This window comes from Patagioenas fasciata, chromosome 19, assembly GCF_037038585.1.
Source record: "Patagioenas fasciata isolate bPatFas1 chromosome 19, bPatFas1.hap1, whole genome shotgun sequence".
Classification (NCBI taxonomy): Eukaryota; Metazoa; Chordata; class Aves; order Columbiformes; family Columbidae; genus Patagioenas; species Patagioenas fasciata.
This window is the reverse complement of record NC_092538.1, coordinates 12,982,955-13,104,850: the sequence shown is the minus strand read 5'-3', so window position 1 is coordinate 13,104,850 and position 121,896 is coordinate 12,982,955. Positions and strand designations below refer to the sequence as shown.

General features: G+C 57.0%; 4 protein-coding genes and 1 long non-coding RNA gene across 17 annotated transcripts in view; 2 read left to right on the top strand and 3 right to left on the bottom strand.

The window, feature by feature from the left end:
- Window positions 1-8,926: 8,926 nt before the first annotated feature.
- On the bottom strand, window positions 8,927-64,302 carry RAP1GAP2 (RAP1 GTPase activating protein 2). Of its 8 annotated transcripts, XM_071816880.1 has the most exons (26): window positions 64,253-64,302; window positions 61,957-62,073; window positions 51,116-51,151; window positions 29,353-29,437; window positions 26,382-26,417; window positions 25,757-25,801; window positions 25,160-25,192; window positions 24,701-24,910; window positions 24,247-24,350; window positions 23,599-23,677; window positions 23,134-23,187; window positions 22,953-23,036; window positions 22,017-22,117; window positions 21,143-21,272; window positions 20,774-20,929; window positions 20,068-20,139; window positions 18,910-18,996; window positions 18,561-18,695; window positions 16,469-16,606; window positions 15,970-16,088; window positions 15,543-15,656; window positions 14,929-15,046; window positions 14,432-14,558; window positions 13,172-13,248; window positions 12,950-12,988; window positions 8,927-12,343 (listed from the first exon to the last, which is right to left on the bottom strand). In XM_071816880.1, the coding sequence occupies exons 1-25, from the start codon at window positions 64,300-64,302 to the stop codon at window positions 12,980-12,982; spliced, it is 2,316 nt and encodes a 771-aa protein (XP_071672981.1). In that variant the 3' UTR covers window positions 8,927-12,343; window positions 12,950-12,979. The 8 variants fall into 8 exon arrangements, with proteins under 8 accessions (XP_071672981.1, XP_065709008.1, XP_065709006.1 ...); XM_065852936.2 differs by lacking the exons at window positions 61,957-62,073; window positions 64,253-64,302 and adding an exon at window positions 59,990-60,071 and having other exon boundaries at window positions 13,172-13,251; XM_065852934.2 differs by lacking the exons at window positions 61,957-62,073; window positions 64,253-64,302 and adding an exon at window positions 54,523-54,611 and having other exon boundaries at window positions 13,172-13,251.
- A 2,288-nt stretch (window positions 64,303-66,590) lies between these two features.
- On the bottom strand, window positions 66,591-68,712 carry LOC139829468 (uncharacterized). 2 transcript variants are annotated; one of them, XR_011741940.1, is made up of 2 exons: window positions 68,498-68,712; window positions 66,591-67,379 (listed from the first exon to the last, which is right to left on the bottom strand). It is a non-coding gene; the product is annotated as an uncharacterized lncRNA (long non-coding RNA). The 2 variants fall into 2 exon arrangements; XR_011741941.1 differs by lacking the exon at window positions 68,498-68,712 and adding an exon at window positions 67,489-67,907.
- Window positions 67,674-78,226, top strand: CCDC92B (coiled-coil domain containing 92B). The gene is made up of 4 exons (XM_065853421.2): window positions 67,674-68,106; window positions 71,366-71,519; window positions 73,695-73,742; window positions 74,425-78,226. The coding sequence occupies exons 1-4, from the start codon at window positions 67,846-67,848 to the stop codon at window positions 75,072-75,074; spliced, it is 1,113 nt and encodes a 370-aa protein (XP_065709493.1). The 5' UTR covers window positions 67,674-67,845; the 3' UTR covers window positions 75,075-78,226.
- Window positions 78,227-78,865: 639 nt separating this feature from the next.
- CLUH (clustered mitochondria homolog) lies at window positions 78,866-107,585 on the top strand. Of its 4 annotated transcripts, none has more exons than XM_065853420.2 (26): window positions 78,866-79,020; window positions 88,066-88,262; window positions 89,494-89,665; window positions 89,827-89,970; window positions 90,181-90,308; window positions 90,956-91,110; window positions 91,592-91,717; window positions 92,685-92,832; window positions 93,258-93,350; window positions 93,799-94,493; window positions 94,857-95,074; window positions 95,592-95,696; window positions 96,338-96,438; window positions 97,859-98,011; window positions 98,552-98,614; window positions 99,289-99,533; window positions 99,833-99,917; window positions 100,527-100,680; window positions 100,973-101,112; window positions 101,224-101,304; window positions 101,912-102,037; window positions 102,309-102,430; window positions 103,683-103,776; window positions 104,427-104,561; window positions 105,234-105,307; window positions 105,803-107,585. In XM_065853420.2, exons 1-26 carry the CDS (start codon window positions 78,903-78,905, stop codon window positions 105,969-105,971), a joined length of 4,041 nt encoding a protein of 1,346 aa, XP_065709492.1. In that variant the 5' UTR covers window positions 78,866-78,902; the 3' UTR covers window positions 105,972-107,585. The 4 variants fall into 4 exon arrangements, with proteins under 4 accessions (XP_065709492.1, XP_071673142.1, XP_071673143.1 ...); XM_071817041.1 differs by lacking the exon at window positions 78,866-79,020 and adding an exon at window positions 79,218-79,820; XM_071817042.1 differs by lacking the exon at window positions 78,866-79,020 and adding an exon at window positions 80,545-80,566.
- A 4,085-nt stretch (window positions 107,586-111,670) lies between these two features.
- Window positions 111,671-121,896, bottom strand: part of PAFAH1B1 (platelet activating factor acetylhydrolase 1b regulatory subunit 1) — a 23,339-nt gene continuing 13,113 nt past the window's right edge. For both annotated transcript variants that reach the window (XM_065852858.2, XM_065852859.2), the window contains exons 2-11: window positions 121,731-121,896; window positions 120,970-121,054; window positions 119,004-119,078; window positions 117,902-118,108; window positions 116,406-116,574; window positions 116,093-116,195; window positions 115,490-115,718; window positions 114,074-114,175; window positions 113,365-113,521; window positions 111,671-112,471 (exon numbers count right to left, since the gene is read on the bottom strand). The exon at window positions 121,731-121,896 is cut by the window's right edge and continues 45 nt beyond it. In XM_065852858.2, coding sequence (XP_065708930.1) covers window positions 112,398-112,471; window positions 113,365-113,521; window positions 114,074-114,175; window positions 115,490-115,718; window positions 116,093-116,195; window positions 116,406-116,574; window positions 117,902-118,108; window positions 119,004-119,078; window positions 120,970-121,054; window positions 121,731-121,762 — 1,233 coding nt within the window. In that variant the 5' untranslated portion in view covers window positions 121,763-121,896 and the 3' untranslated portion in view covers window positions 111,671-112,397. The remainder of the gene's footprint in view (window positions 112,472-113,364; window positions 113,522-114,073; window positions 114,176-115,489; window positions 115,719-116,092; window positions 116,196-116,405; window positions 116,575-117,901; window positions 118,109-119,003; window positions 119,079-120,969; window positions 121,055-121,730) is intronic.

The window sequence follows — 121,896 nt, the reverse complement described above, 5'->3', positions numbered from 1 at the left end:
ATGGTCATTTCATTTCTCTGGCATTTGTTGGTCTGTAGCTCAGAGGTTGGTTTGAACCTCACGTCCAGTATCTGAGCCAGGAACCTGAAATGCTGCGGGGAGAAGGGAGGAAACCCCTGGGGAACCGTCCGGGGGAACCGTCCGGGGGAACCGTCCCTGCACCCCTGGGGGAGCCGTCCCCGGGGGAACCGTGGTTCGCAAACTGATGGGCGTGATGGATAACTCTGGAAACACACACACACAAATAAAACCAGAAAGGCGCTTTGAAATGTGTTGAGGCAGGAAAATGAATGATCTCTCTGTCAGCCATCTAAAAGCAATCCAGTAATGTGAACAATCAGAAGTGAAGAAAAATCAATACACTTCTCGTGGTGCAGAAATGGAAAACAAGCCGGATTTTACTCCTGCAAAATCCATGCAAACAAAACCCAACAGATTAATCCTGCCTGTCAGCGAACGCGGCCATTTCTCCAGAAACGGAACCACCTCCAGAAGAGCGGCCTCAGCAGACACGGCTCTGTGTTCACTGGTGTCTGGTGTCAAATCCCCCGGTGTCAGTGGCACACAGCTCGGTCTTTACACAGTAGTTATGAACAATTGTGTGTTATTTCCAATAAATTTAACTTGGTTAATAAAAAAAATGCACCAGGAAGATGTCAAGCAAGCAAACAGAGGGAGAACCTGCCAAATTCTGCCCAACCTCTGCTTCCCTGCCTCATCTCCAGAAGGTGCAGCGGAGCAAACCCATCCCCGTTCAAAGCAAAGCAGCACGACTCTGCTGAACAGACAATGAGAGGCGCGACCGGAGTGTCCCAAAGCAGCCATTCCTAACCCCAAACCACAACCGACTTCTGACTGCAGGTGTCAGGGGTGAGATGGCATCAGGAGGTTAAAGTACGACGTTTCTGCAGCGACTCGGGTGTGGGCCCTTCCCAGAAAGGGGGCGATGGAAACGGCATGGGGGGATCAAAGGGGAGATGGATTGGGGACAGAGGTAATGTAGCAGGGCCATTTGTCACAGTGCCCAGCGCTCACAGAGCTACACAATTCGTCTCACCCGTCTCCGCTCCATGCGTGCGCAGAAAGACAGATCTATTAGTTTTCCTTTCCAAACTTTCCTCTCCTATCGGGCATGTGAAACACAGCCAGGAACGGCGCGGAAAGTAAAGACCATGGCCCTGGCTGTGAGACGATGGAACTGCCAGACACTGAGTCAGCTCTTGAGGCTCAGCCAGGCCTTTGTTTGTCATTTTCGGAAGTACACAATTGTTCTGTGATCTCCTCTCTGCACCTCTCAGTGGCAAACACGACAGCCAGCCCCGCCGGGCACGGGGCCGCCCGCGCCGCGTCCTCCGGGTGCCGTCACAGCCGGTCACCCCGGCAGCGCGGGTCAGGAGACCGGGACCTTCCACAGCCCGGGCTGCATTTCAGCATGGGCACCCAGCCCAGAGGGCGCACGTGTCACGGGCTCTGACCTGAGCAGCAGCCTCCACCGGCAGAGGGGACGGTGACCACAGGGACACTCCCGGCAGCCTCCACCGGCAGAGGGGACGGTGACCACAGGGACACTCCCGGCAGCCTCCACCGGCAGAGGGGACGGTGACCACAGGGACACTCATGGCAGCCTCCACCGGCAGAGGGGACGGTGACCACAGGGACACTCATGGCAGCCTCCACCGGCAGAGGGGACGGTGACCACAGGGACACTCATGGCAGCCTCCACCGGCAGAGGGGACGGTGACCACAGGGACACTCCCGGCAGCCTCCACCGGCAGAGGGGACGGTGACCACAGGGACACCCGCCCCCAGCCCTGTGTGCAATGTGGAAAGTGAGGGAACGCTGGAAGAACCGCAAGCAAGCCTCATTCATTTCTTCTAATTGGGACAAAAATGCTTTGAAATTGTAGCATTTGGTAAAGATGTAAAGGACACTGTACTAACACTGAAAACAAACCCGCCTTTTCCAGCTCACCGCACGCTGTTGGTGCTGAACTTTGCCTGAGAGCAGCTGTTCTGTTTCTGAGAAGCAGTTCTTGAGGTCTCCTGCAGCACCTCCAGCATTGCAAAAAAAAAAACAGACCTTCCCATTTTAGTGAAGCACATGAGCTCTAAGCTCCTACAACTACAGCGATTTATATTTATTTTACCTCCAGAATGTACATTCCGTGGTGCGCTGGCTTTCATTTCCGAGGCAGAGCGATGGCGGGTGGCCGGCAGAGCCGTCTCTGCGAGGCGATGCTGCCGCTCCATGGCCCCTGCGCCAGCGTCCTGAGCCGGCCCCAGCACCACCAAGCCCCCAGGATCTGTGCCGCTCACTGGTCCTGAGCCGGCCCCAGCACCACCAACCCCGGGGCCTGTGTCCGCTGTGCGCCCACGGGCTGTAGATCAGCCAGACAGCCCCCCAGCCCCAGGAGCGACAGCGGCCGCCCCGGCGCAGACAGCAGCGATCGGGCAAAGCACTGCTGAGCACCAGAAAACCTGGGATGATGGATACGAGTTTCAGAGCCTTTTCCAAGTGTGTTTTATTTCCTTTCCTCAGTCCTCCCCTTTTCTTTTTACAGCTCCTCTTCCTCACTGTCTCCTATCCTCAAGCACTCAAGTAGCAAACTGAGATGACAGAGAAGACCTCTGAACAAACAGCTTCTCCTGCCTTCCAAAATGAACTCTAAAGCTCTTCAAAGTAGCTGTAAACGTATTGTTTTCATATAGTGCACACTAAGGGATGAGCTACAGCAGGGCCACGCAAGGCATTTCTGAGAACACAGATGGAGCCGTGAAAGCGCTTTTGCCAACCCCGCGGGCTGCGTCCCGCTGCGGGCAGGACGGCAGGAACGGCTCCTCCGCTCACGGGAGCAGAGGAGCCCGCACCACGAGCGTCATCTCCATGGCGACCGCAGGAACCGCGGGAGCCTTCCTAGGAAACGCTGGGCTTGGTCACAAGTGATGCAGGAAATGAAGCAGCTGCGGAAAAACCTTTTCAATTATTCAGCTGGAACAAACAGTCAAAAGCGATGTTTCGAAACCAACGGGCAGCAATAGGATCCTCCCTGGAAACCTGGGTAAGGCACTACATGCTGCGAGCCGGCTGTGCCATCCGCAGCCAAGACCTGAGCCTGTTTTAAGGTGAAGGGCGTTTGTCCTCAGGCTGACACCACCAGCAGAAGGGACCCTGACGTCCACAAGTGCGTGATTTCCAAACCCCCTTGCTGAGCAGTGTCACACCTCTCCACACACCTCAATCCTAACAGCATCCTGGAGCAGCCAAGACAGAAAAAATGGCAACAACATTTCCAGGAATAGAGCCAAACTCATTAAACTAATAAAGTAATGTAAATGGCACAACAACTGCTTTTTCTGTGTATGGCACCAAAGTCCGTAAAGCTCATCTGAAAACGGTCTGGCTTGGTACCTGTAAGGATGCCGTGTTACAGCAGTGGGAACCTCGCTGCAGTTGTTAAAAGTGAAAAACTCTACAGCCAAGTACAGTTGCCATTGTACTCATTGTCCAGCAATATCACAACAAGAAAGCCATTCTTCCTCTTTCCCTTGCATTGCTTACACTACTCATGGCTTTGTCATTCCTGATTTTGCAGGAGCTCTCTGCAGAAGGAGCCCTGGCTCATACCTAGAAAGCATAACGTGTATGAAAAGCACTGCTTAAATAAGACAACTGATGCATGGCAAGAGGAACATCAGATCACCACTGAAACACTGACAACGCGAGCGCGTCAGCAGGCACCGGTGAACTGCACTCCTGCCCGTGCCGGCTGTCCTGACCTTTCCGGCTCTGACGGTGTCCATGCGCTGATAACTCAGCCGCGCAGCCTGGACACGCTTTCCGTGTTTTCTGGGATAACTTCCATTAGCCGCTGTGGTTTGTCCGAGAGCTTTGTGGGCAACAGGCTGGAAAACCTCAGCTCACAGAGCCAGCCGCGGTGCTGGGATGGGCCCAGAGCCCCCACTGGACACCCCCAGAGCCCCCACTGGACACCCCCAGGCAGCACAAACAGCCGGTGAACCCCTCCTCTGAGAGCAGCTCAATGGAAACCCCAGTAACCGGGAAAGAGGAACCACCGCTTTGTGAGGGGGGAACGACCGCCGCCCAGCGTTACCCAGGGCCGGCCTGTTCTGCAGAAGCAAGCGGAGGATTTTGCCTTCATTCCTGTGTTTCCAGTGCCACCTCCTGCGCAGAAGAGGGAACCTCCGTTCCGGGAGCTGCACGGGATGAGACTGGAGAATTCTTGCCCGCCCCCGCGGGAGCGCAGTACCGGCCGAGATTAAATACCGAGAGATGTACATTTGCAGTAGCTCACTCAACACCATATTGAGCTGCGCGCTTCAGACACCCACATGTGCCAAAAACTTCTAATTTTACAAGGAAAGTACATCAGCTTCATGTTTTCCATAAATTCATACAGCTTCTGGGATGACATGCAATGCATGAGAGAAATAAGCATCAATTATTATTAAAGAAACCAAAACTTGAGACCTTTTCAGCAGGATGATGTAGATGAACCCTGCCTCTTCCTCCGCACCTGCACCAGGGCATTACAAATTTACATTGAAACAGCTGTCACCTCCACGTCACTTCCCAACACTTGGCTTCTGGACTTCGTGATTATGCACATCGGTCTATTCGTAAAGGGCTCTGCGTTTGCACACAGTGTAAGCCAGCCTCTTAACACACCGCAAGGCAAGCGTGTTTATTGAAAAGCACGCGTTCTCCCTCGTGTTGAGGATTACGCATACATTGCGGAAGCCAATGACTCCAAAACAGCTGCTCAAAACCAGGATTTTTTTAATGTGAACTTCATGCCATCATTGCTAAACGCCCTAGCAGCAAACAGCTGTCACCAAAGCTTGAACACGGCCATGTCCATTAAGCCTTATCTCAGCTTTTCAGCAGACAGGGCCCTCTCGCGGCGTTTGCACAGAAAACAAGCGCCGTGCTGTGAGCTGCCCTTGTGCCGTTAAGAAGTTTTGGGTTAAGAAAACAAGAGACTGGTTCATGTGCGAAAGGGCTACAGGTCAGGGTCAGAGCACGAGGGCGGGGCTCTAGTTCCATCTCCAGACCACAAACTCGCGTTGCTGAGCGCCCCGCCCGCAGGACCTGGTGTGACCCGATCGAGATGCGCAGCTGCAGCGCTCAGAAGCAGCAGGAAAGGGGCAGCCCCGACACGGGGTGGGCGGCTGCAGCAGGGGCTCCCGGCCCGGTCCCCGCGCGGTGTCCCCAGCTCGGTGACACAGGACGCAGCCAGCAGCGCTAAACCCCGCACATCGCTGCCGGGAGCTGCACAGCCCAGCGCTGCTGCCCACGAACCCCTGCTCCCCGGGTCCCCCGCTCCCCTTGGCCCACAGCAGCCTCTCCCCATCCCTTTGTAAAGAAAATGGATTTAAATTGATTACTTACTGCTTCAGGTGCACTTTACTGAGACCGTAGAACCAGTCTACATCCAAGCAGATAAAATACGGCAGAAACTCAGCCTAGAAACCAGGAAAGGCTTTCTTGAAGTTAAATGCCTTCCCAGAGCCCTCTTGCACGCAGCACCGCCCACCCCGCTGCTGCCGTCCAGCTGCCCTTTATCACCTCGTTAGCGGGTTAATTGGGCCACTCAGCTGAGTGCAATTTGCCACCCAAAGCTTTTGGTCTGTGCACGCAGCTTTCAGGTTTGTAACGACTTCCAAAGCAACACTCGGTGTGGTGGGAAGGAAAAGCTGCTTCATTAAACCTTCTATTGCGATAAGAGTTATTAAGAAGTTACTATATCTGTTACAGATTCATAGGCTGGTTTGGGTTGGAAGCACCTTCAAGACCGTTCCGTTTCCTCTGCCATGCGCAGGGACACCTCCCAGCAGCCCAGGTTGCTCGGAGCCCTGTGCATCCCCTGTGCCAGGGCCTCCCACTCCTGGGGAACAATCCCTTACATCTCACCTAAATCTCCCCTCTTTCAGTTAAATTGCCCTTTTTCCTGTCACTGCAGGCCCTGGCAACAAGTCTCTCTCCAGCGTTCTCATAAGCTCCCTTTATATATTGAAAGGCCACGATAAGGTGTCCCGGAGCGTCCCCTTGTTCGGCTGAAGAGCGGCTGCTCCGCCCGTCCCGGGAGGGCGGGGAGCGGGTGTCCCGGGCTGCGCGGGCCCGGGCGGGGCGGTGGGAGCGGGGGCGCTCGGGCCTGCAGTTCAGCCTGGGGCACTAGAGGGCAGCTGGTCCCCGGTGTCCCCCCTCAGCGCTGGTGTCCCCGCTGTCTGCCCTCAGCGCTGGTGTCCCCGCTCTGTCCCCCCGTCACCGCGGGTGTCCCCACTGTCCCCCCTCAGCGCTGGTGTCCCCGCTGTCCCCCCGTCACCGCGGGTGTCCCCACTGTCCCCCCTCAGCGCTGGTGTCCCCACTGTCCCCCCTCAGCGCTGGTGTCCCCGCTGTCCCCCCGTCACCGCGGGTGTCCCCGCTGGTGTCCCCGCTGTCCCCCCTCAGCGCTGCCCCCAGCGCGTCTGCTGCTCCGCTCCGAGCGCCCGTGCGGTGTCACAGAAACCCCTCTCGAAAACAGCTTTGAAATGTGAGAGGGTTCTTGTCTTGGGCAGCATAGGAGATAACGTTTGCAGAGAGGATTGAATGAGGACATCGTTTCAGACCCAGCGTAGCGGAAACCTCATGCCGGGCGTTTGGGGCAAAGCTAAATGTGCCCCTTAGCTCAGTGGACTCCAGCGAAACGTCCCGCAGCCCCACGGCGTTTGCGGGGTCACTCCTGCCAGCCGGGCCTGGATCACCCGTCCCTTCACGACCCGGCCAGCGGCGGCTCCGTCCCCGTCCCCGTGCGGTGGCAGCAGGGCTGGGTCCCGTGTCTCTGCTGCTGGTCGTTTGTTCATGGGCAGAAGCTCCTCCAGCCCTGGCTGCTGCTGCTCCTCATCCTCGCCAGCGCCCCGCGGTGCCATCACCAGGTGCTGACCCCAGCTGTGGGGACAGAAGGTCTCTGCTGGGGACAGCTCTGCTGTGCCAGCCGTCCCCATGGGGGTGGCCTCTCCCCAGGACCCGTGTCACCACGGTGGGTGACGGGAGGTGGCAGCTGTGCTCTGCCTTCGTTTAGCCACGGGCTCTTTTTGTTCCCTTTTCCCCACCCTGGTTAGGTGTGGGGTTTATTTTCCATTTTCTACCTGAAGCACATTTGGTGCCTTCCATTCTACTCTTTGCTAATTCTTTGGTGCTTTACCCTCCAGCCCAAACCTCACGAGAGACGGGACAGCCGGTGCCAGCCAGGTAAGGAGCAGAGCTCCTCCAAAGAGTACGCAAAAAACATTGGGTGCCAAATCTGGGAAGGAGGCTTTCCAGAGGCTGTTTGTTCATTTTGATGTTTTGTTCCGTTCTACCCTCCTTTGGGTGTAAAAGGGGTGACAGATGGTTTTTCTAACCAACAAAGAAAAAACAAAGCCACACAAAGACAAATGTATTTATTCTGCTTCATTGTAACAACAACAACAACAGCAAAGTATGAATGAAAAACCCCAGAGAGGAGCAGTATCCCCGGCGGACTGCCAGAGCCCCACGGGTTGATCCCTGCGCAGCAGGACGGCCGTGCCGGCGGTGCCAGCACCTGCGCCGCGCTCGCCGCGGCTCCCGGCGGGTTCTGCCGTGCTCAGGGACCCGGCGCCTGACCGTGGCCGGGGGGCAGATGCGGCTTCAGCTTGGGCCGACTCACTTCGCTTTAGCCAGAGATGGGACTTGGTGACACAGATTGAGTGCTGACTCATCACCTTCTGGACGAGGGGAGAATCTGGGCTTGGTAATCAAGAATTTTTACACCAGTGAAGATTCATTAGGAGAAATGGCGTGTTGCCAGTTTTGTTTTGTTCTTCATCTGCCGTTCCTGGTGGGTGACGGTGGATCCGATGAACACGTCCCCGTAGCTCAGGCTCTGGGGGGCAGGACCGTGCAACCGGAGCAGAGTCCTGGCTCTTCGGGGAGCACGGGCAGCAGCGCAGGCGCTGCAAAGCCCCTTGCGGGGCAGGGGGCACTTGGCTTTGCTGCACATGGGGGAACAGCAGCTGCCCGGGACCCATCGCAGCCCCCCGGGCACCCCCAGCCCGGGCCGTGACCGGTCCTGCCAGAGCTTCCCCGTGGTGCCGGTCTGGGGTCACGCTGGGACTGCAGGCATCGGGCACCTGAGCCGGGCTGCTGCGCTCACAGGGTGGAAATGTTCCTTGTGGTGGAATTTTTGCTGGCAAAGGCAAGTATTTTATTCTCACAGGTATAAATTAATGGGTTCATTCTCCTTGTCACAAAATGTTAAAAAAATAACACTAATAGCTTTGTGCTTCATTCAGCCTGAGCTGTGGGGAAAACGCACCAGATACGCCGCCTCCAAACAATAACAGCTCTTTTCTTGGTGTCCTGGGAGGAAGAGATCTGGGAAATTAGGGGGATTTGAAAGGAGCCTGAGGAGCTGGAGAGAGAAAATCCAATTTGATAGTTAGCGCACGGAGGACGCCCGAAGGCAGCCGAGACACCGGAGCCTGCCGACCCAAGGTGAGCCGAGCTGGTTTAGACAAATTGACTTGCTGCCCGTTTATCTACCACATGTGGGCTGGCTGCTCACGGGGACCCCTTCATACTGAGGTTTGTGTGATGCTAATTCTAGTTCAAACCGAGCAGTTCGCTCGATTAAAATTGCTATGCTGTGCAACAGAGAGGCCGGGTCCCCCCCGCCGCCCCCGTCCCAGCGCTGGGAACGGCAGCAGAGACGTCCCCACCTGCACCTCCCTGAGCTCGAATCCCTGCGACTCGGGTCTGTGACTCAGGGGACGTTGCCCAGAGTGACACAGGGACAGCTCCGCCCGGCTGTGCGCTGCGCAGCTTCCGCAGGGATGCAGGAGCCTTCAGCGCCCGTTCCCGAGAGCTCAGCCACATCACGGACACACACGGCGTAGCACACATATGGGCACAAAATATGTTATTTATTGTGAATTTTGCAAAGACACATTTAAGCAACAAAATATACATTTGTGAACCTTTAGTTTTATACATAACCAATACAATCTGCTACCATAGCAATAAATTAAATGTACATTATTTACAACAGACATAGGCCACCAGGAACTACAAAGCACCACTTCTCTACATAAAAAATAAACTTTGTCAGATACATTTCTTCAATATTTATTTTCACTCTATAAACTCTCTTCACATTCTAATGATATAAATTCAGCTTTTCCCTTTGGAGGATATATGCAGTGCTACATCCATTAAAACATAACGAAAGCATGCTCTAGGACTGGGGAACGGCGGACGCTGCCAGCTCCAGTGCGCAGGGGTTGGAACATCAGCAAAGCCACACGAGTGCAAGGTGGGATCTGCAGAGGCCTGGGCTCTGCCCAGCAGCCGGATTTAAACGCAGTAACCAGCGCTGAGCGCCGCTCGCTGCCGAGCCAAGAGCAGCCGAGAACCCTCAGCCCCGGTTAGCAAGCCCGTCCGTGCCAGCGACGCATCCTGGCCCCTTGCCCTGCCCTTCCTAAGACCCTCAGAACTCTGGAAAGAAACGGAGTTTGTGCTTGGGTTCCCCCCTTCCACTCAGAAATAAAAGCACTTCCGCGTTGTGCTTCGGTGTAATCCTGTGCTTGACTCGGGGGGGTTTCAAGAGGGTGCAAGTACGTGCCAAGTAAAATGCACTGCCCAGCAATTTTAGTGTCAGTTACGGAGCTTTTCTACCTATAAAAATCCCTTGTATATATATGTATATGTGTGTGTGTTGCTTACAAGCACGAAACATTTTGCAGTATATATACGGGAACACCTGCGCCCGCTGCTGGAAGTGCAAACGCCTCTGAGGTTTAACACAACCGCTGGCAAGTCCTCAGCACCGCTGGGGGACAGCTGGGGACAATTCCGGGTCAGGCAGAGGGACGCGGCGCACACGGCTGCAGCGCGGCGGGCAGAGCCCACGCTGAGCCTGGCTTTGGAGGCCGGGAGCTTTGGAAGCCCCGTTGCTCTCAGGGATGTTGCAGCAGGTTTTACAGCCCCGCTGTTGGAAACGTCCCAGAACACGCAGGAGCCCCCGCAGACCTCGCGCCAGGCCCTGGCTCCGGCCCCGCTGCCGCCCCAGCAGGGGAACGAGTCCAGCACACCGCAGCTCTCCCCGCGGAGCTCCACACCGTCTTGCCTCCAGTCCCACTCCAGTAATCACACAAATCAATCCAGGTCAAAAAGGAAAGTCACAGTTTCAAGTGAAAAAAAAGAAACAAAACGGTAAACCCAGCTGACAGCAGCCACTGCATCTTCTGCTGCAAGATCTCATGGAGATCAACACCCACGCGATTGACGACGTCTATAGAATCAAGCGATTTCTCAGGAGAAAAAAGCAAAACCAAGACCAGACCCTCCAAGCACGCTGTTGCACCAGCCGGTGTTTCACCGTGCGGCACAAGAAAACAGACCAAAGGCTTCTGCAAAGAACTGGGGGCTTGAAAGTGCTACCAAAGCATCGTCAGACGGAAGAGATGAACAGCAAAGCACGTGGTACCTGAGACATCTAGAGCCAGCCAAGGACCAGGATGAGCACACTGTGCTTCTCCTCTCTCAAATAAAACCTGCAGATTTCAACTATTTAAATGCAACTCACTGCAAGCAGGAGGAAGTGTCCCCGCTGGTGGTTACTGGATTTACTGGTCCTACACAGTGTGTTCAGTGCCTGCTAAACTGCTCTCTGCCTTTTCCACAACGTTTTCCTCCTTCAGTGTGGTTCCTCTCCCCTCAGGGCCGCAGCCTTTTCCACTCAAATGGGTGAATCGCGCACAGGGGGCAGCACCGACGGGACCCGAGCAGCGCGGGTGCGGGCGCCGCGCGGAGCCCGTGGGTTTGGGGGTGGGCTTGGGGCGCTCTGCTCCGGGGAGGGACGGGGCGATGGTTCGTGCTGCGAGCACCGGTCCCCAGAGCCACATCCCCGGGGGTCCCCGCGGCCGCTGGGCGAGCAGTTCTGCGCGGGGCACCCCAAACCTGTACTCCTGTGCCCCTCACAGCTCCAGCTGCGGAAAGTTAACTTTGGCACTCAAAGTTCTGTTTTCATAGGAATCATGAACTCAAAGAAATGCTTTCACATGAGAGCGAGAACCTCATTTCAGGGGGTTTGCAGAGGTCGCAGCGCGTGGTGAGGGGGAGGGAGCATCTCTGCAGCATTGCAGCGTATCTTGCAAAAAGCTCGTAAGGGAAATCTATGAGCAATGCAAAATTCATGGACAGACTTCAGTAAACTTCAGACAAAGTTCCATAACAGAGCAAAAGGATTTCTTGGCATTTTGAGAGAGGTATTTTTTGGAAAAGGGCGCTACAGGGAAGTCACCTTGCAGAATTCATAATCCTCACCCTTCAAAACAACCAAGAGCACATTCAAAAGCAGAGGGACAGATTCTGCAAGGAGTGGAGCAGCCTCATGCCAACCACATCACTGGAGTTTGGTGCCTTTGCTTGCCTGGCAATCCAACCCATCAGGTAAAGCTGAGCCTACAGGGGAAACTCAGTCCAAGCACCAGCTCTGGTAGTCAGACAGACTACAGCTTTGGTCAATCTCTGCCAGGCCTGCGCTCAGAGCTCCAGGCAGGGAAACAGCAGGGAGGCTCTGTAAACCATTTCTGACGCGGCTGACAAGGATGGGTCGGCCCCAGCCGCTGCTGCCCTCCCGGGACCGGTTCGCACACCCTCCTCTGGTCCCGGAACCCGAGCACGGAGCAAGGGGCTGCATCTGTCCCACAAATCTGGCGGTGTGGTGGGGGGTGGGGGAGGCGCAGGGGCGGCTGCTGAGCTGCGCAGCCCCGCGCCCCCGCCGCAGGGGAGATTTTGCCCCATTGTCTCCAAACAGAGCAGACAGCAAACGAGGGGCGGGGGGCTGCCCTGGGCCAGGCAAACGCCTCGTTTTGCCCCGACCACCTGCTCTACCAAAAATCAACACGAAAACCCTGTTTTCCCAAATAAAGCACGGAGGTGCCCGAACTGCACAAGGGGTCCTGTCCTGCTGTCCCTCTGTCCCCCGCCCCGGCACCCACAGCCCATGGGTGACACAGCACTGCAGAGGGGACGTGGCACCACGGAGGGGAGGTGGCCACGGCCACACGCATGGCTGGGGACAATCTGCTGGGGACAATCTGCTCCCGCGATGCGGAGGGAGAGGCGCGGGGTGCGGGCTGGCGAGGGGTCACCAGGGGAAGGCGGCTGCGCCCCTGCCAGGGCAGCGATGGCGAGAAGGTGACCGCTGTTCCTGGCGCAGCGGTGCTGCTGGGACGGGAGGGCACCCTGCTGCCCGCGGCCGGGACCTGCGTGTTCCCACAGGATGTTGAAGAGTTTTCCCTTTGCTGAAATAAAAATTCTCTGCAACAAAAGAAAAGGATAAAGTGTCAGGGAGTGGAAGGAGAACGTTGTCACCGCTGCTGCAGCGATGGCTGGACAGGCCGGTCCTAGCGAGGGTGGAAGGAGAACGTTGTCACCGCTGCTGCAGCGATGGCTGGACAGGCCGGTCCCAGCGAGGGTGGAAGGAGAACGTTGTCACCGCTGCTGCAGCGATGGCTGGACAGGCCGGTCCCAGCGAGGCAGCCGCAGCCGCAGCCGTGCCCGTGCTCTGGGCACAAACCGCCCGCCCTCCCTGCGCCCGGCGAGGGGGAAACTCAGTGAGGGGCTGCAAATCACAGCTTTTTGAGATCCAGCTTTCGGAAATGGCAGTTCCTCTCATTTCACGTTCTCCAGAATAGAACACGTGAAGCTACACAGAGGCACCGATGGGCACAGACCCGACACTGAGCTCTGCAGTTGTTCTCATTCAGTGCTGCCTCATCTTACAAAAGCATTTGAGATGCTTTAAGATACATCATTGAGCACATATTTAATAATAAAACAGCACAATTAGCCAATGTTAGCCACACACACTCGACCACAGACAAGACAAGTCATTCTGCACACCGCCGCATTACCAGCACTCACCGTGTGCAAGTTCATGTCCCCTTCCCCCTGCTAGTGGCTCTAAAGGCAAAACAGAACATGGGTTGGGTTGTAAATAAAGGGCGAGAAGTAATGAAATCCCGTCCCCTCCCTTAGTGCTGCCCATGGGCGCTGCCCCCGGCTCCACCGCCGCGCCGCATCTCTGACGGCAGAGCCGCCGGCACCCCCGGCACCCCCGGCACCCCCGGCACCCCCGGCACCCACCGTGCTGCAGCTGCCGTGGCTGAGCTTGTCGAAGCGAAACTTCAGGTTTGACCTCGGAGAGTTTCTGTTCTTTACATCTGCTGGAGGGAGGGGAAAAGCAAGGAGAAAACAACAATCTGTGAGCAGCAGTATCTGCTGAAGCTGCAGCGCTGAGTGCTGCTCGACCAGCCCGACAGGCACCGCTTCAATAGACCGCCACAAGTGCTACCAATATTTAGTCTCTCTTGGCTAAATGTTTGGCAAAATCTGTACATTAAATGTTTTTGATGGAACAAATTGAGGCTTAATTACATTTCACAGTCTTTCTACTGGAAATGCCACTGAAAAGGCTACAAGGAATGACTGATCCGTATAATGTATGGGTGGATTTCCATGTTCTTGGCAGGAAAAATACAAAATAAACACTTTAAACGTTAAAAGGGGCTGGTTTAATAGTTCAGAAAATCACTAATGAAAGAAGGAGGTACAACAGGCTGGGCAGCCCGTGCTCCACAGCCCGGCCTCCACTGCCCCCACTCCGTAGCCCGGCCTCCACTGCCCCCACTCCGCAGCCCGGCCTCCACTGCCCCCACTCCGCAGCCCGGCCTCCACTGCTCCCGCCCCGCAGCCCTTCAGGGGTTTTGCGGCTGTTGTGCAAACAGCTCCTCAGATCACAATGTGCATTTGCATAGCGATGGAGCTGCTGCATGAGGGGGTCACGGCTGCAGGGGCTGCGGGTGAGACGCCCCAGCCCAGCACCCCCAGCGCCCTCACTGGTGTCGTCACCTTGGATGGACCAGAGAGCAATTTCTGCCCATTTTCCCCTGTTCAATTGCATCTCACTTTGCAGATCGTCTGACTGCAATGGATGGGGTCGGTGGCAGAGTGAGTTAGCAGCGGGAAATGGAGCCAAGACCAAGGGAAGCTGCTGGTTTATCAAATGATCTGTGAGTCACGGCTGGTCCGTGGAGACAGCGATTTCCACGACTGCTGCCGTGTCTGTCAGGGCAGCGTGCAGGGAACAAAGCCACAGCAGAAGCCACCTCGGAGGTGGCAGGGAAATAAATCCCCATGGAAATACAGAAATAAAACAAAGGAGGGCACCTCTCCAGAGCAGCCCCGTCGGGATGGGGGTTTCGGGAGCGTGGGAGCTCGTCCCGCACCCCGCGGGCACTTCTCTGTCCCAAAGCCACAGACCCCATCCCAACCCACTGCTGAGGGACCCTGGGGGCTTCCAGGGGTGAAGGCAGAGCTGGTGCCCCCCAGCTCCCCTGCTCCCACCTGTGGGGCTCCTGCTCATGATGACGGGGGTGGCCGCGGCTGCCGCACTTGGGCTCTCACTGCCAGGCGAGGCTCCGTAGACAAACACGTCCTGCTTGAACGGCGAGGCCGTGGACGGCTGGCTGCCCTGCGGGGTCAGACGGGACACGGCTGTCTCTGGTGCCACCAGCTCTCCCCCCGCCCCGGCTGACGTCCTGCTCATCGTCCTGCTCGTCACAGCCCGTGGTGCACCTGCCGCCCGAGAGCGCGTCCCCGCGGAGCCACCTTCTGCCCGGAGCGCCTGGCGCTGCCCCAGGCACACCACGGCTCACGGGGTCCCACCGGGCACCCCCACCCTCCTCCTCACACCCAGGGATGGGATTAAGCCCCCAGTGTCAGTGGGAGGGGGCAGCTGGGGACTGCAGGACATGTCCCCCCCATGCAGAGACCACCCAGGGGCTGGGACAGCAGGACATCGCTGCCACCTGGAGCGAGGGGTCCCAGCCCGAGGGACCCACCACACTGTCATATTCCTCCAGCGTCTCGCTCTCCCCCGCCGTGCTGCTGAAGCTGCTGGTGCTGGAGGAGGAGCGGGAGATGTTCGACCTCCCGTTTTCTTTCAGCTTAATGAATGGCCTGGGAAGGGGACAGAACAGAGCAGGCGGCGTCACTCGGAAAGCCGTGTTCTTGGGGCTGTGACAGTGGGGACAGACCCTCCCGAGGCTGCCGCAAGAACAGACCCAGCAGGGTGTTTCTCTAAATAAATGGCCAAGGCAAGAACAGGGGACAAAGCAGCTGGCGGGGCCACCAGCAGAAACCCCCGGGTCAGGCGGAGCGCCCAGTGGTGGAGGGAAGCCGGGCACCATGGGCCTCCCCAGCTCCCGCCACGAGGGTTTGGGCAACTTCTGTCAAGTACTGCTCTTTGCTCTTCTTTTCAAAGGCAGCTATTTGCAGACCATAAAGGAGCTGTGCTCATGAATCACCAAAATCTTTTTTTTCCTCCCTTAATACCAAACTTATTTATAGTAAAACCTGGAGACGGTTTTGTTTGACAAAGTCCCTGATGGTCTGTCAGCTACAGGGTGACCCGAGCTCGGGTCGGGGCGGATGGACAGAGCTCCTCCCGGCTCACCTGTCTTTGTTGGGGCATATTTCAGGGGAGCTGGGGTTGGACGAGGTTTCAGATTTCATCTCCTGAGACGAATGTCCCAAATCCGGTGTCTTCTGGGCCCCAGAAACACTGTCACTGAGGGCACAAAGAGACAGGTTGCATGAATTACACAAGAGCCTTAAAAAGGATGGTCAAATTATACTCCCTAACAGCAAATGCTAAACTAAGAGTAGCAGATGCTCTCTGCATACTACCACTTCGATTTAAATAGGGGGAAGGCATCCAAAGCACCATTCCCTCGAACGCGGCAAAGCAGCAATTGTTGCTGGCTTGTGGAGAGAGGGGGGCTGCTCCCGGGGGGGTCTCCAGCACCCACCGACAGCTTCTCTAGCATTTAATGCACAATAGGGGCTTTTAACCATAGCGACCAGAGCGAGGTCCAACTCACCACCTGGTCCTGCTGTCCGCCTGGCTCTCCGAGCCCGTGTGCAGGCGGGGGAACAGCCCCGAGCGGCGCTTGATGGGGCTCCGCGACTGGTTCTTGGCGGCAGCTGCTGGCACCGGGGGCTGAGGGCACAGAACAGTCCGGGTTGGAGAGCAAAGCTCCTTCCTAGGGGCTCATAGCACTAAACATCCTGCGAGGAATTATGCTGCCTGTAATTCTCAGCCTGTGCATCTACAAAATACGTAATGCCAGAATTTCTTTCATATCTCCTTTGTACTTTGGGGCTGAAAATCCCCAGGAAGGTAATCTTTGGTTCCTCCACAGAACACCCAACTTGAACACAATAGCACTCATAAAATCACACTCTCCCCAAACCTGCTCCTCACCCTGACAGTCCCTGCCTGCACAGAACAGCCAGACTGTGCCAGCGCAGTGCCTGCCAGGCTGGGGAGAGGGACGGACAGAGGGACAGCTGGACAGAGGGACACGCGGCCATGCTCACCGAGAAGGTGGTCTTGGTCACCTCGCCGCTGTTGTGTGCGATGCCCCCGCTGAGGCTGCCCGGGATGCCACCGCCGTGGTGCTTCTTCTGGCTGCCCACCATCGTCTCCATGGAGTGGCTGCGCACCCGGATGGCTCTCTGCGGCCAGAGGGGACAGGGACAGCGGGTCACCACCGCCCTGCGGGGCACTGACCCCAAAGCCCCTCCCAGCTCCGGGCACACCAAAGTGTGACCTGTCTGGTTACCTCTCCACCTTTGAATCCCAGCTGGAGTTAAAGAGATTTTGGAGGCAACAAGCCTGGAGATGTCCAGCACCATACCGATGGTGCACGGGCACTCATTTGCTGCTGGCTCCAGGGCTCACAGAGCTGCAGGCAGAGTTGCACTGGGGTGCACGGGAGCCACAGCCCGTACGGATCCCCAGCCCGTGCCAGGACCGTGGCTGCCCCAACGGCCCCGCACTGCCCATCCAGTAAAAAACACCAAGCAAGAGTCCATTGGACCTGATTTATTTGGGTCAGTAATTTATACAAAATGTGACAGTGTTTGCAAACAGAAATAACCGCCTGCTTGCTTCGCTGCCTGCAGCGCCGGCGGGCACTGGTGCTGTGCCGGCAGGAGGGCTCCTGCCCGGGGGGCTCTGCAGGGCACCCCAGCAGCCAGGGGCCCCCCAGCAGCTCCTCCCCCCAGCGGGGAGGCAAGGCACGACTGGCTTGCTCAGGGCCCAGCAGAGCCAAGCTCCGCTTCCCTCCGAGCAGCCGGGCCCCACCACACGGCCAGGGAGGAGGGGGCTGCGGGCTGGGTGCTGGGAGAGAGGCACTGGGCAAAGAGAAACCACAGGGACCAGGTCTCGCCCCTCCCGGCCCTCGTTCATGGTCTCTCCTGTCCCGCTCACTGTGACAGTGCGTGGTGCAGGACGTACGCCAGGACGCAGCCCAGCAGCGCGGTCGCCAGCCGGCCGGGCACGCGGAGCACGGGGCTCCCCCACTGCCCCGGCACCCCCTGCAACACCAGACAGCACAGCCCGCTCCCTCGTGCACAAAACACACGCAGACATTGATCATTTAACATCGGCGTCTCACACCCTGGGTTGAACACTGTGATGTGACTGCCCAGCATCTCCGTTTCTACAACGTATCTTATACCCAACCAGGGCACACCTGAGCCTCCGGCCCCCACCGTGGGGCCAGGGAGCTGCTCCCCCCGCCACTGCCAGGTGCAGGACGGGGTGACTCGCCCTCCAGCGCCTGTTTCTCTGCCCCACAGAGGAAACTCTGCCCATAGGGTCACTGCAGCAGTTTTCTCCCCACAGCCGCACCCGCCTGCTCAGCTGCACCAGCCTTTGCGTGGCAGAGCTGACGCGCTGGAGCAGGACGGGACGCGGGGGGCTGGACGGGCCAAGGCACGGCCACGGTGTCGCCCACAGCAGGGACACGGTGCCCTGGCGCGGGGGCTCCACTGAACACCCACTCGCGGGTGCAGCCCGGATTCAGCCGTGCCAGCCGCTCCAGCCGCCCCCGCTGCTGTCGCAGGGAGACACCAGAGACTGCGCAACGCTCACCCCTGGGACGCAAGTGCTGCCTCTCCATTTTGAGGGATGTCCCCCGCCACACAGCTGGTCATTGTCCCTACCCCACTGGCTGCTCAGTTTCGCCATTTTATTTCATTTCTTTTTCTCCTCCCCATTTCCTGCCAACCCACTGTCCCTTCTCTGTCCCATGCCCCAGCACTGTCTCCCTTCTCCACACCCAGCAGCTCTTGTTGTGTCTCCCATTTAACACAACCCTCTGGGGACACAGTGGATGCCAGAGCAGGCAGGCGGGACAGGAGGTGCCCAGGGGCTCTGGAGAAGTCACCCCCATGGCGGCACTTGCCAACACCACTACCACATCCGGCTGCTCCTGCTGGGACCAGCTCAGGTGTCCACCAGCTGAGTGGATGCTGGTTCTGGGGAGCCCCCACCTGCTCCCACCACCCTGCTCTCGGGGGACACCCCTCACCCCAACACCACTCATCCACACCTTCCAGCAGAGCGTGCGTGGCCAGCCCGGGTTGAGCCTGAACTCTGCTGTTGGCCAGGAATGGGGTTTACCTTGAAGGACTCCAGAAAGCCTCCATGACCCCCGTTCTCCAGCTTGTCCTCCTCAGGCCCCAGCCCCAGCATGGTCTGTGTGTGCCCGTGGAGCTCGTCGTGGAGATTGTCCAACAAGGCTGCCCGTGTCCGGTCCTGTGGGAGCGAGGAGGAGCTCAGCCGGGGGCCTCGAGGGAGGCGACAGCAGTGCTGACCCAGGGGACCACCGGCTCGTCCCCCCGCTGAGGGCACCAGTGGCCCCAGGGGACCCCATGGCCACCAAGCTGGGCTGGGGACACGCAGCTCTGAGGAGGAACCCGGGCTCCCCGTGCCCGCTGCGGTGCCGGGCAGGGCCGGCGGGCAGCGTTACCTCCAGCTTCGCAAACTTGTCCGACTTGCAGCAGGCGTTCTCGGCGTTGATGAGTTTGGTGAGCAGGAACTCCCGGAACTCGGGGCTCTGCGGGGAGAGGCCGGGTGGCAAACACCAGCCAAAGACTCTGCCTGTCTCTGGCACCGGGGCTGCACCCACCAAACCCAAGCTCCCGGCAACCTGCAGCCCCTCCAGAGGTGGGAGCGCTGGTGGAAAACCCCAGTGGGGCTCAGGGTCCCTCCCACACCAGCCGTCACCCCCGCAGTGACACGAGTGCGCAGCAGCAGAGCCGCAGCGGCTGCCTTGCAGGGTGACACTGTGCAATGCTGCACACCTCCTGCTCCGCCATCAGCCCCGGGACACAGGGTGACACTGTGCAATGCTGCACACCTCCTGCTCCGCCATCAGCCCCGGGACACAGGGTGACACTGTGCAATGCTGCACACCTCCTGCTCCGCCATCAGCCCCGGGACACAGGGTGACACTGTGCAATGCTGCACACCTCCTGCTCCGCCATCAGCCCCGGCGCACAGGGTGACACTGTGCAATGCTGCACACCTCCTGCTCCGCCATCAGCCCCGGGACACAGGGTGACACTGTGTGATGCTGCACACCTCCTGCTCCGCCATCAGCCCCGGCGCACAGGGTGACACTGTGCAATGCTGCACACCTCCTGCTCCGCCATCAGCCCCGGCGCACAGGGTGACACTGTGCGATGCTGCACACCTCCTGCTCCGCCATCAGCCCCGGGACACAGGGTGACACTGTGCGATGCTGCACACCTCCTGCTCCGCCATCAGCCCCGGGACACAGGGTGACACTGTGCGATGCTGCACACCTCCTGCTCCACCATCAGCCCCGGGGCACAGGGTGACACTGTGCGATGCTGCACACCTCCTGCTCCACCATCAGCCCCAGGACACAGGGTGACACTGTGCGATGCTGCACACCTCCTGCTCCACCATCAGCCCCGGGGCACAGGGTGACACTGTGCGATGCTGCACACCTCCTGCTCCACCATCAGCCCCGGGGCAGCACCACAGATCAAAATAAGTGCACAGAAATTCCAGAAGCCAGGCGTGCTTAGAAACATCTCAGACACACACATAGATACGTGTTTTTTATGGCTGGGAAGGTGGTTCCCATCTCAGCCCCTACCTTCTGGAACACGGGCGGGCTGGGCAGGGGGGGGCCGAAGGAGGGAACGTCTTCTCGGGCTGTGACCGACACCTGTGGAGCCAAGAGAACGTTATTCCTGCAGGTGCCACGGGGCAGCCGCGGCACAGACCCCCCTCTCCTGCAGGGCAGCGGCACGGAGCAGGTGAGGCTCTCCCAGCCCAGCCCAGCAGAGCCTGGCCCAGCAGAGCCCAGCCCAGTGCCTGGGCCCGGGTGCATCGCCCCAGCCCCCTCCTCCCCAGCCCTCATCTGTCCACACTCCTGCTCGCAGGAAAGGGTTAACCACACGCAGCTTTTTACGTTATTTCCTATGAATTCTGTGCTCCTCTGTGGCTCTAAGCAGCATGCTTTTGGTTGAAAATTATGTCTTACTGGATCTCTTCAGAGAAAACAGACAGATCAGACGGTTTATGCCACCTGCACTTGAGTGATGTGTTAGACGGGTATGAGCTGTTCTGAGGTTTATGCAAATACCGAGTAGCATAAAAAATTGTTAGCAAACGAGCATGCTATTACATATGCACATATTTTATACACATATGTATGTATATACACACGCTATGTAATAACGCATACATAAATATACATGTGCGTATATCCATATGCATGTTTCGCATACGCGCACACATTCCGGTGAGCTGTAGCACTGGCTGTACCACGGAGCGGACGGGCAGCCTCCGTCCCTCACCTTGTACGTGGTGTTCTCTGCCCCGGGGTTCTCCACCTGCACCACGATGTAGGCGTGCAAGAAGTTGGAGGCGATCATGTCCGGGACAAACGGCGTGTTCTCCTCTTGGAAGATAACGGCCACGATGTCGTTGCCAATGTGCCGCTTCCTCTGGAGCTGAGCAGGAAGGGAAACGTTTGGGAGGTAACGCCGGGCGGCTCTGCTCCTTGGGAGCAAACCCAGCTCTGGGCACAGAGCCTGTGTGTGCCGGGAGCCCAGGGAGCCACCACCCGTGTCACCGCCCGTGCCACTGCCAGCTGGGCCGGCGGCGCCGGGCAGGGCAGCGCATCCCGACTCGGACACGTCTGCGCAAGGGAGCTCGTCTCTTACTTGCTGCGTGTCCCCTTCAGTAAACGGCAGCTTCGTAGAGACGTGAAACATTATCTCCCTGTCCCTGAACACCGTGTACACAGACTCTGTCCCCGTCTGCCCGTGGCTGACATCCAGACCTCCTCGAAAACTGGAGAAGAAGGGAAAGGCGGGCAGAAACGAAGAAATATTAATTGAAAGCTTAGCAGAGACTGCCGGCGGCTGTCAGGGGATGGTGACAGAGCAAACCAGCTCATTTATCTTTATCTAGCAGCAAGCAAATTGGAAAGAACAAACTGTGCGTCACGTATGGTAACCAAGCATCGCCGTCACCACTCTGAAACCCCGCGTGTGCGGCAGAACGGCGCCGGACGCTGGGGCTGACGGCAGCCGTGGCACCAGCCGTGGCACCACCATGGCACCGGCGGTGGCACCACCATGGCACCGGCGGTGGCACCGGCCGTGGCACCACCATGGCACCGGCGGTGGCACCGGCCGTGGCACCACCATGGCACCGGCGGTGGCACCACCATGGCACCGGCAGCACCACTGCCCGCGCCTGCCAGCCCCTGCAGCCAGGTCCCGGCCCGTGCCACGGCTGAGCCAGCAGCACCGGACAGGGCACGTTTCCTCATGAAATTCTTCGTCTGTGGTTGACTATAACCGGATTTTCTCACTGCCTCCCAAGTCCAGGAAAGGAACCTTTTCTCTCTTACAGCTCAATTTTTTTTAACTCCCCCAGCTTTGTAAAACAAGCCAAAGCTATATTTGCTTCTGGTCTGTACATCCCGCTCATGAGCGAGATGACTTCTGTTCTCACACAGGAGATATTTTTACATATGACACAGTCTCTTGTTAAATGTATTTGTAAAAACATTCTATTTATTTAGCTTACCCTTTGAAGTCCTGGAGCGTTATGGTGTCTCCCAGAAAACTTAAGAAGTTCTTGAAGGCAGCGCTCTCTTCATTATTGCCGAACAACTCCTCCTCTTGGGTCTACAAAACACGGGGCGCGTCTTTGGAGAGCCCAGCCCTGCCTGTCCCCAGAGCCAGCCGGGGACACCAGCCCTGGGGACGGCTGTGGCCCTGCCACCACAGCACCGGGCTGATGGAGCCACAGAGACCCCGCGCTGCCTGAGCCGAGCGTCACCAAAGCCACCGTCCCCACCGGGAACCACGCGCCGGGACAGCCCCGCACCCGCGGCTCCCAGCGCGGGCCAGTCGTGGCCACTCAGCCACCAGGGCGCCCAAAGGTGACGGTGCTGAGACCAACCCCTGACTGACAGCAAGGGACCTTCGGATAACATATGGGAAATACCCAAACTCAGACGAATCCTCCTTGGAAAATCCAACTCTTAATCATCCCATTTCAAAACAACGAGACCTTAATTATGGTCTTGCATGAGTTACTCAATCCAAAACCAAATGCAATATGTAAAGATAACGAGAGCGCCTGTCAGAATAATCTTCGGTGAGTTATACGACTCGGCTGCCTCCGCGCTCCCCATCCGGAGTCCCTTGGCTGATGACAGCATCTGCAGCACACGCGTCTCCTTAGCCCACAGTCCTACCAGACAAACCTAACTGCTTCCCTGTCTAAACATATCTCTGATTAAAACACCATGCCTGCTAAAATCTATTTTCACATCCGCTTTTCCCCACAGCGGCTTGTGGGCTGATTTCCATACTGAATTTTTTCAGTCACATCATTTTTTAATGAGTCGGGGAAACATTCGAGCAACAAGAAATGCATTATTAGTGAGGATACCCATTAACACAGTGTCTTGTACGTGACAACACTAACTGCAGGGCCGAATCCGTGGTCACTCACCTGCCTGAACTTCTGGTAGATCACACCAAACTTGAACGTGTTGTTGACCTCATGTTCATCGTAAGACACTATCATCTGGGACGCCTGCAGTAAAAAAACATAGCAATTATTTCATTTGGTAGTTCAAAACACAACGAACTCTCTGCTGAATCTGCGACCGCCTTGGGATAAGTCACCTCACCTTGGGGTACAGAACTGGGTTGAACTTCAGGCCGGAGGCGTCATCGCAGAAGGCCTGTGGGCAAGGGGAAAGAGCCGTCAGTGCCGGGTCCCCGGGCACGCGGAGCAGACGCCCTGTCCTGCCGAAACCCCACGGTGAGGCCGTGAATGTCCCATGAAGGAGCCGACTCCAGCCTCTGACTGCAGGAGCTCCCCTCTTTGCACCTCTTGTTGGGACGCCCCATGGTCTGGCAGGTACCCAGCAAGACAAGTCCCAGGTCCCTCTCCGGGCCAAAGGTTTTGCCACGTCCCCACCTGCTCCCCGAACCAACCAGCGACCTGCCCAGGATCAGCAGGAAACCTACAGCAGGGCCAGCACGTATCTCTGCCAACCAATGCCTCCCAACAGCACCCAACGCCACCCAACACGCCCGAGACCAGCAGCACGGGCTTTGCTGCCACTGTCACAGCCCAGCCGGCATTTTACCTTTGCGATCTGGGGGATGCTGGGGAGCTTGCTGAATCCTGCCAGGGGGATCCTTTCATGCAGCGTCTTCACTTTGGACCTGCCAGAGGAGCAGAAAGGAGCAGAGGCTGGGGAGCGCCGGGGCAGAGCCGCCGGGGCAGAGCCGCCGGGGCAGAGCCGCCGGGGCAGAGCCGCCGCTGCAGCCGCGCTCGCCGCCCGGCACACGCAGCCAACGCTCCGCCGGCTGCGGGAAACCGCGCTCTGCTGAGCTTGTTGGGCCTGCCGAGTAACCACAGGCTCTGTTTGTCTGCTCCTCTCTGCAGCTCTTAAAATATTCATAGTTTGGAGGGAAATGACACAAGGGTTCAGATGCGCTGGGCTTGTCAGCTCACCGAGGGAAGGTGAGAGATGCGCCTGGTGTTACCCCGCCTCACGGAGAGCCTTACGCTCCTTCCAGCAGGTTTAGCAGCAGAACAGTCTCGTGTTCATTGGGGAGGTCAGGCAGCCCCGGCGCAGAGCCGGTGAGAGAGCAATGCTGCTGGTTCCCCCCGCACCCCGAGCCCCCGTCGCGCCAGCCCGCGCTGCCCGGCTCCCGCACCCACAGCGGGAGCGAGAGAAGGGACCCCAGAGAGAAAACACTTTGTTAAACAAAGCTTTTCCTTTCCATACCTGAGTATAATCCTCAAATATTCAGTGCCATCTGTCTCCTCACACTTAATAGAAAGGATCAGATTTCCAAGGCTACTGGCTGTACAATAAAAATTTAAATGATCCTGAAAATAGAAAACAGTGTGTTAGCAGTGGGGGATGCAGCTTGCCCACGGCAAGGACGGTGGCAGGAGTCACCTGCCACCCCGGCACCCCCGCCCCTCAGGGACACACACCCGCACCCCCCCTCGCAGGGACCAGCCTTTAACCCCTCTGCCCGTGGACTTTACCACCCTGCTCCCGGGTCTGGCAGAGGGAGAAGAGGATTACGGGCTGCGAGCGACGGGGCGGGCGGGCGGCTGCCACAGCTGGGCCCCCAGACAGGGCCAGCTCAGCACCCCTGTGCCCACCGGGTGTGCCCCTTGAGGGGGTGTGCAATTCGCAGCTGACCAGCCACACGCAGAGGGGCACCCACCTTCCCCAGAAAATGCTTCCTGTAGGCCCGCGCCTCCCCCTTGCACTCCAGCCGGTAGCCGTAGGCGCTGGGGCTGAGGTTCTCCTCCTCCTCCTCGCAGATGCTGCTGTCGGAGGAGGTGGGTGTGCCGAGGTTCTCGGGGTCCTCAATCCAGTACCCACCAAACTGGGGCAGGATGATCAGCGGGTACGGGCTGCCCTTCTCCAGGATCTGCAGGGACACGGGAGGGCTCGGGCAGGGCTGGGGGCAGGGGCTCACCACCCCCCGTGCTGCCCCACACCATGGAGGCAAACCCAGCCCCTCTCCAAAACATCCCCTGGAAGGACACATCCTGTGAGGAGCAGCACGGCCGCGGGGGTGGGGGGGAAGGTGTCTGAGCAGCTCCTCTGGGAACAGGGTCCCCACCAGCTGCCCTTCATCGGCACTTTTGGAAAGGCACCTTTGGCTCAGGGCACCCACCTCATCGATGCTGGGGTACGGGATGTAGTCTTCCTGGAAAAAGGAACCAAAACACCACGCGTGACCGTGTGTTCCCCACCAGCCACCCCTTACGACTGCAGTCGCGCACACCCAGCCCGGGCAGCGTCCTCCCCATCCCCACGCCCTGCACGAGCGCCAGGCGGTGACGGGGACCGACGCTCCTGTTGGATGAGGCCACTGTGTGCGGTGACGGGCACAATCCCCAGGAGCGGTGCCACCACGCTGCCTGGGGACACGGCGCACGGAGTGTCCCACTGGGGCTGCAGGGAAGCGCTGCAGCACAGCACCGCGAGTCCTGTCCCAACGGCCCCGCCAGCAGCGCGGGCTCAGCTCTGCGCAGAACCGGCCGCGCCACACGGCTCCGCCGCTGACACACACGGGTTTGGACATAAAGCTGGATTAGGGATTTACAGGCACCACTCTCTCCATCTTCGCAATTCAATCAGTGCCTTGTTTTTAGATAACATTTAAATCCTTTCCAGTCCTTGAGTGACTGCCTTGACAAGACACATTAAAGCCCTGAGGTAAGGGGGGGACGCTTGAAGAGATGCACACAAGAAACAAAATTCAACCAACCTTATGTTTCTGGCTTCCAGTCCTCTGTTCTTCAAGCTTTGGTGCCTGTTTAGAAAAAAATAAATGCCTGAAAAATTCAGATGTTTTCAACAACGGAGATGAAACCACAAGGGTATTTTGCTACATGGAAATCACTGTGACACGAGTGGCGTGAGCAGAAGGGGTTTGTGCCCAGATTGAGCCAGGCAGAGCTGCTGGCTCCATCGTAACAGCAAGAATGGGTGACGGGGATGTGGTGGGACAGGACCTGGGACACAGCGCCACTGCACCGCAAAAGTGTAAATGAGAGGCAGGGACTATCACTTCCCAGGTGCCGGCACAGCACCAAACGAAGTGTCCCATATCCCCATCCAGCTTCATCTCGATTTCCCCAGGATGGGCTCCAAAAGGAAACCCCTGTGCTGCGATCCTGTGGAGCGGGGACAGCCCCGCGTGTGGCCGGGTGGCACCGGCTGTCTGACAGCACCTGGCCCAGGCGGAGTTCGGAGATGGCAAACCCTGCTGGCACTGGGCGCGGGAGCACCCAGCACACCAAACGCAGACGGTGCTGTGGGATCTCTGTCCTCGCAGCCGCTGCTGGGCAGGAACATGCGGCGCTACCGGCACACACGCTGCTGCTGCTCACCTGCATTTTCTCCAGCATTTCGAAGAATTCTGCAGACTGGAAAAGAAAAGAAGGAAATCTCCAGTTCAGTTAGAGCAGAGGTGAGGTGAGCCAGCCCAAGGCACAGGCAGGCAGGGCACGGGACCCCCAGCCCGCCCTGGGCACGCTGCTCTGGCCCGCAGCAGGAGCAGCAAGCACGGACCCTCTCTCCCTGTGCAAATCAATACTCTGGCAAACGAGACCCCCGCAGCAGCCTCCCCATGTCCCTTACCTTGCCAGGTCCGAGCCCCGGGCTCTGTGTGTCACCTGCTGTGGGGACACCGGCAATGCCGCTGCTGGCAGCACTGGGCTGCCCGTGCAGGGTTAACAGCCGACTTGCCAAATGAACTAAAGAGATTAGTGAAGCCTGGGCTCTGATTAAACCCCGTGTGGCTCCTCTGGAGAGCAGCCCAGCCCTGCAGCCAGGGATCGCGTCCGCTCCCCCGCGTGCTGCCCGCTCGGAACCTGCCCTGGCCACGTTTCCAGCTTTAGACTGTGCCCCATTTTTATCTGCTGCACGTACGGGAGGAAAAACGAACCCCAGGCTCAGAAGAGCTCTGTGCCCTAAGCTGGGAGCACTTTAAGAAAACTTCTTTATTTTGAGCTTGGCTTAGATTCCAGTTTGTCTTCAGGTGTCTGAGAAAGACAAATGCCTCTTGAGTCAACTAAAACGATTTCCAGGTGCCACTCCAGCTGCCGCCAGAACCAGAGAAGCAAACAGCACAGCAGCACCGGCTCCACCTGCTGCAGCGCGCTCCCGCAGAAAACGCGCGCACGCTGAATCCAGCGGACCGCCTGCACCCCTCGGGGCCGACGCACACGGGAAGCCGAGCTTTACTGGCCCACAAATACTTTGGTTGCTATAGTGGAGACAATGACAGCGTTGTGCTGCCCGGCAGGAAGCGATGTCACCTGCAGGACAGGTGACACTCACACAGCTGGGTCACCAAGACTGTCTGCTCCAAACTAAACCTGCATCTGCTTCTCAAATGCAACACCAGGGTGGGCAGCTGCTTCCCAGCCACCTTTGGCAGGACAAACTGCCCCCAGCTCGGCCTAAAGACCTCTGAAATGCAAAATAACCTGAAATGGTACAGTTGCTGCTCCTTTCCTGCTCAGCACCCTGGGTGAGTTTAGCGAGCAGGTACTGCAGGTGAGGAGTGCCCAGAGCACAGGCTGCGGCACAGCCGGTAAGCGCCGGCTTTGGACCTTTCCAAAGAAAATGGCACCCAGAGAGAACACCCTGCAGCAGGCGGGAGCCGCCTCGGGCAGCACAGGGGGGCAGGGGCCTGCCCAGCACCCTCCCCGCCACCCCGGGGGTCACCGAGCACTCACCAGGCCCCGGAAGAAATCCACCATCTCCCTGGCGCCACCCCAGTGCCGCCCCCACATCAGCCGCCACCACCAGACTGTCCCACGGGCACCAGCCCCGCCGGCCCTCCCAGCCCCACACCCCTGCGTTAATGTTTCTCCAGGCAGGGGCACGGCAGGGCTGCTGCTCTGTTAGCGCACAGGGTGGCTCCCGGGAGGCAAAGGGCCTGAAACTGGTTGGGCAGGAACCAGTGACAGTTTGCAGGGCATGGGCAGGCTCCTGCCGGGGCGCACGGTGCCTTGGCGGGATGCACAGTGTCCCGGTGGGATGCACAGCCCCAAGGTGGGATGCACGGCATCCCGGTGGGATGCACAGCCCCAAGGCGGGATGCACGGCGTCCCGGTGGGATGCACAGCCCCAAGGCGGGATGCACGGCGTCCCGGTGGGATGCACAGCCCCAAGGCGGGATGCACGGCGTCCTGGTGGGATGCACAGCCCCAAGGCGGGATGCACGGCGTCCCGGCGGGATGCACGGCGTCCCGGTGGGATGCACGGTGCCTCGGTGGGATGCACAAACCCCCGCAGGACCTGCTCCTCTGCAGCCTGACGAGGTGCTACAGCTCGTGTCACCAGTGAACTGTGTCAGCTCCTTCCCGTGCCCAGGTCATACACAAAACACATCAGAAGCTCCACTAATAAACTCCTCCGACTTAATACTCTATCTCCAAGCCAACTTGCTCTTAACAACCATTTAACCAGGTTCTTGGCCATCTCATAATCCTCACATCCATCTCATCTCCAGCTGAATGAGTCATCTCCCAGGTGGCAGCACACTGAGTGCCCTGCAGCAACCTGGGCAGAAGAGCCACAGCTGCCTCTGCCTGGAAGCTGGTATTGTAGAAATTTCTCAGGTTACTCTGACGGAAGTTACTTTTCGTGAACCTGCGTTTCAATTTGTCCTGTTTAGTTGAATTTGCTCTGAAGCTTTGCCGGGGTCACCACCTCGGCTCTCTGCACTGCCCTGTGTGGCACAGGGCTGCACGCTCCCCACTTGCTGGAGGCTGAGGGAGATAAATATGAGCTGGCAGCTGCAGAGGTGCCAGTCGGCCCTGGCTCAGGCAGGACCAGCTTCCAGGTCTCACCATGTTACTCGTCACCCTCTCCCGCTGGGTTTGGGAAAACCCCAAGAGGGGCAGAGCCCTGCAGAGGCGGCTGGCACAGGCAGAGCGGGGGACAAGTTGTGTCCCGCGACCCGCTGGCTCCTGCGTAGCCAAAGGCCGCAAAGAGTGGTCCTGGGGATGTGAGCGGTGGGTCGGACCCCTCCAGCGGTGCCAGCCCGCGGGGACACGCCATCTGCCCCGTGCTGGCCGGCACCCGCCCGCCGCGGTGCCCAGGGGTTCGTTAGCGGGAGAGCAGCGCTGGGACTCTGCACCCTGACGGCACCGCGCGGCAGGAGCGGCGGCGCAGGACGGGCTCTGAGCGCGCCGCGGGCTGAGCTCCAGAAACCACCCACGGCTGCTGCCGGGAACAGCCCGCAGCCGCTGCGTTGGCAGCGCCGCTCCTCGCCAGCTTCGGCTTCCAAAACCGGCCCCTGGGCTGGAGCGCGCGCCCACGGCCGGCGCAGCGTCCCCGCGCACTCACCTTCATGGTCGGCGGGGCGGTGAGTGGGGGGGACAGCGGCCGCTCCGCGACGGGCACATCCGCACTGCTCAGCAGCTCCTGCTTCCTGAAAAACCAAAGGCGGGCACGTCAGCCTCCCGCGCCCCGAGCAGAGCGCCAGGCGCAGATAAGGGCTTATCTCCTTTCGCAAAGCCGCGGGTGTGTGGGGCTGCCTGTAAAACAACGTCTCTTGAATCTGAGAATAAAACAGACAGCCAGCATGGAAAGACGGTGCGAGTCACCTGAGGAGCCCCGTGCGCCGGGCAGGCTGGGACCCGCGGAGCGCCCGGGCTCCCGGCTGTGGGGCCGGGGACCAGCGGTGCTGGCGGTGCTGGGCAGCGGAGCGGGGCAGCAGGGCTCATTTCCATGACAACCCGTCCCCACGCTTTCCCTCCGTCTGGCACAGTCCCTGTCTGGGCAGGATTTGTGGCCGATCGCCCTCCCGGCAGCCACGGATGGTGGAGGAGGCTTCTGGCTTGGTGACACCGCTGTAGGACACAGGGACACCCCTGCACAGTTTGGCTGGGTGCAGCCAAGGCCCCTCCACCACAGGGTGCTGGGCACGGGAGCTGGATTTGGAAAAGGCGTTGTGACAACACGAGACCCTGGGGAAGTCAGGAGCAGCCCCCGTGCCACAGCCCGGCCACAAAAGCACCACACAAAAGCCCCACAGGCTCGAGAAGGTGCAACCTCAGCCCCCGCGACCACCCGATAAAAACACCCCGTCCCTGCTCCGCCAGCGGCTCCCCGGGCAGACAACCAAGCCGCCGCTCGCAGCCGAGCTGCCAGATGCTGCTCTGGGAATCAGAAAATCTGAGATTTAATTTCGTTTCCTCCCGTCCCTGCCAGGTTAGTCCTGCAGAAACCGGGCCAAAATGTCCAACTGTTTATCTGGCAGTAACGAGGTTTGGTTCCCATGGCAGCCGCCCTGGGACGCACGGCGCGGCGCAACCACGGCCGCGCTCACCGGGGGAAGCACCCAGCGGTTTGTGTCCAAACGTGAATCTGGACCAAGGACTGACACTTTACATGACTTTAAACCAATATACATCTTTTATTCTTTCTATTTTTTAAATCGGAGCACGTCAAATTTGCCTTTCATTATTTCGGCTCATTTAAGCTCTTAGTATCTTCCAGTTTCCCAGTGAAAGAAATGAATTAAAATTATGTGAGACTGCATGGGCGATAGCAGAACTCACGTCCTGCCCACCCGTTCTGTGTGCCCAGCTCTTTCCCTTTCTGCTCTCCACAAACTCACCCCGACTCCGCTGATGAAAAAGAGCCGAGGATGACAGATTTCCACGGTTCGCTCTTTGGCTTTCCAGGATCCGGCAGCACAGCCTGATGTGGAGCAAACCCCTTACCCTCTGCTCTGCCTGCTCTGGACCTGAGCGCTGCCTGATGGCACTGACCTGCACCGGGGCCTCAAAGGCACAAAATGTATCAGACTGAAGTTACAGGGATGCGCACAAATAATCTGATTTGATCTGGGATTTGTAACAGGTTGCCATAGCATCATATTCTGAGTATTATAAAATCACTCACACAACTTAACAACGTGTTCCTCTGTCACATGCTGATTGCTTCTTTGGGGCCAAACTGATGGAACTGCTCCTGCAATTCTGGGAGAGCAAAACAAACCCATTCACCAGCCACCGCTTGTAATCAGCCTCCGTGCCCTGGAAATCTGTTATGTTGAACTGCAACAACTCACTGGGATGATTCAGTCTGCCGTCAGCTACGGGGGTCAAGGGCCATCAGCCTAATTTCCAAACAGATTACCCTCATGGGATGATAAATGAATCATGAGGAAGATCAGCACATCGTTATCTGTGCACCGCGTGCATGCACGCAGAGGCAGCCCAGGGATCTCCCTGGGGATGACACCGGAGCAGCAGATGCTCTCGGCAGCCCCACGCCAAGACCCCATTCCTGCCCAGCACCGGTGGCACAAGCGTCTGCAGAGCCTGAACCACAGCAAAGGTCCCAGGCAGTCACGCCAGCAAGGACCAGGGGCAGGGGATGCACCCTGAGGTGCCGGGACCGAGCACCCACCCACAGCAGAGACCCCGAGAAGAAGCCCTGGGACATTCAGCCCCCCGAGGGTTTCCTGGGGATGCCGGTGCCCGCAGGCTGCGAGTGTCACCGCTCAGCTGCAGGACAGCCTCCCGCGGCACGGCCCCGCTGCTCCACAGTCGCTTCCCCAAGGCTCTTCCACCCCGTCCTGCACCGGGACGGTGCGAGAGAAAACAGCTCCTGCCCAAGCAGCCTGAGCGCAGCCGCGGTACGGGACGGCAATCGGAAGTGCAGGAGGGCAATTAGGAAGTAGGGGAGAGGATGAGGTGGGGAGCGACAGCAGGAAGAGTGTGATGAGCTTCAGCCTGGCCTTGGCATGGCACAGCTCCAATCAACAGCCTCCGCGGTCCCTCCCCACTCGCCTCTCCCAGGGACCACAGGACACGCGTGGCTCAAGGGTCGATAACACACCCAAAGGCAGCACCCGGGGACGGCCGGGCAGCCCGGTGCTTCACCAGTCCCAGACCCCCAGCACACCCTGCCCCGGCCGGGCAGCCCGGTGCTTCACCAGCCCCAGACCCCAAGCCCACCCTGCCCCGGCCGGGCAGCCCGGTGCTTCACCAGCCCCAGACCCCGAGCCCACCCGGCCCCGGCCGGGCAGCAGCACCCGGGGTATGCGGGAGCATCCCTGGGCTGCGCAGCTGGACACCAGCCTTCCCGGAGGGCAACGCGGGCATCGCTTTCAGAATTCTATTTCTTTGTTTTTCTCATTAGGCAAATTAAGAGAGAAGGAAAAGAAAGAATTAGAATCCTACACACTTAGCAAATCTAATTAAGGAAATACCTTAATGCAGTTATGCAGCCCAACTGCAGGGTTTCCTAACAAAGACAGTGAGATCAGCCCTCGGGACCCTGTTCCACACTGGGGGCACTGGGAAGGCTCAGCCCATGCGGCCGGGGCTGCTCCCCTGCTTCTCCCAAACGGGAGCACATGGGGACTTTTCCCCCACTTGGGTGTGTGGGCACGGGGTTTGTAATGCTGGCAAGTTCCCAACACAGCCAGGGCAGGCGGAGTCATTCTGTTGCCTTTAGAGCATCCCTGATTGCATCCCAAAAGCGCCTGTGAATTCATGTCCTGGATTTGGTAAACCCCACGGTCACACTGAGACTGTGACTAAAATGCCCCATTCAGCACAGAGCCAGGGCTACCGAGAGCCCTGCAGCCCCGAGCCTTCCAGCCAAACCTCTGGGCACACACCTCCCTCCGCTTCCTCCGTCGAAAGCCTAATGAAAAACTTCTAATGCATCCCACCTTCTTGTTTTATTCATCTGATTTACCAGACAGACTCTAAATTGACACGGTACATTCATATAAATTACGCGTGGGAAGGGGAGATGTCAACATATTATCTGACACGGCAAAGTGTTTTGCAGCAAGGGGTGAGCTCTACCTTTTGTTCCACTGTGTAAATTAAACACGGAGCATCGCCGGTTACCTTTATGCCTACACCTAATTCTGCAGATGAAACCTGGCCTGAGGAGGTGCAAAACTCCTGCAGCAACAGGTCCAGGCTGTCTAGATCCAGTAACCTTGAGAAGGACAGCAAAGACTGTAAATTAACTGCCTCTATTTTTGGAGCCATCATTTTTTTTGTCCTTGATGGGCATCACCTTGCCAGCTGCTCCCTTTTTAGTTTATTTAATATTAAATGGCCAGCGTCTGAAGTTTTCACGGGGAGCTGTGCTTCTGTATTGCTGCTCATCCCCACAGCACCGGCGCGGTGGGAGCAGATCCCAGGCGCTCGCCCGCCCCCGGGGGTCCCTCATCCCCGCTCCCCACAGGCAGGTCCCACACTGCGGCTCAGGGCTGGGACCGAGCTCCTGGACACCAGACCTGCTGACACCCCGCACCGAGGCCACCGGGAGCCCGGCTGACACCCCGCACCGAGGCCGCCGGGAGCCCGGCTGACACCCCGCACCGAGGCCGCCGGGAGCCCGGCTGACACCCCGCACCGAGGCCGCCGGGAGCCCGGCTGACACCCCGCACCGAGGCCGCCGGGAGCCCGGCTGACACCCCGCACCGAGGCCACCGGAAGCCCGGCTGACACCCCGCACCGAGGCCGCCGGGAGCCCGGCTGACACCCCGCACCGAGGCCGCCGGGAGCCCGGCTGACACCCCGCACCGAGGCCGCCGGGAGCCCGGCTGACACCCCGCACCGAGGCCACCGGGAGCCCGGCTGACACCCTGCACCGAGGCCGCCGGGAGCCTCCAGCCACCTGCTCTTAAGTTGCAAAAAACCAGCAAGCCAAAAATGTTTTGGTTGGTTTTTTTTTTCAACAGAGACAAGGGCACCGCGCTGAGAATTTACACCTGGAAATCTGCAGTGAGCGCCTGAATGAGGCACCTTACCCTGACTTTGCACAGCTCCACATCCAATCCGGGGCCTCAGGCAGGCGAGATCTCGCTGCATCATCGCCCGTCCCGGAGGAGGCTGCAGAGGACACGCTGCCGCAGGGCTCCGCTGCCTCCGCACAGCCCTGCGCCCCCGGACCCCACACCAACCGCTGTCACCGTGCTGACCACGCACACCCGGCGCTGCTGCTGCTTGAGCTTAACCAGGCGCAGGGCAGAGCTGCCGAGCAGCAGCTTCCCTGACAAACTGACCGGCCGGCACGTCCCGGGCTCAGGCCGGCCCGGCCCGAAGCGCCACTTCCCTGCACTGAACCCCAAGAGTCAACGAAGAACAAGCGCAGCATTTTCTGGTCTAGACTCCCTGCAATAACTTACGTGTTTGCAAACTGCCAGCCTGCACCTGTGCGCACGCAGCCGCCCCGACCGCGCAGCTCCCACAGCGGGAACCAGCCCCTGCGCAGAGCAAGGTGACATTTAACTGCCAAGGAGTTTGGCTTTAATTACTCCTCTGCACCACGAGTACTGTTGAGAACGGTTTGAAGCGTCCTGCACTGTGCGGGCAGTGGTGCCTGTGCTGGCTGGGGGATCGCTGCCCGTCCTGCTCGGGGATGGCAAGGAGCAGCTCCTGCTTTGCCTGCACCTCCACAGACACCAGGTTCTTTCCCACTGGCCAAGGACTTCCCGCTTGATCTGGCTGGGAAAGTGAGGCTCAATATGAAAATAGTGGCATAAAGAGATTTTTGTCATTTACAAATTTTGCTGTCTGATGCCCCTTTCAGGAGCGCAGAGGACACACTGATTTCCCGCAGCATTTGGGTAACACAGCCAGGGCACTCGTGAACCTTTTAAAACCAAAAGCTGGTCTGATCCAAGTCCTGACACCCACGAGCCAGCGAGCCTTGGGCAGCCCCTTCCGAGCTCCTTCAGTAATGTGTGAATTGCAGAGAACAGCTCCAGAAACCAGCAGCTCCAGCCACAGGCAGAACTGGCTCCCAACGACCAGGGGCCACTGTCCCCACCTGAGCACCCACAGCAGGGGCTGGTGGGGAGAGGCCCAAAATGCACAGGGTGCTGCTCTGGTGACCTGAAACCCATGGGGGTTAAAACTTGAACAGCACAAAGATTTCACTGGTGGCTCAGGGAGACGTCCATGGGAACCCCTCACTGAACCCAGCAGCGAACGAACCGCAGTGACAACAGACATTTGCCATATTCCCCATTGCCCACAGCGCAGCTGAGACCAACAAGCGAAGGCAGGGGTGTACCTACATCACCGCACCCACCGGAGTCACCCCCAAGGCAACAGCCACCGTCACATTACTTGGCTTGTGCGCAGGACATTCAGGAAAATGGATTTAGGTGGAAACACCCAGTTCCAAATCCGAGGTTTCTGGAGCAGGACGAGCCTGAGCCTCCCCAGGCCCCAGCGCACAGGACCGGCACGGACAGACCGGCACGGACAGACCGACTGCGGGCAGCGGAGCAGGCGAGCGGCGCCCGGCTCCGCAAGGGGAGCACGGGGAGGTCGGTTTGTTGTGCTGCACTTTGCTGGGTTGCTAACAAGGAAAGGGACATGGGCCACCAGGGACTCCGCAGCTGCCACCAATCCTGCCAGGCTTGCATATGGCTCATGTAAAGCAAAATTCAATTGCAAACGCAGAACAAAGACCGAATGTAGGAGGAAAAAAAGAAAATAGGAGCAGGTGGAAGAACAGAGTCCCTTTTGACGCCGCCGCTAGCAGTCCCTTCCTTTTCCTGCAGATTATGTCACTTTGATGGCCCTGGCAGCTTGCGTAAGGAGAAGCAGCCATCGTGAAGCACTGCTTGAATTCTTGCAATCACTCCCATGAAGACTTCTCAGTCCAGAACAGACAGGAAAAACACTCCTCAGGGTCTTGTTCTCCCTTTGAGATGGCTGTGTGGGTCTCATTGTCCTCAGCAAACCCTGCAGCAAGAGCCACACTGAGCGGTTTGTGCTCAGCACATGACGGCGGGGAAAAAATAAACCCACCCAGACTCACACATCGCCGGGCAGACTCGACTTCTGCGAGAGCTCAACGCCAGACGTTCTCCTCAGCCCTTAAGTGTCACGCAGAGCTCATTCATAGAAATGTGGCACCTAGGGGCAAGACAACTCTTTGGGAAACACCCTGCTCAGCGTGGCTGTGAAGCACTTCCCTCCCTGGCAGGCAGACACGGGATGGCCAAGGAGTTTCGGCAGGGATGATGTTCGGAGGAGCGTTCGCGCCCCTGCCCATGGCGCAGAGCCCCAGCACTCAGGCGCTCCATACACACAGCACACGAGAGCTGGAGAAGAGGCCCCAGACCACAGAGCTCTGGGGCAACACGGGGGACCCAGCCACCCCCAGAACAGCCAGCCCCTCCAAAACCTGCTGGAGCCCGGGCCCATGGGCAGAGCCGCAGCAGGGATGGGCCCGGGCTCAACCAGCCAAAAGCCAGAGGGGTAACAGCAGGGGTGGGAATGGCAGAGCCTGCTGGGGCACCGCAACGCAGCCCCTGCACCCCACAGCCCGGCCTGGGTGAACACCCGTCTCTGCCGTTAATTCATCACCATCAGGACCTGAGGGCTGATTTTACCAGCTGTTCGGCTTTGATGATCTACCTAAAACCCCACACAGGAGGAGAAAATATCGCCAAACAACACACGAACTGTACAGGAAGGCCACCACTAAGTCACAAAAGCATCACTAAATCCTGCTCTCAAGGCACAGCACATAAGGCAGCAGCACCAAAAGAGAGGATATGGACCCTGTGGCCCAACCATCTTACTCTGACTTTTCAGGCTCACAGACTGGGGGATACTTTACAATTAAGATTCAAAATAATCAGTTCTTCATTCATATGGTTTTGGTACAAATCCACAAATTAAACAAACAAACAAGAAACCCCAAACCCTTAATCCACAGCAGTGTTCACGTCGCTTCCACCTCGAACCAGAAGTGTGCACACCACTGAGGTTTGGATGCATATTTCTTACTATTTTTAACAGCAAAGTTGCCAGAGCAGCACAGTTCTGGAGAGAGAACTCCCTGACCGAGGACACGCAGCATAAATCAGAGCAGGGTAAATCTTTGAAGCCAACAGCAACTCCTGTTAATGATGGGGGGGAAGCGGAGCCAAGCAGATGCTAGCTAACACAATATTGCAAACACACTATTTCCTCAAAACACAAAGTTGAACATAAAGTACAATCCGTGGCTTAGTCAATGAAAGATGAAACCATTTGTCAGCTGTTCCCGAGCGAAGAGACAAAGCTGTTGAGCTGAGTTAAAGCAGTCCTGTGAGCGAGGCGATCCCTGACAGAGAACGGTCCTTCTCGCTCCCCCGCAGCAGCAGGAACGGGCGTCGGGCTGACCGGCCGGGGGGAGCGGAGGAGCAGCCCCTGCCCGCACCCCCGCACCCCGCGCGGGTCGCGGTGACCCCACGCTCCGGTCCCGGGGCGGCTGCCGGCTCCGACCATCCCGGCTGCGCCCGGGTAAGAGCCGCCGCGAACCCGCTCCCGCCGCCCGCTCCGAGCCCCCAGCCCCGCTCCCGCCGACACCCCCGAGCCCCCAGCCCCGCTCCCGCCGGCCCCCCCAGCCCCGGCCCCGCGGCTGCCGAGCGGCAGGAGGGCTCTGCCCGCCCGTCCGGCGCAGGGAGCGGCCCCGCCTCACCTCTGCTCCCGGCTCTGCCGGCGGGAGCGGTGCAGCAGCCCGATGAGCACCACGGCCGCGCGGATCCCCGCCCGCCGGGACCGCATCCTGCCGCCCGCCCGGGACATCGCCGCCGCCGCTCCGGCCCGAGCCGCGCACCTGCGGCCGCGCCGCGCCCGCCCCCGCGCCCCCTGCGCGCTCCCGCCGCCGCGCGGGGATGCGCGGGGATGCGCGAGGCGGGGAGCAGCGCGTGGCTGCCACCCCCCCAGAAGTGGCCGCGGGAACGGGGACGCCCCCCTGGACCCGTGTGCCCCGCAGCCGTCACCCAGGGAGCTGCGGCGTGGGCACGGTGAGTGACCGGGGACCCACGCGCTGTGGCGGAGCTCCGGTGTCCCCACTGGCGCTGCGTTACCCCGGTCACAGAATCAGTGAGCTTGGAAAAGAGCCCAACCACCGACCCAACACAGCCAAGCGCCACTAAACCACGTCCCCAAGTGCCGTGTGTACACGTCTTTTTAATACCTGCGGGGATGGCGACTGTGCCGAGGTCTTAATGAAAACAGCCTGTGCCCGCACCCATACACCAGCTCTTTAAATGGGGGAAGTTACATTGCAGCCCCTTTAAAATCTGCACAGAGGCAAGGGTTTTCTTCCTGCCCTGCAAATGTTTTCTTCTGTCTTTTCCAAGACACCAGCAAATCTTCCCTGTACAGGACAGCTCTGGGCTGGGCCGAGCCCGGCGCCCGCTGGGCCGGTGCCAGAGATGAGCTCTCTCCCTCTCTCCCTTCTTCCCTCCCTCCTCCCGCTGCAGAGCTGCAGGAGCCAGGACTGGGAGCAGCGTGACAGCACCAGCCCTGCAGCTTGCTCTTCCACAGGGGAGCTGGCACACAGCTTGTTCCAGGAAATATATACATATAAAATTAAGTAAACTGTAAATGATCTACTTCACAACCTCAGCACCTTTCCCTGGAAGTCTTTGTTGCCATGGTGATAAAACACCCGGGTGTCTCTGCCCCCCCACCCCTCCCATCTCACCTTCCTCCTCTTCGAGTTTAATTTTCACGGGAATTAGACACAGGACTAGCTGCAGCATTCTGAGCATGTCCCTGGTTAGAGGGATGCAAACGGTCCGTGCTTTAGGCACGTATGAGAACACACAGGCGGAACTCCAGCATGCACAGGACTGAAATGTCTGCGTCTGCCCAAACCCCACTGGTGCTCTGCATCTTCACAGCCAGCCCCAGAGAAACCAAAATCCACTGCATCGTCCGGCCGAGCCCACAGAACCGCTCCCCGGTGTGCTTCAGCCAGCCCGGCCTCGCAGCCGGGAGCATCGCTTCCCACCGTGCGGCACCGCACAGCGGGCCTGCGGCAACTGTCACAGCAAAGGGGCAGGGTTTGGGGGACCCTGCTGCAAACCGGCTGCTGGCTGGGGGGCACGCATGGGCTGCGGGGCCAACCATGTCCCCCGACCACGAGCATCCCACCCAAGTGGGACATGAGGCAGCAGCAATGCCCATGGGCTTGCACGCAGCAGAGCACGAGCGGCCTGGAAACCCCGGGCCAGGGCGGTCAATCATTAACCGTGCGCGGGGCTCTCCCGGCACCGTCTGTAACAAATGTGTTTGCTCGGGAGCGAACAGCTCGCGCAGGCCGCGGAGCACATCTGGCGCGGAGCAGCTGCTCTCGCCGCCTCCGTGCCACGCTTACAGTGATCGACGTGACCTTAGCTCCGCCGTTTCTATCAAAATGCTTCAGCACAATCTCTAATCAGATCTGTTCTTGAAATTCAACCAAAAACCCCATCATCACTGTAATCTCTTTATGCATCCTACTGTAAGTCAGATCAAAAAATGTGCAATGTTATTTTTGTGAACATGCCACATTGTTCACCCCAGAAGAACCCGATGGCAGCTCAGCTGTCGCCACACCATCCGTATTGACCTGCACAGCACACGTGTGGCTCTTCAGAGTCAGGACCTGAACTTACATCCAAGATTAGTACTGTGGTATTTCAGAGATCCCGACAGGTCTTTCCAGCACAGTAATCCCAGCACACGAGTGTCGAGGGCCCCACTTCCCCACAAGGAGAATCCCAACCCACCCTCAAAACACCCCAAGATGCATTTCTGCCTCTTCAGGACAACGTCGGACGATTGCAAACTGCACGTGGTGGTGAGAGAACGCGGGTGGGTAAGAGGCAAGAGCCGTGTTAAACCAGGGTGCTGCTCCATCGCGGGCGCTCAGCTCCCACTGCGGAGCCTTGTAGCCAAGCTTCTGTTGGACCAACAAACCTCTCTGTCCTTGCAGAAAACACCTGGCTGCTTCCTTTCAAGCAGAGATCACCAGTCTGACAAACTTCTCAGGCACAGGAAAAAGAGAAAAAAAAAGAGAAATTCGAGCCTATTTCCACACCAAATGATACCAATTCTCCGGCACCTCATTAGCTTCCAGCTAATGGAGGGGGAGGGGTTTTTAATTTTAAACCTTTTACCTCTCACATTAAACAGGCAGCTTCAAATTTCATTGAGTCTCTCTCTGGAGACATTTTCCACTGTCTCTCTTCCCCTTTTCCAGACAAGTTAAGTATTAATCTCCTCTTGTTTTATGCTGAAGTGGCTTTGTATTGATCTTCAAAGATGTTCAATTCTCTCGTATTTGGAAATAGAGAATCACTTTAAGCAGACACACTCAGCCATATTTGCTTCTCCACCCAAATACGGCAAACGAGGCTGCGCTGTAATCAATTGCTTCTGGACTCTGTAGCAGCTGATGTGTGATTTATGGGACAAGGGCAAGACAATAAATGGTGAGCGGCTGCAGGAGGCTGGTGCTGGGAAGGGCAGGATTGGGAGCCGGGTTCCCGGGCTGCAGCCGTGCCAGGACCTGCGTCCCTCCGGTGCGGAGCACGGGCCGCGAGGACACGCCGGAGCCCCCTGCCCCCAGCACACGGCAGCTCCATCGGGCGGCGGGGACACCTTCCCGGGGCTGTCCCGGGGGTCTGGGTGCTCGGGTGCTGGCCATAGGGACTCTGCTCCCGAGGACGCTTGAAAAGCTGCTCTGTATTTCTACGTTCTGCTGTCTCATGAAGGCTCCAGGGCGGGCTGGGGTGGGACGCCGGGGATGCCAAGGGGAGGAGAGGAGTGAAGCAGCTGCCCCTGCTTTATGAAGAAATAAATATCTCTTTAAAAATGCACCGATGTTTTTGGTTCAGAGAGAAGAGTTTTGCAGCTAATGAGGAAGCTGGGTCCCGAGGGGCTGGACAGAGCTCACGGCAGGTTAGGACAATCACACGCCGTGATTAATAAATCACTTGGGTGGCCGGCTCATTTATGCCAAACTTGGCATTTTCTTCTGGACACTCTGCTAAGGAAGAAGGATCTGAAAATACCAGATTGTGACAAGATCAAGCCTTCATCCCCGATATTACTGAACCTCCTGTGAGCGAATGACACTTAATATTATTAAGAAGCCATATATTTATGGAATAACTTTGGCTTTTATGCTAATGCTGCAGTGAGATCAAGTGACCCCTGGGCTCGGAGCAGCCCACCGCCCTTCCCGAGCCACTCGGGGGCAGGTCCCTGCCGCGAAGGTCCCGCTGCTCGCACCGGAGCATGGGGTGCAGCCGAGCCCGGCTCCGGTGACTCAGGGATTCTCGAGCCACAGCCTCGTCAGATGGCGCAGGATAAATCCCCGACACCCCCCGCACCTCCCGTTCCAGGAGATATTTCTGGTTCCCCGGCTCACGAGGGACAGAGCCAGAAATACACCAGCTATGCCGGGCACCTGCCGTGGCCGGGCTGGGCATGGGCAGCGCGTCCCCGCCATGGCCGGTGCGGAGCCGAGAGCTCTGCCAGGGACCCTTCCCCACCGCCCCCGGTCCCTTCCCCACCGCCCCCAATGCTCGCCCAGAGACCCCCGAGCACTTCCCGCCCGTGCTGCCTGGTGCGAGCGCTGGGACGGGGCAGCTGCACCAGCACCAGGGACCAGGAGCCAGAGAGGAACAAAAGGAGCTGAAGCAGCACGACTGAAAGACAGAAATAGCAACCAGTTCTCTGCAAAGGAGCAGTCACATTCCGATTTTCCTGGCGTACAAAGAAAAGGATTTAGGAGCTGGGAAACCAGGGAGAAAGCGATTACAGCGTTTCAAACGGTGCTGCAGGAGGAGGATAAGAGTGCATACAGTTTTAAGCGAAGCATCATGAGAAATAGAGTTTTAAATTGTTACATCCAGCTCTAAGAAGTCTGATTAGAGATTTATTTTATGACTTCAGTTAGAAAGACGTAGACGAAACACCAAGAAAGCACAAAGCCAGCTCCTCCACACCGGCACTTCAAGTTTTGTCTCTTCAAACAGTGCGAGACGGTGCGATACAGCCCCAGCAGCCCCAGCGCCGTGAATCTGGGCTGATGGGAAGGGGGTGCGTGCGAGGCACAGGGCAGACCCAGCTCCCCGGCTGCCGGCCCGGCACAGCCGGCACAGCTTCCCCACCGCGCGGCGGTGCCAGCCCCGGCAGCTCCCCGTGCCCGCTGCTGGGGCTCCTCCGCAGAGCTGCAGGAGCGGTGTGCGCACGGAGTTCACCTGCCCGGCTCGACAGGGAGCCAGTGTCCCCGTCCAGAGCCCGTCACGAGAGCACACAAGCATCGACCTTTTCCCCGCCTCGGCCGAGCACAGCTTCATCTCCCCAGCACAATTATCAGCCTTCCCAGGAAATGAGCGGGGAAAGCAATCAAAGCTGCACTGAAAGAACAAAACCTCATTAGGAGCGAACGACCTCTGGCTGCAGAAGGCAGCCCAGGGTCGGCCTGCACCAGAGCAGCCCCGGCTCCGGCGCCGGGGATTCGGCACCCGCAGGGGCTGGGAGGTGGTGGGTGACACGTGGGCACCCCGTCTGCGGTCAGGGGCTTTGAGAGAAGAGACTTCAGTAGGTCAAGTGATCAGAAAAGACAACCTAAAAATAATTGGGGGCCAAAGCTGCTCATCCAGGGCTGCTGCTGCAACACTTTCCCCATCAAACACGCTGGGCCAGACAAGAACACCCAGTTCCCTGCTCCGTGTTTGTATAAAGCCATCTCTGATAGCCCGGGGGGCTCAGAGAGCTGGATCTGCTTCATGTGAGAATATACACAGATACCTATCTACATGCATCTATACATCTATCTATAGGTTCTCCTGATTTTATTTTTGGAACCATTCCTCCTTCAGCAGCCTCTAGAGAGACACAGCTTTGCTGAGCAGCTCTCAGAGAGCACCTTCCCATCAGAGGGCGGCGTTTCGGTGCCCAGCCCAGCGCTCGGCCCCGGTTCCCCGGCGCGTGGCGGGGCCCTGGCAGCGATGAGCGGAGCGGGGCTGCGGGCGGGAGCGGGGGCAGGACCCCGGGTGCAGCGTCAGCCCTGCCCCATTCACCCCCCGGAGCGACTGTGTCGCTTCCGATGGTTGAACACAGTGCGAGGGAGTCATGCCTGTGACAGCAGCACAATTATATGGAAATTGTATTCTTGATAATTTGGGGTATTTTTCCCTGTGAACGCAGGCTTTCTGAAGAGACGAGCTCCAAGATTTCGGTATTCAATTAAATTAGATCAAATCAGCAGAGGAAATAAGTCTTCACAGCATGAGCAGATCCTTTGAATTTTACTAGCAAATCAGTGAACTAAATGCCATCATTTATCATTAACATCACTAATAAAGTCAGATTCAGGATGCAGAGCAAACTAACATCAGCCACGCTCCTGACGCTTCCAGTGCCACCCTCCTTAGTCCTCGGCCCTTCCCCAGCTCCTCGTGCAGAACAAACACCGTCCCTGGACCCGTTATTCTAATCAAACGCCCCCAGTATCCCGCTGGGCGGCTCAGGAATTGGCCAAACTTCAACCTCAGCCAAGTGCTGCCCCTGCCCGAGGACGCTGCGTGGGACGCCGGAGCACGTGGGTCAGGCAGGAGGATCAGGCTGCTGGGGACAGCTCAGGAGCTGTTAGAGACAGCCACCCCTCACAGGCTTTATCGGGGCAGGGGACACTGGAGGGACACGGGGCCGGCGATGCTGGCGTGTCCCAAAGCCAGCGGCTGCGGGAAGCCAGCGCTCCAGCGCCGTCCCTGCGAGCGCCAGCCCTGCCTGGCTGTCCCAGCGCACCCAGTGACCCCCTGCACCGGACGGCGGGGACCTGGGGGGCAGCTCACGCAGGAACCGTCCCGGTGCGGGGGGCACAGCCCGACCCAGCAGCGCCCCAGGACCTGCCGCCATCTCCATCACCCGTCTCCCTCAGACACCGTGTTTGATGTGAGGGGTAAAGACATATAATTTGCGGAGCTAAAACACAGGAATTATCTCAGTGACACATCCCTACAACAGGGAATGTGCTGAAGTCAATCACATGCAGAAATGGGTTTCTATTGCTCTACAGCTTTTTCCTTGCCTCTTCCAGATCAAAAAGATGGAAAATGATGCAGTCATCAGCTTGAAAGCTGCCATCTTCCTCATTAAACCACCTCACACTGTGCACCCTCCTCAACAGCGGGGAACGAGATGAAAGGACACGACTCACACCCTGTTTCTCAGTCTTTCCCTGGGCGCTGGTGCTCAGGGAGCAGACACGGATCCCTGCTCCGATCCCGTCCTCCTGCCATCCCATTCTCACCCTCCTGCCTGGCAGCAAACCTCCTGTCCTGGAGCTCCACGTGCCAGCGCGGGCGAACCGCTGGGCTGCCACCACTGCACGGGTGAACCGCTGGGCTGACACCGCTGCGCGGGTGAACCGCTGGGCTGACACCGCTGCGCGGGTGAACCGCTGGGCTGACACCGCTGCGCGGGTGAACCGCTGGGCTGACACCGCTGCGCGGGTGAACCGCTGGGCTGACACCGCTGCGCGGGTGAACCGCTGGGCTGACACCGCTGTGCGGGTGAACCGCTGGGCTGACACCGCTGCGCGGGTGAACCGCTGGGCTGACAGCGCTGCGCGGGTGAACCGCTGGGCTGACAGCGCTGCGCGGGTGAACCGCTGGGCTGACACCGCTGCGCGGGTGAACCGCTGGGCTGACACCGCTGTGCGGGTGAACCGCTGGGCTGACACCGCTGTGCGGGTGAACCGCTGGGCTGACACCGCTGCGCGGGTGAACCGCTGGGCTGACAGCGCTGCGCGGGTGAACCGCTGGGCTGACACCGCTGCGCGGGTGAACCGCTGGGCTGACACCGCTGCGCGGGTGAACCGCTGGGCTGACAGCGCTGTGCGGGTGAACCGCTGGGCTGACACCGCTGTGCGGGTGAACCGCTGGGCTGACACCGCTGTGCGGGTGAACCGCTGGGCTGACAGCGCTGCGCGGGTGAACCGCTGGGCTGACAGCGCTGCGCGGGTGAACCGCTGGGCTGACACCGCTGCGCGGGTGAACCGCTGGGCTGACACCGCTGCGCGGGTGAACCGCTGGGCTGACACCGCTGCGCGGGTGAACCGCTGGGCTGACACCGCTGCGCGGGTGAACCGCTGGGCTGACAGTGCTGTGCGGGTGAACCGCTGGGCTGACACCGCTGTGCGGGTGAACCGCTGGGCTGACACCGCTGCACAGGGTTTGGGAGCTCCGGTGCAGACCTGGTTGGAGCCCTGTCCGCCCTCCGGCCCCCGGTGCAGCGGGACGGGCAGTTATCGGCCCCCTGTCACTGAGCAACAGAACCCGTGTCACCTCAGGGAAGAGAACATCAAGCTCTGCCCTCCAAATTGAAGAGGATTAGCACCAAACTGCGTGTTGGAGGAAGCAGCTGTCCTTGGCGTGACGTTGGAGAGGAAGGAGACAGCCCGGTGTCTGCACGCAGTGACCTTTGGGTCTTCTCGCAGACCCCCTGACGCAGCCCTGACCCGTCCACGGACGTCACGGCCCCACACGCTCTGCTGGGCGGGAGCCTGGGACGAGCCGGGGGTTCACACCAGCCCTGGGGAGACGTGGGGCTCTCGAGTACCCCTCGGGATCAGCGCTGATGCCGTTTGCAAACCAAGCACAAAAACAGCCCCTCCGAACCCCCGGCACACCCCAGCTCACAGCCCATCCTCCCGCGCACCCCGATATTCGGGAGCAGGCACCGGCTGGCAGGTGGTGCCTCCATCACACCAGGCATCAGGGCTCCCTCCCCCTGCCACGACAATATTTGCTTTTAGAAGGCTGCTATTCTCCCTAGCAGCTGCCTTCCGATTGTCTGCAAACGGCTCCTATTTTGACAAGCTATAAATATGGGAGGAGAAGAGAGATATATAAACCAGCCCAGTTTGTTAGTTCTGAAACAGAGCTAAAAATAGACCCACGTGGGGTTGCTAAGTCCTCTGGGCAGATGTAATTGTGGATAATCTAGCTTTAAATATGCGAAGGCTGTTCTGACAGCAACAACAACATTTTAACATATGGGACCGGCAGCACGGGAGCAGAACGCGCCGCCGCAGCTCCTCCAGTGTCACCGGGACGCGCCATTTGCACTGCCAGGTCCCAGCCCACGGCCTCGCTCTGTAGCTGGGGCTTCTGCCATAATAAACCCCCAGATAAACCCGAATATCCACAGCAAGCCGTGGAGAGGAAAGCGCCCAGGCAAACAGTGCGGGACGCCTCCGGGGCAGGAGCATCGCGGAGCTGTGCGTGTTCCCACCCTGAAACGTGGTGCAGAGAAGGCTCACCAGGCGGAATGGCTGGAACACCCCGTCCTCACAGCACAGCACCTTGTCCTCCCGGGAGCTCCCTGTCCCGGGGGCTGTGGAACGTGCCCAGGATGCCGCGTGGGGCTGGGCGTCTGCAGGGCGATAACCGCCCTTCCACGAAGAGGGACGCGCTCCGCCTGCGCGCCCGAGATACGGGGCAGACGTTGGGACTGGCTGGATCGGGTGAACCCCCAGCAGCCCCAGGGCCAGCCGAGGCAGGGCTGGTTGTGCCCCCTGCCGGGTGAGCACCCCAGCTGGGTTGCACCCCCATCCCTGCCACCACCCTCTGCTCACGGTGTGTCCCCGTTCGTCACCTCCTGGCCGCAGCAGTACCGCCTGCAGCAGGGTGTTCTGTCACACAACCCACAGCGAGCAGCCGCGCGATGCTGCTCACGGGGACCCTCGGTCCAGTACCCGCCCCGGCACCCTGGGAGCTGGGGAGCAGAGACCGACCACCCGACCCGTCCCTCTCCCCCACGGACTGCGTGCCGGCAGCTGCTGGGGCCGGTGCTGCCGTCCCAGCTGGCACAGCGGGTACCAAGCAGCAGCAACAGCCCCGGGGCTTTGCCTTCCTCCCCGTCAGTGTCCTGCCAGGCCGAGCTGTCACCTCGGCTCTGCGTTAAGCCGGCGCTGATATCCATCTGTGCAGCCGCGGTTCCCCGGTGCTGGCACCAACCGCAGGAGGCGGCGCTCGGGCAGCAGATGGCGAGCGGGGCCGGCGGCAGCCAGCGCCCGCGGCAGCAACAGGGACTGTCACCGTCCCTGGCCACTCGCCTGCAGCCTCCGCGGCTCCTGAGGGGTTTGTCACTCCAGCCAGTGGCCAAGCCACCGCAGGGACATGGGCACAAGAGCTGCCACTGTCACAGGACTGGTTCTGCCTGGGATGCCATGTCAAGTCATGTGCTGTCACCTCCCCACACGGCGTGACATGGATCTCCAGGAGAGGGAGCAGAGCAGCAGCTTCACAGGGGAGCTGTTAAACGAGGTGAATTGTGGTTTTACAGGGATGGTAACACTTCCAGGTGCCCTTTGTTCCCCACTGCCAGGGGGACACAGGAAACCTGCGGGAACCCACCGACACCTGCGAGGGGGCAGCAGGCTCACGGCCCGTCGCGGACAGGCTACATTTCCATTGGAACTTTACAAATCAAACCCCATGGGAAACCTGCCCGCCTGCCCCACACGCTGCCAGCGGCTGCTCTGCCATGCTTTTGATAGCATTTTCTTTGTAGTGCAACGCATGTGCTACTACAGCTGAAGTATAGCTACAAAATATGCATTTGCATGTAACTACCCATTTTAAAAGGTGGTAATAAAGTCAAAAGAATTTACTTAGACACAATCTGCTCTCCAGACCTCGTCTTCACAGGACCTCGGCACAAACCTCCGAGATTACTGCAACAGTCCCTGCAGCTGCTGCCAAGGAGCTCAATCATTCCCACATCGTCCCATTAACTCAGCTCTGGCCCATCAAATATTAAAGAGTCTCAAACGGGATGCAGCTCATTTTACGAAGGTCAAGTAAATCTTTCCTCTCTTCTCTTCCCACCTTTATCTTCCACCACCGTTCCCACCATCAGATGAGCATCACATGCTCTTTCATGCGAGTTTTAGCTGTACACACACTGTCTCGCAGTAACTGGTGTACAAGGCTCCTCTGTTTCATAGAGATGTGACCGTTCCATTGCTGGTTTTGTTTTATAAGGCTAAAGCAAGAGATGACTGCCTGTCACAGCCCCAGCCCCTCTCCCGGCACCTGGGCCCCCAGCACCGGCTCCTGCCACCCCCCTGGGGACATGCACCCCAAAAACAGCCAGCAGAGCATTCCCAAGCCCTCTCGCAAGCTTCGCATCCCTGTGCGCTGCCTCTGGGCACCTTGCGAGGCCCCAGGTGCAGCCCCGGCGCCCCAAGCAGCCCACAGCCACCCACGCAGCCCCAGACTCGGCCTCCCCTGCCCCAGAGCAGCGGGTTTGAGAGCCGGGGACGGCCCATCGCAGCAGCACGTTTAAACACAGAGCAGCGGGTTCGAGAGCCGGGGACGGCCCATCGCAGCAGCACGTTTAAACCCAGAGCGATGGCACCTGGCACAGCAGCTCCGCGCTGGGGAGCCCCGGCGCCAGGCAGGGCACAGGCACGGCCCCCGTGCAGAGCCCGACCCAAACTCACCGCAGCTTTCTGGGCACGTTGGGGCTGAGCAGAGAACACGGCCGTGCAGCAGCAGCCGCCCAGGGATGCTCAGTCCGCTGCAGTGCTCCCCGTACCATCCGCGCACCTGTCACTAACGGGGAGCACTGACCCCCGGCCGCGACGCCAGGGCTCCCCGTCCATCGCCTCCCCGCGACTCTCCCACTCTGCAACATCTACTCAATCTCCCTGGTTCCCAGTCCCTCAGACACACTCACGGTTACCATAGGAACTAATGAAACCCAAACTAAAAATGAAAAGGGAAAAGTGCTTTGATCCTCTGGTGCCACCTGCATGTGTGAGTTTATCACAGAGCAGCCGCAGGGGAGCGTCCCGCAGCCTTGGGTCTGCCGTGCTCGGTCTCACCAAACACCGGCTTTGTGCAAGATCCCAGCATTTGCTCTCACCCCCCCAGAGCCCACCAGGACACACAGACTGCTGGGACACACAGCCCGCCAGGACACACAGACTGCTGGGACACACAGCCCGCCGGGACACACAGACTGCTGGGACACACAGCCCGCCGGGACACACAGACTGCTGGGACACACAGCCCGCCGGGACACACAGCCCGCCGGGACACACAGACTGCTGGGACACACAGCCCGCCGGGACAGACAGACTGCCGGGACACACAGCCCGCCGGGACACACAGACTGCCGGGACACACAGCCCGCCGGGACACACAGCCCGCCGGGACACACAGACTGCTGCGACACACAGCCCGCCGGGACACACAGACTGCTGGGACACACAGCCCGCCGGGACACACAGCCCGCCGGGACACACAGCCCGCCGGGACACACAGACTGCTGGGACACACAGCCCGCCGGGACACACAGCCCGCCGGGACACACAGACTGCTGGGACACACAGCCCGCCGGGACACACAGCCCGCCGGGACACACAGCCCGCCGGGACACACAGACTGCTGGGACACACAGCCCGCCGGGACACACAGCCCGCCGGGACACACAGCCCGTCAGGACAGACAGACCACCAGGACACACAGCCCGCCGGGACACACAGCCCGCCGGGACAGACAGCCCGCCGGGACAGACAGCCCGCCGGGACAGGGCACTTGCTGCCACCCCAGCAAACAGCCCCTGCCCCGGGCGCGAAGGGTCGCCCCAGTGGGGGCTACTGCAGCCTCCCCGTGCCTGGGACTCCCTCTGCAGCCAAAGTCTCAGGGCCACATCCAGCACCACGCACTGCTCCTCCCCTGCCAGGTTTCTGCAAGTCAATATTGATGTCTGCAGCGTGCACAAGGCTCATGAAGGGCTCTTTGGCTTGCAGAAAGCAGCTTGTCTTTTTGTTAACAAGTTATACAGGCAAAGAAAATTGCCTACGCCTGATGTCTTAGCCAGAAGGCTAATAATAAGCAATAATAAGAGGGTGTTAGAAAACCAAACTTTCTTTTTTTTTAAAGCTTTTACAAGTATCTAATGTGGCTCTGGCTGGGCCCCAATTACAGAACCATTTAATGAAGCAATCTGTCCACAAAGCAGAAGCGTTTTGAGGCTGCAGAAAGCTTCAGCTGCTAATAGAGAGGATGGAACTGCTCCAGTGGATGTTCACCGACCTCGCTGAGCAAAACCCTCCTGGGGCCGGGGCAGGAGGGAGAGCGAGAAATGCAGCCCCAGACCCTCACCCTGGCCCCAGCACACCCACAGCACCGGGTCCCATGGGGTCCCACAGCACCGGGTCCCACAGCACCGGGTCCCATGGCAGTGTGTCCCACGGCAGCGGGTCCCACGGCAGCGGGTCCCATGGCAGTGTGTCCCACAGCAGCGGGTCCCATGGCAGTGTGTCCCACGGCAGCGGGTCCCACGGCAGCGGGTCCCACGGCAGCGGGTCCCATGGCAGTGTGTCCCACAGCACCGGGTCCCATGGCAGTGTGTCCCACGGCAGCGGGTCCCATGGCAGTGTGTCCCACAGCACCGGGTCCCATGGCAGTGTGTCCCACGGCAGCGGGTCCCACGGCAGCGGCACTAACTGCCCCGTACAGCGGGGAAAGGAGGTTAAATGGTATTTCTGCCACAGGATTGCTGCGTGGGACCTGAGACAAAATCAGGGCACAGCGTACGGCAGCATACAAGGAGCAGCGAAATCCTTCTCAGCTCCACAGGAAAAGGAAAGTCTATGGAGATTTCCCTCCCCTCCCAAAAGTGGTAAATGTTGATTTAAACTTCTCATTAGCTCAGCAAAACCCTGAGCAAGGAGCTCAGCAGCAGCGTCTCTGTTGTGCTGTTTCCAGCAGGCACTTGCAGGTTCATTCAGGTGCCCCCGAGGCTCTCTATATACTTTTCCATTAATGAATAATTTGCACAAGTGATGATTATAGAGGGAGAGCGCCTGAGCCGTCACCCACGCACATTACCTGAGCTCAGCGGAGGCTTGGTCAGAACATTTCTATATTAGCTCACGGTTGCACTGGTAGTGCCAGAGCTGCACGTGTGCTTGCAGCGGAAAAGCTGTGACCTGGGGAGCTGATCTGGACACGGGAGGATCCACCACGGCGGGAGGGAAGGGATCAGTTCCCTGGTTGCGCGGCATGGGAGCAGGAGCTCAGAACAGCACAGGCACCCTCATCCCACCGACACCACCCCCTTTCCAGACTGCAAGATTCAAAACGAAAATCCCCAGGCTTCACAGAATGTACAGCCAGCAGCTCAGTGTGGCCCAGCACCGCTGCCGGAGCTGGGACCGGGACAGCCCAGCTGACTCCAGCACGCACAGAGCCATCGCTCACACTGCGCGTCTCACGGGAAACGCTCTGAACGAGAGGAGTGTGGGTACTCACTTGATCTTCAGGCTGGCGAGCATCGTCTTGTCGATCCTGGAGAGGAAGCAGAGGAGCGAGTTACTCAGGCGCAGGCGGGAGGGCTGTCCCCCCGACACGGGCGCTGTCCCCCCGACACGGGCGCTGTCCCCAGCATCTCCTTCGGAGGTGCCGTTGCTCTGGCTGACACGATGATCACTACAGAAAGGCCTGCCCAGAAAACAAAACCCGCCAAAATCTAACCCAAACTTAAGCCTGGAAGCAAGTAAGACTGTCCCCACCCAGCAGCGGCCAGGGATTTACCCCGTTACGTACCCCGTACCCACCGCGAGCACCCACGAACGTGCCGAGAGCCCTGGACAGGGAACACAGAGCTGCCCATCGCGCCCGGCCCGGCCGGCTGCTGTGGGGCCAGGAGCCCCAGTCGCTTCACTTGTTTATTTGGCAGCACTAGTAAGTGCCAACCTCCACAGAATCATTATGGTTCGACTCATATCAATATAATTAATGCAAATCATAGCAATGTCTCAAAATACAAAATTATGTCTTTTGGCAGTCATTGCAAATGCTCTGTTATCTGCCACACAGAATAAATGCTACATCTCTCAAAAAATAAACCAAATACCAAAAAAAACCCAAACCACACACAGAGTTGTTTCTCACTGTGATCACAGAGGCCACGGCGAGGCTGCAGAAATGCGGTTTCCCCTCTACTCGCAGCTTTACGCTGCCGGGCTGAACTTCTCCATCGGGAGCAGGCTGTACCACGGCGACGCGGCGGGGCGATCCCTGGCACGCCGTGCCACCAGCGGAGCCGGCACCGGGCAGACACGGCAGGAACCCCCACGGGGTGTCCCTGCTCTCCACGGCTGGGGTGTCCCCAGCTCGACCTCCTGCCCTCGCCATCTCCCGTCCCTGGTCCCTCAGACCGACACCGCGCTCACAAAGCCCCGGCAGCCCCGTCCCAGGCATTGCCCCAAAACCAGCTCCATGCTCCGCCCCCGAGCGCCCGCTCGCTGCTGCTCCTAAAATAGACCCAGGGCACCTGCTATTGTCACTTAATGCTTAACAAGCCTGTCCACAGGCCCTGTTGGTCATTAAATCACGCTGAACATTAAAGCACGCTGGTGTAAATTGCTGTTGCCAGGCTCGGTGGCAGATGCCAGCGAGCCAAAGGGACAGAGGGTGGTGTGGCAACTCCTGCCCGCGCGGAGTGGCACCGAGCGGCTCCATCTGGAACCGCAGGAAAGAAAAATCCGTTGATGTTATTTGGCCTCTTGAAGGGAAAATTTAAAAAAGAGGCACTTGAAAAAAAAACAAAACAAAACAAAAACAAAAAACCAAACAAACGAAACACAAGAAAGAAAACCCCGTGCAGGGGAAACCGCAGCTGCGATATGACTAAGTTTAGAGCCGCTTCGTCAGGCCCTCCCTGCACCCGCTGCCGAGGTGGGGTGAAGTGAAACAGCCCACGCCCATCGGCCTCTCCCTGCAGCCCTGGGGCTCCCGAGCCCTGTCCCACAGCTTTGGGGGTCACCCTGCCCCGCCACCAGCTCCTGGGTGCCCAGGGCCCGGCAGGGGGCAGCTGGCACACACGTCGGTCACCGGGGCCGTGGGGCCGGGCAGGGGGGCGGGCAGGGGGCAGCTCCTGGGCGCACACCCCACACCTCCACATCACCCCCACGTGTGTCCCTGCGTCCAAGAGCAGCAGCACCACAGCTGCCGCCCGGGACAAGCGGGTGCTGCGGGACCGTGCTGGCAGCAGGTGCAGCGGGCACACGGAACAAAACCCGATGTTCACCCCAGCACGGGGCTGGGAACGGCGGCTGCAGGCGCAGGGGCGGTGGTGGGGTGTGCCTGGCGCCCCACGCGCGGTCCCCACAGGAAGGGTGTGTGTCACCGCGGCCGGGTGGCTGTGACAAGATGCAGATGCAGGTACCGGGCTGCAGCAGGTCCCTCCCTTTCCCGTAAACACCCAGGGAAGCGTTTTCCCGGCCGTGTGCTGGTCCCTGGGTGACACACGACTGCGAGGGGTGACTTGCCCAGCAAGCAGCAGCCCCGCCGGGGAGCTCCCCCCACAGAACAGAGAACAGGGGTCCCCACGCCGCGGTCTCTCTCCCTGTGCACACCCCCGTGTTGACAGATTCACAGGGAAGCCCGCAGCCCACACCCCGCCCTGGCCGCGATGGCGGCGCAGCCTCCCAACAGCCAGCAGACCACACTTTTCCTGCGCAGCGCTCTGGCCCGTGGTTATCTTTACCCTGCAACGGCCGAAGTGCAGAAGGAAAACAACTGAGCAAAGCCCAGGTGGCCCCGAATGCCCCCGGCAGGCGGGTGACAGCCCTGTCCCACGCTCCTGTCCCCATCCGCAGCTCCCGGGATGTGCCTGGCGCGGTTTGGACCCGGAGCCACCGCTCCCGACGGCAGCTGCCCCAGAGCTGCCATCTCTCTCTGCCACTAAACGAGCCCACATTTCACAAAGCTTATTTGTACAGAAGTTTATCAGGGTGCTTCCTTCCCATTTTTACAAAAGAAAAAAGATCCCGCTCAGACAAAACACACGGCATCAGGGAGGCGCTGCTGTTCCCAGGAGACTTTGCTGAAGCTCTTGATGAGTTCGCTGCCCTCCCGCACCTGTCCCGGTTACTCAGCGTTTCCCCAGCAGGTTTCAAGCAGCTCCGAGCCCACGGGCACAAGCCCTTCCCCAAAGCCCAGCGCTCCTGGTTGCCCAGCCCCAGCCACACAGCGAGGGGACAGCACAGGGACCCCTCTGCCCCCGTGCCAAACAGCCAAAATCAGTACAGAATTGCCGATTTGGCCATCAGTTCCCACGGGCTGATCACGATCACACAGCACGGACTCAGAATGGGCATAAAATACCTTAGAGTGAGGGAAAGCAGAGGAAGGGCAGAGGGAGAACAGTGCCACTTGCTTAGACAGTTCCCCTACAGACGGACACGTCTGGGAGGGCAGGGACAGCAGCAGCAAACAGCCCCGCTGAGCCCAGGGTGCCGGCGGCACCGCGGCGCTCTGCCGAGGACAGACGGGGCAGGGGTGACTCAGGGAGGCACCGATGGGCACGGGAACCTGCCATGAACCAGGCGGGACCTCACCGCACATGCCACAAGGGGCCGAAGGCGGCCGTGAGCATCAGTGCCTGGGTGGAGGGAGAGCGGGTGGCAGGTCCTCAGCAACGAAAGGAGCCGGCGCAGAGCCACAAGGTGCTCTCACAGGGGACATGGCCATGGGAGCCCACCAGGAGCCCCAGGAGGTGCCTCAGCACTCAGCACCCACGGGGCTCACGAGGGGTCACCAGGGCTCGGCACTGTGGTGATTCCTCCTGTGAGCCGTGGAGGGCAGAAAAGCTCCGGGCACAGCGCTGCGCTGCCAGCAGCGAGGGGGACAGGGAGGAGAGGAAAGGCACCCACCAGCCATAGCCGCCGAAGGAGACGCTGCGCTTTCTCTGGAACATGGCGGTGGCTCGATGCTGCGCTCCGGCCATGGGGGCCGCGGTGACGGAGCCGGCAGCACCGCGTGCCAGCCGTGCCGAGGACAGCGCGGTGGGTGCTTCCTGCCCGCGCTGTGCGGGGGACCCGGCCCTTCCTGCTCAGCGCCCAGCGCAGAGGCGCATGCACACGCACACAAAACACCAGAAAAGTCATTTCCTTTTTTCGTGGCCCGAGGCTTTTCACAACCTCGCGCTGCAGATATCGTATTTCTGCGAGTGGTGGGAGCCACAGGCAGGGCTGCCTGGGCAGCGCGCTGAGCCATGGGCACAGCGCCGCGCACCAGCACCATGCCACGGGCCGCGTCCACCCCATCTGCCCAGCCACCGCAACCGGTGCAGATGTCACCAGTGGCAATGCTGAGGTGTCCCTGCTGGGGTGGCTCTGCCCCCGGCTGTCCCCAAGTGTCCCCATGGCTGGCTCTGTGGCAGGGGATCCTCCGACTGACCTGTCAGTGTGTTTCATAGGACATCGTGCTAAAAGCATTAAAACTCAATCACCAAAAATCCCATCATGACAAACAGATCCCCCGCGAGGCACCTCATCCCAGCCCGAGCAGCTGCCACACGCAGGTTTCCTCTCCTCCAGTCCCCCAGCAGCTCCACGACACCAAACCTTTCATCTGCAGCCCGACCACAGCGAAAACCCCGCGGTCCTTTAACAGCCGGGCTGCAGCAATCCATCTAAATGGAAATGCTGACCTCTAGCTGGTATGAGCTTACATCAGCGACCGAGTCCCACGGCAGCCATCCCTGCATCAGCTGGAAGCCTCCTGCTGCCACCGTCCCACCGGTCTGGCTGCTCGAGCACTCACCTCCCGCTCCGGTGACCTGAAGCATCACCCGGTGCACACAGCAAACACCCCCTGCTGCGGCCCCGGCGGCGCTTGGTCCAGCGTGCGGCACTCGCAGGGGTCAGACTCCCATCCCAGCACCCAGCAGCTTCAAACAGAGAGACATCTGGATTCTGTCTGATGTGTGAAAGAAGGAGGGGAGGACGCGGGGCTGGAGAGAGAAATCGCTCAATTCCAGGGAAAAAACTTGGATTGAAATCCAGCTATTTCTACTCCTACTTTTCGGCCCACAGCCATCTCTCTCCTTAAAGGCACGAAATGATGGAAATGCTTTGCAGTTTAGAGCTCCTAAGGACATTATTTAAAAAAAAAAACCCCAAATGCTGCAGGCTTCAAAGCCATCATTTAGGTACCATGAAATATTTGGAGCAGACATCTGCTTTGAGAACATTTGCTTCTGGCCTGCGTGCTCCGTGTCAAAGCTCTGCACCAGCAGCAGGGTGACGCTATCCTCTCACTTCATCTGCCCCCAGGTCACGTCTTTCTGACACTCGTACCAGTTGATTTCTGCCCAGCTCTACTGCGATCCGCACAGATTCACACCCCCCCGGGATTTCGGAGCCCAGCAGGGCAGGACCTTGCTCAGCCATAGGGACATTGTCCCCACCGGCCCGTGGGACCAGCGCCCGGGACACCCGTGGCTGGGGGAGCCGAAGCAGAGCTCTCCCTGCTCCCCACCAGATACAGGTGACAAACCGCATTTGAACAGGTTAAACACACACCACGGGCTCAACTGCAACTCCCAGAGGCCACCAGCCTCCCTCTGCTCAGCACCACCTCACCCGCACGGGAGCACATCCAGAAAGAGTTTGTCTGCAATGACATTTTCTCACTTCCCCTCTTCCCCTCAAGGTATTTTGCACAGTTGGGCTCAGAAACAAAAGGGAAAATAAACCCTCCTCCCTTCAGAGCCGGCACAGCCAAGTCACAGCTGACCAGTGAAAACGAAGGAACAAGGGCCCGGGGGAGGATGTCTCCTTGGCACCATCTGCACCAGACAAAATTAACAGTTCTCAGGGCACCTGCCGGAGCCGGGGGCTCCCGTTGTGGGAGCAGCAGCGGAGGCAGCAGCCACGCTGCTAACGAGCCCATTAATAAACCCAAACTCCCCTGGAGCATCTGCAGCTCCCAGGGCGCAGTGCACAGGAGAGGTACCCGAGCCTCGGCTGCTGCACCGCACCCCAGCAGCCGGTACGGGCACAGGAGGGCCTGGCCGGGCACCGGGCCATCTCCCGGCAGCCAGAGCCCACGCCACGGAGCAGAATTATGCCCAGGAAGGACAGCGTAATTCTTTCCTTTGTTTCTGAGGCTAAGAGAGACTGATTGCATCATTAGTGCTTTAATATTGCATGCGGCAGCTGACGGTATTCATCTTGCTATTATGATTCTGAGGAAGGTTGTGGGCACCCAGAAATATTAGATTTTGTCCTGGCAGGAAGAACACGCTGTGCATATTACCAGCCTCAACGTACAAAGCAAAGGAAAGCAGTGTCCGAATTAGCTCTGACTCAGTGCACGGAATATTTTTAACAGTATTTTCTCCCCTTCACGGCACTGCTGAAGTAAAAAGAAGTGTGTAACTCAATGCCTTAAAGAGCAGCTTCCCACAAAACCCAGCTTGCTCTCTAAGGTCAGACCCATCCATAAGCCAGGCAGCAGCTCAAGGACCTGCAGAAACAGGCGAACTAACCCAGCCAGGTTTGGGACCACAGCAAGGGCCGTTCAGAGCCGCTCTCCCGGGAACGCCGGCGCGGGTGGGAGCAGAGCTGTGCCCAGCCTGGCACAGGCTGCAGCGCTCGCAGGACCCCTGTGCGGGAAGGTGAGGCCAAACTGCAAAGCCTGGGCTGCTTCAGGACGGTAACACCAGCAGAAATCAATGTGTTGAAGTATTTCTAGGTCTGAAGTCTGTCGATGCTAATTTGTCTTTTCTTTGCAGCATTGATTGCGTTGTTTCCAGGCAGTGCAGAGGGAGGGTGAGAAAGGCCCATCCAGGCTGTAGGTTCAGAAGCAAATCCCCCACTCCTGCCACGCGTAGCAAGCGACTCCCCATCCCTCCCAGACTCATTGCACGGAGCACCGGGGAGCTCGGCACAACCCATCGGGGCCCCGGCTGCTGCCTTCAGGCCTCCCGGGGTAACCGGCTTTCCTGAGCGCCCTGCAGCACCAAAAACATCACCAGCATTTGTGTTTTGGACACGCATGCGCTCTCTGGGCACCCAGCCTGACACACGTGAGCAACTGGTTTCCCCAGCATCACACGACCCAGCTCTGTACCGCAGAGGGACACGGAGCTGGTCTGATCGCAGTGAAAGTCATCACGCAGGCTCCCAGGCTCATTAATTCTTCTCAGCCCAGTAGGAATTTAACGTACAGAGCTGCCTGTTTTGTCAGGTCCACCCATTCCGGAGCTCTGTCTTGCTGGCGAGGGGAGGCTGTGTCCTTAGGAAGAGCCTGTTCAAGCAGACGTTTGTGTGCCTGTTTGCCCCCCTCTCCCAGCCACAGCCCTTCCCATGCAGGGTCAGCACTGGGGAGGATGCTCCGGCCGGGCAGGCTGGCACGGAGCTGGACCAGCGGAACCCGAGAGCATTTGGCCCAGATCACACAGCAAACACGGGTGGGATGCATCTGCAGCCTGTGGAGAAACTGTGGTGAGACAGAAAAAGATCTGCTCAAACTGAAAAACGGGGCTGGCGAAACGTGGAGAAGGAAGGAAAGCATGGGTGAACCTGAACATGCTTTGGCTGGGAATTAGGAAGTTTCTCATCTTTAATACAAACAGTTTCTGGATCAGTTTCCTAATAACAGAAGGAAAAACAGAAACCTAACTGACACTCAGCATGCTTAGGAAGACACCACAGGAGACGGTGCCTGCAGAAGCGGGAGCTGGACCAGCATCTGCCCTCAGCCCTCGCAGCCCCAGCAGCAGATGGGAACCAGTCGCTGCCCAGCGCCAACACGTGCTGGCGCAGGATTAGATTTAGGCGGCAGTCAGGGCTCAGATTCAAGGCCAAACTTGTACATGGCTCCATCTAAACACTGCGAACAAGACATGCAGGATTTGGACTCAAGCTTTTCAAAACCCTGCTACATCTTGCCAGTATCACCTGTATTTTTCCACCATTTTGAGAGGTTTTTGAAAGAGCTGGGCTAGATTCAAATCAGAATTGAGAAACAGTTCTTTCTGGTTTGGCATCCAACTTGGAGGCAGATGTTAACTCTAAGCAGGGATTCATCTGCCCCCACAAAATTGGAAAGAGATCTGGGGAGAAGGAGCTGTTTTTAGCTCCTGGAAAAAATGTCTCTTCCTACTGTTGCTACTGAAGTCCTGTTCCTGTTTCCACAGCAGCCACTAATGACAATCGAGCATCTGACTTCAGGTACACAACAGGCAGCAGAGGGACTCTCCCAGCAGCCCCCAGAACCCGCTACCATACAAACACGCTCAGGGATGAAGAGGAAGGAAGGATGCTAAAACAAATACCAGCAAATTAAAAAGGCAGGTTTGCTGCTATGGTTATTGTGAGCTGCCCTTTGGGAGGAACCAGCAGCAGAGGGAGCATGAAATATCTGTTAAACCTGGTGTGTGCAGAAAGGGAGCATGCTGCCTGGAATCACGCTTCTTGTTGCATCTGAATTTAGACTCCTTGGCGTGTTTCCAACCTTCAATAAATCGCGCCATGTGGACAGACATTATGTCCCTTGTGCTACTAAAACAACAAGCAGTCTTAAATAAAACAGCGAAGCCTGGAGTATGCAGAAGATGAGGAAATAAAGCAGGACGCGGCAGGATCCGTCTTGCGTCCCGCACACAGCAGGGATGCAGGTGGCACGCTCGCACGGCGGGTTCACCGGTGGGGATGAGCGGGATAAAGGGAAACGCTCTGCTCTCCTCAGGAGCAGACATGACGCTGCTTCTCCGGCAGAGATAAGCTGTGGTCTTGCTCAAAGAGAGAGGGGAGCAGGGCCACCCCAGCAAACAGGGTGCCGGGTGCATCACGGGGCTCAAACCCATCCCTTTCTGTGCCCTGCTTCTGTCAAACGCAAGAAATCTGGGGCTCCTCAGCAACGAGGCGCCTGGGGAGGCAGAACCGCGACCCGCAGCCACCCGAGGGGGCACCGACGCCAGAACCCCCCAGGGCCGGGGAGCAGATCGCTGAAAAGCCTTTTGAAGTTGCCTCCTTTGAATTGTCATTATCCAAGTTAAGTGCTGGCAATCACCGCAGTCACACCGGGGCACAGATCCCAGCTTCCGTCCCCGAGCCCCCCACACAAAGCCCCCGTGCCTGAAGTATTTAGCGCAGATTTAAATGCAAACCGAGAAGCTGAGAATGGCAAAGCATTTCAACAATAGATCTCTCTGCTCTGCCTTACATTTGCATTCAGACAAGCCCATACAGGGTAAAAACAAGGACAAATACGGACTTAAATCTCTTCTGTTGAAGGATTACCCTGGATATTTATATTCTGGTCCCCACACGCGCTGTAAATACCGCTATGTACGTGCGCTAGATTTAGCAAGACCCAAAAGCCCCTTACCTGTGCTTGCGCCGCTCCCGGTGCAGCAGCCGCGGCCGCGGGGGTGCGGAGCAGCGCGCTCCCCGCCCCGCAGCGATCGCATCCCCGCGCAGGCTCCGAGCCGGGCGGCGGTCGCGGGGGGGCTGCGGGGCAGAGCCGCCCCCGCTGCACCCCGCGCGGGGACGGCAGCGAGCGCTGCGCGGGTGACGTGGCGGCCAGAAATCGGGACCCGGTCCCTTGGGGCTGGGGACGTGCCGGGGTCCTGGGCAAGGGCCGCTCACAGCGGGGGCTGCGGTGGCACTGCTGGAGTAGGAGCCGCCAGCGAAAGCTGAGGTTCTCGCCTGTTAAACCCGACCAGGGCTTTTAGAGTGAAAGGGCTGTTTTGTGAAAAAATAACTAGAAATGGAGCTACTCCCTTCGCATTCAGCTTTGAAAGGTGACTTTAGCCTGGCATGTGAGCCCCTTCGTGTGCTACAGCCAAACTAGAGATGGACACAGTCTGGACCGGGCAAAACAAGAGCTTCCAGGGACAAAATGTGGACCCCCTGAGAGCAAAGGTGGGATTTCCATTCCCGCTGACAGGCCCCATCCTTTCTAGCCCACAGGTCACCCCCCAGCCCCACGCTGCTGCCACCCAGCAGAGCCCCAAGGATCAGCCTGCGCCACAGAGCTCAGCGTGCTCCTCACAAGCCACATCACTCGGGTCCCGCTGCTTCCTAAAGAGATCCAGTGAAACCAATGCAAGTCCCTTTTTCGGTAGCCCCCAAACCCGTTTAACTGCTCCCAAACACAGCACTGGGGGGAGGTCCAGGGCTAAAGCCACTCAGTTGGGCAAAGAGCCATAGGAAACAGGCCCTGTGCTCTCATCGTTCTGTAAGTGCTGCTCAAGTGGGACCGATGAGTACATTAATGTGCGCAAATAATAAACTACACCTGTTACATTAACCCCAGGCAGATCAGCCCTCCTCTTCCTCAGTTGTGTCACCACCTTTATGCAAAGAAAAAGCAGCGAGTGCTCAGCTCGCCGTGCTCACCGATGTCCCACACGCTCCACCAGACTTCTCCAGGTAACTCCCCAGCCCACCAGGAAATCAAATGAATCCAGTGGAATTAAACCCAATGGTATTTAACATTAATTATAAATGGCATTACACACGTTAAAGTTCCACATACCCCCCTCCCTCCCACTGTTATTCTGGCACAGACAATTCCAGGGAAATAAATACTTCAGGGCTTTAAGGGCTCTCAGAGCAAAACTGCTGCTGAAATAAAGAGGGAAAAGCTTTTAGCAGTGCAGCCACCCAGGGACTCGGGGTGTTCCAGTGCTCTTAACAGGCAGGAAAACAGACACAGCGCTATATGTGTCTTGAGGCCCGCAAGGCTTTTATGTTAACGGCGTTTTATCATCAGACACTGGGATCCGAACTGACAGCGATGCATATGCATCAGCCGCGAGAGCCGCGGCACATGCCCAGGACACGGCTCCCAGACGTGTTCTCAGCGAGCTGTGAAGGGGAGAGTTTAAGCACCAAGTGAAATCGGGAGATCAGAACAAATACTTTCCAGAGATCACTTGCGATTGGGAGATACGCAGCCCGAGGCTCCCAATTTATTTTCTAAGTAAGCCTCAAGTGTGCTACGTGCTTAAAGCGGGTCCCCAAAAGATTGCGTGCTTGACAAAAAGCATGAGGCTTTTAAAACAGAAGTTTGAGGCAGCAGTCAGTGATTTGTCCTTTCCGCTGCTGTAAACCTGAGGGTACTTGTGTGACGTTTGCAGCTCCCGGCTGTAACCCCTGCATCTGGAACCTTACTTTAATGTGAAAGCCAAGCTGCTGAGATATTCACAGGGCTCCAAAGACAGGCTGAGGCTCAGGAGACCCACCTCAAAGCCACGAGGGCTCATGGCACAGTGGGCTGTCAGCAGCACAGCAGGGACACAGCAGCACTCCCAATGGACCCCAGTCCTGCACCCACCAGCCCCCCCGTACCTGCTGGGCGAGCCCAGGTCCGCCCGGCTGACGATGCGGTGCTGCTGGGGCGAGTACAGCCACTGGAAAGCCGTCAGCGTCCTCTCCTCGATCCGAAAGCGGCCTTCTCGCACGTACCTAAAAATAACAGCAAGAAAGACTGAAATATTTATTAGCGCAGGATTGCGGTGAGGGAGCGGCAGGACGCGGAGAGCAGAGCAGCTGGCTCAGCACCACCGGCCGCTCTTCGGTGGTAGGACCAAAACATCACAGCCCCAACTGTCCCCATCAGCAGATGCTCCCATGGACACAAAGCCACAGCTGGGACAGGGCATCCCTTCCAGGGTGTGCCCAGGGGACGGGATGGTGTCCCCACCACCACTGCCACCGGGGCAGAGGTGCCCATCACCCAGCACGGGCAGCTGCAGTGCAAAGCCTTGCAGAGGACACGGGACGCCCCAGGCCATGAGCACCCGTAACCCCCAGGCACAGCAAAGAGCAAACACCTCCAAATGGGATGTTTCACTGTGAAACCCCAGGAGGCAGAAGCACAGCACCCCCAGCTCAGCACCACCACCCTGAGGCATCATCCACTCCCACAGCTCCCGACCAGCCCCGGCGTCAGGCATTAGTCTGGTCTGGGAGCCAGTGCTTTCTAATATTGTTTTGAATGTCAGGCTAGATGTTGAGGCTTATTAAATAGTATTCAAGTGATGAATTGGTGTTTATTATTTTAATTAGAGAAGTACAGGTTCTCTCTTACATGAGCAAAATGTCAGTAACCGCGGTTGTTCCCATATTTTAGAACCCAATTCTGCTGCCTGTTTTCATCCCAACAACCAGCTGCACTTCACACACCCTCCTCTGAACATGAAATTTCATCAACAAGCAATTAATTATTTAAAGCCCCTGTAGTGCTGGTTGGAGACACACGCACACACAGCTGCGGCAGCCATGAAAGCCCAGGCAGGGCTGGGGGGGCTCGCAGCCTCTCCCCGCCTGCGGATGCTGCGGCCCCAACTCACCCAGCCCAGGGCTGGAGGTCCTGCCGGGGCCAGGGGCAGCGTGGGAGTCGGGAGCTGCTGCTCCCAGCCAAGGGGAAGCCAGGAGGTTCTTCGAGTGTCACCGGTACAGACTGACCCGCCGATTTTCTTAGTACAACCAACCAAGCACATGACAGTCCCAGCGCTCCCCTGCGGCTCGTGCATACGGTAAGATCGCACAAAGTAGCGGCAGGCAAGGCAGGACGCCTTTTGGGAAGGAAGGGGGCGGGGAGCGAGACGGGGCGGGGAGGTGGGGGGGGGGGGGATGGCGGAACAGCCAAGTAGCCATTGTAACAGTTCGGGTCTAAGTGTGCAAGAGAAATAGTGTCCTAGGATAAAGAAAGAAAAAGCTTAACAAGCGCAGAGTAATCCTCCGACAATTTCCACTGCGTTCCTCCAGGTTTGCTGGGAGCCCCAGTCCAGCTCTGGGGTGCAGGATGAGCCCTGGGCTCGCTCCAGCGCTTACATCAGCAGCACCACGCTGTGACCGAAGTCACCCCAGTCACAGCCTGGCATCGCTACAGCGCCCTGCTCAAAAGTCACAAGCTTTGGACGTCACAAACCACACAATTAAAAATCAAAAAACACAGAGGAAGCTTGTTTGCAATGTCGGCCCAGCTGCTCCGGCCACTGTGATCGCCCGGTCCCAGCAGGAAGAAGCAGGTCCCCACGCACCAAGCCCAGAGCAGCCTCAGCACCCCTCCACCCCCACCACAACAGCCAAGGTGTCCCCCAAGCATCCCGTGCGTGCCCCAGAGACTTCCCGCCGCCCGTAGAGGACCCAGGCGTGCCCGGGACCAGGGCGCTGCTGCTCCCCACGCTTCTCCCGCGCAGGGCAGGGCCATTTCCCAGAACTGGATTCCTGTTTTGGGATCCAACTCTTCTACTGGACCGCAAACACCAGAGATGCCCCTGCAGCAGCTGCAGCCCCGAGCTGCCCTCTCCCTGTCCGGGGACCTGGCCCGTCCCCCCCGGCTGGAGCGGCCGCCCCTCTGGGACCCACCACAGCTCCGTACCCAGGACCACACTGCGACCCTTGGGCTGCCCCGGGGGACCCCAGGGTGCCGGCGCTACATCCTGTCCCCCCCAACCCCACCGGAGCCCTCCCCGGCCGGGATTCCCCAGTTCACCTGGCTTAGCAGCCGGCACTCTCCCGGGCTAGGAGCACCCCCCACACTAAAGCCGGGACCCCCTTGCAAACTGAACCCCTCCCGTCGCCCGCCGGGACCCCCCAGCCCGGAGCTGCCGGCCCCTGCGCTGCCCCCCGCACTCACCAGCGCACCAGCTCCCAGCGCCGCTCCCCCGCCGCCTTGCCCGAGGCCATGCCGGCCCGGAGCGCTGCCGCAGGGCGGGCGGGGCGCCGGAAAGGGGGAGCCCCGCCGGGGAAGCCCCGGTCCTGCAGCGCCGGAGCGTGGTCACCGTCCCCGCGGGGGCTGGGGCGGCTGCGCGGGCTCCTGCGCGCTCCCGCCTCCTCCGGCACCGGGGGACCGGGCCGGGCAGGTGCGGGGGGGTCACATTGCCCAGCCCCGTTATGTAAAGCCCCGTGCAGTGCCCGCTCCCCCCAGGACAACCGAAGCGCGCTCGGGGGGGCTGCGTGGGTGAGGGGCGCCCGCCCACCGGCTGCATCCCACCCGAGCCTCCAAAGACACAAGAAGCTTCAAATCACACTAAAAGCTGCTCCTCAAAAGTGATGTTTTAGCCCTAAACCCTTGCTTTTTTAATCTTTAAGAACATAATTTCCCAACTCAGCACCCGCAGCTGCTGCACCCATAATCCAACAGCTTCATTTAAATCAAATAACATTGATTACTGATGTAAGTACTTGTTACTGGCAACTCTGGAGTCCCAGTCTTGTTGGGCCCCAACACATCTGAAAGGCATTAGTGCCTCTGTGCCAGCTGCCCACTGGTCAGAAGCAGGGCGGTGCTTTGCCGTGTCAGCTGGAGAGGCAGTGCCTCCTCAGGGTCATGTCAACAGAATTCATGTGCCACTTTGCACCCCCAGCGCTGTGCTGACCCCAGTGGGATGTCCCTCTAGGCCAGCGCGCCAGAGCCAGCCTGGCAGGTTTGGCCTCCTTTCCCCAAGCTGTGCCCCGTTCAGCCGGGCGCCACACGGCTGCGCTGCCCCAGCACCACCGCAGCCCTCCCCGCAGTCAGCTGGGCAGAGCAACAGCCTTTGAAGAAGGACAAATTGCGTTGCTTAGCTCAAGTAAATATCCTTACAAGTCTGGTATTTTCAAATCCCAGTGGAAATGTTAAGCTAATGTTAAATTTATCAAAACCCTCTAGCTTTTAGTCCTCCATCACTTTAAGGAGCTTCTTATTAGGTTCTTCAAAGTAATTAGAAGACACGCACACATTACTTTTCAATTAGGTTGCAAAATAATATTTGAGGCAAAGTTAAACTCATTTTTAAATTAATGCAAAAAAAATCCCCTAATAAATAAGTTGGGGTGTGGAGGGGAAAGCAGTGCTCTAAAGCACTCCATGCAGTTGGCCCCGCCGGGCACAGGACACGGGTTTAACTTTGGTGCACACTGAGACAGACGCTGCTCTTGGGAAGTGGCTGGATTATCGCCGTATTGGTTGTCATCTCTGGTGGGAACTGGTGTCACCCATCGCAAGGTGTGTCACCGCAGACAGACTGGTGGGCGGCCCGCACCGCTGCCACTTCCCGCACCGCTGCCACTTCCCGCACCGCTGCCACTTCCCGCACCGCTGCCCGCACCGCCGCCCGCACCGCTGCCGCTGCCGGTGGCGCTGCCGGTGCCGCTGCCGCTAGAGGCCAGTGTCGGTTCGGAGCTGCGGGCAACGCCGGCCCCGCCCGGCGGAGCTGCCGCCTGCGACACCGCGCTGCAGCACCGGCAGCTCTGCCACCTCCAGCGCCCTCTCTCCAGGGCGGCTGCCGGGGGCCAGAGCCACGACTCTGCAGCCAAACCGGGCTCGGGGGGTCCCTGCGCAGCTGCTCCCGCCAGCCCCGCTGCCACCCACGGGCCCGGCCAGCGGTGCTGCCAGCACCTCTTCGGCAGCGCTGCAGCTGCGTCTCCCAGCTGGTGCCCAGCAGGCCAGGAGCAGCCCGGCTCTGCCCGGCAGCCTCCGGAGCTCCGTCACGCACCTGGGCTGGCAGCAGGGACCCCACAACTCCTCCTGAGGCTGAAACGGGCATTCCTGCCAATTTTGACTCATTGTGTTGGTTACAAACCACCTCAGACCCATCAGAGAGGCCGTTCCTGTCTCTCAGAGCAAAGTGGGAGCAGGGAGCAGGTCGCAGCATAACTGCAGCGCAGGCCAGCATGGTTGCAGGAGGCATTAGCTAGGGGGCTGCTAGGCCATGTCCCAGTCAGAAAGCTGAGAGCAGCTCTCTCAGATCAAAAAGCTGCCAACCAAACCAGTTCCCTGTGGAATGGTGAGCACAAGCAAGAGAGGTGATGGGAAATGTTGATAGTCTGTGTGCACTGTGGCTGAATCCAAGCTGCCAGCAAGCCCAGAGGATGCGCCGTGCCCCGCTGGGTCAGAGGATGCGCTGTGCCTGCTGCCTCCCCCGCAGCACGGCTGTGTCCCCGAGCCATGACCTCATTCACAGAGGCAGCGCTCCCCGAATGCCTGACCTTGGTTGTTTGGAGGCTTGTCCTTTATTCACTGGAAAATCAATGAAAATTGTACAAACCTGGCGAAACATGATGCACTCAGAAATCACTCCTCCCGCTTTCTCCAACCCCCCTATCTGTAACTCACTGCTACTCAAGTTAGCACATGAGTTAGGGGAAGACACAGTGAGACATTAAAACAGCACACACCCCCAAACATAGCAAACTGCAAAGAGAGGGGCAAAAGACACCTTGGCAAGAGTTCACCTGATGGTTATAAGCAGCTGAGAGGTGCTCCTGATGAGACAACATTTATCTGAGTAAGAACGTCTGCACTGTCTTTCTTCACACAGAAATCCTTCGCCTCTTAACAACTCGTCATTGCAGGAAGATCTCTTTTCCTCAGAGAAAGCAAGTTGAGAGGAGGCCCACACAGGAGTCAGCACAGGATAACCTTGACTGCTTTGTGTAGCACAGGCACTTGGTCAGAGGTTTGAAACACCCAAGGGGAAGACGGGGCGCGTGGGATGGCGAAACGATACCATAAACCATACCCTGTGGGCTGCCCTATAACATCTTCCCATGCTGTTAGTGCACCGAAGGCTGAGTACGCAGAACAGTGGCCGCTGTAATGTGAGGATGGCAGCACAATCTGGTTGAGCATCAGACCAGGAACACTGCACTCTCTGTAGCAGATTTGGGAATAAGGGAATGGGAATCAGCAGACTGTCAGCTGACGGGGAGGACGCTACCATTTCTCTGCGCCTTCACTGCCATGCGACATGGAACAGGCCACTGCATCTGAGCTTCCCCTGCTGTAAAAGAGGCACAATGAATTTAGTCATCTTTGAAAGTGGAGCCCCAGCTGGTCTGCATATCACAACAAAAGGGTATGAAAAATTAGTAACCACATAAGCAAACCACCTTTTCTCACCATCTCTCTGACCACAGCTTCTGGGAAGCTCTTTTTTGACTCGCGTTCCCCACCGATTTCCCGGCTGGAGTGGGGACCACCCCACGTTTCACTTCCATTCCCCCCCTTGACGCTAAAAACCGAGCCCGTGGTCGCTGCCGGTGGCGCCGCAGCCCCGGGGCTGCGCTGGGGGCTGCTCTGGGACGCGCCGGCTTCAGCACCGCGGACAGCGGCGGGGAGCGGGACCGGCGGCGGCCGCGGGGCGTCCCGGGGAGCGGTGCCCGGTCCGGTGCGGGGTCCCGGGAGCGGAGCCCCGGTCTCAGTGCGTCCCCCCCCGGAGAGAGGAGCCCCGGCCCGGCTGCGAGGGGATGTTCTTGGCGCTGGGGTCGGTGCCCCGAGCCCCCGCCTCGGTTCCCGGCGCGGCCCCGCTCCCCGCCCTTGCCCCGGCGGAGCTCCCCAGTTCCGGTCACGTTGCCGCCTGTTTACGGCGCGGCTGGCGGCGGGGCCGGGCCGGGCGAGGCGGGGCCGCCGCAGGCAGCGCGGGCAGCGCGGGAGCCCGGCCCCGGCCCCGGCCCCGCCGCCCCATGACGCCCAGCGGGCGGCCGGCGGGGCCCCGCCGCTCCCCCCAGGTAAGGGACCGGGGCTGGGCGCGGGGGGCGGCCCCGGGCGGGGAGAGCGGCCCCGGCGGGCGGCGGCGGCGCGGAGCCGCTGCGGGGATGCGGGCGCTGGCGCGGGAGCCGGGGGCCGTGGGCAGGGAGCGGCCCGGGCAGGGTCTCCGCGCTGCGTGGGGACCGTCCCTCCAGAAGTTGCCTCCAGCCCCGCTTGTGCCTGTTCTAGAAGTTGCTTCGCCCCGGCAGCCCCACCGCCGGTTCCCCACCCGCTGCAGAGGCAGCTCCGCGCACAGCGGGTTCGGCTCCGGCAGCCGCAGGGTTCAGTGTCCATAGCAGGACTCAGCTGGGGACCAGAAAGCGTTGCTCCGAAATTCCCGAAGTGCAGGATGGCACGGGGGGGATCACCCACCTGATGTGATGATTGATTCGAAGCGTTGACAGTTGGCCAGATTCTGCTCCTGGCAGCGAGCTGAATCCATAGTTAATTCCCCCAGAGCCAGCAGGAGAAAACACGGCCTTGCTTTCAGCATCTGCAACTGAATCACAAGCTCCAGCTTTGGCTGTTAGTCACGCAGTGGTGTTTAGAGAATTGCGAGAAAACACAATAATTTATAACCATCACTTGTATTGATTTTATCTTTAAATAGATACTGATAGATAGTGAATAACAAATAGGATTCCAAGTGTAATTCTGCTTCTGCTGAGATCAAGGAAGGTTTCCCACTGACTTTCACAAGGCCAGGATTTCACCTCCAGTTTCTATTCCTGGCATTGCTGCTACCTCTGTGACCTTCTGCAAGTTTCTCAGCTTCCTGCTGCCTTGTTTTCCTGACGTTTAAGGACATACGAGCTTTGTGGCATTGTTGCTAAGTTTGCGTTTGTGTTCTTTGAGATCGTAAATACTAAGCAGTATAGATTTCTAATACGTGTCAGTGTTTATTCCTGCATATGTTTTAATGTGATGGAGAGGGGTTTGCTGGCAACCACAACAGGGTAAATTATCGACCTGTTTTGGCAAACCTGGTTTTTGCCCTCTGACTCCTGGTTAATTTGCCATTTAATGGGGAAAAATGATTACGTGATCTCGGTTTGACGGTGGTTGTGCTGAGTATGTGTATGTGCCATATCTGCCTTTCAAATGCACCATCAGAGCAGAGGTTTTTCCTTGGGTCAAAGTTTTGGGATTCCGATTGGCACGAAACAGCAGCCTTCAGTGTAGTTTTGCCCTGGAAGCGAATTCTCAAACAATGTCTGTGCGATGGAAACCAGCTCTTAGCAGACTTGCAGCTAAATCGTTGTAGCTACTGCAAGAAGTTGCTTCAGTCATTTTGATTTGCAAACCGAGCTCTGGTGAGTTGGCATGGAATTGCGAATCCCACCGAGGTCTGCGAGCGCTCTGGGCCAGCCGGCTGGGATCAGGACCCCATGTGCCCTGTCCCAGAGGCTGTAGTCGCACGGTGAAAGCAGTGGAACGTCTGATGGTCCTGCCGGGAGCTGAGAGCTGTTTCTCAAGCGAACGGGTGAAGGTCAGGGTGGGCAGACACAGCTCAGCCAAACCCGCTAAGGATTTCTCATAGCAATGCTGAAAACAGTCACGTAAATTATGCAGGCTTCTTATCTTCCAAATCAGAGACAACAAACAGCTCTCAATTCCAGAATTGTTTTTCTTTGGCTTTCTTTACAGCTTGATATTTAATCAACTATTTATTTTTAAAGGAAAACATCTTCATTGGTAAAAAAGGGTAATTTCCCACTTAAAGGGAGGAGGGAAAGTTCAGTGGAAAATTTGCAGCCATTTCTATTAAAAACGTTTCAACTAGACAGAACAAAGTGCTTGAAAATAGCACGATGTGTCCCCCGGGCTTTGTCCAACCTACTTTCTGCCGTTCCCGAGATGAGGTGCACGGCTCCCACCAGGAGGCTGCTCGGCCCGGCCCGGCCCGGCCCGGCCCAGCGCGTTGCAGCCCCGCGGCCGCCGGCAGGACGGGCCGTGCTGCTTCGCGCCTCCCGCCTGCAGCAGGTGCTGGGAAACCGGCACAAGTAAATTACCCCCCCCCTTAGCAAATTCCCCTCCCTCTCATGGAACGGGAGACCCAATTTAAGGATTTCATGAATCTGGGGATGCTTTGGCTCTGAACTCACGGCACTGCCAAGATTGCTTACTGCGGAATCGAGCTTAAATGCAGTTTGATTCAATTTAGGTTGTGGGAATTATCTTGAAATGTGCTGCGTTCCCCAGCTGTGCGTGCCATGAACGTGAGCCTGAACGCGAGCCAGAGCGCCCGCTTCGTGCTGAAGTTTCTGTAGAAAGAAACCTGAAGCCAGCTGTGAATGAAGGAGGGAACGGCGGCAGCTCCCCGGGGCCAGGACGGTGCACGCAGTGTCCACTGCTGGCTGGTGCACTGTCACCCCGTGGGCACCGCGGTTTGCTGAGGCTGCCCCTCCTCCTGGGCTGCGTGCGGGGAGTCAGGGTAGATTCCATGTCAGGGTAGATTCCATGTCAGGGTAGATTCCATGTCAGGGTAGATTTCATGTTCGCAGGAAATGGTATTTCCCAGGATTACGGGTTCTTTCAGGGGGTGCTTTTCCCCCGTTGCACTGGCACGGTGGGCAGCTCGCGCCGCTGCTCTGCCGGAGCCTCACGTGGTGAGGGACCCCGACGTGCGCCGCACCGCCCGGCGCGGGACTTGCGGTGGCTCTGCTGTGCTGGCCAAATTACTGGGGAAAATGTTTCTTCTTCTGGAAGACAACACGATTCTCCTTGCCGTGTAACACTGATTGGGTTAGACGGAGCATATTGTATTTTTCATGTGTTAGATCTCTCGCTGCAGTTACTGCTTCGTAACATGCGGCTTGTCAGGCGAGAGCCAAAATCGTCTCTGGTGCAACTCCCACCTGGGGACTGCAGGAGCAATCCTGCCCCAGATGCGATCCTGCTCGGCGATAAAACATTTCCTAGGGCCAAATCCAAAATAGAAAGGAGCCATCCTGATGTCAGGGTCCGTGCAGCAGCATTTTCTGCTCCTGCAGCCCATGAGCCTCCAGCCTGAGCGCAGCAGGACAAGAGCCGGTCCCAAGAGGCGCTGGGGCAGTGGGGCAGCTTGGGGATCGTTCCCTGGGGACCTGCTGAGTGCAGCTGCGTCACGCAGAGCCACGGCCAGTGGAAAGGGCAGATGAGAGCCGTCCCCCCCCTGCCCCTCGCCAGGCTCCGGGGACCGGGCTCGCCCGCCCGCTGAGCTGCGCACATCTGATCACCAGCCATCTCCGCTCCCCACAGGCCTGGACCGTGAATTTGGTTGCGATGGAGACCGTGTCCCTGGAGCACCAGATCCAGAGCGTGCAGCGGCACATCGCTTTCCTGAAGAAGGAGCAGATGGAGCTGCTCCACGACCTGCACCTGGAGATCCTGCGCCTGCAGAAGCACTGCTCAGGTGAGCGCTGGGGCGGCCATGGCGCGGGGAGCCGCGAGCCCACCGAGCCCCTGCTGGCACCCGGGGCCGGGCCCACGCGGGAGCAGGCGCTGGGGCTCGGCAGGACGCAGGGGAGGCGAGCACCGAGCCAAGGGATCCTGCCAGTGCGGGATCAGGGGACCTCCATCCCTTCCAGCCCCCTGCTTGCACCCCTGCCCAGGTGCCACCAGCCCCTGCCTGGACCATGCTACATGGTCCGATGGGGGTCCAAGCCCCCGGAGTCGCTGCTCTGCCGGTGGGTGCCAGCAGCTTCCTCCAGCTGCAACACCGAAGAACCAGAGTGATGTTTTTCCCAGGCATCAGCTGGCCAAGCAGTTGATAAAACAGGAGTCTGTGTTGATAATCCAGCATTAAACCCCTCCCTCTGCCGGCGTGCCGTGCTCAGGGCATGCTTCGGAAGCAGGATTAGCCCCGGTGGCTCAGCGCCCTCCCGGCTGCCTGTGCTGCACCTTGCAGGGCTTGGGCTGCAGCAGTCGCTGCCCCGCGGGACTCTTGGTGTAAGGCAAGGGAACCCAGCATCAGCCAGCAAGATGCTTCTGCCTTTTCCTCCCATATTCTGTGCCCACGAAGGTATTTTGATCATTACGATGTGAAAGTGGTTCTTCATTTCTCTCAGGTGCCAGTGGGCCAGGGGAAAGAAGTAATGGGGGCATGTGAGATCACTTTCGGAACACAGCCACTGGCCCCCGCCCATGGCCCTGCTATGCCAATGTCACCCAATGTCACCCTCCCCTTCAGCCAGCCCCGCTTCCCGGCCCCCCGCCCGCCACCAACCCTCCTTCCCGCCTGTGCCAGCGCTCTCATCAATAATTCAGCCAGAGCTAATTACTCCTTGTCTTCCAGCCTCTCGCCCTCCCTGATTCCTGGGAAACAAAGACGTCTGCAGTGATAGAATTGTCTGTTTCTCTCCATCCTTTCTGAGCGTTTGCTGTTCTGTTCCGTTATTTTAACGGCTTCATCCATGGCCTCTCCAGATAGGAGACAGCAGAGCTCTCGTGCCTAAGCCAGCCCGGGGGGTTGGGAGTCCCCGGGGCACAGCTGGTGATCAGGGGTCTCCTGGTCCAAGGGCAGCCGAGTGACAGCCGTGTGGGACGGGACAGGTGACAGCCTCGGCTGACGTGCGATTCTGCAGCCCCCTCCCGTTCGGAGCGATGGGGGCAGCCCGGCTGGTGTGCAGGTGCCTGCAGGCGGTGTGGGTGCCGCAGTGCGGAAGGCGCGTGCAGGGGGGCGCGGGGCCGGTCAGCGTTCCCGTGCCCCACGGCACCGCGCCCTGCAGCTCCGGGTTCCACGGCCGCAGCCGCGGGGCAGCCGGGGGCCTCACAGCCCTCCAGAGACCCCGCCCGTTCTCGGCCGCTTCGGCCCCCTCTCTGCAGGTTTGTTCTCCAAGACAGACGGGCAGAGAAGCCTGAGCCAAGCGTTTCGTTTCAGAAGGATGGCAGTGATGAGGATTAGAGTCAACATGAAAGCAGATTAGAAGAAAAATGTAGGGCAAAGATTAACCATTTTAACTCATTTTCAGGGAGAAAAAAGTCCCAAAACAACCGAATGCTGCTGCTGCCCTTTTCCGTCTCCCTCAGCTGCTGGGGGTTTGGTGGGCTGTGATCATTATCTCAGAAGAGTTTGTGTGTAAAGGAGCGCAGGGTAAAGCGGACACAAAGTCCCTCTGTGGGCACATCGTGCTGGACGAGCCCGTCCCACACGCGTCACATGCAGAGATCACCCTGAAGCACCGCATTGTGAAATACCTGGGGCGGCAGCTTACACTTTGGTCTATTTTCAGTCCGTTGCTCTGCTCTTTGTTCTGATTTAAAGCACTGAAAATGGTTCAGCAACTCTCTTAGAGAAAGCAATGGCATTGCCAGAGAAACGGAGCCTCCCGCTCGCCGTGGGGCAGGACCCGCAGGTGCTGCGCTGGCCGCATCGCAGGGGCAAGCGCCGTGGCAGATCTCAGACCTCAAAGCTGCTTAATAACATACGAATTGCCAGGATCATGTGTTTTTGTCTCAGCCCATGGCTCACGCCAAGGGCAGGCAGAGGCAGCGCCGCAGCGGTGCTGAGCGCCCGTGTCCCCGGCCCCGGCGGGAGCGTGCGGCGGACAGGGGATGCTCCTTCAGTCCCCTTTGGTTTCTCTTGCAGAGCTCACCCATGACCTGGAGATGAAGGAGCTGGAAGCCCGCCAGCAAGGTAAGGGCACAACCCCAGATAAGATCCAGGGGAGCGTGTCTGGGTGTGGGGGTGGCCCTGAGTCCACTCCTCCTGCCCGGGGTGGAGGTTCCTTCCCTGCATGCACAGCCTGGCTCCCCCGTAATCCCGGATTAGCATCTCTGTCCTCGCTAACTGGGCTGTGGAGTCTCGGGTTTGAGCTCGACAACCCCTCCTAAACTGGCCTGGCAGTTTCACTGCTGCCGTGTCCTTTTCTCTTGCAGCGGGTGTTGTCCCACCCATGCCCCCTGCGTACACTCAGAGCCACCTTTAGGGTGAAACACCAGCTACCCAGGGAAATCTTAAAACCGCAGCATGAGGCTGCAGCGAGGCAGAGGCGGCAGGTTCCATGGCAACGGCATCCTCCGCTGAGACTGCCTTTGCTCTCGCCCCGCGGTTTGGGTGTCGCGCACAGTGCCGTGCCCGCGGCGCTGCGGCCGCGGTGACGGGCAGGGGTTTGGAGCTCTAGCTCCCAAAAGCACCTGAGCAGCCTCAGTGACACCACTGGAACAAGGCAGCACCACGGAGCGGCCAGCAGCTGCGTCCATGTGTCCTCACAGTCGTGTCGGGATGGTGCACAGACCCCCGGGACCTGTGGGCTGAGTCTGATGTGCCAGGCTGAGCCCCCACTGCCTCCCCTGACCCCTGTGCCTTGTCCCCACAGATGTCCTGGACCGGGAGCTGGAGGAGAAGTGCAGGGCGATGGAGGCCCAGCTGCAGGAGAAGGAGAAGGACAACCTGGAGCTGCGCAAGGAGCTGCGGCACAAGGAGACACTGGTGGCCGCGCTGCGCTCCAGCCTGCGCAACAAGGAGCGCCGGTTCCTGGAGGAGCTGAAGCGGCGGAGCCACCGCGTCACCATCCTGGACACGGAGCTGCAGAAGCAGACGGAGGCGGCCGCCTACCTGTCCCTGCAGCTGCACGCCACGGCCCAGCGGCTGCCGGGGCCCCGGGCGGGCGGGCGGCCGCCCCCCGAGCAGCCCCCACCCGAGGGCAGGCCCCGGCGCCGCGGCCACCGGCCACATCCACGGCGCCCACCCGGGGATGGTGCCCGCGCCAGGGACCCCGCGCCAGAGGAGCACGACGCCATGCCCGACCCGGCGCTGTTCCTGTACACGGTGCGGCCGCACGGCCCGCAGCGCCCAGAGCCGCCCGCCCCGGCCCACGGCACGGCCGGTGCCACCGCGGCCACCCGGGCACAGAGGCCGCCCCGGCAGCCCCCGCAGGAGCCGGCAGCCAGGGCCAGGTCAACCAAGGGCGAGCCCAGCAAGCGGCAGGGGCCTGGCCCCCAGAGTGCTCCCCGCACCCGGGAGTAGGCGTCGAGGGGACGGCACGGCCCGCCCGGCCGGCATGGCCGGAGCCCAGCGGCACCGGGGTGGGCGCCGGCCGAGGTGGCTTTCCCCGTCCCCTCGGAGGGGCAGGGGGAAGGGGCAGCAGAAAGCGGGTCCCCTGCTCGCACTCCTGCCCACGGGCAGCTGGGAAAGATCCCCCGGCCCACAGGGTCTGAGCCGCTGGGCAGCCCAGCGCCGGGGCTGCGGAGAGGAGCTGGCTGAGCGCCCGTGCAGAGCGCAGGGAGAGAAAAATGAAGGAAAATAGGATTTCTGCGATGAGAAGATCTGCTGCTGCCGCTGCCGCTGCCGCCCGGGGGCAACGCCAGGTGCGTGTGCCAGCCGGGGTGTGTGCGGCACACGGCGCGGCACCGCGGGCTCAGCCGAGCCCCAGCCGGCACTGAGCGGGGGGTTTCAGGCCGGCTGTGCCCGTGCTGGCTCTGGGCGGGCAGGGGGCTCGGGTCCCGGCTGTCACCGCTGTCACCGCTGTCACCCGCCCTGCAGCGGCAGCGGGGCGTCGCAGGCAGGCGGTTCCCGGGGAGTCGCGCGGGGGAGGCACCGTTTGGCCTTTGGAAATGGCTGTTTCTCTCAGGTTCGAGTGGTTCTGCGGGGGGTTTGTCTCTGTTCTGACACGGGAGAGGGCAGCGCACGTCTGCGCTGTGCGGCTGCTCCTTCGGCTGTGGGGTGTGCAGCCGCTTTCCTCTCTCCTTCCCAGACAATCCTGATGGACAGAGTATGTTGCATTTTTATTACAAAATCCTTGATAAAATCATGGTGTTCATGACTGACCTGAGCATCGAAAAGGGGAAGGAGAGGTATGATCCTTCTTCTCTGTAAATACCTTCCTAGCAATCATCATTTTTAGTGCCTAGTATGTAAATGAAGCAACCCTGTCTGAGCTGCAGAATCTTTTCCTCCTCACCGCTAATTAGCAGCTTGCTGAAGGAGTTGATCTGATTTCCAGTCCCCGGTCGCTTTTGCGGTGTTCATGGGCAGCTGGGCAGGCCTGACCCCCAGCCCTGGGACAGCGTCCTCAGCGAGGGGGGAGCTCCCAAGGGGACGGGGAGGGGACCCCCAGTCTCCCCCTTCACGCCAGTGTAACCTGCTCGGGAAGAGTTGTTGGGGTGAGCCCTGTGCTTTTCCCTGGGCACCCTTGTCTGGGAGCGGGAAGGATCAGCTCCTGCGCGCTGTACCCGCTTCCGTCACTGCTGCTTTTCTTCGGCGGGAGGGAAGCTCTAGAGATACTATATATACACTTACATATATATATATATATATACACATACATGCACTTGTTTTGAAGGGAAAACACTGTATGATTGTAATAGAATGATGTCAAGATAAATTATTTTAATCTTTGTATTTATATAAAATGATCAAAGAGATCAAAATGTTCAAAAAAAGAAGAACAAGCAGACAGCGTTCCCGTATTTCGCGGAGCAGGTGCTGCGCGCCGCAGGGAGCGGGCAGCGCTGCCCTCCCCGGCGCAGGGTCCTGCGGCCCCGGGCGCAGGCTCAGACGAGCCCCGGCCCGTGTGACTCGGATCTGTAGGTGTGTTTGGACTCGTGGGAACCCAGGGGGTGCCCGGTGTCACCCTGCACCGTGTACCTGACACCCACAGACCGGGGAGTTTCACCGCAGACACCAACGTGCTTTGTATGGAATGAGCAATGTTGAATGTTGACTCGTAAAGCTTAATGATTAGACTGGAAATGGATGCATAGCAATAAGCTCGGTTGTTAAACGACGTCTTATGTCTGTACAGCACAACGTGCTGAGAGCTCTGTGCAAGGACTAACAGCCGGGCCCCTCTCCTCCGCACCCCCTTCCCTCTGCAGCGGCTCATGGATTTGATGAGTTGGGTTTCTTCATTTCTTTCTTCCTCATTGTTTCGCCTAATGCTCCCAGAGAAAGCAGCGTCTCAAACTGCACAACCTCGCAGCAGGCGTGGGGCGCGTGGCACGTGGTGGGGAGGTGCTCCCGCTCCACTCACTGTGGCGGTGCCAGTGCCGCGGCAGCAGACAAAGCCCATCCTGACGGCTTGGTGCACGCTCCCCTGGACTTATTTTAACCTTGGGCAGACCGTTGGGAAATTCTCCCTCTTGACCCTGTTAATTAAAAAGCCATATTTTCTGAATGTGTTTGCTGGAGCTAATCCAGGTGCTCCCGGCCGCATCCTTCCCATCCCACTGCGGGGCCGCTCGACCCCTGGGGTGGCTGTGGGGCCGTCCCGCTGCCGCAGGCGCTGGCACAGCCTGGCCCCCGCGCGGCCACGTCCGGCTGCCTCGGGGAGCTGCGCCGGAGGCCGAGCACAGGCGCTGTGAACCGCCTCGCCGCGAGCGGGGCTCGTGCTGTTGGGGGGGAACGGGGTCGCACAGCTGCCGGTGTGAGAGGGGCACCCAACACAACCCCCGGGCACCTGGAGCTCCGCGGGGTGCGGCGACGCCTCCTGCCTCTCCCAAGAGATTTCATTCATCTTGTAGCTTCCGGAAGAGATCCCCTCTCCTGCCATTGCAATTATAGGAGGAATGAGATCACTCAAATCTTTGTATGTCTGAAAAACCAAACCCTTTCTCCCCCTGGGCCGTGGCTGAGGTGCTGAGCCTCAGCACCCCAGCCCTGCGTGCACGGGCACCACCGGTATTTGCTTGGGTGCTTCAAGGTCACGTGGAAGGTCACTGTCACCGCAGCCCTCGCCAAGGCTGTAGCGGCCCTGCTGAGGCGGGGACGGCCCCTCTGCCTGGCCAGAGCTGTGCTCGGGACCGCGGGAGGCTCTGGCCTAGGGAACGGAGCGAAGGGCCCCAGGTACAGCCCCTCCGCCCCCAGAGTGGCTGCGGTTTAGTCGGAGCACAAATACGCTGCTTGGCTGCGTTTGTGGAGCTCAGCTGCGAGCACGACAGCCCGTGCCCCGTGCCGGGGAGAGCCGCTGCGGCGGGACGGATGCCAAAGGTTTGATAGCGCTCTGCTTTACTTGAATGTTCCTTTTACAACATGACACCATTATTCGCCAGGATGATGTTGACTTTGCTTTTTAACCAAGTGCTTTTCAGAATGTGTTAATATGCAGAGTCTGGAGTATGGAGCTGTACTTTAGGAGTCGTTGTAATACGCCTTTTTCTTAATAAAGAGATCGAAATCTGCGGAGCGTTGTCCTGTCCCGACCTGCCCCTGACCCTCCGGCTCCAAGCCACGGCCCGCTCCAACCCGAACCACCTGTGCTGTGCTCCGGGAGCTGCGGGGCGCACGGTGCGGGCGGCGGTGCCCAGCGGCCCCGGAGCAGGGGCCGGGCAGCCCCGCGCGCCTCTGCCGGCTCCGCGCTGCTGCTCCCGTGCGCCTGCGGCCCCTGCAGCCCCCGGGCCCCGCTCAGGGCGGGCGGCCGGTTCCCACGGCCTCTGTCCGCGTCCACCGTTCCCCGCTGGCCCGGGGCAGCACAGGCCCCACGCCGGGCCCGTGCCGGTTCCCCAGCAGGCGCTGCCGCCCCCGGGTGCGGCCCTCCCGGCCGGCGACCTTGCGGCCTCCGGGAAGGTCGCCCGCAGCCGGTCACCTTCGCTGGATCCTGCGGGGCCTCCCCGGGCCGTCCCTGCGCACGGCGCCTCCCCGAGCCCGTGGTCCGGCCCCGCAGCCCCGTCCGGCCGCCGCAGGGGCGGTTCGCGAGGGCCGAGGCGGCCGCGGCGCGGCCCCTTTAAGGCGTTGCCGGCGGGCGCGGAGGTTGGGCCCAGGCGGTGCGCCGTAGCGGCGCGGGGTCGCGGCACCACGTGGGGCCGAGCGGCGCTGTCCTTCGCGGCGGGCGGGCGGGCGCGGGGCTCGGCGCGGCCCATGGTCGGTAAAGCGGACGAGATGCCGCCGGCCGCCGTGCCGGCCGCTGCGCAAGGCGGCGAGCAGCAGGAGCCGGGCCCCCGCGGCAGGAGGCCGGCGGACACCCAGCAGCGCCCCGGTAAGGGGGCCGCCGCGGCCGGGGCCTGTGGCGGGAGCGCGGGGCGGGCCCGGCGGGGCCGGGGTGCCCGTCCCGGGGCGCCCGTCCCGGCGGTGCAGGCCCGCTGCCCCCTTCGCGGCGCCCGGGACCCGCCGGGAGGTGGCGGGGGAGCGGGGCCGCGGCGGGGAGCCGGGCGGCGCTGTCAGTGTCGGCTGCCGGTCCCGGCAGGGACAGCCCGGCGGAGCGGCCCGGGCTCGGCCCGCCTGTCCCGCCGCGGGGTCGGGCTCCCGGGTGCCCTCGGCCCAGGGGTGCCCGGTCCTTGTGGGAAGCAGTTCCGGGGCCCGCCGCCCGCTCCACGGCTCGGGGAGGCTCCGCGCGGCCGGGGGAGGCGCTGGCAGCGGGGCCGGGACGCGTGATTCCCGCTGCTCGGCCCGGTCCCGGCGAGGCCGAGCCCGGGGCCGGGGCCCTGCGGAGCGGCCTTGCCGTGCGGCGCTCCCGGGCAGGCCCGTCCCGGCGGAGCGGGAGCCCCGGCCCCGGTGAAGGTCACCTTCAGGGCCGCACCACCGCGCGGCCGCGGGGGGGGAGCGGCCGCTCCGGGGCCCCGCGCTCTGCCCGGGCCCGCGGGCTGCGGAGCGGCGGGTGGGGCGGGAGCGGCGCGGCCGGGCCCGCCCGTGCGGGCCGCGAGGAGCCGGAGCCGCTGCCGCTGCCGTTGCCGGGCGCGCTGCGGCGGCCGCTCCGGGAGCGGGCACGGGAACGGTCGCTGGACATGAGGGTCCGGGCGAGGGGGACTGGCGCTGCCCGCGCTGTCGGTGTCGCGATAGGTGAGAGAGGCCAGGGCTCTCCTGGAGGTTCACGCTTCTAGAGCCATTGTCACGATGAGAAATGCTCCAAATGAGACCCTGGCTTTTCCTGGAATGGCCGGTGGCTTGTGTGAGTTCTCCACTGAAAACTGCGTGTTTTAACTAGTTATTTGCCGGCTGCTCTAGCTGTAAACTGGAGCCTGGGTGGCTCAGGCCAGGGCCGCGGTGCAGCCCCGTGTCCTGACCATCCCCAGCGCCTGCTCCAGGGCTCTGGGCACAGACCGCACGGGGCTGCCTCTGCTCTGGGTGCTGCTGATTGTCAGGACGTTACAGTCCTGAGGGCTGGTCGCGGCTTTAGCCTTTTTCTCTGATCTTTAACATACAAGAAGGGCAGGAGCAGCGTGGTTTGTGGCTGGCCTTCGTCCTGGGGCACTCGTATCCGCCGAGTGAGTGACCCGTGCTTCCTCCCTCCCCTGGTTTTATGGCAGTGAGGTGAATCTTTGAAGTTTGCCACCTAAAGCAAAGTTCATGAGCGTTTGGTTTGGAGCAGGCTGGACACAGGCCAGGAGTGGGGAGCGCGGTGCCGAAGGCCTCCCCCTCCCTCCCGCATGCTGGGTTTTGGAGCAGGCGTCACGCCAGCAGTGCCAGCAACTGGGTTAAAAAGTTACCCCATGTAATCCCTGCCTCTCAGGGCGAAGGCTGATTGCTGAGGGAGGCAGGGAGCTGGAAAAATCCTCCCTGGGTTTCAGCACTGCACAATGGCTCAGGTGGCTCCTGGTCTGGGGAGGAGGGGGAGGAAGGGGAGGAAGGCTCCTGTCCTGCCCGCAGCCTGGGGCTGAGGCGGTTCCCTCCCGCATGGCTCCCCGCTGCGGGGGCTGGGGCAGCCTGTCCGCGCTGCCAGCATTGCAGCTCTGCTTCTCAGGCCTCTCTTTCTGCCGGGGAGGATTTGCCGCTGGTGCATGTACTCGCCGCTGCCTGTGCCTTTTCTGGGGCACCCCGCTCCGTCCCAGGGAGACGGTCGGTACCGCCGGGCAGGCTGTGAACCCCGCTCCGTCCCAGGGAGACGGTTGGTACCGCCGGGCAGGCTGTGAACCCCGCTCCGTCCCAGGGAGACGGTTGGTACCGCCGGGCAGGCTGTGAACCCCGCTCTGTCCCAGGGAGACGGTCGGTACCGCCGGGCAGGCCAAGCAGGTGCCTGGCTGAGGATCGCACCGCTCTGCTGTGCCGGGCAGGGACCTGGGGCTTGCTTGCGCTGCTCTCCTCTGTGTGCGAGAGGGCTGATGACCGCTTCTGTCTGCCTCCAAGCCAGACAAAACTGTTGGGGCCACTCTGTCCTTCTGAAACACACAAAAACATGAACAATTGGGGTTCCTCCAGTGATTTCTGACGGGCGCTGTTATGGGTGAAGTTACCTTTCTTGTTAGCTAGCACAAGATGAAGAGACAGCTGTTGCATGCAGCATTTCTTGGATTATTTTTGGTCCTACAGTTGCCACTGTCTTCGAACAAGTTTGTCTCAGGTGCAAGTTTAGCAGTGCTTCTAGCTACCATAAAATGCTTTGCAACCTCGCCTTGCCCAAAGATTTGCTTTTTCTAATTAGGTCTTTCCATCCCTGTTCTTCCTGGCCACCCGTATCTTCATCCACGTCTTCTGTTAAAGAAGTGGAGAATGCAGGTGTTAGCGGAAAACTGCTGCGGAAGCAAGCGTAGCTGTGCATTAGTAACAAGGTCAGGACGCTGATTCTTAATCTTGGGATCTGCTGTCGCTGTCTGTCGCCCGACCTTGGAGGTTCGCTGGTGTTTTGGAAAGGGTTGAATTGCTGGCAGTTGGGGTTTTTTAATATGCAGTTATAACAGGCTTCGGGGGGAGAATCAGAAGAATATTGTGCAAGAGAAATCTGATCACTGCTCCAAGGTGAAGAAGAGGAAAGGAGTGTGATAACAGCATCTGTGCGCAGGCTGGGGGCTGGGAACCCGAGGGGATCGTATCTGGAGTGGTTCTGCCGGTGGGATGACAGAGCCGAGCTCCTGCTGGCGGCTCGCTGCTCTGCCGGCACAGCCGTGCTCGTGGCTTTCCCAGCTGAGGAGCAAAAGTAAGTAGGTCAGGAACATGCACCTGGATAAATCCACCTGCAGAACTGCCTCATGCACAGTAAAAAGAGCGTTATGCTGCAGTCCTGTGTTTGTCTTCGTTGTCTGTAAAGGACTAAACCTGGCAGCACACCCCACGCCAGCGCACCTTTCCAGCGCTCGCTTGGCTCTCTTGCATTGTGCTCTGTGGGTTGTACTAGAAAGCTGTTATTTCTAGAAGCTTTACAAGTCAGAAGTCCATGCATTTTGTTATTTGCATTTGAGAAGTAAAACCAGCCCACGGGGCAGCGCTTGGACAGAGCGCGAGAGGTGGAAGCCAGAGCGCGGCTGCTGCGGTGTCGGCGGTGGCCGCCGCTCTTTGGAAGCAGGTCAGTTTCTCACCAGCAGTAACAAGGCTGGCTGAGGGTTAGCGTTTGGCTCTCGCCTCCCGCGAGCACGTGGCTGATGTAGAGGAGCTCGCACGTACCTGTTTGGCAGCTGAGCCTCCTGTTGCATTCCACCTCTCCAGCGTGATGGGTCTGGGACGGGTGGTTATCAGGCATTTTCTCGACGATTCGGCGCAGAGGCACTTACACGGGTGACAGAACTTCCCTCTTCAGGTGCAAAAGTAGATCTGTACTCGCAGAAGCAAGGTCTGTTCTCAAGGTGCCACGGCGCTCACCGGCCGCTTGACGGGTGCCGAGGGAAGAGTCCCGTGAAGCGAGGGTCCCGGCAGCCAGGTGATATTGGATTAACAGCACATTTTTTGAAACAGTGTCTCCTTAGTTTGGCATCCTCTTTCACGTTAAAGAGAAAAGCTCTACTGCAGCCTGTTGATGAAGCTGCAGACTCAGAGGAGTTTAGTGCGGTTACCGTCCAACGACAGAAAACCGCAGGATGGTGACTGTTGCCCAGCGAGCCTCGTGTTGTGCTGGTCCCGCTGCACGCAGTCTGACGGGAGAGTTCACTGACTTGGGCTCTCGCTGTCCCGGTAGCTTTCTGAAACTAAGGTATGTGCCAGAGTAAAACACGTGGATTTGGAGAATCATCGACTGATTCTCAGTATCTGTCTGAAATGTGATTCCTTCATCCAGTGCTCTCCTCTTGAAATTTGAGGAACACACTCTTCCTAACGCAGTTGATGTTTTTGTCAGTGCTGCTCTTTGCACTTTGCCTTAGCTCCCAGTCCTTGCTCCCGGTCTCTGTGATGTTTGAATTGCATGGGTCATCCAGCCAGCCAGTTTTGGGACTCAGTTTCCGAAGTTTTGGCCAGATAGAAAGTTTACAAATGGGTTTACGTGTAGTTCCCAGGTGTAGAGAGCACAGTGTGGGTAACCCGGGGTGCCAAATGCAAAGTACGAGGCATTTCCGTGGCCTGTCGGTGCCTGAGCCGGCAGCTGTGGGACCGGGAGTGCCCTCGGGCACAGCTGCGGTGCCCGTGTCCCACTATCAATACAAATACAGAAAAGCCACAAACTTCTCAGCAGGCTGGAATGCGGCCTGGGTTGTTTAGGTCTATCCAGCCAGAGGTGACTGTGGATGCGCAAGAGCCAGGAGTGAATAATTTCCCCGCTTGCTGCCCGTGATCACTGGTGCCGCGGGTTGATGTGCCCTGTGGAGCCGCTGCTCAGCGCCAGTCAGCCCTGTGTGGGGAGGCTGCTGGGACAAACACAGCGCTCGTACCTCTGCCCACAGGTGGGCTATAGCCAATTTGAGTTTAATGACAGCAGGAGAGCAGCTCTGACTGTGGGCCCTCATGAAAGGAAGTGCTTGTTGCAGCTGGAGCGCTGACAGTTTGGGGAGGTGGTGGTTTCCCTGCTGTCCTGCAGAAACGTTTCCCCTGGGGCCATCTCTAGAGCTCATGTTGTATTCATTTCGTCCATTTATTTACATTCATTAAACTATTAATTTTGTTTAATTTATTATTCAGCTAAAATGTAATTTGCGTTAGCTCTACTGACACCAGCCCTGTCCTTCCTCTGTGCGTGTGTTGGCCCTGAGCAAGTGATTGCGTGAGCTCCGTGCTTTGTTCTAGCTTTGGGATGTCTGTGCTAGGGCTGTGGCACGTGTTGGTGTTTGCTCGGTGTGGGAAGGGCCCTGGCTGTGTGTGAAGCTGTGCTGAGCGCTCAGACTTGCTCGGGCTGCCCGCACATGGTGAGTTTGAAAGATGCAGCTCTTGTCGTGTGTCCCAGGGGACCAGTCGGCGCGGGACGCGTGTCGGTGTGGCTGGGAAGGCGAGGGGCAGGCGGCAGTGTGGCCTCGCCGGGACACGTAGGACACGCTGCGGCCTCCCCGGAGCCCCTGGTGCTCGCAAAGACCTCCAGCTCCAAAACCTCTGCTTCAGGCTGAGATTTCTCAAACACACTTGGCGAGAGGAGTGGTGTTAGGGGCTGTGTGTGCAGTTTTGTGGTTTGTGTTTGATACGGCAGGGCAGACAGGACAGAACATTTGTCTGGGAACTACTCCCTGGTTCACTGCCGGGGTGTTTTGTGCTCGCCTGCTTGGTATGGATGGCTGTGCCTGGGCCCGGCGTGCCATAGTAACTGCCCTCGCCTTGTAATTCAATGCATCTCCCTCGCGCGCAGGTTTGGCAGCGCGAGCGCTCCAGCAGCCGTCCCAGGCTGCACCGCTGCAGCACTCGAGATCGGGCTATTTATAACCGCGATCGGGCCGGCATCCCCCTGCGAGCGCGCCCGGGGAACCTGTTGGATACACGTCTGCTTCTGTCCTGGCGCGGCGGGGAGAGCAGATCTTCAGCTGCTGGGAGCCGCTTTTGGGCTTGGCGATGTGACGGTGGCGTGAGCGTGGTGGCTGGGGAGAGGGCGAGGCGTGTGGGGAGTGGAGGAGCACTCTGGGAGAGCCGCTGTGAGCCCGGCGTCCGATTCCGGTGGCGCGTGGGACATGGGCTGCGGGTGCGCAGGGCAGCAGAGTCAGCTGCCGGCCCTCTGCCCCCACGGCCCTGCGGCCGAGTAGGGATTGTCGTTGGAGAAGGCGGCTGCCGGTGTGGGAAGGGGAGCAGGACCCAGCTGGGGAGAGCGAGGCTGCTGCGTGGGAGTCTGCCTTGTGGGGCCTTCTATATATGTGCGCAAACAGGAGATTTGCAAACAAAACTGACTTTTCTAACCCGGTGCCGTACGAGCCAGGCTGCCTGTGACCATGGGGAACGGCCTTTTCGCAAACTGCTGCAGACATGTCACCGATCTCATCTTCCAGACGCGCAGCTCTGACTCTCCCGATGAGAGGTCACCGCTCCTACCAAAGCCTCCCACGAGCTGCACCGTGTGCCCGGAGCCGTCCGAAGCTGCCCAGCACGCTGGGCCGTACCCAGACGTCGTCCCCAGCGAGGCGGTGGCTGGAAGCCTGCAGAAACGCTCGGAACGCATCCAGGACCTGTCTGAGGCCCAGGGCGGTGAGGGACCGGTGACGGCGCGTGCACAGAGCCGTTTGCGGCCGGCAGAGGCATCCCGCGCAGCGACCGTCCTTCCCACCGACCTTGGGGCTGGGCCGGCGGGGCTGCTCGATCATGCTCAGTCGCTTGGGGCTCGCCAGAGCTGCGTGAAACTTGAGGACAGCGGCTCGGCCCACAGATCCCGCCGCCGGCAGGAGCACGTGGTGGCAGCTGATGGGGAGGATGTGGCCCCTGGAGCACATCCCACCGGCCAGGGCCACGGCAAGGGACAAGCCGCTTTGTGTTTAGATGCTGTCTTAGCAAGTCCGGACAGCGGGCTGAAGTGCAGAGGCGCTGCTCCCTCCCCGGGGAGCCGTGGGAGCCCCTCCTCAGCTCTGCCGGCGAGCGCGGGGAAAGCCCCGCTGGCCCAAAAGGCAGCTGTGCCGCTGTTCTCCCCTGGCGAGGTGTCGCCTGCGGCTTGGGACGGAGGTTGTGGCTCTGCAGGGACGGACCCTGCTCCCTGCCCCGGCGGCAGGTCCAGCCGTGGTCCCGACGTGCAGGCGCTGCTGTCAAAGCAGCAGCAGCAGCAGAAGAAGAAGAGGAAGAAAAAGAAGCTCACACTTGCAGGTGCCTGGCTGCACGGTGCTCTGTCACGCTTCATGTAGCCAAAACACTGCCCATAACGGGGTGGCTGGCCGCCTGTGCCCGTGGAGTGGGGCAGGACGCAGGAGGGGGGAGGCAGGTGATGTTTAACTTCATGGCAGAAGGAAAAGGAGGAATGTGGCAAGGGACCCATCTGTGCCTTGTCCGTGTTAGCAAAACAAACATACAGGGGTTTTGCTGCTTTTTTTCCTTAACTGATAAAGCAAGTCCTTCTCCTGTGTGTGGCTGCAGATGCGGTGCTGGGAGCGGGTCTGCGGGCCCGGCCTGCAGCGGTGGGGCAGCGAGGGGCCGGAGCAGCGTCTGCCCAGAGCCTTTGGCTCCATCCAGCCATGTGTGGGTGGGAAGAGATGTCTGAGCTGCGGGATGAGCAGCTTGGAAAAAATACAGGAGACAAAATCACATAGAGGTGACAGTGTCCCTTTTGGGAGCGTCCTGCCGACTGTTGCGGCACAGAATAGCTTCGGTGCCCACCTGGCTGCTGCCGATGAATGGGTTGGTTGAAGCAGCCTTGGGCAAGCCTTTAGCATGACTGCAGCTACTAGAGCCAGCGCCAGGCCTCCCGTCTGGCTCACCCCTGGGTTCATCTGTCAAAGAAATGAGTGGCTTGTGTTGGGGACATCCGTGAAGTGACAGGGAACATGAGCCGCAGCTGCTGAATGCCGAAGGCAGCGGAGGCTGCTCGAGGAAGCTGCGCTACCTGCTGCCGTGTGGAACGAGTGTGCTTCCCTGTGCTTCCCGCTCTCGCCATGTGCTGGTTCAGCCTTGGCAGTGGTCTGGGAGGCGGTTTGCTCTTGGCAGCCGTGGTCTGGAGCGATGCTCCGGGGACACTTGAGCAGTTCATTGCTGCCGCTGGTGTTGCGCTCCAGAGGCGTGCAGGGGACAGAGCATTTCCCTCCCTGTTCCTATCCGTGGCCAAGGCTGGGCGGCTCCTCGAGGCGGCGGGGCTGCCAGGCAGGAACCAGCCATGGTAGCTGTCGGCGTTCAGCGCAGCGCCGGTCTGCGCTGCAGCAGGGATGGAGGTTGAGCTGCCGCCTCCCCCGGCGCGCAGCTGGGGCTGGTGCCTTGGGGCTGGTGAGGAGGAGGAGACCTGCCAGGTGGAGCTGGCGGGGACAGCAGCGTGGCAGCCTGGGCCGTCAGCCTGGCGCTGGGCCCCTGACCCCGTGTGCCCCAGCCGGCCGTGTCCGCGCTCCCTGCGAGCGGGGCTGCCGCGTGTGACTCTGGCTCCGGCGCTGTGCTGACGGGACAGCCGTGCTGCGAGCACGGCACTGCTCCCTTCAGCGCTCGCTGCCGGGCCGGCGGCTCAGCGCGGGGCTGGGGACACGGGGACTCTGGCTTACCCTCAGTCCTCTTTGACCATGGTCCCCAGCCTGGTTTGATGGGGGCAGCTGCTCTAGGAGACCTGCAGCTTCCTAGATCTTATCAGTGCTCTGACACTATCTGCCTCACTGGAAAAGAAAACAAACCACTGCAGGAGTGAAGTAGGTGCAGGGCTCCCCGTCCCTGTGACGCATCTGTCTAAAAGAGCACTTAAAATGTCATCACCCTTTTCTTGAATAGAATTGCTCAGGCAAGGCCTCGCCCTGGCCCCGTGGGAGCTCGGCGGAGCGTTCTGGCGGTGCGGAGGGTGGCCAGGCGCAGGCAGGGCCGTGGGAGCAGTAACCTGGCTGCCACGTGATGCTCGGCTTGGCAGCGCCGCTGCGCCTCCTCCCTCCCGCGCGGCCCCGCACCGGAGGGATGTTGGGAGCTGTGTAACGTGTTGGTGCAGAGGTTACAGCTGCCTCTGGGCCGCAAAGCACCACACACCCATTCCTTTTAATTAAGAGGCTTCATAGACAAAGTTGGATGTGTTGTACACTGGCCTATCCTTCCTGCTTTCCTTCCCTCCCCTCTCCACACCGTTTGTGGAAGATGCAAACCCCGCAGGCGAGCGTGTGTTAATCATGCTGCGAGGTGAAGGGAGGGACGGGCCTGGCACACCTATGTCTAGTAAATACCAAGTGCAGAATGAAACGCTGGCTGCCTTTTAACCCCCGGTTCACGTGGGTTGGCCAGAGGACGCTGGTGTTGTCCAGACCAGCCTGTCCAGCCGCGCGGAGGGGCCCGGCCGCTTGCTGGCTCTCGTCTCAGTCCCTCTCCTCCCGCACAGAGCACCCGTCTGGCGTGGCGCTGATGAACGGCAGCGGCCCGCACGACAGCCTCAGGGGCGAGAAGGAGCCCAGGCAGAACGGCCACGAGGAGCCTGAGCCAGGAGAAGACGGGAACGACCAGGAGGTCATTGTCATACAGGACACGGGATTTACCGTCAAGATCTGTGCTCCGGGGATAGAGCCCTTTTCCCTGCAGGTACCTCCTGTCACCGGCTGGGGGGACGGGGACAGCACTGGAGGGGGTGGAAGCGTTTGAACCAGGGCACACACAGCACTGTCCCTTCAGCCAGGCAGGGAAGGGGATAAGGGGACGGGACGCTGCACAGGGAGGCCCCTGTGAGCCCCCATGCTCTGGACGGCACCTCCAGGCTGCTCCCGGCTCCCGACGTGTCCATCCTGACGGGGTGAAGTGGGGAGGAGGCAGCAGAGCACGGCGGGCGCAGGAGGAGCTGCCTGCCCCGAGGCCCAGCGGTGCCGGCACGATGCTCCTCGGCTAAGCTGGGTTGGGTCCAGCCACAGGCGCTGGCACCGTGCAGGGAGCTCCAGCACCAGCCTGGATCCAGGGAACAGCGCAGCCTTTGCACAGAGCTCCGTGTGTCATGTGGCCAGTGATGTGCTGCAAGAGCAGGATGGGCTTTGACATGCCTAGCTGATACTCTGATTTAGCGTGATACTTCGCTGAAAGCCATTTGAATGAAGTATCTCTAATTTCAGGGAGAGGCATCTGGAGTCTAAATGCAGAGGGAAGTCTTATCTCCCCAAGACCAGCCGGGAGTGCAGTGAATTGCATCCCCTGTGGAACCAGCTGTATCTCAGCCTGGCTTTCTTCTTTAAATCCCCTTGGCTGTTAGTTTTAATAAGCTAATAATAGCAGGCCATGTTGTTTACAGGAGCTTATGTAAACCACCCTGCGTCCTCGCAGCTCGAGCGCAGTGTCGGTGGTGCTGGAGCCGGGGCGGGAGGCGGCGGGGCAGCCCTGCTGCGCAAGCCAGGGCAGTTTTCTGCATCACGGGAGCTGTGCGCTTGCAGGTGACGTGCCCTGGCGATGTGCACTGGCACGGACACGCTGTGCTGCTGGTACCGTGGCAGCTTGGCCGGAGGAAACAGTCTGTTTGCCATGTGCATCACTCAAAGCCTCACCATAAATGCTCAGTGTGAATGGATAAGGGAAGAGCCCCCGCGTTCCCCCACCACCTTCTGTTCCTTTGCTGGCTCCTCTGTCCCATGCCGAGTGCTCGGGGCAGTGCCGTGGGTGACACGTGGGGAGAGCAGGGGTGGCAGTGCCCTCCCGGCAGGGACAGGGTGGTCTGGGGGGCAGTCAGAGCTGCCTGTGCAAGCCTGGAGTTTGGTTCTGCAGCAGAGGGACAGGGTTTGGCAAGAACGTGTTTGAGGACTGAGAATGACTGGCTGGGTTCTTCCCTCCGCAGGTCTCTCCTCAGGAGATGGTGCAAGAGATCCACCAGGTTCTGATGGACCGCGAGGACACCTGCCATCGGACCTGCTTCTCCCTGCAGCTGGATGGCAACGTCCTCGATAACTTTGCTGAGCTGAAAACGATTGAAGGGCTGCAGGAGGGCTCACTGCTGAAAGTGGTGGAAGGCAGGTTCCCTCAGGCTGTGGGAGGGAATGGTGGGCGTTTCCACAGGGAGTGGTTTTGGCCACCTGGCAACCCTTTCCTGTGGCTCCCTTTGGAGACCTGTGTGCCAAAGGAGCAAGCAACCATGTAATTCTATTTTCTTTCCTCCGTTTTTGCTGATCAGAGCCGTACACAGTGCGAGAAGCCAGGATACATGTGCGTCACATTCGGGACCTTCTGAAGAGTCTTGACCCATCAGATGCTTTCAATGGTGTGGACTGTAATTCCCTGTCCTTCCTGAGTGTCTTCACCGAAGGAGACCTGGGAGGTACGGGGCAAAAAGGCCTCTCTGGTGGGCTGGTGTTTTCCTTTCCCTGACTCCTGGCTTCGTTAAAGCACCTCGTAACGATCAGCTGTCCCACGTCATTCAGGAGTGCAGAGAAACACTCGGAGCACTTCTGCATTCCTCCTCGAGTAATTACCGGAGGAGGGAATGCTACATTTCTCAGCACTGACTTTCTATCTCTGTCTGTTCTAGACAGTGGAAAACGGAAGAAGAAAGGTACTGAAATGGAGCAAATTGACTGCACCCCTCCTGAACATATCCTGCCAGGTAGCAAAGAGAGACCCCTGTGTGCCCTTCAGCCCCAGAACAGAGACTGGAAGGTAGAGTTCTCCTGGGTCATTCCAACGCCAATCGGCACATTCCTTGCAGCAAGCTGGTGTTCAGGGATTGAAACCTGCGCTGAAGTGGACTTTGGGATTTGCTCTGCTTGATGCTTAATGAGTGTGGGACCAGCACAGCTTAGCCAAAGGAATAAAGTCCAAGAGCTTGTGTGCAGAACACCGGACACCCAGTCCGGCCGTCTGCGGAGTGTGAAATGGCCGGTCCGGGGGGTGGCCGGGAGGGAGAGCAGCGTTTCTCTGCAGGGTCCTGGAGGCAGGAGCTGCAGATCACTACAAATTACCTTCAGCTTTCCAATATTGTCCCATTTGGATTCTGGTTTAGAAGTTGCTGCTTAAAAAACCAGTGCAGCAAGAAGTCTGTGCTTTGTGCAGCCCAAAGGCGCAGGGTGTCCGCCGTTACCTGTGTGTTACGGTGTGAAAGGCGGCAGCTGAGGCGCGCGCGCCAGTGGGCTGCAAACGGCCCGGGAAGGCTGCGCTCCTGAGATCAGCCTTTCCTGGAAGCTCTGGTTCTGCAGCCAGCCAAGGGCGGCGGGTAGAAGGAGTCTGGTGTGTACATTGGGTGGCTCTGTAACTCAAGGGAATTAATTCCTGCTGACAGGAGTTGCTTCTGTTGTGTTCTTCTGTAGCCTTTGCAGTGCCTAAAGGTATTGACGATGAGTGGCTGGAACCCTCCACCGGGTAACCGGAAAATGCACGGAGACCTCATGTATTTGTACGTCATCACGGTGGAGGATCGGCACGTCAGTATCACCGCGTCCACTCGAGGATTTTACTTGAATCAGTGAGTAACTGAGATGGTCCTGTCCTGCCCCGCAGCAGGGAGCTCGCGGTAGCCAACTGGGAAAGAACCCACAAACAAACAGTTGCTGCAGGGGTTTTTTTTCTGTGCAAAATAGCCCATTTTAGTTGGCTGTTCACGTGGGTTTGTAGGACTTGCTCTACTGGATTGAGCTGTTTAGTTATGCCTGGTACCATTTCTCCGCAGTGGATAAATACCTGATGCTTTAGGGAAAGTTAAACATCACATAATGTCATCAGCTAATTAGAGCATTTTGCGTTGGGAGGGAATTCCATCCTGGCCGTTGCAGCGATCTCATTTTGCCCTAGAGCAAAAGCACAGCCTGTTAGAATTTCCTCAGCTGGGCACAGACTGGACTAGATTTTTCATTGCATATGTGGAAAGCTCTTGTTCATATAGCACGTTCCTATGGTATGGAAAGTCTCAGGTCTGACAAACAGCTGTTGTCTCTTTTCTCCTGCAGGTCTACTGCCTACAACTTCAACCCCAAACCTGCAAACCCCAGTCTTCTCAGTCATTCCTTGGTGGAACTACTTAACCAGATCAGCCCTACCTTCAAAAAAAACTTCTCCGCTCTGCAGAAGAAACGGTAGCAGCTCTTTTCTGCTCTGGTTGCCTCAAGCGGTCTGCGGTGTGCGTGGCTGTTCGGGGAGCCGCGTCGCTGCCGCAGCGAGGAGCGCGGTGCTCTGAGCCCGCACAGCGCCGCAGTGGCTGGGACACGCGGGGACCACGAACACCTGGCGGTGTCCCGGCAGCACCCTGGCTTTGTGTAGGCTTAGGGCGGAGAGGATAATTATTTTAAACATGTCCGTGCATGTTCATTTTCTCTAATTTCCTCTAGTGCCTATAATAACAAAAACAATAACGTATTGTTTTATTCGCCTGTCCTTGCTGCAGGGACCATTTATTCTGCCGCAGGACAGCAGGCTCTGTAAAAGCCTGTCATTCCTTGGAGTCCACTTAATGAACTGCCTGGGCTCAGCAGGGTGCAGACTGACAGGCACATTGTGTGGCTTTCGGGAGCTCTGCTTCTGCTCTTGTTAAGAAGATGAAAGTGATACTAGAGCAGGGCTGGAAATGAGCAGCGGCCCGCAGCCCCACGGCCGCTGTCCGGCCACGGAAAAGTGATTCACGGCATTGCCGCTTGGGCCAGAAGGAACCGCAGCTGGGACTCAGCAGCTGCTGGGAGCAGACGGGTTCCAGGAGAGCCCCTTTGGTGCGACTTGTGTTCCTCGTGGCCAGGGGTGCGTGCTGGGTCTGGAGCAGCCCCCACGGCCATGTGGGGGCTGGAGGGGCGTCCTCCGCCCCGAGTGCAGGGGTGAAGGGCATCGCGGTGCTGGAGCCGGGGATCCAGGCGGGCAGAGCCCGGCTTGCTCTGCAGGCTGCAGATCACGGGGGATGGTGCTTGTGAAATGAGAGTCCACTGCGTTGCTCCTCAGCCCTGGTATTGTTCTGTTGTTTGTCAGAAGCTGATGTTGCAGCAGAGAGAAAATTCTCTTTGTGTAGAAAGAAATCTTCCTTTGGAAAATGTCTGATTGTTTTCACTCCCAAACCAGGGTTCAGAGACACCCTTTTGAAAGGATAGCCACTCCTTTCCAAGTGTACAGCTGGACGGCTCCGCAGGTGGAACACGCCATGGACTGCGTTCGGGCAGAAGACGCGTACACTTCTAGACTGGGCTATGAGGAGCACATACCTGGACAGGTATTGGTCTTGCTTGGCAGGGGTTGTGCTGCCAGCTGTGCTGTGAACCAGGTGACTTGTACCGAGTAACCTCTGCTATCTTTGGAAGGGTTTTACTCATCAAGGGAAGACTCGCAGGAGTCCTTGTTCTTGTCAGTGCCCTTGACCGCAGGGGCTGGGCTGCTCGGGCAGCAGCTCCCTGAGCATACAAAGGTCCGAGAGGAGCTGGGCTAATGTAGGATCTGTCCCCAGCTACTGGTGAATAAAGTCCACTCACAAGGGGTGTTCATTCCTGCTGCTAATCCACTTCCTCTGCACTCCATGGCAGCCTGAGCTCTTGCCCCTTCCCCTCCCCGCTCACAAAATGCCTCGTAAAGCAGAAACGCTGACTTGCCAGCCCCTTCCTACCCAGTGCGTTGCTTCCCACAAGGCTTTGACTCTTTCAGACCAGAGACTGGAATGAGGAGCTGCAGACCACGCGGGAGCTGCCGCGCAAGAACCTGCCCGAGAGGCTGCTGCGAGAACGAGCCATTTTCAAGGTAAGTGCGGGATGTGCAGGCAGCCCCTGCAGCCCCTTCTCTGCTGCCTGTATCGCTCTGGACGCTTCACCTGGGCGACCCCTTAACAAGCGCAAGAGGAAGATGCCCGTTTGTAAGCTAACAGGTCGTGTTCTGCTCCCAGTGCCGAGGCAGCCGCCTCCCCGTTCTGCGCTGTCCTGTCTGACCTCGTCCTCCTTGGCGGGTGGGAGGAACAGGAGGAGGGACACGTGTACACCTGAGCCTGGCTCTGCAGAGAGCTGAGGAGCCTGAGCTGTGCTGAGCCCTCCTGTTCTGGCTGCCGGAGCTTGTATCCAAGTCGGTGGCCGGGCTCACAGCAGTAAAAGCCAGCTGTCCCATCGGCAGGAAGCGTTTGTGGGGAGGTTTGGGAGCGAGGTGCTGGGAGGGCGGGAGCTCTTCCTTACCCCGCGTTCTCTCCACCTGCCTCCAGGTTCACAGCGACTTCACTGCGGCAGCAACCAGAGGTGCCATGGCTGTCATTGATGGCAATGTCATGGCCATCAACCCCAGCGAAGAGACCAAGATGCAGATGTTCATCTGGAACAACATCTTCTTCAGCCTGGGCTTTGACGTCCGTGACCACTACAAGGACTTTGGTGGAGATGTTGCTGCTTATGTAGCTCCTACCAACGATCTCAACGGTGTGCGGACCTACAATGCGGTGGATGTAGAAGGGCTGTACACGCTGGGGACTGTGGTGGTGGATTACAGAGGTTACAGGGTGACGGCTCAGTCTATTATTCCTGGCATCTTGGAACGGGAGCAGGAACAGAGCGTTATCTATGGGTCAATAGACTTTGGCAAGACAGTTGTCTCACACCCCAAGTACCTGGAGCTGCTGGAGAAGACCAGCAGGCCGCTCAAGATCCAGAAGCATAAAGTCCTCAACGACAAGAATGAGGAGGTGGAGCTGTGCTCCTCGGTGGAGTGCAAAGGCATTATTGGCAACGACGGGCGTCACTACATCCTGGACCTGCTCCGCACGTTCCCTCCAGATCTAAACTTCCTGCCTGTTGACGGGGAGGAGATGCCAGAGGAATGTAAGAAAATGGGGTTCCCCAAGCAGCACAGACACAAGCTTTGCTGTCTCCGGCAAGAGCTTGTTGATGCCTTTGTAGAACACAGGTGAGCTGAGCTCCCCCCTTCCTCCACCTGCCACTGGCACCGGTCCAGGCTGCCTTGTCCCGGGGACGTCCCAACAGCTCCCAGAAGTGGCAGCTGATGCCCCATTGCTTGGTCCTGCAGCGGCAATTATAGAAACTCCATTAACGAGAGGTGAAAACAGCAGGGACTCTGACAGGGCTGCAGGAGCCGCGGGAAAAGCTGGTTTGCTTCTTAGGCTCCAGGTCTGTTGTCAGACATTTGGAAGTTCTTTCCCTGCGGATATCCTGTGCACTGTGTGGTCTACAACGTTAACTCCCTGGCTGAGCAGTGGTGAGCCTCTCGCGTTCTCCTGCTGTGCTGAATTCCTCTTCTCCTTTGCTGCAGGTATCTCTTATTCATGAAGCTGGCCGCACTGCAGCTGATGCAGCAGAAAGCCAACAAGCAGGAGAGCTCAGGTGTGCTGGAAAATGGTTCCTCTCCGGAGAACGGTACTGCAGACAGTGAGAAATCTGAGTCAGAGGATGGTAAAATTGATGATAACGTGACTGGACTTGATCAGGTGAAGGAGCTGGCTGAGACCATTGCATCTGATGATGGAGCAGGTATTTCATCCGCAGCACCGGCAGCAGCCCCGGCCGCCTGCCCTGGCTGGGCTCAGGGTGACGGGTTGGTGTTAAACAGGACAAGCTGCCTCTATCAGTATTGTCTCGGCTCTTTGCACACCAATGAATTAGTCACCCTGGCGAGTGTGTGTGTGTGCAGCGCGCCCAGCGGCTCTGAGCCCAGTGGCCGGAGCCTGGGCTGGGCCGGGCTGGGCTGGGCCGGGCTCAGTGGGAGCAGCACTGCGGGGAGCCCAGGCGAGGGTTTCTAAGTACCGGGGGGCCGGAGGGTGGTCCATGGGTTTTCTGGGTTGTCTCGTGTGCTCCTGCTCAGACTGTGCATTTTGCAGCCATCCTCCTTTCCAGATATCTTCCAAATGACTGGGTTTGTAATGGGTTTTTGCAGAATGTACCATCATTGCTGCTTTTAGTAACAAAGCTTTTATCTTCATTTAATAGCCAGGCTTGCCATTTTCTGAAATCCGCATTCATTTGTATTCTGTTTTTCTCCCTGCTCCAGTGGATCCCAAAAGCAGAGAAGTGATTCGGAATGCTTGCAAGGCTGTAGGCTCCATTAGTGACACATCATTTGACATTCGGTTTAACCCAGATATTTTCTCACCAGGTACGTGTACAAAGAGCTGGTTTTACTCCTCCAGAGAATCACCGTGTCCAGCCAGCTACGGACAAAAAACCGTGTTCTGTGGCCAGGAATATTGCTGGCGTTTGGCTCGCTGGGCGCGGTGCAGGATTCCCTGTGCAGCACAGAGATACAGAAGGAGAGAAGTGGAATTGATTGCAATGCCCAAGGCGGCAGCGAGCTGCTGCGCCCGGGGAGCTCTGCAGGCCGCTGCCAGCAGTCTGCCTGCGATTCTCCCGCACCCCGGCTGCTAGAGCGCTTGAACGTTGAATTACACCCTGATGTAGTAGTTTACACAAAACCCAGTGGTTGTAGCTGAACAACTGATGCTGGATCCGCAGTGAAGGGCAGGGTTTGTTTTAGTAACATCGTGGTAAGCGGGTCACAGTGCCCTTTCAAACGTGTGCATCACAGGCACCGCGTGCAGCTTTCCATGGCTTGAATCATGTTTTATTTGGAAATACAGAATAAGCTCCCACGGTGTTTATGGGGGTGAATACTGAAGCCGTATGCGTGCAAGGAGACAGAATCACTTTAACTTTTTAGGTGCTCTTGCTGTACCTTTCCGTACGTGCCTTGTTTCTCCCTGAGTTCACGTTTTCTGTTTTTCTCTTTCACTGTCCCAGGCGTCCGCTTTCCCGAGTCCAGCAAAGAGGAGGTGCAGGATCAGAAGCAGCTGCTGAAGGATGCGGCTGCGTTCCTGCTGTCGTGCCAGATCCCCGGCTTGGTAAGGAACTGCGGAGCAGTGGTACCGTCCCCCAGAGAGCCACTCAGAGCCGGCGCTGCCGCGGTGCGCCAGCGGTGCGTCCCCTGCCGCCGGACAGGCTCTGGCACCGGAGGGGACGTGTGGTGAACAGCGTGAGCAGCTCTGGTGCAAGCGCATGAGGGGTTTTCCGTTTCCCCTCTTGCGTCATGGCACAGTTGTCCCACCTCCAGCAAAGTGGCACTAGTAATTAACAGCTGTTGCTAAGAGTTTGGGACAATGAAGACCACGTCAGTCACCCTCCCTAGCCCTGGGCATCCTGCACAGCTTATTGTATTATCTGACCCTGATTGTGACTCAATTGGTGACTAACAATTTGGAGTGAACTGGGAAATTGTTCTTACTAATATCTATTGTAAAAACTCCCTCTGTAAGGCTTAAGCATTTTGGTGCTTACCCGTGCACCTGGCTAGATCAGAAATACCAGCTTTGCCCTTCGCAAGAGCTCTAAATCGACCGCCAACGCAGTGTTACAGCTGGTGACTGTTGTTTTACAAGGTACCTGATACACTGGGGTATGAACCCAAATGCTGCGCAAGCACACAAGGGCGAGTTCCAGAGCAGCTGGGTGAGCGGGCAGGGCTCCGTGCTCTGCCTATCAGAGTCACCACTGTTACTCCGTGAATTAAGTGACTCTTTATCAGCACTGCACCACAACTTAAGACGCAAGCCCCAGCTCCCCTTATCAGCTACGTGTGTACAACTCCGTGTGGTCTTTTAAATGGCAATGTTTTCAGTGGTGACCGTGGGGCCCGTAGAGAAGGGTTAGCCTGCTGGTTGCACAAGCGTTCACTCAACAAGCCGTGCCAAGGGGAACGTGGTTCTTGTTGAACTGCAGGAGTCCCCGAGTCGGCCTCGGCAAAGCGCTGGAGTCCGCGGAGTTATGGGGAGTCGTGTTGAGTTACCTGAACCTGTCACTGGTCTCCTGGACCCTGAGGGGCTGCACGCTCAGCACCCACTTGCCATCCTTGGCTGCTCCGGGGGTCCTTGGCCTCTGCTCGTTCTGCACGGGGAACGGGGCGAACCGGAGCCGGTTTGGTGTGACGGCCGATCCCCCCGCACCTCGGCTGCCCGGCGCTCGTTGGGGGGTGTGTGCTGCTCGTTCTCCCCAGAGACACGAGTACAAAGGGCACAGTGGCGGGGGCTCGCGCACACTGCGCGTGTGCCCTGCGCGCAGCGCCGTGCTCCTGGGGTCACAGCTCCTTACCCGGCTGAGCTGGGCTCTGTACGTGCCAGTTTTTGCTGTGTTTGTAACTCCAGTTTCATCCCTGGAAGCTGCCGTGTCCGTCAGGCAACGCCTTTTCCCTCCCCACTCAGATAACTTGTTTTTCTTTAATTCTTTCCTGCTTGCTCTCAGTAACAGAAACTTGTCTGTACTGCGCAGGTGAAAGACTGCCTGGATCACACGGTGCTGCCGATGGACGGGGCGACCCTGGCAGAGGCCATGCACCAGAGGGGCATCAACATGCGCTACCTGGGCAAAGTCGTCAACTTCATCGCCAAGACCCCTGGCCGTGCGCAGCTGGATCACATTTTCGTAAGCATCAGGCTTAACTGCAGACGGTCGCTTAAAACCGCCCCGGCACAGCTTGCCCTGAATGGCTTCCAACCGGGCCAGTTGTTTGTGTAAAAAATAAACAGCTTCAAAAACAGAGAAGGGAGAAGGACCTGTAAGTGGTGGATGGGGAGTTCTGCTCCCAGATCCTTAATGGCTTTCACAGTGTTTGAGTGTCCTTTGGGACAGAGACGCGCTTCAGGATTCCCAAGTGTAACAGCAGGCAACACAGTTGGATTTTAAGCATTTTTTGAGCCTCTATGATCCAGTGGGGCTTTGGGTCAAGCTGGGAAGCGCTGGTGCCGCTGGCAGCCCCCGGAGCCGCGCTGGCGCGCGGGTGGCCCCGGGCACCGTGCACGGCGCTGCTGGAGCGTCGGCAAACGCAAACCAGGGCTGTGCCGCGGGGCGAGGCCGCAGAACGCGGCTTCTGCCTGGCTGGGAAAAGCCCGTTGCAGAAGCAAAGCGTGTATTTCATTATTATTGTAAACTGACTCTCTCTCTGTTCTTTATTCCTTTGGGCAGAAAATAGGAATCAGTGAACTGATCACTCGATCGGCTAAACACATCTTCAAGACGTACCTCCAGGTATGACCCACAGTCCGACCTCGTGCCTTTTGTGTCCTCGCTAACGACTTTTTCCCACAAATGGAGAGCTGTTGGAGTCTCTTCTCTCATTAAGCAGTTCGTGGGGGTTGCTTAGCAACAGGAAGTACAATCTCATTAGCGCTAAAATAGGTACAGGCCTGTGCGTAAGGGAAAACAAGTTCCCACTTGAAGGCAGCTTTCCCAGGGAGTAATCATTCATGCCTTTCTTCCCCAGATTCTCACTCATTATGTTGGAGGCTTTTAAAAGTGAAATGACAGCTTGTTTTCCTTGTAATGCCTTTTCCTCTTAAGCAACGTGCCTTTGCCCTTCTAAGGAGCTTTTTTAATTGCATGAACATGAGTGTATCCATATACCTGTCCGTCCCTAGCATAGCAGCACACCTGGCTTTATTCCAGTGGCAAAATCTTCTTTACACTCTCGAGTTTCTCTGTCCAAAATGGAATTATCTATTTGTATATGTGTAGGTACATACTTATATATCTGTCTGTGCTAGTTCCACTTGCAAATCCTGCCGTCCTCCCTCTCCTGGAGGATTTTCCTGTTTCTGGCAGGACCGGACCTGTGTGGGGCTGGGGGTCGAGCTGTCCTGTGGGATCCTGTGTCTCACCTCTGGTGCTGGTGTCTCACCTCTGGTGCTGGTGTCTCGCCGCAGGGCGTGGAGCTGTCGGGTTTATCAGCCGCCATCAGCCACTTCCTCAACTGCTTCCTGAGCTCCTTCCCAAACCCCATTGCCCATCTTCCCGCTGATGAACTGGTCTCCAAGAAAAAGAACAAGAAAAGGAAAAACAGGAACCTTGGGAATGCCGATAACACCGCGTGGGCCAGCATGACCCCTCAGGAGCTCTGGAGGAATATTTGTTCAGAAGCAAAGAACTACTTCGATTTTAGTCTTGAATGGTAAGCGGAGGAAACTGCCCTCGCTTGTACCCAGACTCACCAGGTGTCTGTAGCTCTTGCTGTTCTTTAATAGGACCTCCCTTCCTGACTTGTTTTCCATTTGAATATAAATTTGTACTCTTGAGGGAGTTTTACAGGCTTATAATGGAAATTGTGGGGGACTACGGTGGGTCCGTGGATTCCCTGGCGGTTAGCGGCCACCGCGGTGTCAGTCATGGGCCTTGGTTGGCCCTGAACCGTGCAGGGCTGTCCTGGAGCAGAGGCCTCGCCCAGAGCTGAGCTGTGTGTGCTTTTTGCAGTGAGAGTGCTGACCAAGCAGCTGAAGAGTACAATCTGCAGAAAATCACCCTGCTTCGTGAAATCTCCCTCAAAACTGGAGTCCAGGTAAGATCCACATCTTCCCTCCCTTCCCCGTCATGCTGCGTACTGAGGAAGAGGAACTGCAGACTGCTTGGCAGGGACAGCCTTTCCCACGGACTGAGTCCCCAAAGCTCTTGGCGGTGTTTGTGTTGGAATACAGGTTCCAGCCCCGGGGAAAGAGATTTCTACTCAGTTCCCTGTTAGGGTGAACTTGCTGTGCATCTCTCAGCCAGCCTGAGACAGGTCCTGGGGTTGCTGTGTGTGATGAACCAAACTCACACCTTCGGTTCCTGTGCAAAGGGAAGCAGCTCCTAGGCTGAGCGGAGCAGACCCGGGCTGTCCTTGCTGGGCGCGGGGTTTCCTGCCCGCAGCGCTGCCGTCGCGCTGCCCCGCGGTGCGGGAGCTGGGCAGGGCGGGGGTCCCGTGGGGCTCCAGCACTGGCGCGGCTGCGCCTCCGTTTCACCAGGCACAGGGCAGCCGCACATCGCCTGTCAGAACTGCCCGCAGGTACTGACACGGGAGATGTTTTGACTGGGAATTCACAGGCAGAATTCAGGGCTTATTTTCCCCTCTTCTCTTGCCAAGTGCCCACGACAGTGGTGACCGTGACCTCTGGTGTTTTTGGTTCCCCAGATCCTGCTGAAGGAGTACAACTTTGACAGCAGGCACAAGCCCACCTTCACAGAAGAGGATATTCTCAACATCTTCCCTGTGGTGAAGCACGTAAACCCCAAAGCCTCAGACGCTTTCCACTTCTTCCAGAGCGGGCAAGCCAAGGTTCAGCAAGGTACAGACCCAGCGCGCCTCCGCCTCTCGAGGCGACCGCTGCCGGAGGGACGAGTGGGGCGACCACTGCCCCCCAGCACCCGCTGCTCCCGGCACCCACCCGTTCTGGAGCAGAACCCCGAAGCAGCCGCCGCTGGGCGCAGAGCGGTGCTTTCCTGCTCCTGGGCGTCTGTCCTCACGCAGGGCAGTGACCACGGCCGTGTGTCCCACGGCTGTGGACGCTTCACGGGCAACGCGCTTCTCCAGTAGCACTGGGGGCTGTTTAACATACATACATACGTAACTTTTTTCAGGTTTCTTGAAGGAGGGCTGTGAGCTCATCAATGAAGCCTTAAACTTGTTCAACAATGTGTATGGTGCTATGCATGTAGAAATCTGTGCCTGTCTGAGGCTGCTGGCTCGTCTCAACTACATCATGGGGGATTATTCAGAGGTAAGCAGGGGCTCGTGCAGGGGTGCTCAGTCCCCGCGTTCTCTCCCCAGGCCTGCTGGCTCAAGTGTGCAGCACTGTGTGACCTGCTCTTGGGCCTTCTGTTCTGTTTAGGCCTTAAGTAATCAGCAGAAAGCGGTGCTAATGAGCGAGAGGGTCCTGGGCATTGAACACCCCAACACGATTCAAGAATACGTGAGTACAGGGTGCTGGGGAGCAGCAGCTCCTCGTGTGTCCACCCCGAGTCCGTGAGCCTTGAGTTGTGTCTGCGTCTAGAGAACAGTTGCAGCTCTCCTTCCTTCTGCAGCGTTCTTCCCCAAATCCTCCACTTTCATCATAGGTTTTGTATCGTATGATTTTGTGAACTGGATACCTAAGCATGTGCATTATAAGCATCCTGCGTGGTCAGTATTGGTCCTTAGTTTAGAATTTTGGGGTTTGTCTGCTGAATGTTTATAATCATTCATTTTTCTGGCTTTTGCCATGGGCTCATGTCAAAAACAATGGAAGAGCAAGAATCCTTCCAAAAACACAGTTTGAATTTGAAATGTTCCGTGAGGCGTGCGAGAGAAACTGAACTGGAACACTTAGCAGGTCCCTCAGCACTGTGTGTGATACCTCGGCGGAGCTGTAGAGCAGCCAGCGGAGCTGAAGTTTCCTGAGGGGCTGAAATCCTTTTTAACCATAAAGGAAAACCTTTTATTCGTGTGAAGCTGAGGAAGGGAGTAGAAAGGAGAGATTAGTTTGCATTACAGCGTGGCAAGTAAAAACCATTAATGCTGGATTACTTCTTTTGTTACAGATGCACCTTGCTCTGTACTGCTTTGCAAACAGCCAGCTCTCCACAGCACTCAACTTGCTGTACCGTGCACGCTACCTCATGCTGCTGGTATTTGGGGAGGATCACCCAGAAATGGCACTCTTAGATGTGAGTAATCTTGTAGAGTTTCTAATCCCTAAGAAACTCCGGGACTCTGTTTGTGTTGCCCTTGTGTGAAGTGCAGAGAGTTGTCCCTCTCCGGTCTGGCGGTTTGAGCGGCGCTCGCAGGGCAGAACCGGCTCCTGCCGTGTGCCGCGGAGCGACCCGCAGGCAGCGCTGCTGCGGCCCTCCCGCCAGCAGAACGCCCGCCTGGGCCTGGGGGGTACGCGGCGTGACGGCGGCTGTGAACCCGCCTTTCTGACCGCCCGCCTCTCTGCAGAACAACATCGGCTTGGTGCTCCACGGCGTGATGGAGTACGACCTGTCCCTGCGCTTCCTGGAGAACGCGCTGGCCATCAGCTCCAAGTACCACGGCTCCAAGTCTTTGAAAGTTGCACTAAGGTGAGGCCGGGCAGAGTGCCGGGCTGGGAGGGATCGTCCAGCTGTGTCCCGGTGCGTTAGAGATTCAGTCTCGGCCCAGCTGTTGGACTCTGCCGGGCTGTGTGAGTCAACAAAGACAGAGATCCCTTGTTCTTAAAGGTAATTGTGGGATCTGCTGTAATGCTGGTTGCCCCAAAAACCTATCAAGGTGACCCTGGTTCTTGTGGACTCTCAGGTGAAAAACGTATGTGGCAAGTGAAGGTTGGAAAGTGAGGCTCATGTAATTATACTGGGAGACCAGGACGATATGTAAACACTCGTATGTAATTGTTCGAGCCCTCAGGGAGCTATCTTTGAGCAGCATATAATTTGCTTTTGTCCTTTACCATAAAGCCTTGTATTTGAATAAAATACTGAGCGGCTCCCTTGTGTTTCCAAAGGAGCTGGGAGCGGTCGGCACCTGTGGGACCTGCTCCGAACACACTGCAGGACGGGCTCGCTCCTCCGCGCTGCTCCCGCTCCGCGCTGCTCCCGCTCCGCAACCCACCGGTGCTTGGCAGGGTGAAAACAAATCTTACTAAGCAGCCACAAGGGTCTGATTTGCTTTCCAGCACTCGATGGATATGCATTCTGTGAAAGCATCTTGCCTTCCCTTAGTGGCACTGGGATGCCTGATGAGATTCACCACCTCCCGCAGAGACGCGCGTTCTGCCCCAGGAACGCCGGGGAAGCGAAGCCCAGGCCAAGCCTGTTCTCCCAGCTGGAGGGGGCCCGGGCGACTGGGGTCCCAGCTCTGCCACTGTTCGCTGGTTGTTTCTGTGCTGGAAGGCTTCTTAATTTTTCTGTGAATAATCAAGTAATTCATAAGTTTGCTTTCTAAGAAGCAAAAATACTTTTGTTGAAGGGGAAGGTTTCTGGCTGCGTCTTTTCTCCAGTTAACAACTCTGTCCCCAAGATGGGCCCGTGGATGTGCTGCTCCATTCAGCTTTCCTGGGTGCAGGAGGAGAAAATGCCCAGTTCAGTCTTTATTTCTGTAGCTCACTTCTCAGCATTTCAACAAAAATGCAGCTGAAATCAGTGTAGGACACGAATCCCCAGACAGGGTGGGGAGAAGCAGCTACAGGGGTGCTGTGTGCAGAGCCCGGATGCGCCTCCTCGGACACCGGCATGAGGTCTTCTGGCCCACGCGTGGTTATGCTGAAGTCGTGCTTGCTGTAGTGCAGAAATGTTTCTCCTTCATTCAAGTACCTCTCAACCCCTTTCCTTCCCTCAGCCACCACCTGGTAGCCCGAGTGTACGAGAGCAAAGCGGAGTTCCGCTCGGCGCTGCAGCACGAGAAGGAGGGCTACACCATCTACAAGAACCAGGTGAGGAGCTGCCGGGGGACACACAGCTCAGAGCAGACGCTGGAGAGTCCGCTCTCTAGGGATGGGGCAGAACCGCTGCCCTGTACAAGAATGGACCGGATTTTATGCCAGAAGTCTTCAAATAGCCTTGCTGCAAGTTGGTTCTTGCTGGACTCCTGTCCGTGGACAGAAACTCGTGTTGGTGGCGTGGCCCCACGTTCCCACGGGCCACTGAGAGAGCTGCTCTGTTCTCTCCACGTTTTGTACCGCCTGTCTGTGAAATACCCAATCCAAACGAGTTTGGTGGCTGGGCTGTTCGTGGGCAATGAGTCCTCCCGCACGGAGAAACTCCGGCACCGGCCCGGGCTCTGTCTGAGCACGTCTGCCGCCGCGCGCGGTGACTCAGCGCCGTGGCACTGGCTGGGCGCACGGCCTGCTGGGGGGATGCTGCTCGCCCTGCAGACGTGCTCCGACTTGACGGAAACGTGTCCTGTTGATAATAAGGCTCCCAGAGAATTTTTTTGCTTTGTTTCTTGGATGCCAAGGCAGGTGAAATCAGGTTCTGATGAGTTTCAGTAGGGATGTCGAGCCAGCAGAGACGCAGAGCGCACCCTGGTTTGGGTCCTGTTCCGTTTTGTAATGCTGTACCTTTTCTTTCCTTTTCCGATCAGCTTGGAGAACACCACGAAAAGACCAAAGAGAGCTCTGAGTACTTGAAATACCTGACTCAGCAAGCTGTCGCTCTTCAACGCACAATGAACGAGATTTACAAGAACGGCTCCAACGCCAACATCATGCCGCTCAAGGTAACCTTGCGCAACGCGAGCGATGGAGAGCGCTTGCTGTGAAGGCGGAGGTTTGTGTGCGGGATGCAGGAAGGCTCTGACCCGGTGCAGGCTGAACAGTTTTCCTCTCGGTTCTGGATGCGGCTCTTTTGCCTGAGCTCATGTAGTTGAGCGCAGCCGATGGGCCCGGGGAGGTCGGTGGGGATGCGGGGAGCAGGTGGCGGTGCGGGAGCCGGGGACACCCCCGCACAGTCCTGCCGCTCCACTGACTCACTGGCTGCAGGCAGGTTGCTCAACCCAAAGTACTTCAGTTTCCTCATACTAAAAAACGCCATCATCTTGCACCAGGTGCTTTGTTCTCCTTCCAAGGATTGTGTGGTGCAGGGAGCAGAGCGGCGTGGGGGGCCCTGCCCTGCCGGCTGTGGGGCAGGAGCAGAGCGGCGCGGGGGCCCCTGCCCTGCCGGCTGTGGGGCAGGAGCAGATGCGGCCTCTTGGTCCCAGCCCCACTGGTCCGCTCCGGCAGATCTCACGAGCCCGGCTGCGGCACAGCCAGGGAAGCGGTGCAGGGGCTGTGTCTCCACGGGCTGTGTCCCTGCGGCTGCCGTTGGTAAACGGCGTCTGGATTTGCTAAGGAGCTCTGGGTGGTGCTCTCTGGTTTTCACCTGTAGAACTGTGTTTTCTCTTGTGCTGTAGTTCACAGCTCCCAGTATGGCCAGTGTCCTGGAGCAGCTCAACATTATCAACGGAATTCTCTTCATTCCACTAAGGTAGAGTGATCCCCCTGTGTGCTGTGCCCTCAAAAGCAAGAAGTCTTTTTGTATTACCTTTGTTCCTGAGAAAGCAAACCCTGTGCTTCCCATTGCATTAAGAGCCACTGATGATCATCATCAGAACCACTACTCACAGCAGTACTCTTAATTTTTTTCTTTTCATTTATTATAAATTGTCTCCTAGACTTAGAGTTGAAATTTTATTGAGGCTGAGACCGCATTCTTCCCTTGCTATAAAAATCCCTGCTAGTAGAAGTTGTCAAGCAGCAGCCGGAGGCTGCCTGGCCCCAGACACGGTGTCACCTCACTGCCTGTCCCCAGTGGCCACCGACGGGTCACGTCACAGTGCCCCTTGGTTCAAACCAAGCACCGAGCCCGGCTCCGGCGGAACTGGGAGTACATCCTGTTCTGCTGAACGCGACCTTGTCCCGGTGTCTCACACAACCTTAGGCTGGTCTAACATTTGTTACCCTTCCCTGGTTTCCCCTTCAGCCAAAAAGACTTGGAGAACCTTAAAGCAGAGGTGCAGCGACGCCAGCAACTCCAAGAAAGCATAAGAAGTGGTGAACAGCTGGAACCAGAGGACAAAGCTGTGGAGGAGAAAGAGGCTGAGCCAAGCATGCCTTCTGCTGCGATCCCCTTAACACAGAGCTCCGCTTAACGTGTACCTCGCTTAAAAACAAAAAAGTTTATACCCTTTTCTGAGCCTGGGCCAGGGTCTCGGGTGCCCCTGGAGCAGCTCCTCCTCTTTTGACAATGTTATTGCACTGGTACAATTAATACACAATGCAAAGAACTAATCTGAGAAATGTAATCTGTCTGCCTGAGCTTGTGTGTGCCACGCGAGGGGAAGGTGGCCGGGCTGCGGCAGCGACGGGGCCGCTGCGCCTGCGTGTGTGTACGTGTCGTGTGATCTCATCACTTACTTCTACCTTGTACATATGAATTCCAGATGAACTGTCTCGAGGTATGTAACATTTCTCAGGTCATTTTTATGTTGACTAAGGACACTGCTTTGCTAAAACAGTACAAAACCAGCCCCATCCACTGCTCAGTGTTCTTGTGAAATGCGGATTGCAAGCCAAAAGGTTGATTTTCCCCCAGTCGGTATCCCGGTTTGTGAGAACCACGCAGCCATATTTGTGTCGCTCAGACAACTGAAGCCTGTAACCCGTGTGTAAGTGGGGGATGTACAGCATTTTCTACATCAGGATATAGCCATTGGATTCCTTTAACCATTTTTCTACTTTTGGTTGGCAGTTTGGCAATTCAGTGGGGTTTTGTAACGTTCACATTCTAATTTTCAAGGTAAAGATAGAGATAGATATATATATATATATATATATATATATGAATGATACTCACAGTTCCACCTCTCTGCTCTGCTTGCAGCTGAGAGTACTTTAGGATACTGTATCCAAAGAGTGAGGGCTTGCTGTTTAAAAAGCGCACAACTTCATTGCAATGGAAACCCCAGTGCCTGGGAGCGCCTGGGAACGCCACAACTGACCTGCAATACTGAGCAGGAACTCCTGGCCCTGTTAAAAGAGGGGGAGGAAAGTCAGAACCAACAGGGACTCGATCCTACGTGCAAGAGCAGTTGTAACCTGGAGCTGATGGACTTCAGCCTGAGGGACAAGTTGAGCCAGCTCAGCCAGGAGTTTCCAACAACCTGAAATTACTGGGCTGAGGGAAAAGGGTTTAAATAAAAACTAAGAATTCCCACAGCACCGAAACCTATGGCTAGTATCTGAACTCTTTTTGCACACTGGTTTTGAGGTTGTTGCCAGGGCGCTTCCATTGCTGGTGATGGACGTTACTGACATGGCAGATGCCACTGAATGAACCCTGGCGTCCCCTCCGTCACGGGGTCCCGTGGTGGGCGTTGGGGCCAGGCCGGGGTGCCGACAGAGCTGAATGTCCTTTTCCTAAGCAGATCAAGCTGTAGAACAAGGAGCTGCTGGTCCGCAGCTGGCACAGTCTCTCCATCGCGTTGTCTGTCTGTGCTAATTCGCGTTGCTTCTTTCACTGACCTGCGGGAGAAACGCGCTGTCCCTGTGCGCCATGGGATCTGTGACTCGCTGGGGACAGCGGGGAGCAGCTCCAGGTTGTGAGACGTGACAAAGCAGGAGGAGTCCTTACTGCAAAAGAACTTGCTCCTATTAGAAAATTCTGAATTTCCTGGAAAGCAATCAATAAATGACTACAGTGCATCTTTCCTACAAGATTCTTCTTTTACTAGTGTCTTTCAGTCCATTAAAAGCTTTTTAAACTATTTTAGGTACTTTATGTATTGGTTTCTTTACGGTTTGGTGGGAGGGGTTGGGAGCAGGGCCGCGGCGGCTGTGCCCGTCACCGGCTGTGCCCGTCACCAGCTGTGCCCATCACCGGCTGTGCCCGTCACCAGCTGTGCCCGTCACCGGCTGTGCCCCTCACCGGCTGCACGCCGCATGGTTTCACCAGCACCGACAGCGCCTGGCCCGGCTCGTGCAGCGGCGCAGGTTACACCGCTCTGCGTGGACAGTCACTCGCTGTCCGTGCCCATCCAGGACAGCTCAGCCTCTGCTCAGTCCCGCAGCAGCGCCGGCCCTCGGCTGCTCCCGGGGGAACTGCTGCTGCTTGAGGAAAACAACTGCAGCTCATCAGTTCAGAGGAGGATGGAAACCACCAGCGATTCTGAAGGCCCCACAGAGAAATACACTGGGTTTACCCTCCTTGCTTTCTGTTCAGACCGAGGGAATCCCGGCACTCCGTGTCATCACACACATCACACCGTAAAAGCTACAACTTCCTTCCAAGAAAACGCCACCAGTTAAACCTTCACTGTGTTCAGTGCTCGTGGTGTTCAGAGCAAAGCCCCGTCAGCTAAATACATCATCTTCCAACACTGGCCAAAATTGCTATACACGTAATTTCATATTCAACCTGTTCTTTCATATTCAACATATTCTGCTGAGAAATGTTTTACCAGTGCTACATGGAAACAATTAGATTCCTGCGCTCAGAAAGCTGCTCTCAGTAAGGCACTTGCTGCACCATCAGCAAGTCAAGGTGAAGGGAAAAGGTAACTCAGCCACCCAGCCTTCCATGTCCCTCACTGCTGCTGACAAACGTGTCAGGTGCACAGGGGCTTCCTCTCAAACCCGCACCCCGACAGCTCCGGCCTGGCCCCCCAGACACCCTCACCTCCCCCAGACATGGCGCTCGCACCTCAGCTCCAGCACAGCGCCAAATTCCGTTGTTTCTCCCAAACGAAGTCCATCTCGCACAGACGCCCACCCCAGGCCTGCTGCTGCTCCCAGGGACAAGCCCTCGGCTGCCCGCAGCCTGTTCCGCTGCCCCACACCGCGGCCACGGCCCCGTCCTCGCCCTTACACCCGTGAAACGCACGTTTCCAGCTCACTGACCCGCTTGCAAGCAGCGCTCAAGGCAACCAGGGCCAGACCGCGTAGAAAACCAACAAACCACCAAACCACACACCACCAGCCAACAGAAAGACACCGCCGTGACCACCACTGCCCAGAGCCACCGGCTCCCCGCAGAGCCCAACAGCTGCAGCAGCTGAACAGCTGGATCGGCCTCACAACCGCGCCGTTCACAGCAACATCAGCCACAAGAAGTGGGTGTGGGGCACAATCTGAAGGGTGAAACACCAATAGCTTTTTTCCAAAATAGTTTTAATTCTTGCATCCAAGGAAACAAAACCACATCTAGTTTTATATGCATTTAATAGTTTACCAATTGGTACAATAAGATTTTTTTAATATGCAGAAAACATGAATAAATTTTGTTTTACACAGTCTGAGAGCAACAAATCTTACTGTAAAACACAGAGCAGTATTATATACATTCCTTTACTGATTTTGTTTCTTTTTAAACGGTGTCAATAGCTTCAGTTAACTCCTAGAGCCTGGGAACTGTTCTCTCCCATTGCAACCTCCAACAGCGTTCTTAGGAAATATTTGACGTTTGCCTTCATGTCAATGTCAGGATCAACTTCTAAACGTGAAGGTTTTGCTAACTCATCTCAGAATGAAGGGGGAAGCCCGAGGGACAGGTAGGACAAGAAAGCAGCTACTTACATGACACAGTGGAAAGATAAAAAGGCCAGTTAAATCCAGTCGTGACTTGTAAATCCAACTCACCCTTCCCCGCTCCCAATGTGTTCATCCCTACGATTTACGCACCAGCTCTTGCCGGAAGATTCTCGGTACTGATCTGTAGAACACACCGGACTGTACGCACAGCCGAGCCGCAAACAACTCATTCTAAGTGCGCTCCTCCTTCACTCAACTCAGTCATTTTCTGTAATATTCAAATCATTAAAAGGATTACCAAGCCACCACTGTCTACAAAAACAAAGTATCATCTTTTCTTTTAAATAGCTTTCATGCGAGTCAAAAGCTATTTAAGAGTGCTATTATCAGGCAGGTCACAAGAAGCAGGAGGCGGCGGTGGGTGCTGGGGGGACCGAACCGCAGCCCCCGCCGCGCTCCCCGCCCTCCCGCGCTACCAACTAGGGGTTCTCTTAATTAGTGCCCCGGGCACATCATTGGTCACACCATACACAAAAGCAGGACGGTTTTTAAAATCTTCTAAAGTGCAAGATGCTATAAAACATCAACTTCCAGATTATGTCTAAACCACAACAAATGCTGCACTTTCTAGAATGCATCTAAGACTTCCTGGGCACGGTCCGTCAGTGGCACTGGAATGTCTGGATTGCAGCCAGAGTCTCTATTGTCTATTTGGGAACACGGGCTGTGTTGCCATTTTTTAAGCGATGCCAATTTTGGTCAGGAAAGTGAGAAAGCAGCAGTGAACCTCTTAACCCTCTAATAAATTTAGCTTGTAATGCAAACCGGTAACCTCATTATTGTACTTGTTATCACAGGAAAGGCACAGGATCAGCCGACAGAAACCTTGCAACAGTGGCAGAGTTGAGCAGGGCCGGGCCAGGGAAGCCTCCAAAGCCACCAACGGGGCTTCACCTCTGACCCAGCGGGACCGTCCCTGAGATTATTCACTGCTTATTCGAGGAGAAGGCTGCAAACCGCATTGCAGAAGTACTTAGCAGAGCGTTTCGCACGAGCAACCAAATGCTGCTAACACGACTTTAGTTACCGTTTGTCCTGGGAAACGGTTGGATGCTACAGGGAAAAAATGCAGTAGACAGCTTCCGCTTAATAGGTACCTTTAATTTCTCATTCATGGTTAGGAATTATGTACATGAGTGTGGTTTACTTTATACTTAAATAAAGTTTATAGGTCCTATCGGGAGTCAAACAGGTGTTTTACTTTACAGTTGCAGATGCACCAAGGAATTTGCAGATGCACCGAGGAATTTGCAGATGCACCACCTGTGTATCTGGAATTCTTGAATAGGACAAAGCAGCAAATTTTTCCAGTCCAAGCAGCTAACGAACAAAAAATACTTTATTTGTGCATGCTTAACTGCAGAAACACACACTGCAAGTTACACAAACCACTGCATTTAGGAGATGAGCCTGGGCGCTCAGGGGGCCCCCGGCTGCCACCCCTGGGCCGCTCCACTCGCTCACAAGGGACAGTGTTAAAAGCCATGTAGGGAACAAAACGGATAAAATAGAGCACAAGGTCACCTGTTAAAACATCAGATTGGTACTTCATTATATGGCAAATTTTAAAGTGGATTTTTAAAAGACCTGGTTAGTTTTATAAGTATTGTAATTCTTAGTTATCTACAATGGAATCTGTCACAAAAATGCTGATTAAAATACTAATTTATAATATTTTCTTTCACTTCAGATCAAAATATGTAACTTTAGGGATATGCAAATTAAAAACTGTATACACCAAACAACATAAATATTAATAAGCAAGCCGGGCTAGTTTTGCCGATAGGATTTGGGTTCAGTTTTACACGTTTACTTGAAAGCATCTTTCCCAGAGACGGACTTTGCTTTGTTGACGGGGTTTTGGTTTTTGCCTGTATCAATCTGTATCTGCCATCAGAACCTAATTCTCAAGGTATTTAGTGCTTCCGTTAAAGCATTTCAATACTGCGTGCCAAGGTATTTCTCGCTACGCAAACCCCGGTAGGTTCTATTTGCGGTGAGGATAACCGGGTTTCCAAGGGTTTCCAAGGAGGCACTAAGGGAACCAGGAGCCTCTGCGGAGCGCAGGCTCCTGCCAGGGGAGGCCCGCGGGCGCTGCTGCGAGCGGGGCCGCGCGGCTCCACAAACACAAAGCAAGAGCGGCTGTACCATGGCGGTCAGAGGGAGACCGAGCTCCAGTGGAACCAGATCACTACGTTCTAGTGGGATGGACAACTCCTCCTGGAAGTTCGCCTAGCATAAAAACCCAAAAAACAAACAGACAGACAAATTAAACTCCGTTTAACAGCACAGCTTAACCATTGAATGACCAAATAAAAATAAATACATTTATCACATCAGCTGCTACTAAGATTTGTTGTCTTATTTCAGGTTTACAGTTAGTTATATAAATATTCCAACCCTTCGTGATAGGAGGCCAAAACAAGTGTATTCTGTTGATTTGGCAATGTTTCATGACAAATATTCCAGAGTTAATTAATTTCCATTAATTACACATAAGGTTCAGAAGATTCTGAATTGCAGCCTTATTATCTAGTATTCTTAGAGAAGATTTATTAAGCACACTTAAGTGATGTTACATAGATACACATTTCTGAAAGAGCCCTACAAAACTTTCCCAAATGAGGTCACCAATTCAGGCACCAACAGACAGCAGAAAGAAAACCAGGTATAGTTATCCGACACAGAACGACACTGTCAACCATTCAGTTAAGTGCCCTATTCCAATTATCCAACTTCTGCCTTCTCCGGTCTGATGTGACCAATGCCAGCCCATGTTCTTAAACCTATGGTACTTCTAGACAACGTATGTAAATTTACAGTATACAATTTGGATTCACCATGCATGAATACTTTGTGTGTAACATTTAATAAGCTCAATCTACATCCAGAATAATTTACATGAAAGGACAATATTTATTTAAACAGAGCTCAATGGGTAACCATGGTATCTGAGTGCATCCAGAGGAAAGGGGTCAATGTGAATTCAATCAACGGCACTCCCACACTTTTACTGTTTGATCTACACTTCCAGTAACCACATACGGTGCCGTCTTGTGGAAATCTGCGAGGAAAGAAAAGCTTATGTTAAGAACGAATCCAAAACTTGAGGAGTTCCACTCGCACGGAATGGCACTACTCTTTAAAGAAATAATACCAGCTCCAAGACTAAACCGCACAGCTCATCACACGTTCTGTTCTGAAGGCAAACTCTCACGCTACAGCTTTGTAAAGCCTGCAAAGCCACGTTCAGTGCAGTTCTAAAGGACTTTCACGGAAAAGAAATCCAGAGGGTGTTGTAACAGACAAAAGTCCAGAGCATCGCAAACTGGTAAAAGCCTTGGACACCACCAGAAGACAGGGCTTCATGTATTAATGTAAGAGGTATAAAGGAGTCAGCAGCCAGGAAACTTGACTTTCTCCTTCTGCTGTGGACAGTACAGGCTGCGCGCTGCTATTTAAAACATGCGAAGTGTTTCTCAGGAGATTCCAAAGTACTTCACATACACAAATCAATTTTGGAGAAAGACCCAGCAGAGAAGAGGGCAGAGCAAGGCCAGCTGTGGCGAACAGGGAGGGCCCGGTTCGTTCTGTGTTCGCTAGGGGAGGGGGAACAAACATCTTCCATTTCTTTTCTAACCGTTTGCTTTGCTTCCTCCTCCCACCCTCTTCTTTCCCCCGGGCAAGCGTTTGCCGTGCAGCACCCCCACATGCACCCCCGCCCGCTGAAGGGTTCCAGAACAGCCTGGCAGCTAACAGTCCCTGTCCTGTGGGCAACGCAATGGAAAAACCCAGCACGCTCCAAATTCCTATCTGTCCTTATTTGATTCAAACACACACAGCACTAAACTTCCCAGGAATCCCAAATGCGGAGAGCTAGCTTGGTGCTCAACTTCAGCTGGTGAACACATAGAAAACCGTATGTGCTTCGCAGTAGCACCGCAGAACAATACATACCCAAAGAGGTAACAAAGTGTTCGTGCGCATTGAGGGTTTTCATGCATCGTTTGTTCTTGAAGTCCCAGACACGTAGAGTCTTGTCATCAGCACAGCTCAAAATAAATTTTCCCCCAGAATGGAACAGAACGCCACGTACCCAGTTATCATGGCCCACCTTGTGCACAAGGAGAAATCAGTGAGCAGACGCGTGGTTTAAGGCTAAGCAACCTACAGCTGATGCTATGGCAAACGGGGCCACGCCTCGCCCCGCTCCCGCAAGGACAGCATTTCGCTTTCCCAGACCTATCAGGACTCAAAGTTTATCTGCAGTTTCTATTCTTACATCCATATCAGCGCTCCCGACGAGTTCCTGTCCTTGAGGCACCCAACCAGCCGCCCGAGTGCGATCTGCACCGGTGCTGGCCCCCCAGCACCAGCCCAGCCCCACAGCACGTTTTACAGCGACAAAATTCCAATGACTGTCGGCTACTCATCTCAAACACCACACCACAGCACTCCTGCATCTACACTGCAAATTCTCAGACTCTTAGTATTTAGCAACAACCTGATCTGAAATCTAGAAGCCATTAAAGCTGTGTAGTCCAGCGTTCATCTTATTTCAATAGCTCTGGCTTCTCTTGAAAACAAACGTGTAAGATAATTCATTCTGTTAAAACTGGTTTTACATGCACAGCTATGACCACCAGAAAAACACCGATGAACTTACAAGTGTCATAAGGCACATGCCAGTGCTAATGTCCCACATCTTAATGGTCTTGTCTCTGGATCCAGACAGCAGAAAAGGCCCAGGCTTGCCACTCTTCTTGGTCTACAGAAAATTATGTTGTAAGTTATGGCATAAATGGGGTGTGGGGGAAGAGGAGGGAGGAAGCAGATCCATTCCAAGTGCTATTTCTTAGCAGAAAAATTACATCATATGTCAGCTTACAGGTAACAAACACACAACGCCAAAGCTGAGAGTCGTGGGCACTTTGTTACTAAGAGTAGGAGAAATAAATAAAAACTGAAAGGAATTAACCAATCCGTTACAAGAAACGGTTCTATGTCCTGCTGAGGCACAAAGCCAAATAATGCTTTGAATCCACCCCTGCCTACTGCAAGATACCCTGTTCTAATAGCAGATACTGCTCAAGTAGGGCCAGACATCCCCAGGCAACAGCGTACGAAGCTGCCATACCTTTGTGTCCTCACCTCCGCAAAAAGTCATGAAGCAAGTTTAAGAACGTTTGAAAAGTTCCTACCCTGAACTGATTTCAACTTGTAACCATGCCAAGTGTGAAAGAGACTTAGTTCTCAGAACGGGCAGTGTTTCAACTGGGAAGTCAGCACTGACTTGCTGCTTGAGGAAAGCCAAGTATGTGACTGATGCACAGGGCTGATCAGACAGCAGAGGGCAGGGGAGACACCGCTCCAGCTAATTACCACTGCAAGAGCATGCCAACATCTGGAATGCAGTTTTAATTACTTCTCATTAAAAGATTATAAGGACCTTTTAAGGACGCAAGTAAAATTTGACTGATCCAATCTGTAAAATCCATCACTAGGTAAGTCCCTGTCTTCGGTGTATCTGCTTTTCCCCTTGGGTATTTCTGTCCTTTTGAAGGGAGAGGGCAAGGTAGAAATGCTTGGGAAAGGGATGTTTTCCTGTATCATTAACTTTGTACGCCAAGACATGGCGACAAAAGGTTAACTCCAGCACAGCATATCCAAGGCAGCTTCGTTTCTGCATTCTGAGTCCCTACATCCCCCCACATCCTTCAGTGGCTGAGCATCCTTAGAACCCTCCCGCGATGCCAGACGAGCTCCCTTCCACATCTCTGTGCTGAAACCCCTGAGAGCATCTCACTGCCAGCCCTCTCCGAAACAGAGCATCGCCAAAGCTCCCTTCCATTAGAGCAAAGGTCGGGTGCTACTGTTAAACACAAAAGCACGGCTGCTGTGCAGCCAGGATGGGGACGAACAGCTCACCAGGTATACTTGGCAAAAACCTCTCGTACACCTGCTACATCTGACAAGCACTTTGGAACAAAGCTTAGTTGTTCTAAATACTCTCCAGTTTCTACATAGAGAACAGGCACAAATCTTCCTGTGTGTGCTTATTTGTTAGCATTGCAAACATTACCTCTGATCCCGTAGCTTCTGATATGGTGGAGTAGGAGCTCTCGGGAGCCCAGGAAATGCATTCTACCACGTGCTCGTGTTCCCGCAGCTCAGCTTTGCATTCCTTCGTCGCTACCACCCAAACACGCACTGTCTGGTCGTTAGAACAACTGGCAATTAAGGTGCCATCCTGGTTAGGCCTCACCATGCGCACCCATTCTCTGTGACCTGTGAAAGTCTTCACACAGTAACTATACAGAAAAGAGAAATACAGCACAAGTCAATTAACACCGCAATAAAAGCACCCTCCTCTCACGCTCCCTTTAAACTCCTGGTTAACCACTGAATTTATATTCCTACCTGGTCCCAAGTCCTGGTGTTCTACCCCCATGGCTTCCAGAAAGATAAAGCCAGTTAGTTTTAATTAGTTGCTACTAAAACCTAAACCCCTGTGCTTAATGACTTAGGGCAGAATCCTTAAGTGAATTACTCTAATGGGTAGAATCTCATACCTCAATTCAAATAAAGTTTGCTGGCACTCAGGAATTACGTGGCCCATTTCCTACAAAGAATGGCTGCCGCCTGTTTTGTGTGGGTACTGACATTTCGCCAGAAGCGCACTTACCCTGTCTGGACTTCCCACATTTTGATAGTTTTATCCCTTGAGGCAGAAACTATATGATCTCCATTGGGCATGATGGCTACTGAAGAAACATTATGGTCATGACCTAAAAACAAAATCAACCTTTTATTAAGTGGCACTGTAACAGTTTTTACTGAGCACACAGGACTTGCTATTCATTCATCTCAGGCAAGCAGCTACAGCAGCAGCGCGTGTTTTATGGAGTAATCTTTGTATGTAAACTTGGGGTTTTAAGAAGAACACAACACAACTGCTCTTCACTTGACAGTCTAAACCAACTCCCTCTCCACCTTACCATGCATAGTTCTGATGCACTCAAAGCCCTGGAAATCCCATAGCTTGATGGTCATGTCAGCAGAACAGGAGGCCAGCAGTTTACCAGTGTGGTCGAAGGAAATATCCTGCACAGAGTCTGTGTGCCCCTTCAGGGTCCGTTCGAAGTCTCCTGTCTCGTAATCCCACACCTGACAAGCCAACAGAAAACCCGTTAACAGCAACCTATTACTCTTTGTATTCTCCAGCCTTACACTTGCACTCTGCAGGCCAGTCTGGCACCTCATTCAATAATTAATTGAGCAAGAGACAAAGGCAGCCCCCAAAAGCCCAACAGCAGTGAAAAAAAGCATTATTTTAATCTTATTTTGTTACTTACAAATTAACTGAATTCGTGTGTCTTTAAAACTGTTTTTCACCTAACTTAAAGCATTACAGACACAGCAGGAAAGCAAGTTCCATTGTATCTAAACGTTTTAACACCCAATACCCTTAAAAACAAGGATCACTTTAGAAAACAGTGGACAGAACGAATCCGCTTGGTACAGGCTGTTTCCCTCCATCCCTTCCTCCCCAGCAACGCTGCCCATTTCCCGCGGGGGAAAGAGCATCTCTGCCAAGCCCGCCCAGGGTCTCCCATGGCCGCTGCAGAACCAACCAGCAAAGACCCTGGACACCAAGCAGCAACGTTCAGAGCGCGCTGGTTTAGGGATGATAATCCAAACTACTCTGAAGAGTCTGATATGTACACATTAGTTGATTACAAAATTTGTCAGAGTTAAAATAAACATTTGCAGTTAATTACTGCGAGATGGCATGAAGTCTCCCATTGTCACCTTCTAATTAAGCCACTCATCTATCATTTAACCACAACCAAAGCCTTTGAAATGAAACAACCTACAGATTTTATTGTGTCTCTCTCAAGCACAAAATTAGAGATTTCTTTTTTTAAATTATATCCTAAAAAACCTCAGATAAACCCAAACGAACCAACAAAAAGAATCCATAATTCCCATAGACTGCAATCACGCAGCAGTCAGCAATGAAGCCATCTAGCTGGACTGCACGAACAAGGAAATCCACGTGGTGTTTTGGAAGAGGGAGCTCAGGGGGCTGCTCCAGGATGTCAGACAGAGCCGCACGGGCTCAGCGGGCCCTGGACCAGCCCCGGAGCTGCGTTCCGGCCTCCTGCAGGAACCCCCGCTCAGAGCTGCTCACGAGCTGCAGCGGGCTGGCACTTCATCTCATCTTTCCCCAACAATCCTTCATTCTCTCCCTTGATTTCTTTCCTCAAGTCAAAGGGCAGTAAAATACTCTTGAAGATAATAACTGGACCAGCATAAAACTAAAATCTGTAGATTACACAGGCCACCATACTTGAAAGAACTGTCCCTACCAAAGCTAAAGCAGAATCTGAAACAATCTCCCATCAGCACAAGGCGTCCCCAGCGTGAAGCACTGATGTTATATTACACAGCCGCTGACCTCGTAGTCTAATTCTCTGCAGCAAACACATACCTTTATTGTGGCATCCTCTGAAGCAGAGACCATAACACTGAAAACTGGATGGAAAATGACTCGAGTGACAGGACTCCTGTGTCCGCTCAACGCGTACTTCTCTGGAGGACGAGGAATCCACTCTTTAGGGTCTCGTTTCTGACCGAGAGGGCCACCTGATGTGAATTCTTCCTTAGCTTCATTCAGCTTCGATTCTAATTCCATTACCTAAGTTTATGAATTTTAAAGAGACCATTTATACCACGATTAATTCACCTTCACTCATTAATAATCCAACCACCAACTGGCTCCCAAACTCACAGTAAAGCAAAGATTGCACGGATTCAAACTGATTACCAACATTCAATAGTGTCAGTAATTCCAAAAAGCAAACCTAACTTAATCATTTATCCTTTATTCTTCTCCAACTTCCCAGATATTTTGACAGGAAAAAAAGTTCTACAGCAGCAGGTTCATTCAAACACTGTACAAATACGTTTTAGCTACTATTTGAAGGCTGCTGAAAGAGGTTGTGTGAACAATCAGAACGCTACTCCTGCAATAATTTTGTGTGTCCCCGAGATGGCACGCATGTTAACCAACAGTAACAAAAGCCTACATTAGCCTTCACGAGAGGCAGGTCTTTACTGCTAGGGCACTGTGATCTGTTGTTGTTGCTTTTAGCATGCTCTAGATCCACTGAAGCATCACTAAAGAGAGTTTTGTAGTGTCCGTGTGCACGACAATCGCTCTAATGCACCGCAGTGAAAGGTTCCTTCCCTTAGCACCACGAGCAGACTGGCAGCCCAGGTTTTGACCTCTGGCTGAGCAGGCGAGCCCCTGCAGCCACTCAGCCCCTGCGCTGCAACCCAGAGACCGAGCCGAGGGAGTCTCAGGAAGAAAGGGAGAGGACGTCTCTGCCGGCACCGACAGCCAAAATCATGCTGGAGAAAATGTTTTGTCTATTTTCCCAACTCGAGTCCTCAGAATTTATCTTTGAGGCATCACTTTCTAAACCCTGCATTTGTCTGACAAGGAAAATACGTAACAATCTGCTCAGACATGGACACTTGCTTTCACTGATAACTTTTCATACAAGTAAATCCATCAGACCTCTATTTACCTTCTTTTGTAATCGTATAACAGATGTCCATTTTTTTTCCAGAAGTCCAGCATACTTCTTATCTAACTCTTCATTCTGAGGAAGAGAAGCATTTAAATAAATCAGCAGTTTTATGTCTAAAGCCTGGGGAAGTGTTTCTTCAAAGACAACATCAACAGCTTGTTTTAATACAAATCCCTTGACCACAGAAAGGGGAATTCAAGCAAAAGACGATAATCAGTTTCCCTAGTTAAACGGAACAACTCCGCTTCAAATGTTTATAGCTGCAATTTACATAAACAGAAAAGAGGAAAACATTTTAAAATATGATTTTTAATGAAAAACATTGCAGCAGTACAGACTAAGGATGCCAGACTCTGCAAATATATCCAAAATCTAGGACTAAACTGTTATCTGTGTTGTTTTCTATCTTCTTTACATGAAAGATTGTTAAAGTGCTCTGCATAGCTGAGAATGCTGTGTTTTATGACAGGATCCTTGTGAAAAGTACCAGGAGGCAGCACTTGCTGGCTTCAAGGATCAAGATATACAGAACTGGCCATGTACTGAAGCAATTTCTGCCTTTAACTTTTCGTTGGTCACTTCACTAGAGCCCCGTCCAATTTTGTGCAAGAAAGCCACATGGACCGTGCAGCAACTGCGTCTTCCATTTCCCTCAGGACCACCTGGCCTATCCAGATCGCCTTTTCAACCCTTGGGAAGAGAAGGCTTAATTAGGCCGACAGATGAGGCAGATAAGGGAATGGTATTAGGCTTTTCAGTTTTAAGTGCGGTATTCCAATTTGTCGTTTCTACTTATTTATCAGATACTGGAAGCAGACTGGAGAAATTCAGTCAAACTTCAACCAAGCATTTTGGAAGAAGAACTATGCAAGATTTCAAACAGAAAAAGGGCAAGGATTTCTACAAGTCGGCACGTTACTCAACCAGGTGTCTCCAGAGAAACCAGGTGAAACGCACACCTCCTGTGCCAGCAAGTGGCAGTTTAAAAATGGTACCAATAATCATCTGATACAAAGGCAAGGGAATTAAGTTGCATGAAGCGACTGGTCTAAGTCACAGCATCCATACAGCCTAACAAAACAGAGCTGCCTACCAGAGCTGAGCACCTCACATTAACTACACAGGCTTGCCCTCCTACTTCACCCTTACCCAACTGGTATGCAACCGTTTCAGGCAACCATTTCACTACTGACCAGCTCCAATACAGAACAGATTTGCACCATCTGGTCGGTATGCCAAAAGCAATCCTGTTTTGTCTTCCACCATGTGAAGTCAGCCTCCAAAGCTGCGTGGCCTCACACCACTGCAGCCTGCTTACAGGAGAACAGTTTTCTGATTCTGTACTGCAGAAGCCTATGCAGAATTCCATGGTAAGAACAAGCACAGCTAAGGAAATGAGCTACAGGGAGGGCAGAGGGGGATGGACACAACAGCAGGAAACAAATCAAATGTGCTGAAGTCAGACACTTTCTTCTCAACATTAACCAGGAATGGCGGAGGTTGGAAAGGTCCTCCTGAGATGACGAGTCCAAACCCGCTGCTCAAAGCAGGGTCAGCAGGGCAGCCTGGCCAGGCCTCCAGGAGGGTCCCAGCATCTCCAGGGACAGACTCCGCACCCCTCTGGCCAACGATTCCAGCCCCATCCCTCGCACAGGAAATCGTTATCTGTGTTCAGCTGGGACTTCCTGTGCGTGGGCTCTGCCCGCTGGCTCTGTCCTGTCACTGGCAGCACAGGAGAGTCCAGCTAAGTCGTTAGTGAAGATAAAGGGATGAGTCTTGCTCAGAAATCGCCAAGTCATGCAATGCTTATTTTTCAATTTTATGCTAAGGCAACATGCCACGTGAGTTCCGAAACCACATGAGCTAACAGGTAGACAATATACATGTTCAGAAGGGATGTCAATGCCATAAAATTATGGATTCTTTACTTAAAATACAGGTGAAGAATCTTGCTTGAACTTACCACATCTAACTCGGCTTCCTTTTTAAAGACCGAATATGCCTCTTCATAGCCATTAGACCGAAGGTAATCTGCTATTGCTCGATTTCTGAAAAAACAAAGAACAGGATCTTCAGACACAATTCTGAATAAAAGACCAGAAGAATTGGTTCAGATCTTCTAGATTTTCAAAAAGCATGATCGACAGCTAGGTCTCCAATGCAGGACAACGCCCAGGGTTATGAGGTTTGTTAAAAGCTCAAGCAAATTTTATAAACACATTTGGCGAGCAGATTTTGCTTCAAGATGTCAATAGCAGGACACACTTTCTATTTTAGGTGCGGTGAAGAGGGTTTTATTGTTGTTTTGCTTTGTGTTTGTTTCTCCTTTTAAGTTACCGAACACCGAAGTAGCATGGATATACTTAGCAATCTGTACTGCACATAAACCCCACAGCAGACACAAAAGTAACAACCATATCTACATAGTAAAGTTGTGGCTTTACCTTTAAAGGGAAGCTATTTGGGGTAGAACAGTTTAGGGTAAAAAATTTTACTTCAGTTGAACTTGACTAAACTGCTCAGTTGAAGAGAACAAGTCATCACACAATTCTGCTACCAAATACCAGCAGCTGTGTTAAAAAAAGTGCAGAGATCTAAACCATAATACACAGCACTGGGTCAGCACCTGAGCAGAGCCCCTCTGTAACATCTGTTTGGAAACAAAGGTTAGTGTTTAAAGTGTAATGAAAACGCAACATAAACTTAAAAATAACTCTTCCTTACAGTTCATCTCGTTGTCTCTGTGACAGCACCATCGTGGCTGTGATGTCAGGCTAACGTGATTCAGCACTGGCTGCCTCCTCAAGACCTGGAGTCTTTGGAACCCGGGCCTACGATTCAGTTTGCCACCGAGTGGCTTCAATCCAAAGTATTTTTCCAGACGTGAAAT

What these genes read in the sequence shown, in the direction of transcription:
- CLUH (XM_065853418.2), top strand. Translation starts at nt 85,025, where the DNA reads ATGGGGAACGGCCTTTTCGCAAACTGCTGCAGACATGTCACCGATCTC. An exon ending in CCCTCAAAACTGGAGTCCAG is followed by an intron (nt 99,918 to 100,526) that starts GTAAGATCCACA and finishes TTGGTTCCCCAG; the next exon opens with ATCCTGCTGAAGGAGTACAA. An exon ending in CAGAAATGGCACTCTTAGAT is followed by an intron (nt 102,038 to 102,308) that starts GTGAGTAATCTT and finishes GCCTCTCTGCAG; the next exon opens with AACAACATCGGCTTGGTGCT.
- RAP1GAP2 (XM_071816880.1), bottom strand. Translation starts at nt 64,302, where the DNA reads ATGGCCTCGGGCAAGGCGGCGGGGGAGCGGCGCTGGGAGCTGGTGCGC. An exon ending in TATTTGAGGATTATACTCAG is followed by an intron (nt 23,678 to 24,246) that starts GTATGGAAAGGA and finishes CTCCTCTGGCAG; the next exon opens with GTCCAAAGTGAAGACGCTGC. An exon ending in TGGAGGAATATGACAGTGTG is followed by an intron (nt 14,559 to 14,928) that starts GTGGGTCCCTCG and finishes CTGACCCCGCAG; the next exon opens with GGCAGCCAGCCGTCCACGGC.
- CCDC92B (XM_065853421.2), top strand. Translation starts at nt 67,846, where the DNA reads ATGTTCTTGGCGCTGGGGTCGGTGCCCCGAGCCCCCGCCTCGGTTCCC. An exon ending in CCTGCAGAAGCACTGCTCAG is followed by an intron (nt 71,520 to 73,694) that starts GTGAGCGCTGGG and finishes TTTCTCTTGCAG; the next exon opens with AGCTCACCCATGACCTGGAG. An exon ending in GCTGGAAGCCCGCCAGCAAG is followed by an intron (nt 73,743 to 74,424) that starts GTAAGGGCACAA and finishes TTGTCCCCACAG; the next exon opens with ATGTCCTGGACCGGGAGCTG.